The sequence below is a fragment of the Equus przewalskii genome, chromosome 19 (genome assembly GCF_037783145.1).
Source record: "Equus przewalskii isolate Varuska chromosome 19, EquPr2, whole genome shotgun sequence".
Lineage (NCBI taxonomy): Eukaryota > Metazoa > Chordata > Mammalia > Perissodactyla > Equidae > Equus > Equus przewalskii.
This window is the reverse complement of record NC_091849.1, coordinates 47,642,446-47,769,227: the sequence shown is the minus strand read 5'-3', so window position 1 is coordinate 47,769,227 and position 126,782 is coordinate 47,642,446. Positions and strand designations below refer to the sequence as shown.

The window sequence follows — 126,782 nt, the reverse complement described above, 5'->3', positions numbered from 1 at the left end:
AGAAACAGCAGAATATTTCTTCAGGTCTGACTTTACTTTCTTCCTGGGAGTGAACATATGACCTTGTTATTGCTGGGCTTGGCTCAAGACCCAGGAGAGTGGATGTTTATGAATATTCCCTGAAGTGAAAGTGCTTAGGTTGTCAATATGGCTTCCTCCAGAATGATGATGTAAGTTGGGAGGTAGAAGGGCTATGGTGTATATATATGTATAATTTGCAAAGCCACTGGTATAATTTATTCTAAGTCTGAGGGCCTGAGAACCAGGGAGCCCATGGTCTAGATCCCAGTCCAAGGGCTAGAGAAAATGATATGAGGTGTCCCAGCTCAATCAGTGAGGCAGGAAAAAAGGGGTGAATTCCTCCTCGCTCTGCCTTTTTTTCTGTTCACGCCCTCAATGTGTTGGATGATGCCCACCCACATTGAGGAGAGCAATCTACTAAATCCACTGATTCAAATACTAATTTCATCCAGAAACACCCTAACAGGTACACTTAGAAATAATATTTAATTTGGGCACCCCGTGGCCAGTCAAGTTGATACATAAAATTACCTATCACAGAGCCCTTGTACATTTCTGGTGGGAATGTATAATGATGCTGCTGCTGTAAAAAATGATACGATTCCTCAAAAAACAGAATTACCAAATGGCCCAGCAATTCCACTTCTGGGCATACAGATGCTCCCAGACTTTTATGATGATGTCACTTAACGATTTTTGAGTTTTCAACTTTACGATGGCGCAAAAGCAATACGCATTCAGTAGAAACCATACTTTGAATTTTGAATTTTGATCTTTTCCTGGGCTAGCGATATGTGGTACAACACTCTTTTGTCATGCTGGCCAGTGGCAGCGGGCCACAGCTCCCAGTCAGCCATGTAATCATGAGGGTAAACAAGCCATACACTTACAGTCATTCTGTATTCATGCAACCATTATGTTTTTCACTTTAGTACAGTACTCAATAAATTACATGAAATATTCAATACTTTACTATAAAATAGACTTTTGTTAGATGATTTTGTCCAGCTGAGAACTCATGTAAGTGTTCTGAGCATGTTTAAGGTAGACGAGGCTAAGCTATGATGTTCGGTAGGTTAGGTATATTAAATGCAGTTTTGACTTATGATATTTTCAAGATATAATGGATTTATTGGGACATAACCACATCCTAAGTCAAGGAAGTTATATTCACAAGAATTGAAATCAGGGACTCAAACAGATATTTGTGCACCCATGTTCATAGCAGTGTTATTCACAATAACTGAAAGGTGGAATCAACCCAAATGTGCATTGACGGATGAATGGATAAACAAAATGTGGTAAATACTTACAATAGAATACTATTCAGCCTTGAAAAGGAAGGAAATCCTGACACATGCAACAACATAGATGAACCTTCAAGATATTATTATGCTAAGTGAAATAAGCCAGTCACAAAGCACAAATAGTGTATGAGTCCATTTATATAATGTACCTAGAATAGTCCAATTCAAAGAGACAGAAAGTAGAATAGTGGCTGCCAGGGGCTGGGGAGAGGAGGAGGTGGGGAATTAGCATTTAACGGGCATAGGGTTTCAGTTGGGGAAGGTGAAAAGTTCCAGAGAGGGATGGTAATGATAGTTGTACAATAGTGTGAATGTCCTTAAAGCCACAGAACTGTACACTTAAAAATGATTAATAAGGTAAATTTTATGTATATTTTACCACAATAAAAAAGTATTTAGGATAGTGCTGACGTATGGCACATGTTTTATAAATGGTAGTTGGTAGTAGTAGTATTGATGTTGTATGGTTACTGTTGCTATTATTATTGTTATTATTACAAAGGAATGAATGATAAGGTATGAAACTGGGAAGGTAGGCAAGGGCCAGATCATGTGTAGAGGCTTGTACAGTTAAGGGATTTGGACTTTAGCCTGAAGGTAAAGACAGAGAGTCATACAAGGGTTTTAACCACAGAAATAATCTGATAAGATTTGTGTTTTAGCACTGCAGCTCTGTGGAAGATGCCTTTTAATGGGGGTGGGACTGGAGATAAGAGACTGGTAGAGCAATGTAATAGAGAGATTGTAAGTCTCCAAGCTTGTGCACTTAGGTCTGCTCAGAGATGGCAAAGATGGAGAGGATATGATCTTATTTTGGAACATTGTATTGACAGAATCTGACTTTTTTATCTTAAAAAAATGAATAGGCTCTTGATCCTTAGGTATTTGCTGTGTGGATTCTGCTATGTCCCCTCACCTACTTTTGGTTGTTGTTTTGTGGACCTTTTGTGATGTGCAGTTTCGTGACTGGATACACTGGTATAATGTCAAAGTCAGAAAAAGGTAAAATTATGGGATTTGATTTTCAATGATCTTTTTGTCAGTACTAGAGCTTTGGAAGCATTTCTGGCTTTGGAAGTACTCTAGAATGATGTCTGTAGGGTACTTTGAAGACATCAGAATTTTTTCCCTGCAGCTTAATGGAAATTTAAGTGTTATATAAATGTTATAATAACAGTATAGGAATTGGAGGAGAGATTTGAAGAGGCATCCTATCTGAGCAAAACCTGCATGGAAGTAGGAAAGATAAAGTAAAAAATAAAAGAAAATAGGACAAATTCTCCTTTCTCTGATTTCCATTTCAGGGTGTGAGGATTCATGTAATGGAGAGGAGAGGTGAGGGGGATTGTTAAACAGCTCTAGAGCTGTCTATCCGAAAACAAGAATGTGCCACGTGTCACCATTACCCCCCACTAATATCTGTAAATTCCGATCCACTTCATACTACTCAAAAACCTTCTCTCAAAAAAATAAAGGATCTAATAAAACCATTTATGTTAAGACATAACTGTCTGCTAATGTAGAATATGTTTATTTTACCAGGGATATTTTTATTTTAAATGAGGGGAAAAAAACTTTATCAAAGTGATGAATATTTAAATAGACTTGTTGCTGTTTGGTAGATACTCAGTAAAAATGATGATGATGATAATAACAACTAATGTTATTTCTACCAATGGTAAATCTTGACTCATTTCCGAAGAATTATGGACCATCTTTTAGGCCATTAGACAAAGCTTGCTTTTATAAGTAGCCTAAAGTTGAGAGATAAAATATTAAAAAATATATATACAAATATGTATATATTTTTTATTAAGGTATCCTTGTGTAATTTGTGCTTATCATTATGAAAAATGCTCTCAGCATTCAAAAATATTTTCAAAGAAAAATCATTTTGGTTTCCTGATTAAACATAATGCTTTTGTTTTCTGGTTCTCAGATCCTCCTTTTATTTTTTTCTGTTGTGCCTGTAGGTGTCTCCCTAAGTTCAGGATTATTCTATTTCCCTGAAACAATATTTGAAATGATGTCCATCCTAGAGATGCATAGGTGCTATAAACACTCTCAGAAAAAGCACATCTCTTTAATAATCTGCTTAGTGCACCTAGTGTCATCCTTTGTGATCATGATCTGTGGTCAATGAAACTAAATGTTGATAATTGTTCCTGAACCGTGCTGCATTTGTGCTAAAATGATTAGTTGATTAGCAGTGAAGCTAGAATATGACCTTGGATATGAGATTATTATTGAATTCCATTCAGTAAATCATCGCTAATTCTCATTAACTCATTTTAAGTCACTAATTCTTCATGGCCTATTTCCCCCCTCTGCATTCAAACTTCTTATTGTTATACTGACCTCCTCTTATCATTTACCATGAGATCAGGACATGATATTAAAAGTGTTTTTATACAACCTAATATATAAATTCCCCTGAAGTCCTTTAAAAAAGAGAAATGCAGAATTTAATAACTTCTTTCAGAATTATCTTAATACCCTTTTGATTCTGAGATCATGGAGAACATATTAATTCAGATAAATGTCATGAATTCATGTAATAGATATTTTATAGGTTACCTATCATTTATTAAATAATATTCTGATATGCTATTACTTTTGGAAAATAAAAGCATAAAATATTGTATTTTAGCAGAGCTCCACCTGGCCAATAATCATTACATATGTCTCTAGCAAAGAGACATTTTTGCTGTTCAGTCCTTTCCGTGAATGGAAAGCTTAGCCTAGAGTTTGCTTAGGGGGACAGAAGAGTAGAGTAACAGTGATGAAATTCTCAAGTTTTCTGAACTGTCTTTCTTGACTTCAAACAGTCTGTCCTATTGTCTCCTTTAGTTTTGTCATTCTCATTAGACCATATGGTCATCAGAGCAATAGTAGTGACAATTTTCTATCAAAAGAAATGGTTATCTAGACAATAAGTTTTGGAGGATACTAGGCAGATGGCCCTCCTTGCCCCTAACATGTTCTTTGTTTTAAGGCATAAAGACCTCTAAAAATATTCTTTAAAATGGTAAATACATCTGATAAAAGCCTAATATTAAATCAGACATTTAAATTTGACTCTAGAAATGTTGACTGAGAGGGCCATTGCTAACTGTGCACAAATTGTGCGTTGGCCAACTCCAGGCATTTACTTTGTAGTCTTGCACTGCCCTAGCCCTGTGTACTTTGCCCTGCAGTTTCCTATCTTTAAAAATGGATAATGATAGAACCCATGTCAAGGTTTGTTTTAAGGATTAAATGAGACAATGTATATAACCTGCTTTGAACTGTGCAATATACAGTAAAAGAACAATGAATGTTTTCTATAGTAATTATTATTATTATAATTTATGCTAGCCTCACTTCTAGACTTTGGAACTAAAAATAATATATGCATATGACGTGGTTCTTCTCAAGGAGCTGGTAGCCAATTTGCGGAAGATGAACTCATAAGAAGGTTGCGACTACGTGTTGTAAAGGAGGTCTCCACATAGTGCTGTGAGATGCAAAAGGAGTTGCTAATTTTGTCCTCTGGGAGAAATGAAAGTTTCAATGAGGAGACATCCGGGGCCTAAAACAGAGAGATTCAGTGGGCAGAGGTATGAGTATGTCTAACAGAGGTATGTGGAAACAGCATATTCAGGGAAATGGGAGCAGTCGATGTGGTTGAAGCATGAAATTCATGATAAGGTTGAAATATAGAATATAGATTTTATCATTTATTAACATCTTACTGTGAATTATCTTTCAAAAATTGATTTCCTCCAGGTAAATTTTTAAAAATTTAAAAATTGAATTCCTTGCTGATTTCAGTAGAAGGTATTTGTATATTATGGAAGTAGCCAAATAATTCTATATTCTTTTTTTTCTTATCTGAGCTACAAGACTTTTTTCTCTCACATCTTTTCTATAACTAAGGCTTTTGTGTAGATAATAGCTTTTTCACCTACCAATGTGATAGTGGGTAGGGAGACATTTGGCATTTCCCTTTTTGCCTAGGATTGGCCAAGGCCTTTGTGATTAGGGAGATATTTCTCAAATTGTGGCATGTGGCCCACTTGCTTTGGAATCTTTTATGATTGTTTGCTAAAAGTGCAGTTTAGCTCAGAATAGACCCCTTAATTTTAATCCTTTTTATAAATCCCACACTCAAACCCAGGGTCATTGTATCGAATATGTGTTACTGGAATAAGGCACAAAGGAATCTGGCATCACTGGCAATCATTCCATTGTTTGGGGGAGAAAACAAACTTTTCAGATATGTGCCTTATATGGAATTGCATTGGCAGCATCATTCAGATAAAATGGTTCAGAGAGATGGTATCTGCAATAGGCCAAAAAATTAAGACAACCTGTGTTCCTTGTCTTTTCAGGTGAGGGAAGTTAACCATTTCCTGTTTTGGATTACCCCAATAAAAAGACCTTTCTCCCAAAAAACTAGACTTTTTGACTAGAGGATTTATTTTGATCATCAAGCAAAGAAACAGGAGCAGAAAGGAATTATTTTTTGTCTCCAAGATTCAAAGTGTCCTCTCTGTCCTCAAAAATGCCAGACTTCATTATAGCAGACATTTGAGATGCTTCTAGACTTCCATTTGCTAAGAACCCAACTAAGTGTTCTTTAAACATCTAATTGTTAGCCAGTCTGTGGGTATGAATCACTCTTCAATGGAGTAAAAATGGTCCTATGAGATACCTTTCCTCCATCATTTTTCTGAGGATGTGGTTCATTGGGATTACCAAGATTTACTTGATAGAAAATAGCATTTTACTTCTCCAAAATTTTTGACTCTCATCAAAGTCACTCTTCAGTTGGACAATAAATTTGTAGGCCAAGAGAAGAAGTAATCAACTAGTATGATTTCAAACATGCCACCAAAACATGTACTTTCCTGCATGCTTAGTTGTGCTGGAAATTCCTTTAACAGTAGACCACCTCCTTAATTCCAGTTAGAACTGAAAGTAAAATGTAAGTAATTCTGGGAGAGGTGTTGACATTTCATATTAGGTCTTTTTGCACACATGCATTTTGATCTGGGAGAGATTACAAAGGAGCTAAAGGAGTAAATAGGGTATTTGTATGAGTAATAGAATGAGGGAAGGGAAGATCGAGGCATATTCTTGCAGTGGGTTTTCCTGAGCAATGGGAAATTGGAACCAAAGTTTTGCTTAGTCACCTGTGTACAGATTATGCTCTTATCCACCCTACTACCCCACCCTTTATTCCCAATGAAAATATGACTTTACTGAGGCCAAATTTGGTTCAAGAACCAGGTGAGCCCAATATATGTATGATAGGACACTTCCTGAAGAGAATGTCAACAGGAACTGTGCACTCCATAGGGAGCCAAGAGTGGAAAGAAAATAGTGCGATGAGGAATGCTGCACGTACACCTCCTCCATATAGATATATTTCCCCTATTGAACTCTTTGTTTTCATTATATAATGTGAATATCGTTAGGTGCATATGTGTGTATTTGTGTGTGTGCATGCACATATGTATATGTGTGTGTGTATGTGTATGCAGGGATAAAAGAAAACATTTTTTGCTTCATGTCTTTTCTGAGGGTTCACTAAATAGTACTGAAGATGTGCAGGTGATATGGAAGTAAACTAATTGTCAGTATTGATGTGTATGATGCTTTCAATTTCTAAGATTCGGATTTCAATTTGAAAATACATTTCCCTTTCCTGCTTTCTGTCCCATTGATCAAGCTTCCTCTCTAGGCTTTTACAGTTGTGCATTTAGTATCTCAGCAAATCATATTGAGCTGTGGAAAAAGCATGGACTCGGGCATTAGATTGACCCAGGTTAGAGTTCTATTTCAGCCTCTTACTGGATGTTGGATTCTGGGCAAGTTGTCTACATATCCTGGTAAACTTCAGTTTTCTTCATACTTTAATACCCTCCTTGAATTTCTTTATATGAATATGTATTTCAGACAGAGTAACACCGAAGAATGTTGGATTTATTTCCCTCAGGGTGAGAGAAAACAAATGTGTGGGTTATCCAATAAGGCAATGGACCAAATTTTTCACTCACTTAGGACTGGAAGGAAAAAAAATCAGATCTTCTCTTTTACCTTGACTACTAAAGGTATCGGGGATCACTGGCACATAAGGTCTGATATTTATTTAGTCTTTCTCCAAGGTGTGGATTTGTGACATGTAGAATCTACAGCAGCGCATCCAAAGTAAGTCCTGAAAATGGATTTGATTTGAGTCACCTTGTCAGTTTAGAAACAATATCATAAATATAAATGACAAAGTCCCAAGGAAAGGCAACAGACATGCCACTTTGCTAGCTTTCACAAAACCTAATTTTCCATGCAATCTCTAGTGCATTAAAAAAATGAAACGTAACATCAGTGTTGAAAGGTGTCTCCAGATGGCCCTTTATTAGCTACCAAGGAGGCTGCTTCTATTCCTCAGCATCCGTCCACATCGCAGCAAAATTTTCACCTTTTTATACAATAAGCTATCATTGTTGCATGATAATGCAAGACACTTGGAACACTGCTTCCTGAAATATTTTTTGAAATGCCATGCTCATGGCATAGTTCACATAATTACAAATCTGGATTTGCTCTATTTACTTGAAAGTCAGACAATGTTGGTTCATAACCCTGGGAGCTTCCTGGGTGAAATGTGAAATTGGCCCCCATATAAAGAGGGCAAGGAGAGATGGAAGGAAGAGGCAGACCCCTCCAGATTGGTAGGTGACAGTTTTAATAAGTGAGGGAACTTACATACAAGGCTTTTCTGGGGCGCTGTAGACCAGTAGATCTCTGCACCTATTAAGACCAGAATCTTAAAAAGTTTATATAGAGGCCTTAGCTGGGTTCAGTCATGTATTCAGTCCAGATGGTCTCCATACCACCTTGCATCACTTTCATAAGCATGTGCACAGAACAAATTCATTCACAGTTCCCTAGTGGTACAGATTTAAGGGGAAAAAAAAACTAGAAAGATGAAGAAGAGTCAAGGTTTAATAAATATATTTTAGGCCAAATTTTGGATATAATCTAGATCCTAACAGTATGTTGATTTACATGATTATTAAGAATGCGACAGCCAGGTCTGATAAGGCCTTGATCTGAGTAGGAGGAATTAAGAATCACCAGGAACAAAGTATCTAATGACGTTGAGGCCAAGGACTCTTCTGACCAGCTCATTCTGGTCCTCCAAGGAGGCCTACATGAAACCATGGAATGTGGCTTTCTCAACTCTTACTTACAAGTAATTATCAGAATTACTCGGGGCATTAAGAGCATGGCATACTGGTCAACATCCCTCCTGACCAGTTAGTGTTCACGTCAAATGATCTGGGAACCAAAAATAGTTCTATAACAAGAGAATAAATTCTCATTAACAGTGAACATTTCATAGAGGGACAAGACAGCTGAACAAAAGACTGTGGTATCCTGTAAAGATGAAGTCTTCAATCAAAAAGAAAAGGTATGGGGGAGAACAAGAGGAGCAGAGGTAGGACAAGTGACATTTGTTTTTGTGCTGGCCACTTTACATTTGATGGTCACAATCACTCTGAGAAGAATGTGTTATGATCCTCAACTACAGATGAGAAATGAGGCCAGATGCTTAAACAGCTTTTCAGTTAAGTAGTAGAATCAAGCATCGAAACCAGTGACAACACCAAAGTCCACTCTGTTTCCACAGACTGTGGATTCATTCTCTGTGTTACTTCCATCCTTCTTGCAGAACCATTAAGGACATAGCTAGGCTATTTCAGCTGGAGCCAGAGATACCTGCCTCTTAATTATCTTTGCTGTTTCTATTCAACTGACATTTACCTTCCATTTTCCCCTAGTATGTTGACTGTTCTTACCTACTGTCCTTTCTTGTTACCTGCTCTAGATGATCCTTGTACCAAAAGCCTCTTGTCCCAAACTAAAAATTAATCTCTATTTAATGGCAAAAAAAGAAATCAATCATTTGTACCTTGATTCAGTTGCCAAAATTGGATTGGGACTTGTCCATCTGGAGTTAGGGGAAGTGGGGTGTTAGTTAGCAACCTGGGAGTTCCTGGGGTGAAACTCAAAACTGGCCCCCATACAAAGTAGGAAAACAGAGACTGAAGAAAGAGGCAGACCACTCCAGATTGGTAGGTGGTAGGTTTAACAAGCAAGGGAACTTACATACAAGGCTTGTCTGGGGCAGCTGCAAGATGAGTAGATCTCTACACCCTTACACAGAGGCCTTAATGGGGTTCAGTCATGTATACAGTCCAGATGATCTCAAGAAAACATTACTCTCTCAAACCTGTGTCCTTGAAGTGGTTCCTAGTATGGAAGCAGTGGGCCAAATGTACATTGCAAGGACAGGGGAGGAGGTGAGGAGCCTCCAATACATGGGTCCAGTTTGCAGGTCAACCTGTGGTCACCTTCTCTCAATGACCTCCTCAAAAGGGAGATGGTCCAGAAGATACAAGGAACTGACTGAAACACTGTGAAGAAGCCCAGGATACTCTGAATATCCTTAGAAGAAAGGGAAGTCTAGTTTTTTATTCAGGGAGATTTGGATTGGGTACCACAACATCAGACAGAGCCAAGGAGCTTAAATGGATAAGCACAGCTCCCTTGAATTCAACTCTGCCAAGGTGTTGATCCTCTCCCCGCTCCTCTTCTAACAGATGAGAAAGCTGACACTTCGAAGGGTAAAGTAACTTCCTGAAAGTTTTACAGCCAAGTTGTGGTGAAGCAATGGTTAGACTCTCAGCTGCCTGTATGAAGCTGGCAGTGTAAGGCAGGACAAACTGTCGACAGCCTCTGGAGGGGGAATATAACATTCGCTATAAAATGTTATGTGGTATCATTTGTACATGTTTTTACATTATTTTTATATAAATGGGACAGTTCTACATATGTGGTTCTATGAATTGCCTTTTATAAAAATTTAATATGTCTTATGTCAGTGTGGATGGATCTACCCCGTTCTTTTTAATTCTCCATGACTTTTCAGAGCGATAGTTACGGAACAGATCTTCTATTGATGAACAATTGTAGTTGCAATGTGTGCACCTATCTTAACGTTTATTTCAAATTGATTCCCAGAATTGGAATTGTTGTTTCAATGCTTTTCAGCATTAATATTCATTCTTTAGTTAAAGAATAGAAGAAGCCTCCTCTCAGTGCTCTAAATTTGAAGGGAAAAGCTGTAATAGTGTGCCAGCATGGTCATTCATCCTGGTCATAAAAGAGGGAGTAAGGTGGCCTCACCGCAGGTGAGCAGTGACCAGGAGCTTTCCCTCAGATGGCTTTATCTGTGTTCACCTGTCCTAAGATAGAGTGTCTACTGCCCAGACCTTTGACGTGCAAGAGAAATGTCAGTTAACGGAGGCCTGAAAAACCAGTGCAAGTGAAATATGACTATTCCTTAATGTTACCTTGAGTTGGAAACATAAAGGGACTGTTTTGGGGCCACACTTTGGTCTGAAATTTGTCTTTTGGAGTTCTGCGACTTTTACTCCTTGCCTTATAGAAAGAGGTAGTAAAACGACAAGACTGACAAGACGAAGGGAGTCTAGTGTCCCTGATATTTGGTCAGGAATTTCTCCAAACACCAAGATGATTTACTTGTGGTATTTTGAGCTTGTTCTGGAGTTTTTATTTCATAAGAGACACCAAAGCTCTAAAGTCAGAGGCATCATTCAGAGGGTAAATGCAAGGGGAGACGCTCACTGTCTAAGTGGATTGACAGAATCCTGCAGGGTGAAATTGACTGTAGCCTAGTAGGGTCCAACTCCTTGGCATCAGCTCTGTGGAGCCTCGGAGTTAGGTATATTTAAATGCCCCACTCCTGTCTGGCTTCCTCTTTTGAATGTTTTGTTCCATGGGGTTGCTCCCCTCAGCCAAAGGGCTTGGCTGGATGTCTGGGTCACTTAATCTCAAGAATATTATTAACTGATGTTTATGATGACACACACAGCATGCCATTCTCCCTCCTCTCTCACCCACTGATTTCTACCATCCACACATTCTACCCGTTCTGTTAGACTCCTTTTTCTATTCTTCTCTACAGCCCAGTCTCTATTATTACTTTTCTTTGTTAATAAGTGTTGCTCCACCCGTGGTACACTTTCTCCTGATCTCGATTCCTTCTTTAATGTTAGGCGAAGATACTGCCTCCTTCCTAAAATCTGCCTGTATTCTTCTACCTTTCCCCATGTATTCATGGAATATTGAGCTTCCTATTTCTATTACAGCACTTACTGATTAGTGCTTTATTAGACTCTGCTCTTAGAGCATAGAGAATAAGTCTAAATCACATTGATTTTCTCCACAGTCTAAACTTTGCACAAACAGTAGACTGGTGCCCAATAAATACTGTGGAATTAAACTTCTCAGCCATCTTGCACTCATGGTTCCTGTTTAAAATTTACCCATTATTGGGTGCTAATTTTTTCTTGTTTGCTAATTTCCTCCCCTCTGAGAGCATTAGCTAAGTTTTAGTAGCGATCTGGCTCTATACACCTGGTTCCCCTGACTCGGTCTCTGTCTTAATGTCTCCTTTCCAGTTCCGTTTGATGTCCATGATTCCCGTTTGTATACATAAGACTTACAAGGCTGACAGAGGCTTAATTTGTAGTATATCACTAGCCTTTTTCCATACTGAGATTCATTTTCATCATTAAAAATATAGGAAGCATAATTTAATCTATTTTGCAAGGTAATGTGAAGATTAAGTGCGGTAATTTATTTCCAAAAGTCTTTGTGAACTGTCAATCACTGTACAAAATGATGCTATTATTAATAGTCAATTGTAAGCTCTTTCAGAGTAAATCATACCTTATACTGTGTGGCAGATTGCGTGGATTGCTCATCTGTCAGGTGTCTGCACCCTACAAGATCCTTCGTGTTTCCCAGCCAGCAGAATCCTCATCCTGTGTAGAGGCTGAAAATGTCTAAATACTCTCTTCATTAGATCTCCGGCAGCTAGGACCCAATTCTGGCCATTAATACCTGAGTGGAAATCCACTCTGTGGTTTCTGGGAAATATTGAACTCCCTGATTTTTGAAAAATGCATGAAAATAAAATCCCCTGTTTTCTGCATTGCTGGGTTTACTGGGAGCTGTGATGGCTATCTTATCACCGAAGGAGAAAAGCCAAAAGTGAGAGCCAGTAATCTGAAGATGGCAGAGTGGAAAGCTGTGAGGAACTTGGGTCTCTAATTCAACTATTGAGCGACTACACAGACCCTGGAGCTGCCTTGCCTCCAGAACTTTTGTTATGGGGGAAAATAACTGTTTTTATCAATTAAACTAGTTTTAGCTGCATATTCTGTTACTTGAACTCAATGAATTCTAACTGATCCATACTTCTATTAAATCCCTCACAGTGTCAAGACAAGTTTAGGTTCTTAAATACTCTCTGTTTGATTAAAATTAGATGTATCTCCATTGCATGTTTTTGTGAAATGGGTACTCATGTTTTTAGACTCCTTGCAAAGGCAAAGACATTGCACCCCAGGAAAACAAAGACAGATTGTTCAGATTGTACGACCATGTCATTAACAGGACTCCACAGGCCCAAGGCCTGACATAAACTAGACTTAAATTGAAAGCAGACATGCTGTAGGCAAGATACAAAGATTCAGCGAAAGTGGAAACTATGATCAAGGGCAGTGCTTCTAACGGTGGCCCTGCAGACTGCAACGCAAAGCTTAACAGCCTCGTGCTTAAGGAACCTCCATACTTGCTTCATTGTGGTAACTGCTTGGTTCTTCTCTATGCCCTTCTCTTCTTTCTCATTCCTGGAGTCAGTCTATCAGATTTATGTAATTTAATGGGATATATAATCATTTAAATCCAGAAAGACTGACCACAAATATGCTCAGAAACACTCAAAATCAAGTGCATGCTTTCTAAGGGAACTGCCCTTAGAAAACCCCAAGGCTAGTATTAATAACTGGTGTCACCTAAAATAATTCATCTAAAATTGTTTATCAGGCTACAACCATTATAAATGGCATCAAATTCATTTTATGAGTTGGATAATCTTCATTGTTACAGCTTTGCTTTCAAATTCTATCTTTGCCAGCAATTAACTCTCAGCATGAAGAGAAAGTATTGCTTGAATGACTGACAAATGCCCTTATTAAGTGATTGTACTAGTCTGGTTGCATTGCTGGCAAGAGAGCTGGCTGGTCTTTAGTGGCTACAGCAATTTTATGACCCATGAAATTGTTTAGTAGTGTAGTGATTGTCCATAAGAAGTGACCAAAGTGAAGGCTGTGTTTTCAACCATAGCTGGAGACCTCTGGAGCCACCTTTAGGATATTAGGACAGAGCCCCTTCCACTGAAATTTCCAAAGTGACAGGTTGGATTTCAGTAGTTCAAGGGCCTGGTCTTCCTTCTCTCATAGTTGATATTGCTGCCAAATTCAGTAGCTTTATTGTCTAGTGTGGAGACTCATAATTATCAAAATGAATCATACTGTTCAGTTAGGCAGACGGAGGACACAGGTGTGAGCAGAAAGGTGTGAAACCAGGGAACATATATGAGAGTGAGAAAATTCAAATCAGTGATGGAAACCCAGTCTGGGAAAAGCACATGAGTCTGAAAGTGTCCACAACAGAGAAATCTCCAGTGCTCGTGGCTGGGTGGTAAGAGTGCCCAACCATTGGGAACTTGGATTGGATAATGGCAAGACTGACACCAAGGGGATTTAAGATTTTCAGTGGGTCCCCAGCAGCATTAGCCTCTCAGGCCCCTCTGGTCATTTCAGCTAATCTGTAACATTGAAGAGAACAACAGGTTGACAGCTGCCTCAATATTGAGCTTACTGTGGCTGGAAGAATGCAATAGCAGAAATGTCCAGGAGAGGTCACCATTCAGGAAGATATGGGAGGACTCGGAGATTTGGGAAAGCTGTAAAGGCCACAAGAAATTCAAAACTAATCGATATCTTTGACACAGAAAGGAAAGGTATGGTTTTCTCTTGGGGACTTGAGCGTGCAATAGGTTTTCGGTGAGTTTAACATGGTAGGATCGCCATGTGCCCAGTCTCTTCCTTCATGGCCCAAGACCAGAGCTATTTATTTCCATTATAATTGCCTATTTCCTACTATCTCCATTTCTCCCTGAAATTTATACTTTTCCTTATCATTCTGTTATTAATGCTTAGCCCTTTACACAATATTTATGTATGTCTCTCTAATATAAACATCCGCACATATATGACAGACATACATGCAAATATGTTTGCATGTAACAACACAATTGAATTTTTTCTTTCTGACATTGTTTATCCTAAAATTCCAAGTCATATCACATTATTTTGTTATGTCATTAAATACTTTTGGAAAACCTGTTAACAACTGCTGCCTATTCCATTAACTGGATAGAAGTAATTCATGTAACTCTTCTTCTATTGTTGAGCTTTTATCTTGTTTGGTGTGGGGACTACTTGACCTCAATGCCTTCCTCCTCAGGGAGAGGCAAGCTAACATGCCCTCTGTGTTTTGAGGACAGAAAATCAAGGAAGCAGCTTAGTCTAGTAGAATTTCTCAGGAACTATGCTCAGTGGGTCTAGATTTCTGTCCAGTCTACCTTCTTTTAGACAATAGTGTAACCTCTTTTAACTTTAGTTTTCTCACATATAAAAATAGGATTAATAATACACTATTTATAAGGTTATTATTATTAAGTTATATGGTTATAAGTTTGTTGTGGAAATGAGCTGACCATTCCCAGCAATGGCACTTAAGAAGTGCTAAAAAATATATTTTAGGACATTTCCTTTCCTAAGCAAAATCATTAGAAGTTGTTGAAAACTAAGGTACAATACCTGCACCAGTCAGGGTTCTTGGTTACAAAAAAGTAGAAACCAACTCTGACCAAATGGAATTTATTGAAAGGACATTACATAGATCTCTGAATTTAAGGGAGAGCTGTAGAAAGAGACTCAGAAAGTGGACCAAAATTTGGAGCCGTGTCAAGCAAAATTCCATCCTGCAAATAGAAGCAATCCCTTGCTCCATTACCACTGGATACTGGACTCTAGGACATCAGTCCCTATATCACCAGCATCTTCATCCTCAGATATTCTGCTATTGCTTGACTCTCAACTTCATCGCAGCTGCTCTGAGTAAACACTAATTCTTTCTTTAATTTCTTTCAATAATAGTTTTGTAGTTTTTAGCATACAGGTTTTGTACTTCTGCTAAATTTATTCTTAAGTATTTTATTTTTTTGATGCTATTTTAAATGAACTGTTTTCTTAATTTCCTTTTCAGATTGTTCATTGCTAGCGTATAGAAACACAATTAGTTTTTGTATATTGATCTTATTCTTCATGATTTACTGAATGTATTTGTTAGTTTAGTTAGATTTTTAGTGGATTCCTTAGTATTTTCTATATGCAAGACTGTGTTATCTGAAAATGGAGACAATTTTACTTGTTCTTTTCCAATCTATGCCTTTAATTTCATTTTCTTGCCTAATTACCCTGGCTAGAACCCCAATATAATGTTGCATAGATGTGGCAAGAGTGAACACATTCATCTCATTCCTGATCTAAGGAGAAAAACATTGCCTTTTACCAGTGAGTATAATATTAGCTTAATTTTTCATAGATGCCATTTATCAGCTTGAGAAAGTTTCCTTCTATTCCTAGTTCATTGAATGTTTTTATCATGAAGGGGTATCGGATTTTGTGAAATGTTTTTTTCTGCATCTGTTGAGATGATCATGTGGTTTTTGTCCTTTATATTCTAGTGATGTGGTATATCACATTGATTTTCAGATGTTAAACTACTTGGTCATGGTGTACAATTCTTTTTATATATTATGGATTCTGTTTGCTAGTACTTTATTGAGGTCCTAAGTTTCTCTGACATTTTTTGTATTACTCTTTCAAGGTTCAAAGGCTCAAATTCTCAACTGAGACTTCTGTTGGCTGATGCTATGCCTGACACTCATGCCAAAGCTGTCAGAGGGCTGGGAATGACAATCTTTTTTTGGGGTAGTGAGGGATGGAGCCTCATCTCTACTTTAAGATTTCCCTCAAATAGGAAAAATATTTGCATACTAGACATCCAAAAAATGACAAATGCTCATTATATCATTCCATACAAACATCCACATTTTGGACTTCATTATTTTGTGTTATATATTGATACTCATATTTATAAGGCTACAGTGTAATACCATGAAAGGGTGGTTTTTGATTTCATAAAGTGAATTGAATCATACCTTGTTCTGCATTTTCACTTGATATGCAACTTCACTGGTGACTCCAGGCTAACAATAGGCATGGGGAGAGGTTTACTGCCTAAATTACAGATGCCAGTGGTAGTGCGGGGGATGATTTTTGGGGGATTGAATGTATTTCAAGTGCTAAAGAGCCTCCCTCTCTACTTTTCTTCTCAAAGCCATTGCCTGCTGCTGAGTGAAGACGGTAACAACAAACCTCAGGAAAGTCAGAGTTCTCCTCTTCTCCTCACCCAGTTCCCGTGCTTCTGTATTAAAGCTTCCTCTTTACGCCATCATTCTGCTCTCAACACACGTACTCAAGTGTACTGGCAAAGCAAGTGTGGAAATCCTCACCAGCCCTGGAACGGCACTTGGAGCATGTGTCAGAGAGAGGTAAGTGCCACAGCTGAGCTCTTCTAGAACAGCGAGAGATCACTAGTCGAGGTGCTCAATGCATGCTTGAGGATTGATTATCTTAAGTTCCATGATTTAACACAGTGCTGCCTTCCCAGAACACTAGCAAGAGCGCAGGACGTTTCATATTGTGCTGAGCAGAATTCACTTTCGAGCCTAGATCACAAAACCACCAGCCCTGGAGCTGAGGAGCTCTCCTCTGTTACCCTTCAGTTTATACTCTACTGAGGGCAAGGCATCGCTGATAATTGGACACATTAATCTTTTGGTGACAGGGGAATGTTACTTAACATCCAGCCTGTCTCCCAGTGTGCTATTCAGAGTGAATGAGCTCATTCGCTGATTATAGAGGAAGGCAAGGTAAACGTGCTCTTAGGTTTTAAATTAAATCCTGCATTTTTTTCTTGGAAATTAATTTAAAACGATCATGTAAGTGTTTATTTGATTGAAGAAATGCTTTTGAATGCTAGAGAGACATCAGATGAGGATTTCAACATCAAGATGGAACAGGCCAACAGGGTCATGACTGGGCCAGGAAGCTGCTGGTGGCAACTGAGAGATGTTGATAAGACACTGACCCTCTGGGGACAAATGCTGGGATTTATGGGCATCGTTGCATTCTGATGTGAAGAACAGGGAAGTGTGAGACTGCGAAAACCCTTTTAAGGTCATTTACAGTTTTTTGAAAACAGTGTCAAGTTCACATTTAGGCCAATAGGAGAAGCCTGTTCATGCAATGGGATTTGAAAAAAGTGAAAAATGGTCTCTGAACTCTGTGAAACCCCAATACTTTATCCTTAATGATTCTAATTCCATCATTCAGAGACATTTTTATGGGTTTCAGGCACAGCTCTTCAGTAATGCTCTTTTCAAGTTCAAATATTGCTAGGAAAGGAGACGTGAAACCATAGTCAGCTTTTCTCTACTTAATCTGAAACACTTACTTTTTTCCCCTCATTTATTTAAGACATCATTATTTGGCATCTGCCACATAGGATTTTCTTGGTTTGTGTGTGTGTGTGAGATTGAGGATACACAGAAAACTTACAGAATGTTTCCTCTTTAGAGCTCACAGTCTAGTTAAGAAAATAATGCCTGTGCATAAATAACTTTAATGTAAGGCATGCAGTGAAATGTGCCTTGAGCAAAGAAAAGGTAGATTACAGAAAGAAGAGAAATTTCCCTTATTCTTAGGTCCATTTACTAATTTAAAACTTTATTCGATAAATATTTGTTGAGCCATGCTTTGTGCCAGGCACTATGCTAGACACAGGTGAAAAAAACAGGCATAGTCTCTTTCTTCATGGAGTTCTCAGTCCAGATGAGAGACAGAAATTAAATACATAAGCCACCATTGCATACATGGTTACACTGTGTGGGTTAACTCCAGATAAAGGAAACAGACTGCCATAAATAAGGGTAGTAAGATGGCCTTATTTAGTCTGGGATGCTGGGCAAGGCCTCCCTGTCAAAGTGACATGAGTGAAGATCCAGTATTGAGGAGTTAGCTGGACAAAGATTGGGATAAGAGCAGAGGGAACAGTACTTGCTAAGGCTTAGAGTAGAAGAGAAAACAAAACAGACAAACAAAACCCCCTTGTCATGCTGGAAAGCAGAAATCTGGCCAGTGGAGTATAGGAATCAGGGAAGATGAGAGCAAGAGAAGTAAGAGACCAGCAGGCAGGAGAAGGATACAGGGAGGGGAAGTATGCGGAGGGAGCAGTATGTAATGGAACATTGTGGAAAGTAATAAAAGAGGGAGAACTTTTCCCTTCATGGCAGCTGGGGTAAGAGCACTGAGTGACCATGTCCCTAAAAATGGAAATTATGTTCATATGAGAATATCGTGAGTGTTTATTAATTAATTAAAGTAGGTAAAGTACCTACTAAGTGTCTTGGTCTATAGTAGCTGCTCACCAAATCTTGGCTCTCTTTGTTTCTCCCCTCCAATTTCCCTCACTTCATTTCATACTCTCGCTTTCATTCTTCTTTCTGGAGAAATGAGGAGGCATAGCTGGATAGCTTAGTGGGGATCCGATGTTGTTGGACATCTAAAGATAGGGAGGTATACAAAAATGGGAGCAGGAGGTGGCTGAAGGCAAATTGTTCATCTTACTGAGGCCTTGGGTGGCAGAATGTGCAGTAGTTAAGACCATGGGGTTTGGAATCTGGAACTTCACTCTGGTTCCTACTAGCTGTGGGATCATGATCAGCTAAGCCTCATCTGCAAAATAGAGATGAGTATCTACATCAATAGGGTTACTGTGAGAACAAATGTAACAAGATAATGTATGTCAAGTACCGAGCACAGGACTCAGCACATGGTGTGTTAGCTATTCAGAGCTTTACCAGAAAGTGATCTTTCCTAAGTGATACCCTCCTTCTTCTTGTGTATGAACTGGGCATGTCTCTCCTTCATGGATCCTTCTCCGTGGGCCTCAGGAAACTCTTATCTGAGTCATATGGCTTCTAAGAAACAATAGTCCCAGCAATTATGTTTGGGGGAAGAAAGAGAAAGGAAGCAGGAAGAAACAGACAGGTGGAGAAAGAAGATGACTTCAGAGGAATTGCTTAACATCCCTGTTTCAAATTTGCAGGTGTTTTATTTAAATATATCTTTGATTTAAAATTTTTATTTTAGAACAGTTTTAGATTTATAGAAAAATTGAGATGATAGTACTTTGAGTTCCCATATTTCTTCTATTATTAACACATTACTGTGGTACATTTGTTACAATTAATGAACCAATATTTATAAATAATTGTTAGCTAAAAATCCATATTTTATTCACATTTCCTTAGTTTTTAAAAATTTTAATTAATTTATTAATTTATTTTTGGATGTACATCATATTTCAAATTCTGTGTACATTACGTCATGTTTGCCACCTGAACACTAATTATAGTGCATCCCCTCACATGTGAGCCTAATCACCCCTTTTGCCCTCCCCACTCCCCCTTCCCCTATTGTTACCACCAATCCAATCTCCAAAGCTATGTGGTTTTTTTGTCGTTGTTTTTATCTTCTACTTATGATTGAGATCATATGGTATTTGACTTTCTGCCTCTGACTTATTTCACTCAGCATAATACCCTCAAGGTCCATCCATGTTGTGACAAATGGCCGGATTTCATCGTTTCTTATGTCTGAGTAGTAGTCCATTGTGTATAAATACCACATCTTGTTTATCCATTCATCCCTTGATGGGCACCTAGGTTGCTTCCATGTCTTGGCTATTGTGTATAATGCTGTAATGAACATAGGGCTGCAAGTATCTTTATGCCTTTGTGTTTTCAAGTTCTTTGGATAAATACCCAGCAGTGGGATAGCTGGATCATATGGTAGATCTATCCTTAATTTCCTAAGGATACTCCATACTCCTTTCCATAGTGGTTGCACCAGTTTGCACTCCCACCAGCAGTGAACAAGGGTTCCCTTCTCTCCACACCCTCTCCAACATTTGTTGTTTCCTGTCTTGTTAATTATAGCCATTCTGACCGGAGTGAGGTGATATCTCATTGTAGTTTTGATTTGCATTTCCCTGATAGCTAATGATGTTGAGCATCTTTTCATATGCCTGTTGGCCATCCGTATGTCTTCTCTGGAGAAATCTCTGTTCAGATCTTTTGCCCATTTTCTAATTGGATTGTTGGGGTTTTTTTGTTGTTGAGCTGTATTCTTTGTATATTTTGGATATTAACCCCTTATCTGATATATGGTTTGCAAATATCTTCTGCCAATTGTTAGGTTGTCTTTTAGTTTTGTTGATGGTTTCCTTTGCTGTGCAGAAGACTTTTAGTTTGATGTAGTCCCATTTGTTCATTTTTTCTTTTGTTTCCCTTGCCCAGTCAGACATGGGACTTGAGAATATGCTGCTCAGACCGATGTCAAAGTGAGTACTGCCTATGTTTTCTTCTAGAAGTCTCATGGTTTCGGGTCTTACATTCAAGTCTTTAATACATTTTGAGTTGATTTTTGTGCATGGTGTAAGGGAATTGTCTACTTTCATTCTTTTGCATGTGGCTGTCCAGTTTTCCCAACACCATTTATTGAAGAGACTCTCCTTTCTCCATTGTATACTCTTGGCTCCCTTGTCAAATATTAGCTGTCCATAAACTTGTGAGTTTACTTCTGGGCTCTCAATTCTGTTCCATTGATCTGTGTGTCTGTCTTTGTTCCAGTACCATGCTGTTTTGGTTACTATGGCTTTGTAGTATATTTTGAAATCAGGGAGTGTGATACCTCCAGCTTTGTTCTTTTTTCTCAGGAATCCTTTGGCTATTCGGGGTCTTTTGTTGCTCCATATAAATTTTAGGATTCTTTGTTCTATTTCTGTAAAAAATGTTGTTGGAACTTTGATAGGGATTGCATTGAATCTATAGATTGCTTTAGGAAGTATGGACATTTTAACGATGTTAATTCTTTCAATCCAAGAGCATGGAATATCTTTCCATTTCTTTGTGTCTTCTTCGATTTCTTTCAACAATGTTTTATAGTTTTCGGTGTACAGAGGTTTCACCTCTTTGGTTAAGTTTATTCCTAGGTATTTTACTCTTTTTGTTGCAATTGTAAATGGGATTGTATTCTTAATTTCTCTTTCTGCTACTTCATGGTTAGTACATAGAAATGCAACCGATTTTTGTACGTTGATTTTGTATCCCACAACTTGACCATATTCCTTTATTATTTCCAAAAGTTTTTTAGTGGAATCTTTAGGGTTTTCTAGATATAAAATCATGTTGTCTGCAAAGAGTGACAGTTTCACTTCTTCTTTTCCAATGTGGATCCCTTTTATTTCTTTTTCTTGCCTGATTGCTCTGGCTAGGACTTCCAATACTATGTTAAATAAGAATGGTGACAGTGGGCATCCTTGTCTGATTCCTGTTCTTAGAGGAATAGCTTTCAGTTTCTCTCCATTGAGAATGATATTTGCTGTGGGTTTGTCATATGTGGCCTTTATTATGTTGAGGTATTTCCTTCTATACCCATTTTATTTAGAATTTTTATCATAATTGGATGCTGTATCTTGTCAAATGCTTTCTCTGCATCTATTGAGATGATCATGTGATTTTTATTCTTCATTTTGTTAATGTGGTGTACCACGTTGATAGATTTGCAGATGTTGAACCATCCCTGCATCCCTGGAATGAAACCCACTTGATCATGATGTATAATTTTTTAATGTATTGTTGTATTCCATTTGCTACTATTTTGTTGAGGATTTTTGCATCAATATTCATCAGTGATATTGGCCTGTAATTTTCTTTTTTTGTATTGTCTTTGTCTGGTTTTGGTATCAGGATAATGTTGGCTTTGCAGAAGGAGTTAGGAAGGCTCCCCTCCTCTTCAATTTTTTGGAAGAGTTCGAGAAGGATAGGTATTAAGTCTTCTTTGAATGTTTGGTAGAATTCACCAGGGAAGCCATCTGGTCCTGGACTTTTTTTGGGGGGGAGGTTTTTGATTGCTGTTTTGATCTCCTTACTGGTGATTGGTCTATTCAGATTTTCTACTTCTTCTTGGTCCAGTTTTGGAAGGTTGCATGTTCCTAAGAATTTATCAATTTCTTTTAGATTATCTAATTTGGTGGCATATAGCTTTTCATAGTATTCTCTTATTATCTTTTGTATTTCTGAGGTGTCCGTTGTAATCCCTCCTCTTTCATTTCTGATTTTATTTATTTGAGCCTTCTCTCTTTTTTTCTTGGTGAGTCTAGCTAAGGGTTTGTCAATTTGTTTATCTTTTCAGAGAACCAGCTCTTGGTTTCATTAATTTTTTTTAGTCTATTTCATTTATTTCTGCTCAGATTTTTATTATTTCCTTCCTTCTGCTGATTTTGGGCTTTGTTGTTCTTTTTCGAGTACCTTTAGGAGCACTTTTAGATTGTTTATTTGGGATTTTACTTCTTTGTTGAGGTAGGCCTGAATTTCTATAAACTTCCCTGGTAGAACCGCTTTTGCTGTATCCCACAGGTTTTGGCATGTCATGTTTTCATTTTCATTTGTCTCCAGGAATTTTTTGATTTCTTCATTGATCCAATCGTTGTTCAGTAGCATTTTGTTTAATCTCCACATTTTTGTGGCTTTTCTGACTTTCTTCCTGTAGTTGATTTCCAGTTTCATACCTTTGTGGTCAGAAAAGATGTATGGTATTATTTCAATCTTCTTAACTTTATTGAGACTTGTTTTGTGGCTTAATATGTGATCAATCCTGGAGAATGTTCCACGGGCATTTGAAAAGAATGTGTATTCTGTGGTTTTGGGATGGAATGTTCTGTATATATCTACTTAGTCCATCTGGTCTAATGTGTCCTTTAAGGCCAGTCTTTCCTTATTGATCTTCTGTTTGGATGACCTATCCATTGGTGTAAGTGGAGTGTTAAGGTCCCCTACTATTATTGTGTTATGGTCTATTTCTCCTTTTATGTCTGTTAATAATTGATTTATATATTTAGGTGCTCCTATGTTGGGTGCATAGATATTTACAAGTGTTATATTTTCTTGTTGGATTGTTCCCTTTATCATTATGTAGTGCCCATCTTTGGCTCTTATTACAGTTTTTGTTTTAAAGTCTATTTTGTGTGATATAAGTATTGCTAACCCCGCTTTCTTTTCTTTGCTATTTGCATGGAATATCTTTTTCCATCCTTTCACTTTCAGTTTGTGAGTGTCTTTTGATCTGAAGTGTGTCTCTTGTATGCAGCATATACATGGGTCTTGTCTTTTTATCCATTGGCCACCCTATGGCATTTGATTGGAGCATTTAGTCCATTGACATTTAAAGTAGCTATTGATAAATATGTATTTATTGCCATTTTGTCACTTTTTTTTTTCTGGGTGTTTTAGTAGTTCTTCTCTGTTCCTTTCTTTTCCTCTTGCTCTCTTCCCTTGTGGTTTGATGGCTATCTTTAGTAATATGTTTGATTTCTTTTGACTTACCTTTTTTCTTGCTTGTTATAGGTTTCTGATTTGTGATTACCATGAGGATCCTATTTAATATTCTATGCATATAACAGTCTATATTGAGTAGATAGACTCTTTAGCTTGACCTCTTTCTAAAAGCTCTACTTTTTCACTCCACTCCTCCCACATTATATGTTTTTCACATCATATATAGTCTCTTGTTTAGTGTGTATCTATCCATTACCCTCTTATCATTGAAATAGGTGATTTTAGTACATTTGTCTTTTAACCTTCATGTGATCTTCACAGGTAGTTGAACTGCTGCCTTTATTTTTACTTTACAAGTGATTTTATTGCCTCGTTTTTTGTTGTTCTTTTTTGATAATTTTTTTTATCTCTATTTGTAGTCATTGCTTTCCCACTTAAATAAGTCCCTTCAGCATTTCTTGCAGAACTGGTTTCTTGGTGATAAACTCCTTTAATTTTTCCTTATCTGGGAAACTCTTTATCTCTCCTTCCATTCTGAATGACAACCTTGATAGATAGAGTATTCTTGCTGTAGGTTTTTTCCTTTTGGCACTTTAAATATGTCATGCCATTCTCTTCTCGCCTGTAGGGTCTTGACTGAGAAGTCCGCTGATAGCCTGATGGGCTTCCCTTTATATGTCACTTGTGGCCTTTCTCTTGCTGCTTTTAGGATTCTGTGTCTTTAATTTTGGATATTTTAATTATAATATATCTTGGTGTGGGCCTCTTTGAGCTTATCTTTTTGGAGCTCTCTGTGCTTCCTGAACTTGGATGTCTGTTTCCTTCCTCAGGTTAGGAAAATTTTCCTCTATTATTTCTACAAATAAATTTGCTTCCCCTTTGTCTCTCTCTTCTCCTTCTGGGACCCCTATAATCTGAATGTTAGCACACTTGATATTGTCCCAGAGTTCCCTTACACTGTTCTCTTTCTAATTCTTTTTTCTCTTTTCTGTTCTGCTTGAGTGATTTCCTCTAGTCTTTCGTCTAGCTCACTGATCCATTCTTCTGCATCCTCTACTCTGCTATTGAGTCCCTCTAGTGAATTTCTCATTTCAAGTATTGTATTCCTCATTTCGGATTGGTTTTTGTTTATATCTTCCAGTTCTTTGCTGATGTGCTCACTGTGTTCATCCATTCTTCTCCACATGTCTGTGAGCATCCTCACGATATTTTGTTTGAACTCTTTGTTGAGTAGGTCATAGTTTATGTTTCACTTAGTCCTTTTTCTGGGGTTTTGTACTGTTCCCTTGCTTGGAAAGTATTCCTTTGCCTCCTCATTATGCCTCTTTCTCTGTGCTATTTTCTTTGTATTAGGTGAGTCGACTATGTCTCCTGATTTTGGAGAAGTGGCCTTATGTATAAGATGCCTTATGAGGCCCAGCAGTGTGCTTCCCTCTCATCACCAGTCCATAAGAACCAGGAGTGACCCCTTTGTGGGCTACTTGTGTTCTGCTGTGGCAGGGTTGCTCCTACTGCAGGTACCCAGGGAGTCTGATCTTTCCTTCCCTGGCCAGCTGTTTGTAAATCCGGTTTGGGGAGCCTCAGCACTGTTGGCTACAAAGTCTATCAGCACACTCATACTGCAGTTTTCCTCTTAATTGGGTTGGTACCCAGTGTAGCTGGTTGCTAGTCTCAGGGGCGTACAGTTGTGATAGGCCTCAGGCCAACAAGTCTGTTGTCAGTTCTCTTAGGAGTGCAGCTGGGTGGGGCTAGCCCTTGGCATGGGGGCACTCAATTGTTTCAGGCTTTGGAAGGTGCAGCTGATCCTTTTTATGGCTATTTGTGAAGCACACATCTTCTGCCGCTGATAATTCTCACCCCCCACAGGACCACATACACCATGAACACAGTCCTGGCCTGTGCACACTTCTCAACCCCCTGGAGCATACCCCGATGCCACACTGCAGAGGCCCCCACCTCTCCACCAATGCCCCCCACAGTTCACCTGGTCCTCACACAGGCCCTGCCCCACAGAGGCAGACACCCTTCCTGCCTGTAGAGGATCAAGGCACCCAGTCAGTGCAGGCTGAAAAGTAGCCTGAGGGCTTGCTGTTAGGTGGGGCCAGTCCCTAGGGTGCGTTGCCTGCCCTGGCTGAACTGGATTAAATCTGTGCTCTAGTTGGGGTGGCAGACCCCTGGGCTAACAGGCCAAGGGATGAACTTCAATGGCCCCCACCTGGGTCTGTATCAGCACGCCTGGACCAGCTCAGAACAATGGCCCCCACCAATGTCTCAGTCTCTGAAGAGGTCCCTCCTCTCACCAAGATGCCCCCAGATCCCACCAGGTGAGTCTCGTTTCACCAAAGGACTGTCAGCCTTCTCTCTGGTGATTTTAGGTTGCTGCAATGAGTGAATTTGTGCGTGGGCCGTTTAAGACTCGGGTCTTTTCGGCTTTCTGCCCGATAGCTTTTCTGGGGGTATCCTCGCTGCAGTTAATAGCCAGCAAAGCCAGACAGTAAGACCCCTGTCTCAGTTGGGCTGAGTCTGAAGGATCCTTATAGCGGTATCGGCCCTGCTCCAGACCTCACTCCTCCAGGGAGGGCTGCGTACCTTAGGGTGGCTCCTGCCTGGCCAGCTGAGAAGCTCCGCTGTTCCCAAAGGTGGACTTTTTCCTCTCCAGCAGTAATTACTGCCTCTTCTGCCTTTGTCAGGACTGTCCCTTGTTGTGGGGGTTCTTTTTATCCAATTTTCAGTTTTCAGTCCGGGGTAATTCTTCCAAAAATTGTTGTAACCTGGTTGTGTTCATGGGAGGAGACGAGTTCAACATCTGCTCACACCACCATCTTGACAAGATCCCTCCTTAGTTTTTACTTAATGCCTTTTATCCTTTTCTGGGATCCCATTTAGGATATCACTTTACATTCCTGGTCATGTCTTCTTAGGCTCCTCTTGACTGAATAGTTTCTCAGACTGTCTTTGTTTTTTGATGAGCTTGACACTTTTGAGCACTACTATTAAGATAATTTGAAGAATGTCCCTAATTTGGGATTTGTCTGGTGTTTTTCTCATGATTAAACTGGGTTGTATATTTTGGGGAGGAACACTACAGAACTGAGGTATTTTTTTCATCACATCACATCAAGGGTATATACTATCAACATGACTTATCATTGTTGAAGTTGAGGACAGCAAGTATCCTCTGAGGGGACTGCAAGGGAAGCAACATGCAATGAGCATCTAGCCAGGTGTGTTTTGTTTATCACCTCATTTAATGTTCTCAATCATTTTATGAGGTATGTTTCAATCATCACCATTTTGTAGTTGAGGAAACTGATATTGAGAGAAGCTGAAAAGCTTTCCTACCCCAGCATGTAAAATACAGACTGAGTATTCAGAAGACTCAGGTCTGTCTGACGCCAAAATCGGCTTTCTTTCTACTACGCTATTTTACCTTCCTTGTAATTGGGCAAGATCTCCAGTGCTGGTGGGGTTTGAGATTTATCTGAGCAGAATTACAGGTGTCGTGTGATATGCCCCTTGATAAATTGAATAGGAAACATGTGGCTTCTTTGATATTGGATTCAGATGCAGTTGTTACCTGGACACACTTGTCGGTAATTTAAGGGTACACTTCATCCTAATTTAGTGTAAGGTGAGAGCTCCTTTATGAATTGAAGCTGGTGAGTACAGAGGAAATAAAACAGGCTGAGGTGAGAAAATATCATGTGCAGTTCCCATAAATAGATGAAATTCCTTAAATTTGGTCTCAAATTTTGATAAGCAAATTGATGAAATATTCAGAGGAAAATAATCCTATAATTTGCTCATGCCAATTCACTGTTTTAAGTAAAAGATTTTTTGGTGCCAGGAGTGACAGCAGAAGGACTGACTGTGAGTCACTATTTAAATGCTCTGGGCACTATGTTCTGTCTCCCTGGCAGTATTAGTTTGATCAGTGAGGCAGTGATGTCCAGGGAACACATGTATAAATGAATTTCTGAACCTCATTTCTTTCTAGGCCAGATGCACCTGCCTTAAACAAATTTTAATGTATTGGTTACAAAATAGAAAGATGTCTCATCTCTACTAGATACAAACTTTACATAAGCATTTAATAGAGATAGCCTAGAATAGTGTTGATATCAGGGATACAGGAGTTTAACTGACCTCGGACTGAATCATACAGATACGGGTATCGGAAATGACTATAAGTGGGACAAGGTTCACATCCGAATTTTTGAATTAGAATTGCAAAAAAATATTAGCTCAGCTGAAGCTGGGGCTCCATTAGCTGATGTGCTAAAGGGTTTGGCATGTATAATTTTGCCTAAGGGCAGTTGGAATTCTGTAACAGACACTTAGTTGTCTGCTAGTTATTTTCCCCATACTTGTTGGTCATAATATCCCAGATTTCTTTTGGAGAACAACCCTCGTTCCCAACCCTGGTCTCAAACTTGTAGTTTCAAGAGTGGATTCTGATTGGTTTAAACAAATCAGGATAGCCCTCTTCATAATCACACTGATTGGTTACAGATGAGTAGGTGATTTAAAAAGATCAACTTACAGTGTAAATCTCAGGAATTTTATTTGAAATGATGAGAATGAGATTCTTCTGGTGTTGAGAACAGAAGCTTAGAACAGCTGCAGCCACAAGGGAGACAGCATGGAGTTTGGAGTTGTTGGGGGACCATATGGTGGAACCCTAGAATGGAGCCAAATCTGAGAAAAGAGAATAAAGTGGTAAATTCTGGAGATGTATTTTGAATTCAAGATCAAGCTGGTGCCTGAAGTCAGGTGTCAGACATGAGTAAATGAACCACATTTTTTGTTTGTTTAGGACTGCTGCATATTTATTTGTTTGTTTGTTTTCTATTTGCACCTGGAAGATTCCTAAATAATACAGGCCCCGAATTCAGCCATAACACAAGGATGAATTGTGGGGAAAATGAGAAAAATAATCACCATGCAAGTCACCGTAAGTGCAAAGGGTGCTTGGTGTGTGTGCACATGCTACTGTGGAGCCTAGTGAGACCATGCTAGAACACTCTAACACCTTATGTACTTTGTGCATCGCCTCCCCTTACCCCTGAAGGACAAAAAGAGCAAGGGTGAAACCGATTCAGTAAGGGCTTAATAGGCACTGCTATGAAGTCCCCTCTGGCAGGAAATGCAGAGATGGAGAGAGGAAACTGGAGAGGTGGAACAGGGGTCAGTAGTCAAAGTTTGTTGCTACGGAAATGGCCAGGTCCTGAGAAGATAAGCAGAGCAACAGCAGAGGGACTGCAGCCTGATTCTATGAGGAAACATACACGGAGGAATCTTAGAGGGAAGTTATCAGAAGCTGCAGTCAAAGCTGCTGGGGCGTAAATCGCCTGCAGGTTACACATAGAAGCATCCCTGAGGTGACTGAAAATATTTTGGAAGTGAAAACTCTAAAAAGGGAAAGAATATATATCTGTCAGCAAGGTGGGTTTGGGTATTTACCAGTCCCACATCCCAGAGAGAGCTTGGGATAGTGCGAACCCCTCAGGTTCACCAGACACATTCTGTGGTTGATCATTTTCATACTTCAGAGCATTCAGTCTCCAGACAAGAAAGGCGGTGCATCTCAGTATTGGAAATGTCAGTTTTAATCAATGCCAGGAATGCTCTCTGGAGATTTTTAATTTGTAAGTCTACCAAGGGATTAGATATTTATTTGAGGCCACTGTTGCCTACTGTGGGGGCCCTAGTCACCAGTCAGGAACCTGAGTTTTAGGTTCGGCTCTGCCTTTAATTAGCTGGTCATCTGAACTCCTTGGGTCTCCTTTGCCACTAATTAGTTATATATCCAACTAGTTACTAGTTGAATAAATTTTTAAACCTCCTTTGTTTCTTTTTTGCTGCAAAATGTGACCAATAACCAATATATCACAGAGCTGTTATGAGGATTGAAGGCAGTAATATATGTAAATCCTTTAGGACAGTGCCTGGAACACAGAAAAAAAGACGTGAAGTGAGTCTACACATCTCCCCAAAGTTATGATTTTTGGACAGGAAAGATGAAAAAACAACAACAACGAACAAACACATAGATACAGAGAACAGATTGGTGATTACAGACTGGGGAAGGGAACAGGGGAAGACTAAAGGGGTAAAGGGCCACATGTGTGTGGTGATGGATGGCTATGAGACTTTTGGTGGGGAACATGATACTCTATACAGAAGTCAAAATATAATGATGTACACCTGAAATTTATAAAATATGATAAACCAATGTGACCTTGATAAAAAAATAAATTAAAAAAAGATATGTGAACATTAACTACTACTAGACTTCTTATGAGTGAGAAATCCAAAATCCAATAATCTTCAGCCACCCAAATGACCCCCCAAAGATGAACCCAGTACCTTGCAAAGAGAGGTTTAGCTGGATTGTCTTCCTCAGAAAGATGTAACAGTTAGTATTCACAGCAACTGGGCTCCAGGCAGGGCAGTGAGAGGTCAGGATATCTGTGGAAAGAATGTTTGAATATAGAAATGGCCCATTTCATCATCTATGATTTAGATCCATCTATAGTCTGTGTATTCATGGAGGTGTCTTTGGTGCTAGCTGGTCTTCTCCTCTAATTGAGTGGAAGTTGTCTTTTGATATCAGGTCAATCCTTTTACTTATGTCATCTCTTCTTTAAGAAATTGAGGTTCATTGAGGCTCAAATTCTTATTTCCCTTTTGATGATATAAACATGTTTACCCCATTCGTTTACCCCATTTCTGAGGATTGTTTGAGCCTTCAACTCGTCTCTCTTTTAAGATCTCATCTTCTCACATCTCTCCTGGGGCATTACCTTTTAACACACCTCTTTTCTGTATCTTCAGCCTTTCCCTCTCGTCTGGCTTGTTTCACTTGGCTATTATCCATGTCCTTGATAAGAGATCCATTCTCTGTCACCCAACAGTTCTTCCTTCTTACGCAAACTTCTCTCCATCTCATTCACTCTCTGTCATCAGTTCTTTCTCACTCCTCATTTACTCCATAACCCATGGCACTCTGCTTCTGCCCTGATTGCAGAAATGAGACTGCTCTTGTTAAAGGCATTACTAATTTCCTGATTAGAATTCTGTTGGACATTTTTCAGTAATTGCCTTCTTGGATTGCTCTGTTTCATTTGCTACTGTTGATCTCTTTTGACTTTTCAAAATGACATTCTACTTTGACAGTCTTAACACCACAGTCTAGTTTCTCTTGATACTTCTCTGCCTATTTACCCTTCTGCCTTCTTAGTGGGTTCTTCTTTTTGTATTTTTTTAAAAATTTCCTATTCTCTAAAGTTTCTCACTCAACCTGCAGCTCTTAGCATGTACATACATTCTCCATGTGACCACCAAAGGGATTCACTTAAAATTGGGGTTTGATAATACCACTTGATTGCTTTAAATCCTTCAATAACTCCCCAAGGAAGAACTCTTTCACGTGCAAATATTGTCCTCTATGATCTATTCCTTGCCTAACTCTGTAGCCCCACGGCTCTTCATTCTCTGCTTTATAATTTTACAATCTGGCAATTTAGTGCTATTCATAGTTCCCCACTGTACATTCCCACTGTTAGAGCTATTGTTCATAACACCCCTTCTGCTTGGCGTAGCCTTCTCTACTTTGCACTCGCCGCCATTCTTTGCCTGGTTAACACCTACACATCTTCTTGATCTCAGCTCAAGTACATATTCAGGAAGCCCTGAAACTTTATACCCCCTGAACAACAGCTTGGGTCTATGAATAAACCTGGTGTCTCAGATCTTGCTGATGTGCTTCCTGCCTATCATGTTTAGACCCCAGTGGCCTGAGTTAGGGGTCACTTCCTAGTGCATCTATAACACACATGTATGTCTCCATCAGTATAGCTATCTCAAAACTTTATTTATGGGTATGAAATTTATCTATTTATGGGCCCATATTCTGCATAGATGATAAGTTCTTTGTGAGCAGAAGCTATTTATCCATCTTTGTATACCCTGAGCCCAGCAGAGTGCCTGGAATATCAGTTTAGTTAATCCTTTGTTACTGTCTGCCAAAAAGACTTCTTAGGAGGAAATCACCTCTCTTTGTCTCATTCTGGCAGAAATTTTTGAATTTGATAACTGTTAAATTTTCTCAGACATATTTATTTTGTGCTACTTATGAAGATTAAAGGCTTTGAGAATCTAGATAAGAAATGAGAGATTAGGTAAAAAATAAAATAGGTGAAAAGATATACTATATTCTATAGATTAATATTATGAGAATCCAAGATATTTGTTTTACTCTGGAATGCCAAAACTTACTAAGAGTCATGACATAGTGATTTTTCTATTTATTAAATACTATAGGTAGTACTTCTAATATTAGACTCCATGTGACTCACGATATAGGAAAAAAGTTTAAGTTCCTTTAAGTTTCAGTTCAGTTTTCTTTAGCTGTGTGCCTGAGAAACATTCAAAGAATGAACAACCTGGATTCTCCCACTTTTCATCCCAACTTTATACCCTAGGACTTATCTCAAAGTCAGGACAAACTTAGGACTGTGTATTTAGACAATAGGTAGCTCTAAAGTGCAAAATGTGTTAGAGCTCTCTAATTCATATCCACATTCTTGAGTTACTTGATAACTGGTTATTAGACTTACTCTTAATATAAATCGCAGAAAGGAGATCAACTACTTCATCTACACTTTGGATAACCTGAGTCTGTCCTACTTTCTTATATACCCCAGCATTTACATATGGGTACATTTTCTTTAATTAAAGACATCATAAAAGTCAAGCTGAATGCCCCAGAGATGTTACTAACGGCGTAACTTTCAATTATTAAAAATTCTTCACAAAACCTGTGGGACTGCTTTTACATCCATGATTTTTGTTAATGCACTGCAACAAAGGGCCTCTTTCTTGTGATTCATTAGTTCTTTCACCGCTGCTGAATCTCCTTTGATTGCTATTTTATTCATGCACCACTGGGATGCATTGCTGCCAAATGAAAGAGGATGTCAGAGGAAAGAAACAAGATTCTGTCCCTAAATCACCTGGGGCCTTCTCTAAAAAATCAGGAGACTGGCCCTAATAAAATATTACAGGAAAACCAAGTTGGGTAGACCCTGGTATCACCTAAAAGCATCTCCCCACAGGACAGAAATCTCTTCCACAACTTTATTAAGTGCTACTGGTTCAGCTCTCGCCTGGATATATCAGTGAGAGAGAACATACTTGCTCATATATGCATATTTTCTATACATATTTTAAGTGATTGCTTAATATATATTTTATTTTATATTCTATTTATTAGCTTTACATTATAACTTTAAACTTTTCTCAAGTCTACATGGCTTGCCCTTCTCCCTTCCTCTCTTCCATTTAACAGGCATCAAATTTTAACACCAATATTAGTTTGGGGTCATACACATGTGCACCTGAATCTTAGCCCTAGCACTTCTTACTGAAGGTCATTAGCTGTGTTACTTAATATCTCTAAGCTTTAAGTTCGCCTTTGTAAAATTGGGATAATATTGATTACCGAGTTGTTGTAATAATTAAGTTTGATAAGTACACACACATTAGTTATATACCTCTTTCCTTTTCTTTGATCTTGGGTATCCAGAAATATAAGACCCTGTTCCTGACCTCAAGTTGCTCAGAGTTTGCTGAAGAAGAGAGATGACAAGCATTGACTAGTATAATGTAAAGTGTGTTACTAGAGCTATACACACAGTGTAGCCTTTCTGTACATGTTCAGGCTCATCAGACTACCCATAATTATCAAAACATAACTTTAAAAATTGCAAAAGTTGTATCTGTGTCTGTATGTCATGAATCTCAGAAATTAAAGATAATCAAAATGAAGGAAAGGAAAATCATACTCCACTCTAAAGACTGTTGACATCTTGTGGTATTTATTTTCAGATATTTTTCTTCTGTGTGCTATATTTATATCAACATGTTATATCTATATATCGTACATTTGTAAATAAAGGGACTCATATTAAACACTGCATGTTGTAACCTTGTTTTTGCCTTCCACAATGGACTATGACTTGTTTTCCAGAGCCACAGTTTATAAATGCCCTTTATTTTTGGCCCAAATGCTGCATTTTAGATATTCTCATCCCCTACTTTGTTGTTTCTGTTTCCTTCTTCAAGGCATCCCAGAGAGAATTCAATGTTCTATCTAAGAGGTAATTCTTGCCAGGATTTGGTTGTGGCATATTGTGGTAGCAGCGTGCCATCAATTTTGGTTCCCAGAACGCTAAATGTTAACTTTCCACATCTGCTGTGCTGCTGGACCCTTGGCAGGAAAAATTAAATATAGGACAAGTTCCCCCACCCTCTTTAGGACTGAAGCACTTAAAACACAGTGAAAAGAAAGTGTAACCTCTTTAATCTACACTTCTAAAAAATCTCATTAAGTGATTCCATTAGTTTATATTCTAAACTAATGCTGACAGAAAAAGGGCTGAAGCTTTCTTTTTCATAGTCTATACAAAACAATTCTTACAGAGAAAATTAATAACATAAACATGCCCAGAAAGGGATAATTTAGATTCTTGAAAAGACATTTTTTCATATCTTTGGGCACTTTATTTAGTTACAAACATCATTTATATACGTATATTTTGGACACCTCATTTTCTCACCTCATGCGCCTACTTTCAATAAATTCACCCTGATTCCCACTCAGAGTGGGCTGGAGGAAGGGATGCATAGTTCCGTGCAGCCCTCCTGTCCTCTCTCCTCTCCCTCCTTAGGGCTCTCCTCTCCTTGCTGTTCCACTAAAATTCTGCTAAACGTGATAGGCAGGAAGCACATGAGCAAGATCTGAGACGCTAGGCTTATTCATAAGACCCAGGCTGTTGTTCAGGGGGTATAAAGTTTCAGTTATGCAAGATAAATTCTAGAGATTTGCTATACAATGTAGTGTCTAGAGTTAACAATACTGTGAAGTGGGTGGATCTTCTGTTGTGTTCTTACCACAAGAAGGATGTATGGGAGGGAGGGTGGAGGGGAGAGAGAGAAAAAGAAAGAAAGGGATTAACAGGGATATTTCAGACACTAAATTTGGATATCTTACTTTCTAATCTTTTATTTTCCTAATTATTTTACAGAGCTGTTCAAGTAATTGCCAAGCTGTAGCTTCAAATTTTCCCTCTTTCCTTAAGTAAAGTTCTCTTCACATCATTTTTTTTTTTTTTTTTTGCAAATGCAACTATTTTTTCTCCCTTTCTAGTGGTGGGACATGGGAGAGAATCTTCCCTTCTCTGTTTCCATCCCTTCTCTTTTGGCATTCTCTTTGACTTACAGTTATCTTATTGATGAAGGATCCTTCCAGGCCTGTCTGTGTTTGGATTAGGAACTTCTTTGAAAGCCAGGATCTGATCCTTTCTTTCATTTTTTGTTTCTCTGACTGTGCTTTACACAGAGAGCGTTCAATATATTTTGGTTGAAAATGCTAACTGACAGACCAAAGTTTTAAATGTCAAAGAGAATATTTTATTGTATTGTACATAACTCAAAAGGCCTTTGAAGACCAGAAATAGCAAACAAGTGAAGTCACTGAAGACTCTTTGATTCCCAAAGAGAAGTCAGAGCTACGTTAAATATTCCTGTCAGAGAAACATCTGGGATGCTGTGCAATGTTTTTCTTCCTTACAACTAACTGCAGGAGAAATTTGGACTATTTCTATCATATATTAAGGAAATAAGTAAGACATGCTGAAATATGCAAGGTCCACCCCTACAAAATCTAGGTACTTGACTTAAAGGCAAAGGGTATTACTATCTGCCAAGAGAAGAATGTAAATAAAAAATAAAAAGAATAAGGATGTTGACTCATAAATAAACTTCAGGATCTTTTCCCAGTTTGGACCACATGTTCAGAAATTCCAATAAATGATGTGTGTTGAGATATGCACTACAGCCAAAAAGCAAATCATGGACCTGCAGTGTTCCCCAACCCCCTCCACTTACCTATTGTTCTTTGGCTTTAAGCTACTTCTCCTAAATCAGAAAACAAGTTTCAAAAGCCCCATATTTCATTCATCAGTCCAAATGAAATGGCTTGCCTGCGTGTCAGTTTGCTGGGGCTGCCATGGTAAAGTACCACAGATGGGGTAGTTTAAACAGTAGAAATTTATTTTCTTGCAGCTCTGGAGGCTAGAAGTCTAAGATCAAGGTGTCAGTAGGATTGATTTCTTCTAAGGCCTGTCTTCTTGGCTTGTAGATGGCTGTCTTTTCCCTGTGTCTTCACATGGTCTTCCTTCTGTGCATAGCTATGTCCTAATTTCTTTTTCCATTTTATTTATTTATTTTTTAATTGCAGTAACATTGGATTATAACAATATATAGCTTTCAGATGTACATCATAATATATTGTGAATTCTGTGTAGATTACATCATGTTCTCCATCCAAAAACTAATTATAGTCCATCCCCTCACATGTGAGCCTAATCACCCCTTTTGCATCCCCCCACCCCTGTGGTAATCACCAATCCAATCTCCATTGCTATGTGTTTGTTTTTATCTTCTACTTATGAGTGAGATCATATGGTATTTGACTTTCTCCCTCTGACTTATTTCACTCAGCATAATACACTCAAGGACCATCCATGTTGTGACAAATGGCCGGATTTTATCATTTCTTATGGCTGAATAATATTCCATTGTATGTATATACCACATCTTCTTTATCCATTCATCCCTTGATGGGCACCTAGGTTGCTTCCAAGTCTTGGCTATTGTGTATAATGCTTCAATGAACGGAGGGGTGCATGTATCTTTATGCCTTTGCATTTTCAAATTCTTCGGATAAATACCCAGCAGTGGGAGAGCTGGGTCATTTTGGATTAGAGCCTTCCCTAATGACCCTGTTTCAATTTAACTGCCTCTTTAAAACCCTCTCTCCAAACACAATCACATTCTGAGGGACTGAAGATTAGGACTTGAACATACTAATTTTGGGGGGACACAATTCAGCCCATAACACCATATTTGATGATACATATTCATAATAACAAAAGCTCTTCTAGACCTTGCTAATAATGATTAATATTTTATACAATTTATTTCAAAAGGTAAATAAATAATCTCCTTATTCTCCATAAAAGTACCTCTGTATAAGGCAAATGAGAGCAGGATTATCAGAATTAGCGTGAATTTAGATTATTTTACACATCTTTCCATTTCATTTAAAGGGTCTGAGTCAATAGTATTCTGTTATTGTCTGTCATTTAAAACTGCAAAAGAATTTGAAATTACTTTTTAAAAATTAAGTTAAAGCTTGCAGGATTTCCCCTTTTATCTTTGCAAAAACATTTCCCCCCAGACTGTGTATCCATGTGTGTTTTGGAGGTGGTTAATACACTGTTTTCCTAGAACATAGTGACCCCTTTGGATTATATATGCACAGCTATTCCCTCTGTATGTACAGTTTTCTTCATGTTGTTGACTGCTTTTTCTCTTTTCCACAGGAACATTATAATTCTAAGGTTGATTCTATGTTATGTTTTCTATCTAATTCTTTCCCTTATGTTTTCCATAGCTGTCCTTTTCCTTACACTATGAGAATTTCTCAATTTTGATTTCCAAATGACAGATTTTATTTTCTGTGGTATCATTTGTGTTCTTTACGGTCTCCAATATATATTTTAACTCTGTCTTTACTGTTTCAGTTTTCTTCTTTTTCTCACGTATGTTAAAAAAATTATCCTACTTTTAAGTCCTAAAGATATGTCCACTTTGGTTATGAGAATTCCACTTTATAAGGATTTTTATTTAATACCTTGGCTAATGAGGCAGTTCTTTAGATTTTTGTTTGTTCAGGTATAATTTAAATAAGATAGAATTCACCTTTTTTTGAAGTGGACAGTCTTATGAATCTTGACAGATTTATGCAGTCAGCCACCACCACCAGAAAGACGGCAAACGTTTCCATCACCCCAAAAAGTTCCCTTGTTTAATCCTATCCCTTCCTCTTCCTCTCTAGCAACTACTAAGTCGATTTCTACTTCTATAGTTTTGCATTTTCAAGAACGTCATAACTGGAATCACATGCTGCGTAGCTTTTGAATCTGATTTTTTTCACTTAGCATAGTGCCTTTGAGATTCATACATTTTGTTGCATATGTCAGTAGTTTGTTTCTTTTTCGTTTAAGTGATATTCCATTATGTGGATGTACCATGATTTCTTTATCCAGTCGCCAACTGATGGGCATTTTGGTTGTTTACAGCTTTTAGCAATTGCAAATAAAGCCTCTACAAACATTCGTGCACAGTTTTATGTCTTCATTGCTCCTGGCTAAAGACTAAGTGGAATTTCTGGGTTGTATCATAACTGCAAGTTTAATTTCCTAAGAAACTGCCAGACTATTTTTCAAAGCGGCTGAACCATTTTGCATTCCCACAGGCAGTGTATGAAAGTTCCAGTTGCTCTGCATTCTTGTCAGTACTTGGTATTTTCAGTTATTTTTAATTTTTAGCCATTCTAATAGGTGTGTAACAGTATGTCTATGTGGTTTTAATTTACATATACCTAATGACTACTGATGTTGAAAGTAAATATCTTTTCATGTTTTTGTTTGCTGTTTGTATCTCTTCTTTGGTGAAGCACCTGGTCAAACCTTTTCCTCAAATGTTTATTGAGTTATCTTCTTATTACTGACTTTTGAGAGTTGCTTCTTTCTTTTTTTTTTTTAACCAGTCCTCTACTGTATATATATTTTGCAAATATTTTCTCCTAGTCTGTGGCTTGTGTTTTCATTTCTTTTTTTTTCAAGTAATTTTATTGAGATCATAATAGTTTATAACATTGTGTAATTTCAGGTGTACATTATTATCTATAAATTTCTGAATATACTTCATCATGCTCACCCCTAGTAGTCTAATTTTTGTCCGTCACCATACATATGTGTGCCTTTATCCATTTCACATCTTTCTCAAGGGTAGAAGTTTTTAATTTTGATGAAGTCCAATTTACATTTTTGTTGTTGTTTTATGGTTCTAGCTTTTTGTATTCTGTTTAATAATTCTTTGCTTAATGTATGGTCACAATTTTTTTAGTGTGTGCTTTCTTCTACAAGTTTGCGAGTTTGGGATTTTACATTTAGGTCGATGATTTATTGGGGCTAATTTTTTTTGTTTTTTTTACTGAGGAAGATTCACCCTGAGCTAAGATCTGCTGCCAATCCTCCTCTTTTCGCTTAAAGAAGGTTCGCCATGAGCTAACATCTGTACCAATCTTGCTCTGTTTTGTGTGTGGGTCATTGCCACAGCATGGCTGCCACCAAATGGTGTAGGTACATGCCCAGGAACCAAACCTGGGCCGCCAAAATGGAGCACACTGAACTTAACCCACAGGCCACAGGGCTGGCGCTATTTGGGGTAATTTTTTGTATGGTGTGAGACATGGAATGAGGTTTTGTTTTTGTTTTTGTTTTTACATATTCATGTCCAATTGTTCCAGCACCATTTGTTTAAAAGATTCTTCTTCCTCCACTGAATCACTTTGGTACGTTTGTCAATAATTAATTGACCATATATGTGTAAGACTATTTCTGGATTCTTCATCTTATTTTATCGAGGTATGGACAAGATAAATAATTTTTCTAATACCATTGCTTTTTGGAATCTTTTTGCTAAAACCACACTCTACTGAACACTGTAGCATTATAATGAATCTTGAAATACAGAAATATGAGTCCTTCCAGTTTGGTTTCTCCCCCCGTGAAATTGTTTTGACTATTCTAGGTCCTATGCTTCTCATATAAATTTTCAAGCAGCTTGAAGACTTCCACTGAAAATCCTTCTGGGATTTTAATTTCCAATTTTTGTTTGTTTTACCCCTCTCTCTCTTTTTTTTTCTTTCTTACTTTATTGAATTGACTAAGAGTTCCAACACATTATTGAATAAAAGTGGTCAAAGTAGACATCCTTTTCTTATTTCTGATCCTGGGAGGAATTATCTCAATATTTCTACATTGAGTATGACATTAGCTTTAGGTTATTTGCGGACTTTTTTTTTTATCAGCTTGAGGAAGTCTCCTTGTATTTCTAGTTTTTTTAAGGTTTTTTTTTTAAAATCATGAATGGATTTTGAATTTAATCAGAAGCCTTTTTCCACGTCTATTGAGACAAATGTAGTATTTTTGTCCTTTCTTCTGTTAACATATGATTTACACAGATTGATTTTCAAACATTAAACCAACTCTACGTTCTGGAGATTAGCCCTATTTGGTCATGATTTAATTTTAATATTTTGTTATGAGAGATATTGCTGTTCATTTTCTTTTTGGTCATATCCATTTCAGGTTTTGGTAACAGGATCATTCTGGCTTCACAAAATGAGTTTGAAATTATTGTTTTCTCCTCTATTTTCTGTAAGCACTTGTTTAGGATTGAAATTACTTTTTGCTAAATGTTTGATAGAATTCACCAGTGAAGTATCTGGGTTGAAAGAATTTTTGTGGAAAGGTAATTTATTTACATATTCAATTTCTTTAACAGATATAGGACTGTTGGCATTTTTCTATTTCTTCTTGTATAAATTTAGTTAATTTGGCTCTTTCAATGAATAAACATTACTGGTAAGCTAAGTGTGGCATAATTTTTAAAAATAATAATTCCATGTCATTTTTTTTTTTTTGGTTTAAAACAAAAAATTTATTTTCAAAGTTTTTTTCCTCTAACTTGCCTATTTGTATTACTTGCACCTGTTTCTTTTGGATTGTTCATCTTTTCTTTCTTCATTTATATGAGCTCTTTGTAAACTAAAGAACTTAATCCTTCAACTATTATATGTATTGCAAATATTTTTCCCAGTCTTTTGACTTCAGAGTATTTTTGGACATATAGGAGATTTAAATTTTTAATAACTCATTGAGATATAATTCATATATCATACAATTCCAAAGATTTAATTATGTAGTCAAATGTATCAATCTTTTCCTTCTTTGCTTTTGGACCATGTTATTTTTTTAACTTCCCTAGGATATATATAATAGTGTTCCCTCTTTCATTCATAAGACTGATAGGTTGTGCTTTCTCTTTTTGCTTATATATCTAGCCAGGGGAGCTATAAATCTTATTATCTTTTCAAAGAACCAAATTTAGTTTTATTGATTTTTTTCTCTATTATTTTTCTGTTTCCTTTCATTCATTTCTTTTCTTTATTATTTTCCTCCTTCAACTTAGTTTGTGTTTATCTTGCTCTGTTTTCTACATTCGGAAGATGAAAGGTTATATAACATATTTATCATATTTCTTTTTTAATATAAGCATGTAAGCATTTAATGTAAGTGCGAATTTTCCTTCAAGCACTGCTTCTGCTGCATGCCACAATATTTGACATGTTGTGCTTCCATTATCATTTATTTTGAATTATTTAAAAATTTCCATTGTAATTTTTCCTTTGAACGATTTATGGTGGTTTAGAATTGTATTGCTTCATAGCTTATTAATATCTAATTTAAATTTATTGTGGTTAGAGAACATATTATATAATGAATTTAATTCTTTGAAATTTTCCCTTTTTTTTTTTTTCCGAGGAAGATTAGCCCTGAGCTAACTACTGCCAGTCCTCCTCTTTTTGTTGAGGAAGACTGGCCCTGAGCTAACATCGTGCCCATCTTCCTGTACTTTATATGTGGGACGCCTACCACAGCATGGCGTGTCAAGCAGTGCCATGTCCATACCCGGGATCTGAACCGGTGAACCCCGGGCCACCAAGAAGTGGAAAGTGAAAACTTAACCGCTGCACCACTGGGCCGGCCCCTACCATTTTTTTTTTTAAACCCAGTTTATAGTCATCCTAGTGGATGTTTTATGAGGACTTGAAAAGACTGCACATTCTGCAGTTATTAGATGTAAGGTTCTATGAATGTCAATTAGGAAAATTTGGTCAAATTTTTTTTAGTCTTCCATATTTTGTATCTACTTGTTCTGTCAATTACTAAAACTGGAGTATTACAATTGCTAGTTGTATTTTTTGTTTCTCTCTTTAGTTTTGTACTTATTACTTTATGTTTTTAAATCTATGTTATTAGGTGAATGCTGATTTAAAATTGTTATGTATTATTGATGAATTGATCTTTTATCATTATGAAATATTCCTCTTTATATTTGATAATGTTCCTTCTCTTGAAGTCTACATTGTCTGGTATTACAGCCACTACAGCAGTTTTATGTTTGGTATTTAAACGATATATATTTCTCCAGTTTTTTACATTTTATTTTTCTCTTTGCACTGAAAATGCGTGTCTTTTATACAGCGTTGGTTTGGTCTGGCTTCATTATCCAGTCTTCCAGTATCTTCCTTTTAATTGAAGTGTTTAGGTCTTTCAAATTTAATGAAATTACTTACATAGTTGTTTTTAAGTTTAATGTCTTGCTATTTGTTTTCTGTTTGTCATGTGTGTTCTTTCTTCTCCTTTTCCTTTTTTTCTCTCTTATTATGGATTATTGTGAAATTTTTATGATTCCCTATTTTTTCAAAGATAGCTTTTAAACTATGATTCTTATTTTTTTGTTTCCTATTTTATGGATACTCTGGGGATTTAAATATGTATATTACTTTATTATAGTTTATGTTACATTCCCACTGGCCATGAACGAGAATTCTTGTTGCTTCATAGGAAAAACAATTATAACAACCTTCTGACAATCTTGTGACTGGCACTGATTAATTTTCTTTTTAATGTGTTGCCAATGTTGGTCTATGATGTATTCTACCCTGCTGTGAGGGAAATTTTTACCTTTCTACATCTTCAAATTCATTTTTCCTTCATCATCAAGGTTAGATACTTTTACTTGGGTTTTTATTTACCACACACCTAGTAAACTGACTAGTCCAATATTTTGATAGGTTATGACCTAATACAAAGGATAGTATTCATTTCCTTTACATACTAAAGACCACTGAAAGTATAACAAGGAGATTCCAATATCTTTTTAAATCTCAATGTTTCTTAATTAATGAAAATAATTTCTAACTAACTGTATCTGGATTGCAAACTCCTCTGATTGACTGTAAATTCCTTAAGAGTGTCAACTCTATAATCCTAGTGATCCAGCATAATCCTGGGCACGTTGGAATGGCTCAACAAAAGTGTTGATAAATAAAAGAAGGATTCTTCTCTGGAAAAATGTTGCAATATTGCAATCATGTATTAGATTTTATTTTTTTTTCCCTTTTTCTCCCCAAAGCCCCCCAGTACATAGTTGTATATTCTTCGTTGTGGGTCCTTCTAGTTGTGGCATGTGGGATGCTGCCTCAGCATGGCTTGATGAGCAGTGCCATGTCTGCACCCAGGATTCGAACCAACGAAACACTGGGCCGCCTGCAGCGGAGCGCGCGAACTTAACCACTCGGCCACAGGACCAGCCCCGTGCAATTATGTATTATATCATTATACACATCACTAAGCATTGAGCCAAAGGGGAAAGTTGAGATTGAGATATTAAAGGTAGATATTAAGAATTGATATAATGGTCCAAGCTAGGGAGTATGTTCAGGTGAAAGCAGGATTCGGGGCAAGAATTAAATATAACAATCACAAATATAATTCAAGAAGAGAGCTGGGGCTATAGCCAAAAAACAAGGCAATCAGATTCACATTTCTCTAGCCTTTACCATTAATTCCAGCCAAATATAAATCTATCATTCTTTTTTTTTTTCTGAGGAAGATTAACCCTGAGCTAACATCTGCTTCCCATTCTCCTCTTTTTGCTGAGGAAGACTGGCCCTGAGCTAACATCCATGCCTATCTTCCTCTACTTTATATGTGTGACGCCTACCACAGTATGGCTTGCCAAGAGGTGCCATGTCCGCATCTGGGATCTGAACCAGCGAACCCTGGGCCACCGAAGCGGAACACCCTCAGTTAACCGCTGTACCACCTGGCCGGCCCCTAAATCTATCATTCTTGATCGTCTTTGGCTCTGAATATCAGTATTACAGTTTTGCTTCATATACTAAGTTGTGATGTCTTGTATTTTGATACCAGTCTCTTTGTTTCAAATGCTTCAATCTCAAGTTTGTAAGGGTTTGCAAGTGAAGAGACTATATCTCATTCTTGTTGGACTCTGAAGAGTTGGTGTAACACGTAAACATAGGAGTCTCTCGTCACATGATTATTTTATGTAATTGAATTTTCAGGCTAGAATCAGAGGAGAAAAGTTATGACACATGTCAGATGTGAAAGTATTTTGAAACCATAAGGAGCTTTCCAAGTATGAGATACCGTTATCGTCAGTTCAACAACTTGTCAAAGAAAAGATTACTATTGGCAAAGAACTTACCTACCATGTAATAGAAAATGACATTTATCATTTAATATGTTCTTGACAAATTGAAAAGAACAACATAACTCAGAGCATTGGGCCCAAATTAATTCTGTGAAAACAAGGGCCTTGGGCTGCACCCTCTTTAATAAGGAGAGCTATCCAACATTCCAGATGTATGCATGAGTTCCATTAGGGAGGTGGGTGTGAGTATGTGGGGGATTCTGCCTCAAATGAATCAAGTTACTTTTCCTGAAGTTCATGAATTGACCTGCCCTGAGTAGCATGAGATGTAGTTACAGTAAAATGGCACTGGATTTTCTGAGATTAAACAGAAACATTGGTAAGAATTTAATTATTATCTAATGACACAACCCTCTAAAACCTCAAATAGACCCGAGGCCAGGAAAATAGTAATAAAAAGTCAGCTTGAAAGTAGGTAAATAAAATCTTGAAATAAACAGCTGTAAAAAGGATGAAATTGGGAAAATAAAATCAGAGGAGATGTGCTGAGTAAAACACCTTTTGGACTGAGTAGAGCTGTTAGTGGAAAAACCCAATAAGATGAGAATGTGAATGAGGCTCATAAGAACTGAAAGGCATGGCTTTTTAAAAGCTGAGGAGAAAGAGACCTTGTTTTTCTTCTTAGGTAGCTAATTATGAACTAAAGAGAAAACACTGCATTGAATCTAAGACTGCCTGAATGATTTTCTCTGTCTGAAAGGGCTGAAAGTTTAACAAATGAGTATTAATGAATAAATTGAATGAATTAATTAATGCTAAGTCTCTGTACACAGAGATCATTCTAAATACCTGTAAGGGTTAGTATAACAAGGTCTGTGAAATTTCAAACTACTTGAAATTGTTAGGCTGTCTTTCTATCCTGTTTCTCAAAATCTGATTTTCCTCTCACCCGTTTTATGTGACTTTTTAAATCAGAATTATCCTAAGCTTTCTGATAATAGCAGCTACATAATAAATTCATTAATGATTTATTCATTCAATAAATTACTTTTTGAGTATCTACCATATGCCTGACATTGTTCCTGGTGTTAGAGATATAATGGTGGGCAAAACACATATGGTCCCTGACCTCACGGAGCTCACAGTCTAGTTAAGGAGATGGACATAAAACACATCACTTCCTAAATAAACTTGTAATTATAAACCATGATAAGAACTATGGAGGAATATGGTTTCTCTGAGAGCATATAACTGGGTTGGCTAGAGAAGTCTTTCATGAGAAGATGGTATTTGAGTGAGATCTGAAGGATTAACAAATAATATCTAGATGGAGAGGCAAACATTGGGTAGTAACTCAAGGAGAGTGTGTCAGGCAGAGGGAACAAATAGAATGGGCTGAGAAGCATGTGAAGATGTTGGCTATTAATGAATAATATTGTATTCCTTCAAGGATTTTCTTTAACAGAGGACCTCTCCTCATTGGCTTTATTATTATGATAATACAAACAGTCCATGAAATTTTTCTAATTATAAATGATTCAAGCAACTTAGAATTATATACATTAAAGTTTGGAAAATTACTATCTCACCTTCCCAAAGGTAATCATTATTAAATTTTATACATGAGCACATATGCTTTTTATGTTCTATAAAATAGTTCATACCATACACATTTGAACTGCAATTTGCTTTTTTTTTACTTAACAGCATGCCTTGAGAGCTTTCCTTGCCAATACATATAGTACATATACTCATCAGTTTTATGTCTGCATAATATTCATATATATGTGATATATGATATACGATATATACATATATAAGGACTATATCATAATTCGTATAAATTCTCCTATAAATGCACATCTAGACTTTTTCCAAGATTTTGCTACTTTGAACAATGCAGCCAAATACATTCTTATATATAAAAGTTTTTATACCTGTGTAAGTATTTCTTTAGAAAAAAATGCCTTGGATTTAGAATTATAGAGTCAGAGTCACAAATTTTAAAAACTTGATAGCTGCTATAACCAAACCAATTCCTCTCCAAAAAGACTTTCACTTAGCTAAAACGTACAAAGGTAGCTGTTTTTCTGCACACTTGCCAAATCTAGATATGATTAATCTTTAAAGTTTTAACAGAGAGTTCTTGAAATCTGAGCTACCTTTTGCAGAAAGGCAATTGCTTGTAAGTCCAGTAGGTAGTATAACTGTTTGGATCAGGATATAAGACAATAAGTCAGAAGTAGCAGGTATTGTGTCAAAGTAGAGAGGGCCTAGCCAGCATAAAGGCATTCAAATTCAAATCAAAGCACTACCACAGCCGAAAAACCCACAGATTTGACCTGGAGTCCACCAGTTTGAACTCACTAATGTTAAAGGTCTCCAGTGGGAAGGTATTTGGCCCCAATGTTCTTGTCCTTCAAATCATTCCAATTGGCTGTCCACCCAACACCACAAACACAGAAGGTAGGCCTGGTCTCTAAATAGGCTGCTAGGCCCACAGATATGAAAACTCCTTCTTAAGGAGTGAGTTGGTGAAATTTCACTTGCTGACACCTTAGGATGTAGTGAATATTTTCATACTCCTGAGGGCCAGCCATGCAACACAGTCAGTCAATATAATAGAAAAAAGAACATGTTTAGAGAAATTTCTTATGATTTCATTAGGTTTCATTGCACAACAATGAAACAAACATTTCACTAACACTATGTGCTCTGTAAAGATCCAAAATATTAAGTAAGAACAGACATTAATTACCCCTTCCAGTAAACTCTATGAAACTGAGTGTTTTTAAAAGTTTCTTTCTTTAGAATTATCAAAGCAAAGATCCCACAGATAAAATGACTCAAAAATTTCCTAAGAGGTTCATTATTTTGTTTGTATTAACTACTTCATGTCAAGTTAACAAATAGGTATATTTGATAATTTGATTAATTATGGAAATAGAGGTCTCAGAATTTGGATAAGGCTGATCTAAACGTTCAAAAGAGATGTGCTTACCTGTAAACAATTAGCTTTTTTTGCCAATTGTAGCATAATTTGAAACCATCAATTTTGCAGAGTTGGCAAAATAAATAAGGGAAGTTTCAAACAAGACTTAGAGGAGGTTGTTGCAAATGCGGTAAGAATTGTTGCTTCCAATCTGGCTGAGAAATTGGGATCATAACAGGTCCATCTGACTATTTGGAAAGTCGAGCTACTTTCCCTTTAGCTGTCGTCGCCTATGACCAACACTCCCAAGACTTCTGAGGAGCATGTGTATTATTAATGTTAGGATAGACTTGCAGAGTTTCTGAGATCCAGATGGTTGTCACATGTGTATGCAGAAAGAATAACATAATTAGCTGAAGTATTTTATGAAAAAGGTTGGAAGGAATGTAAGCCATGACCGTTTAAGTTGCTTTATCAGGATGTCTCTTACTTTCTTTGGGTCAGTAGCAAATGCACCTTAGGTATCTGATGGGAGGCATTTCCATTTTACATTAACTTATCCTACTTTATTTATTGGATAATGATTCTATAATATTCTGCACAAAAATAAGAGGAAAATGCCATTTCAGAAGCTCATGATTTCCTTATGTATAAAGTTTTCTTTCACCAATATAACTTAAGACCCACAATAAATGCCCACATGGATAGCTGTCCTCAAGGAGTTTGTTATAATTTTTTAGTAGTTACCCTAAGTATGGTTACCAATTATGGATTGTATTTGGCATGATGGAACAGAAACCTGACTGCAGTGGCTTAGCCAAAAAAGAATTTATTTTTTGCATAATATAAGAATTATTGAGGTAAATGACCCAGGTCTGAGGTAGCAGCCCCTTGAGATCACTCACGTCTTAGTCTTCTTATAGCTTTATGACCCATCATCCTTGATGTGCTGCTCTCAAACATACGATTCCATGATGGCTGCTTCAGTTCCAGACATCATTCTGGAACTGCAGCATAAAGAAACAAAGAAAAAGAAAGAGCAGGAGAATTGCTTATGGCAGTAATACAAAGCATTTCTAGAGACTCCTAGCAGAATATGGCTTGTATCTCACTGACCACAAATGTGTCACATACCATCATTGCTGCAAGGAAGGGTGAAAAATGTTGATTTTAGCTGGCAACTTGCCAGTATGTATAAAATCTGTAAAAATGATGGGAAAATAGGTATTAGGTGGGCAAACGGTGGTTCCAACAAAATGGTTTTCCAGTGCTATTTTACCTTTCCCCTCCAAACTACACCCACGATTGCCAGATTTGTTGACTTATACCATCGTCTACTTGAACACTAAAAAGTTAGTGATATATTTCTCCAGAGTAATTCCTTGTATATAAAATGGAATTAGAGTATGCATAAAAGTCTCTCTGGGTACTCATTTTTATGAGAGAAGCCATTTTCAGTGCAGAGGTTGCCAAATTATCTCAATAATACTGCCGAATTATTTCACTACTAAGAAAATTATTGTATTAAGCATGATTCCTGATTAATTTTGAAAAGTCACCTTTTGATCAATGCCATGTAAATGAAATTTTTTCTTGGACCAGAGAAATCATCTTTACCATATATGGTTATAGGTCTATTTTAAAAACTAGATGACATATATTTTTGCTTGCATCTGATAATGCTCAGGTTGTTAAGGGAAATTTTAATTCCTCTGTAGGTCAATCACAAAAGTGATATCTCTGGCTTCATTAGCAATAGAATGACTTGCTTTTTTTATGACTTAATTCCCAGCTGAATTTCACTGGCATGCTCTTCCTAAGCAAGAAAGCTACAAAGGACAAACTTCCCCGATTGCTAAATTTCCTTAGAAAAGATTCCTTTGGGAAGGAGACAACTTGAAAAGAAGTTCAATATTTGTTTACTGCCATCATCATCATCATCAATTCCTGTCACAATAGAAATGTAAAAAAAGTCAAATGGAAGCTCATGGCATTTTCAAATCCAAGGATGAGAATGTTGATTTCTTGTCTACCAAAGGAAAAATCTAGGGACAAAATGTTGATGCAACTGACATAATCTAATTTTAAAATTGGTTTGTTATATTAATTAAGTGGAAAATTTATGGATGTGTCTTGACAAACATTTTAGCAGTAGAAGACTTCAATGTTGATTTTTTTTTTTTTAGAGAAAGTCATTAGAATTGTTTGCTGTTGTTAATTAAAGTGGTATTTAAAAGTAAGGAGGAATAGTAGACATAAGAAAATGCAGCAGGAGAAGAAGGCAGAAGGAAAAAGATGTCTTAGGTGAATTTTGATTTACTTTATGTTTAATAAGCCATCTAAATTCACACAGCTTTTTTTTCCAGAGTCAGAGTCATTTCATGATATTAAATAGCAGTGTCCTTAACTGAGGGGAAAGAGTGATATCTGGGGACAACATATTTTACACTGGAAAATTGTTTTAAAAGGGATAACTTAGAAAATTACATTTCCTAGGGAACTTAGAATTAACACAGAGAGTTAAATAAAATCAACTACTTAGTTACTTTCTCCCTCAACAGCTATTTAATTCATTTGTGGTCCAATAGACCTTTTAATTAAGGGCATCCAAGTATCTTGTCAATTAAGACTTTTTGCTGGAAATATAGTCACATTATCAAAGGAAAATAAATCATTGAAATAGCTCTTGAGATAATTATCACAGACAGACAGACAGACAGACACATGCACACACTGTAGCAGGAACTAGACAAGTTCCTGGTCTCCTACTGTGAGCACCTGTGACTCGGTGGCAGGGGTTTCTCTCATGTACTCAGTCTGCCCGGGCTGGGAGTTCCAGGCAGCGATTCCCCTAGAAGCAGACTTCATCAATGATGGTGAGAGTTAGTGGATAAATACCCCAGCTTCTTTGGGTGGGATATTTCTGAAGTGAGTTTACACCTTCTCCCAGAGGTGCCTAAGAGAACTGAGGCCCAGCTGCCCAGCGCAGAAACTGGTTTATTAAGACACCCTTTCTTAGCTCCCTTCTTTTTGCAGTTTCCCTTTCCTTCTCCCATACTGATGCTTCCTAAGACCACCTCACAAATAAACTACCTACCCCCAAATTCTTGTCAGGGGGTTTCACTAGAGTGGAGGTGGCTTGTTTGGTGGCTACCTGGCTGCATAGAGGCAGACACCATAGCAACTAAACATGCACATGCAAGGGAAAACACAAATTAAGATAGTGATTTCCAAAATAAGTAACAATTTTTTCCACCAAGAGCTCTATGATCTGAACCATTGATTTATTAGGTCGCCTAGGTTGGGTGTTGAATCACTCAGTGTGTTCATTTGTTTTAGTGATGTGGGGAAGGAGAGTGGGGATAGATCTCAGGCTACCATCCCATGACATTGTGGGGCTGTGTAGGTAGCCTTGGGGAAGCACTTGAAAGGTCCATTATTGCCCCTCCCACATGAAGGAAAATTGATCTTGGGACTCAGAAGAGAGGGGTATACTGAAAAAAGCATTTGGGAAGTCCAGTACAGCATGATGCACTCCTAGGACTATGGCCAAGGTATCTAAGTTGGCAATATTGGGAACAGCCGCGTGGATGGGGGACACTACACTGTTCAATTCTCAGTAGTCCGTGGTCATCTGCTGTGAGCCATCTGGCTGTTGAAAGCACCAAAGGCAGGCATACAATACCCATTAGGTGCAGTTCTTGGATAGTTTCTCCTATTTCCTTATGCCCCACAGGCAATTTATGTTATTTGAAACCTACCCACTCTTTGTGGGGGTGGTAGACTTACTGGTTTCCAACTGGCATTTTTTTTCACCATTAGTTTGATTACTCTAACCTGGAGGCGGAATTCACGGATAGAAGTTTGCAGAGTTTGACCTTATAGGATATCAATACCGAATATGTTCTCTGGTATTGAAGAGATAAAAACCTTGTATTCTTATGAGGGAAAACACCCAATTTGCAGTGTCAAGGGAGCTTCCTGACCATAATCTTTTGCCTTCCAAAACTATCAATGATGCTGAGGCGGCCAGAAAACTTCTGAAGCTTGCCATATATCAGAGTACATTCATTCCAGTATCAACCAGAGCCATTGCCTGTTGTTTATTTCTGGGGGACCATGAGTAGTGAGCTCAACATGGGGCATCCAATGGCCCTCACCTGGAGGCAATGTTTGCCTGCATCCTATACCTAGGGTGTGGGAGGCATGTGCCCTAAATGGGACTGTATTCCTGAGGCCTCTGCTGGAGCATGCAGGGCAGCAGGGTTCGTAGGAGCAGATGGGGCAGGTTTTAAGGCTTTCCATAGGCTGACCAACACAGCACTGGGTTGCTGGTCTATCTTTTCAGGTGGGGTCCTAGCAACAATAAGTTCAAAACACATTTGCTTCCAAGTTTCTCTTACCAGACACTTTACAGCCAATTAGGATAGCCTTTTGGCTTTTCGAGCTCCCTGTCTATCTCAAGTCTTTCCCACAGGTTGAACCCTTTCCCAGGGTTTGCCAGTTTCCCCCAGATCAGCAACGGATTGCCCAACATCATAAATGTCTTGTCCCTTGACAGGGCTTAGCTTTGATATCAGGTGCTGGGGGTTGACTGGAGTATCTTGGCTTTCATTTCCACAGTGAATGTGGCCTGATCAGGGCCTTCAAAGACAGAGGTGTATATGGCCTGTCTCATTCCAAAGTCTCTAAGAATTTGTTGTACCTCCTTTATACATTTTCAGGGTCCCATGTGCCCAGGGAGATCCCCCTCATTGGGCCAAGCCTCAGCAGGCTAGAATAATCCAATCTATAAGGGAGTAAGTACCTTGAAACCTCTGAGCACCATTCAGGTGCTGCTAGAGGTAGGGTGTGTGGTGATGTTGCTCATTTTTTCTGCCTCCTGCTGGGTCAGAGAAAGGCCATCGTGGCCCCCTGTATCCCATAGCCGCACTAACCCTGCCTGGATATCTTCCCCGGCCTTTTGCTGGAACTTGGCACTTATATCAATAAGCTCAGTGGGAGTACATTCTCTCATCAGGAGCATTTCCTGAACCAGGGGCTGCCTGCTGGCTGGGGTTAATGTGGCTGTGCTTTTGCTTCCCTTTGTATTAGCAATCAGACTGCACAGGGTGTTTCATCTGTTTCCCTGTCAATCACCACAACATCCTCCTCTTTGCCCTCCTCACTTTCCCAGGGATTCCGCCTCTTAGCGTCCCAAACAGGTGTTGTCATAAGTGCTCATATCTTAATCCACAGCAGCTTGTGCCCTCCTAGCTTTGCACAATGGCAAACTAAGGTCTCCAAACTGACTATCCTGCTTTCCAAACTTGTCTGCTAGCCCCGAAGCTACGGAATAGTGGATAGCTGTGTGTCCTTCTCTAACCTTGGCTCTTCTTCCAACTTTCTAACTTGAGCTTCAACTTCTACTTGGGCATTGGTGACCAGCTGAAAGGCCCACAGTAGAGGCCAGCCCACTGCAGCAGCCATTCATTTCCCTTCTTTGCCACAGTGCTATGCACAGTTCCTCAAACAAGTGCATTAAGCAGCTGGCGTTTATGAGATGTCTCCTACTCATGCAGTGGTCCACAAGCATTTAACATACGGGCCACCTTTCCCCATATAGAGGTTGATGGCCAAGTCAAGATTTCCTCCACGGATGCCTCTTTTCCAAGACCTATATCTCTGGTCTCCTGGCTGCTCACCAATTGTTGCTTTGCAAACTGGCCCCTGTTTGCACACAAGAGCGCAAAGAGAGATCGAAGAAAGAGGCAGACCACTCCAGATTGATAGGTGGCAGGTTTAATAAGCAAGGGAACTTCATAGGAGCCTTGTCTTGGATGGCTGCAAGACAAGAAGATCTCTACACCCGCCTGCCAGAATCTTAAAAGTTTATATAGAGGCCTTAAAGGGGTTCGGTCACATATACTGTTCAGATGGTCTAAACTACATATTACTCTCTCAAGGCTGCATCCTTGAAATGGCTCCAGCTGTGCAAACAGTGAGCAGAAAGTACATTCCAAGGACGGGGAGAGGGTGAGGAGCCTCAGATTGTCTGGGTCTAGTTTGAGAGTCAAGTGGTGGTCATGCCCTCTCAATGACCTTCTCCAACAATGCCCTATGATGAACAAGGTCAATTGTAAATTCAAACCCCAGAGGAAAGGTTTACCTAAGAAAAGATTTGTAAGACCTTTAAAATCCAGAGGATTTGTGTTGCAATAGATGCTGAGAGTGTTAGACCAGGGAGAGGGGAACATGATTTTAAACAAGGCTAGATTTATTAATTTGAGCTCTGGAAGGAGACTGTGCCCTAGCTTGAGCAGCTAGAGAAACATGGCTTGTTAACTAAAGCTAGACTAAAGGGAAGCCTATATTGAACGAAGTCTGAGACACCAGAAATGACTACATATACCATAGAGGAAAGAATCCAAATATTTAAGAAGAGAAAGCTCAGAATTTCTCTTTTACCAAAACACCAAGAGCTACTTTGATGAGGAGGACCCCACCTTCGTTGAAGAATTCTGTAGTGGCTATCTTAGATTTGGAAAGAGGAAAAAGGTAGGAGATGCTGCCAGTAAAATGAATTACCTGATTTAAACAAAGACCCCTAAATTACTACTGACTTTGTGGACATGATTACCAAGATAGGGCATGACTCAAAGAATCAGAATGGTTTGAATTTCACTGAGCTTTGGAGATAGTTAATTGATCACACAGTATCTACGACCGAAAATGATGGACAGTCCACAAAGTTCCTACCTTGAACTGTTAAACGAAAGTACTGTAAGCTGACTCACATCATCAAAATTGAATTATGGTCTCTCCTCAAACTAAAATGAAAGCCAGTCACAGACTTTCATCTCTTTAATGGAAGAGTGGCCAGGTACACTTGGGGAGGACCCATTACATACACGTGTTTCAAATCTTCCTCTTGTCTTCCCACAAACCTGTAGCCATCTGCTAAAGTTGAAGTAGACTGGAGAGTGAGATATACTCAGAACTTCACAGATTTTTTTAAACCTTTTTTCCCTCAAGTAGCAGATTCAATGCGATTGAGTAGCACCAGTCAGAATGGGAAATCAAGGTATTCAGTAAATGGAGTTTTGGCCCAAATCCACATCTCATAGTGGGCCTAGCAGGTCTTTGGAAAACTTTCTATGGTTATTTCCTCATTTTCTGAGTTAATAATAGGAATAAATATGTCCAGAAACTGACAGAGTCCCCATATTGACTTTCTAGTGAGGGCTTTTATGATTAAAAAAAGGCTATGTGGGAACTCCTAGAATTTCCCATTATTATCCAAATAATAAATCAAAGTCAGTGTCTGGTCACTGGGGGAATTAGAGAGATTAGTGGCACCATCAAAGTCTTAAAAGATGAAGGCAAGGATGAGGATCCTTTTATACACCTATTTAAACCAAAAATTTGGCCTCTACAGAAGACAGGTAGCTCCCACAGGACAGTAGATTATAATACACTTGGTCAAGCAATAATTGCAATTGCAGATGCTAGTCTAGATGTAGTATATTTAGTGAAGCAAGTAAATACTGCAAATGGTGTCTATATGACTTAATCTGGTGAACAGATTTTTAAAATCTGAGTTAATAAGAAGTTTGCTTTCACCTTATTGGTATAGCAGTATGCTTTCATCTTGCCTTAGGGTTATAGCAACATTCCATCTCTCTGCCTTATCATCAGCTATATTGATGACATCATGTTGATAGTTCCCTGATGAGAAACATATAGCAAGATACGTTGATTGAACAAATGTGCAAAAGGGATGTGAGGAAACTCTATGTAGTCTATGTTGGGTATGGTTAATTTTGTAATTTGGTCTAAGAGTTGGCAAACTTTTTCTGCAGGCTGAGAGGCAAAATCAAGGGTATTAGTTAGGTACTTAGGTAATAACAGAGAAAACAAATTTCCATAGCATTTTAATTAAGAAATTAAAAATACAATAATAATAGGGTACTTTTTTTGTAATACAGGCCTAGTAATGAAAAGAATGGAATTTTATCTTATTTGGGGGGATACTATTTTGCTCAATTGGTGTTCAAGTTAGTGGTCCTCAACATCAAAACTGATTGCAAATGTTTATCTGTTAATGCTTAACTGTAATAAAATTTGGTGTATTTCATCTTTGAAAATGTCTTTTCACAGAAATAGTTATTGCCAAATACTGATATAAATACCTGAGCATATGATTTTAATTGAACATATTCAGTGCTTGCAAGACACTTATATATTTCTGTAGATTCTTCTCTTGATATTTGCCCTTTAGTGTATCATTTCATTGCAGATTAATCATTTCTAATAGAAGGTTAGGTGGAAGCTCCTCAATTGCACAGTAAAGTGGATTTTGAAATGTGGATATTTCCTGTGCACTTGCATCAAGGTTCCCAAAACACTCCTGGAATAGTACTTTAATCGCCTAAGGTATACCAATTGTACCTTGTATGGAGATGGAGATCACACTTTTTGTTTTAAATTTTGACAGCATGTGAAGTGTATAAAGCAGCTTGATATTACATGTGATTCCAAAAACATCAGTTGTCAGTGTAATGACTTTATCATAGTATAAATTTTGTATGTAAATGTTTGCCTTATAATTTTAGGTTGAATTCGTGAAGAAAAATTATCAAATCTACTGCAAAATCTAACTTCTGAATGCATTCAGTGTTTAATAATAGTGCTTGTAGGTAGTTGTTCTCATTTGTAAAAATTTTATTCTTGGCCTGAATTTAAAAAAATTGCATTAAAACTTTAGGTCATCAAATTGATATGTAATGGAGAAGCTTCTATTTCTGACAAATATTCATGCAACTGATGATGGTTAAGTTCACAAAGGTGAGTTCACAAAAGTTCACTGTTAACACTGCTGGTTCAGTAACATATGACAAATTCAAATATTTTCTGCAAAGTACTTAGGGATGAACAATACAATGAATAACCAAAGACTTTCAATACCTTACATTCTTACAAGCTTTGTAAATTTGCCCAACTAAACACTTTTCTGCTCCAAACCTATTTTTACTACCATTGGTTGTAGTGTATCTTAGCAGTTTCCATTTCAGTTTGTCCCCAACAGTGTTTTATTGACTTTTAAAATATTCTCATCTGCAATTGTTCCACTGAGTTCATTCACAGAGGTTAATTTTTCAAACACTTCAAACTTGGTACTGACGTCTTAAATAACTGAGTAGTATTGCTAACATCTCTCAATTCATCAAAGCTAAGGGAAAAAACTCAAAATTATTTTCTTTTTTAAGAAATTGACTACTTGAGTTTTCTCCTAATGTCTTCAGCTCTGAAAAACTGTTCTTGCAGAAAGGCTCGTAGTCACAAACAAGTTTATTTTCTCTTGTCACATTTTTTCTTCTGCTGCAATCAATATTGTGATAAGTGCTTGATCTGGTAATGTCAGCATCTGCTGTAATCTGCTAGCACAGCTATAGTGTCATTGCACAATAAATACAATGCTTGATGACCTAATTCAATAACAAAACACTCCACACTTGACTGTGCCTTAAAAGTAGGAAGTCTGCTTTTCTTTCCTTGTTTTTGCATGATGAGTATGCAGTGGTAATAAAAAACATACAGTCTCAGCATGGTGATATGTATGGCCTTTGAAGAGCTGCCAAGTTATAACTATGTTATTGTTATTTGTGCACTGAGCAGCAGTGAAAAGTAATAAGAGTACCACATTGCATGCACTCAGCTGTGCTGTTACAGCACAAAGGCAGCCATGCACAATGCATAAATAATGAGCATGGCTGTGTTTCAATAAAACTTTATTTGTGGACGTTGACATTTGAATTTAATATAATTTTTATTTTGCCACTCTTCGTCAAGAATGCAAAATGTCCCCTAACTACATGGGAGTATTCAGACTAAGTAGTGAAAACCCAGAACCCATTCATCTCTTAGTTTAAAAGAATCATGGAAAATGTGACTATATCTTAAAAGACATTGAGTCTAACTCAGTTTATTGGAAAATAGCTTAAGATTCTGAAGTGTGGAATGACTTGTATGAGTCATGCAAACAGTTAGTGATAGTGGAGGCTAGAAACCTTGATTTCAAATTTCCTGTGTAGTGCATTTATCTAGATACAACATGAACTTCATATATATACAGTAATGAATATACATTTTTCTTTGCTTTATAATATTTCTTTTTGCAGAATATATCACAAGCATTAAAAGTATCCAAAACACATTTACATATTATATATAATAATAATAATAAAGCAAATACCAGTGTACCTACTATTAAGCTTAAAAAAGGCAAGTGATGATAGCTATATACCTGACTTTTTAAACTTAAATGTAATCCTATCAGCATTTCATAATTTTCTGTGATGTTTACTGTAAGTATCTTTTTAAAAATCCCTTTCTCAGGTTAAGGAAGTTCTCTTAGTTTCTTAGAAGTTTCCCTGGTACTCCTCTTTTCAGTCTTCTGACCTAGAGCTGAGACTTGCCTTATCCTGCTGCCGCCCACCTCCTGTGACTGTGCCTACATCTGGGGTCACGAGATGGGAGGACAGGAAGGAAGAAAGCAGGGACGCTTGCTTGCCCTATCCTCTTAGGACCAGCCCCTCCCTTCAGGGATCCTTCTTTTACATGGAGGTGTTCACCTTGAACTTCTACTCTGCTTAGTCTCTAGGCTTTCTCTCTTGCCCCTGTACTCAAGCCCAGGGAAAATGCCCAGTTCAGTGCTCTGCATAGCTCTCTGGATTCAATTTTCCCTTGCTCTTTCTTACCTCTGAGAATATTCCTTATTTTAAAGTGAGCTCAGCCATGCATTGAAAAAAGGGAGGTTGTTTTTAATATTTTATACACTATTACAAATGTTTTCCATGGGAAGGATTTTTTTTTGTACTTGTAGCCCACCACAGTTGCTTGCTATAGAAGTTTTGATTGATTAAAAAAAATTAAGTTAATTGGTGGTTTTGATGTAATGTGGATTCTGTTCCAGGGAACTACTCTAGAATATTAATCTCCAGTTGTAGTACCTTGATGAATTAAGGACTCATCAGCTCTATCTCTATATCTAATATTTATTTTTATTTATCTCTCTGGCATATTTTTCTGGGACATTTTGCAAACATTTAAGGCAAAGAAAAGTCAAACTGACTGATATCAGGTATCCATTCACTACATGGATGAACCCACCGCTAGATTATACTTTATCCCCAGTGCTTGGATAGTGCCTTTCTGACAGTAAGAACTCAATTAATAGGTTTAATATGATATAGATATCAGTTATTATGATTTATATAAATTTCCTAGGATTTGTGGTACCCCTCAAAATATGTTTAAGAAGTGACCACTTCACTTTGGTATAAATAGCTTTCTTATCCTGTACTCCATATCCTCATGCTCTCTCCTTGCATTCACTTTCAGAAACTTGTCTCTGCTCCTACAAAACAAAACAAAACAAATAAATGAACTATTAGAACAAAGTATTTATTCACCTAGGAATATTTGCATTCTTTCCCTAATTAAAACCTCAACTTATGAATCTATGATAAACTTCTGGAATTAGAGAGGATTTTGAAATAAAATTCATTCTAAGAATGAGTCTCTGATTGTAGTATAAAACAAAGGCATAGCTCCTAGATTTTAAACTTTCGTGTTGATTTGTTGAAGGATTTTAGATGGGAGAAGGTGGCTATTTTCTATTATGCCTGGAGGTTATCAGTACATTTCAGTTCCATAATAAAAGCCAGTGATGCTCAGTGTGATTTACAAGAAGAGTACTTCTGGAATGGTGAAATGCATAAAGACAGCATTTTTCAGGACAACTCCATCATAACAGTATGACTCCCTATGGCAAAATTTCTTTCAAAGGCTTATGAGCCTGATAATTCTTCGGTAAGAGAATTCCACCGGACAGAGGGTTAGGTATATCTAGAAGGCCCAAAGGGACAAGTGCTGAATAAGATGTAATTTTAGGGCTTTAAATTAGGTTTAACAAGGCCTCTAGGGTAATTGAGTCCAATATTCTCTGAACACTGCAAAATTAATGTTTGTGGCTTAAAAAAATATCTGTGTAGAGATTAGGCTCTCTTTGGGACAGACTGTCATTACAACAGTAGATACATGACTAGAGAGAGAAATTGAAGTTAAAGGGTGTGTTCCAGTCCAACAGGTAGTTTAGAGTTATTGCAGCAACTCTTCTAGCTTGCACTCTCTATGTGAAGGACTTGGAATCCTTGGTACATTTGGCTTGCTAAGTAACATGTCTGATTCTGGTGAATGCCAACTCTCTTTATACTCAGAGGATGAATTTATCTGAGTTGTTGAAAGTGAAAGTCAACAGCCACTCTGCTGTCTGGGTTAGAGATATTTATCAGAGCAAAGAAATGATATGGATATGGAGAAAATTGGGTGTCCTTAGGTCTTAAGTAAAGATCAGGCTTATGATGGACATGGACATGTCACACAGTCACTGTTGATCTAATTTTGTTTGATCTGGGGATGCAGCCAGGCTTGGGCTTGGATGGATCTTTGCTGTGCATTTTAGAATGAGACTTCGGGTTGCTATGAAACAGGGCTTCCATGATTGTGAAGGGCTCCACTATAGAGGCTCATTGGATTGTTCGGCTTCCCATAAGCTGTGGTGATAAACACGCACCGAACCAGTGTATGTTGGAAAATCCCCTCTAGAGTTCCTCATTAGCCAAACTAGAGATTTAAAAATTGTTCAAAACATATGAGCTTCATATGATTCAATTATCCATGACACACCTTTTTTCCCCCAAAATCAGCCAACCTTTCCAAACTCCTCTCTCACAGGACCCTACTAACCCAAGTCATCTACAGAAAGACTACTCACTTGCTATCTCTTCTAATAGATATAGAGAGTTTAAACTGTTTTGTACCATTACTGTTTCTGCAATCCATATGTCTAGTGGTATTCTAACTTCTGGTTTTTCAAGTGATGCTCAGTTAATATGCTATAGTAATTGTGTGACAAGAGCTTCAGAAAATGATGTTTGGTGTCTGCTCAGGGCCCAAGTCTCAAGTTTAGGAATTAAAGGATGCTTATTACTGATATCTGTCCTTATCAACTGTTTCTTATTTCCTTCTCTCATACCTATTCTCTAGCTAGAAAGAAGGGATTATGGACTCAGATTTGATAGCAATTTGACAGGAGCTATGCATCCAAAGTTTCGTACCTAAAATGTTTCCTTTTTTCTTATCTCATACCTACTGTCTAGCTAGAGGTTCACATGTGCAAGTGTTATATACTCCAAATTACCTTTTACTGCTCTTCTTTCTGTAATTATTCCAAAGAGGAGAGTTGAAGGGGAACATGCTCAAAGCTGAGAAGCAAGGCGTGGCAGACACACCTCCTGATTGCCCTTGCCTTCTGGTATGCATGTCCTTTCATAATCTGTGGGCAGGACCTATGACTTGCTGCTAATCAATAAAATATGGCAGAAGTCACCAAAGGGGAGGTCACTCCTTTGATTAGGTTATGTCATATGGCAAAGGTGAAAGGATTTTGGATATATGATTAAGGTCCAAAATCAGTGATTTTGAAATAATCAATAGGGAAATTATCAGGTGAAATCGGGTGAAAGCCCTTGAAACAGGGCCTAGGCCTTCTCTGAATAACAAACTCTCCTGCTGGCCTTGAAGAAGCAAGCAGATAAGATGTGAGCTGCCTAAGGAGAGGGCCATGTGGTGGGGAACTGAAAGTGGCCTCTAGGAGCTGAGGGCCTCAGTGCTATGCTTATAAGGAACTGAACTCTGCCAGCAACCTCATGGGCTTGGAAGAGGACCCCTAGCCTCAAATGGGAATGCGGCCCTGGCTGACACCTTGATCGTAGCCAGTGAGACCCTCAGCAGAGGACCCAGTTAAGCCATTCCCAGACTCCTGACCCCTAAATGTGTGTTTTAACCTGCTAATTTTGTGTTGATTTGTTATGTCCCAACAATAAAAAAACAAAAATGAAACAAAAAACTAATACAGAAGTAATATATGAGGTTTAGGCTTTTATGATTATAGATCTGTACCCAATGAGAGGTGGGCATAAACTTTCTATTCACATAAAACATGTGAAGAAGGCCTCCTGTTTTAACATTTGCACCAGTGACAGGGGATTTGTGGCCCAATAGACTCAAATTATAAATCTGTTTACTAGCCAAATGATTTGGAGCAAATTCTTTAACTTGTTTTAACTTGTCTCCTCATTAGAAAATAGGGATGATGATGATGATGATAATTATGACTTTGTAGTATTGTTTTGGGGTAAAGGTAATGTATGTAAAGTGCCTAGTCCATAGCCGATGTTCAAAAAAATTATTGGCTTTCCACCCTGCTGTTCTTTACACTTGCAAAGACCCTCTCTCTTTTGTGAATATGTTTAAATCTCAGCTCACATTATTTTGTGATTACATTTTGCCAGTCCATGAACTAGACTGAACGCTCCTGGAAGATGGGAACATGTCAAGTTCTTTTTGTGTTCCTAGCATGTAGCACAATTCTTGGCATCATGTAGATGCTCCTGTAACACTCCAGCTCAGATGGATCTCCTTCTCAGAACTCATATATGTTGGTTGTCTGTACCACTCATTTGGAAATTAAGGACTACCTTTCCTATTTTTCAAATGTGAATTCTACTCTTGTTATTTGAATTTTCGCACGCAAGTCTCACTTGCAAACAGATTGTGAAAACTTTAGGGCAGAAATCAGCATATTATTTCTTTATATCCCATAATTTGCCTACAACAATGAAAACATGCAGCATTTGTTAAAAGAATAAAAGATTGAGGGACATGGGTTGGGATATTAGCGTAGGACATATAGTTCAATTAAATGTCTATGGGTTAAAATAATTTGAACTTTTATTTAGAGTTTAAATACTTAGAAGTTATGCTATTCGCTATTACTAAGTAGGTTTATTGTTGACCTATTTTTTTTTTTTTTTTTTGGATACAGTGAAGTATGGTTTCACTTCAGTGTAAGAACCAAACAATTTTATAGTATTATAAGGTGTGAAATCTAGCCTAGGGATTTTAATGAGAAATTAGTCTTGGAGAACTCGTTCAATTTGCTTTTTAATTAGAATTCATCTTATTTGCATTTTATTGCAGATTAATTTTGAGCTAATTTAGCATTAAATAAATGAGAACAATTGAAATCAAGAAATCGGCTTAACCATAAGAAATAGCTATTTTTCAATGTGGAATGAGGAAAAAACATTAATTTCGTCTGAGAGGTCGCTCTGTTAGCTAACAAAAAATAAAAAAGAAGACTTTCAGGAAGAAATTGTGAATTTATATTAAAGCTAAGATCATGAATATAAGTTCATTTGCCTATTGATGAGGAAAGCTTGTAGCTTAGATTTACTAACTGAAGAGAAGTTACCAAAAATCTAGAAGTTGAAGGTAGAATTTATCTTCATGATTCATCTCTGATTATTGTCCATCTATTTTTATGTTTTCTGACTGTTGTAGCATTTAGGCTTTTTTACAAATATTAACTACCTATTCATAGACTTTGTTAGAAAGCTATGAAGGTGTAATGGATTTTTCTCTCTGCTAATTCTGTGTGACAATTTCTTTTCACAAGCTATGTTGTTTGGCTAAATGTCTTTCTTCTCCCGGCTTATCAACTATCCACCTGTTTCCATGTCCCTTCTTTGCCACTGTCATGATCTGTATAAACCAAACATTTCTTTCTTCTCTTCCAGTTTATGCACTGCATTTCTACAAAAGTTTCAGTTTCCATTAGATTTTATTCTATAGCCTATATATGGCAAATCTGTTTTATTTCCACAATAAGTAGACTGAAGGTGTAAGAGGATCCAGTCTCACAGTCTCACAGCACGCAGATCGTCCAGCTGCTCAGTTTGCTCTCGGCAGCAGCGCCATGACTGAAGCTGCCTTTAAATACACACACAAATATGTATAGACACACATGCACTAATTAACAAAAAACTTTGCGGGTAAAAGCACAATGTGGACTTGCATAGAGTTAAGTAATTACATGACATGAAAAAGAATGTTTGTCTCTATGCTATCTCAGTGAAGTTCTTTATAACATACAGATTTATATTTTTCTTAGTTGTAATTCTTTACATATTAATGTCCACAAAAAATTAGCAAAAATTAGATATAATAGCAGGAATGATTTTATCCAGAAATGTTAGGGAGTGAATATATACTTTTCTCTTTGTTCTATAGTCATTTCATTGGCAGGGATCATTCTATTAAACTTATTTCAATACTATAATGCCCTTTTTGGTGGTCAACTTAAATTTTTTTCCCTGAAGAAGTCCATTTTCTCCACTGAAATGGATACAAGATAACATTTCTAGAGAAAGCAAAGCCCATATCTGTTCAGCATACTAGTACATTTTAAAATAAATCATTTTCTAATTGCAGAGCACAGATTGACTCTGTTTAGATCATGGGAAAGCCAGTTTCAACTTTTTCAGTGTGATCATGTAAGTATCATCTGTCTTCATTTGATTCTAAAAAACCTACAAATATATTTACAATTTATGAAATGATTTGGATTGTATACCATTCTTGGTTAGCTTGTACTCCTAGTTCTATTTGGCAGACGCACACCTTCGTCTCTTAGAGCGCACAGTCAGGGACACAGATAGGCAGAAGGTGGCCTCCAGGGCAGGGGTTCACCTTCTCTCCGTTACATCTCGCTACATCTTAATAGTAACTGGGGACTGAAACATTTTTGAGTTTTTCATTTCTCAGTTTTCTTTATGTTTTCATTTTTTTCTCTTTCACCATCAAGTAACTTCTGAGCTTTCTTGTTTAACTTCACCAGAAACTGCCAAACTCTTTTTCAAAGTGGTTGTTCCATTTTGCGTTCCCCCCAGCAACGTCTGAGAGTTCCAGCTCTCCTTCACTTCCTTGGTGAAGTTCTCCTCCACCAGGACTTGGTATTATAATTTTTTTGTTTTTAATTTTAGACATTCTAAGATATGTGTAGTGGTATCTCATTGTGATTTTAATTTTCATTTCCTTCATAACCAATGACGTTGATTATCTTTTTGTGTGCTTGTTGACATCCATATATATTTTTTTAAATATGTATCTTTTCAATATTTTGCCTATTTAAAACAATGGATTGTTTTCTCATTATTGAGTCTTGAGAGATCTTAATATATTCTGGGTACAAGTACTTTGCGAAATATGTGATTTGCATATATTTTTCTACTAATCTGTAGCTTTCCTTTTCCTGCTCTTACCAGGGTTTTTCACAGAACAAAAGGTTTTATCTTTTTTGATAAGGTTCAATTTATCAATTTTTTCTTTTATGGATTGTTTTTTGATGTTATATTTAGTAATACTTTGCTTAACCCAAGGTCATAAAGACTTTCTCTCTGTTTTTTTCTAACAATTTTATATTTCTGTGTTTTATACTTAGGTCTATGATCCATTTTGAATTAATCTTTGTATAAGCTGTGAGGTATAGATTGAGATCCTTTTCCTTTTCATATTTAAGGATGTCCAATTGTTCCAGCACTATTTGTGAAAAGATTATTCTTTCTCTACTGAAATTCATTAGAGGTAAATTGGACATGTTCATGTGGTCTGTTTCTGGATCCTCCATTCAATTCCATTCATCTATGTTTATCCTTTCATGATACCATACTGTCTTGATTGCTGAAGCTTTATAGTGTATATTGAAATCAGGTAGTGTTAGTCTTCCAACTATATTCTTTTTCAGAATTATTTTAGTGTTCTAGTTCCCTTGCTTGTCCATATATTTTAGAATCAGCTTGTAGATATCTACAAAGAATCTTGCTAGGATATTGATTGAGATTACATTGAATCTGTAGATCACTTTGGGAATATTTGACATCTTAACAATACCAAGATTTCCAATCAATGAATATTATATATGTCTTTATTTAGATCTTTGATTTCTTTCTTCAGTGTTTTGTTATTTTCAGCATAATCTTCAAATATATTGTTAGAATTTTACCTATTTAATTTTTGAGTGCTATTATAAATAACTCTTTAAAAAAAATTTGATTTCCGGTTGTTCCTTGCTAGCGAATAGAAATACAACTCGGTTTTTGGGTTTAGTGATCTTGTATCCTGGGATTTTGATAAACACACTCATTAGTTTTAGAAGGTTTTTTTTTTTTTAAATTCCTTTGGACTTTCTGCTTTAGACAATCATGTCATGTAAAAAGAGACAGATGTATTTCTTCCTCTCCAATATGCATGCTTTTTATTTATTTTTCTTGCCTTAATGCACTGGTCAAGACTTCTAGTATGATGATGCCTAGAAAGGTTGAGGACAGACATCCTTGTCCTCTTCCCAGTCTTAGGGAGAAAGCATTCAGTCTTACAGTAGCACTGCATTCCTAGCTTGCCGAGAGTTTTTCTCATGAATGTATGTTGACTTTTGTAAAATGCCCTTTCTGCTTTTTGCTGATCTTGTGATTTTTCTTCTTTAGTTTGTTAATATGGTAATTTATATTTTTGATTTACAAATGTTGCAGCTAGCTGCATTCTTAGGATAAATCCCATTTGGACATGATATTTTAACTTCCGCATATTGCTGGATTTAGTTTGACAATATTTGTTGGAGTTTTTTTGCATTGATGTTCACGAGTTATGTATGTACATGATGTTGGTCTGTAGTTTTATTTTCTGTTGATGTCTTTGTCTGGTCTTGGTATCAGGGTAATCTTGGGCTTATAATGAGTTGGAAAGTGACCCCTCCTTTTCTCTTCTGGACTATATTATGTAGGTATTATTTCTTCCTTAAATGTCTTGTCTACTCACAATTGAAATAATCTAGGCCTGGATTTTTCCTTGTGGAAAGTTCTTTACTACCAATTCAATTCATTTCATAGACAAAAAATCTATGTTTTGGTAGTTTGAGATTTTTAAGGACTTTGCACATTTCATCTACATTGTGGAATTTATGAGCATTATGTTATTCAGAATATTTATTCCCTTATTGTTCTTTTAATGTCTGTGTGGTCTATTGTGATAGTCACTTTTTTGTTCCTGATATTGGTAATTTGTGTCTCTTCATTGTTTTCTTGGTTACTCTTGCTAGAGGTTTTTCAATTTTATTGAGCTTTTCAAAGAACCAGCTCTTGGTTAAGGATTTTCTCTATTATTTCTGTTTTCTATTTCCCTTCTAATATTTATTTTTATTATTACTATTACTAGCAGTAGTAGTATTTCTGCTTGATAATTTATTAATAAAGATAATTTATTAATTTCTGTTTGATAGTTTATTAAGGTAGAATTGTAGATTGTTTGAGACTTTTCTTTTTATTAAGATAAACATTTGATGCTATAAAATTCTAAGTACTTCTCTATCTGCTTCTCATACATTTTGGTATATTGTGTTTTTATTTTTATTCAGTTAAAAATGTTTTCTAATGTCCCCAGACATTCATCTTTGGACCATAGGTTATTTAGATTTTTTTTTTTAACTTTTAAATATTTGAGAATTTTCTTGATATCTTTCTGTATTTTTTTTGTTGTTTAATTTGTTTTCTGAAGAAGATTCACCCTGAGCTAACATTTGTGCCAATATTCCTCTCGTTTAGTATGTGTGATGCCAGCACAGCATGGCTGCTAACAGAATGGTGTAGGCTTGTGCCCAGGAACTGAACAAGGTCACTGAAATGGAGCTAGTTGAACTTAACCCCTAGGCCACAGGGGCTGGCCCTTGTTGTTGTTTAATTTTGATATGGCCAGAGAATATACTTTGTTTGATTTCAATTATTTTATCTTTGTTAAAGTTTGTTTTATGACACAGAAGATAGTCTACTTGGAGAATATTCCTTGTGTACTTCAAAAGAATGTTGAAATCTGCTCTTGTTTGCTCTAAGGATTACGTTATATATTCTGAATTAAGTTAAACATTTTCATGATTTATATTTCAAAAAGATTTACAAGCTCTTTGAGTGGAGGGACAGTGTGGCTTAGAGCATAGCATGACTCACACCCAGCAGACACTTGCATATACAGGTAGATTTATAGAGATTACTAAAGACTGAATTCATATTTCTTGGATTTTTTTTCCAAGAAACTGGCGTTTCCTCACTGATTAACTGTATTCCTTTCTAGCACATGCTAACAGGAGTTTAAATCCAGTTGAGGGCCTCTAGAGTAGATACCTAAAATAGTTTTCTACCGAGGCATAAACACTACTTTACTAATTCTGTGTATGCTGATATGTGATGTGATGTCAGCTAAACTGGCTTGACTCAACATTAAAGTATGTAGCTACTTATATGGTAGAGCATGAGGGCTCTAAATGGTTGCCTGGCTCCCCCCAAGCTACGTATACAGAAATGCCCATTGTTTCTGTGTGCATTCCTTTAGGAAACATGTGCCTCATTTGGCAGAAGTTATAATTTTTCTGTAATGAAAGCCAGAATATGAGAGAAAAGAAAATTAAACTATTATTCCCTCAATGACATCAAGAGTAAATTGTTTTCCTCATCTGCAAAACATGTAGGCTAGATGACCCATAAGGTTCTTTCCAATTCTAACACTCTATGGTGCTAGAAGACAGTAAAGGCTATAGCTGGCACATTTGCAATTTGAAATCAGAAAACGTTGAATCCAGAGGAACTGTCTGGAAATACAGGACTAGGTAGGGCACTAAAATGAAGGGAAGTAGGTTGTGATGGGCAACATGAAGGCACTAAGCACTCAAGAAATTGTATGTATATGAAACTAGGAAGCTAAGAATAAGGACAAGGGAGCATTAGAAAAACATTAAATTTCACATATGACTAGGAAAATCAACTAACTTGTCAGTATCTCAACTTCTATATGTAATGATATGTAATCATTCAGCTATACCATATAACTGAAAACATCAATTATATTAATGCCAAATGTATAAATTCTGATTATTAAAGTATTTTAAAAGAAGCTAATAGAATATATTTCCAAGCAAAAATAATGCAATCTTTCTATACTGGGAGAATTTTTATACTGTGCAGCCTTCTGAAAGAAATTTGGGCTTATTTCCAAGAGGTCCAGGTAAATTCCCAATTCCCTAAATTTGATAAATTATGAAAACATTTCTTGGGCTCTATCTTGGTCATGAATTTTTTTCTTGTTTTTGCCTCAAGGTTTCCAGAATATGATTTTGCTTTGTAGAACCTGGTGTATTTATTATCATAATTTACTAACTCATTTATCATTTCATGGCAATCTGTTGTGGTTCTTTATTGCCTTAAAAGTTAGCTAAAATCATCAATTTTCATTGCTGCAAGGAGCTTTAGATTCCAATATCTTGCCAATAGTGAGATTTCTTTCTTTGGAGTTGTATGTTACCACCTTGTCAGACAGCCTAAATGGCCTTCTAGTAAAATAGATAACTTGTTCTATTGATCTTAAGAGTTAGTCAACCATATTCTGGGTCTGGGAGATTTTAAGTACCTTTTCCAATTTTTAGCTAGCTGTTACAGAAACTGTAAAGATTGAGTAGATAGGTGTTGACTATTTCATATACTATCTATGAAGAATTTGGGAAATATCTCTTAATGAAATGCTTTAATGAAAAACTCCTTTATTGTATCTATATATTTTTGAGAAATACAAGTGATAAAAATTACTTTTGGTAGTTTAGTGACATTTTTAGGCATTAAGAAAAACTTAAAAAGATCTACATTTTGGGCCTCCAAGGTGGTAATAAATGTGTTTTGTTGTAAAGTCTGTTAATAGCTTTGATATGGCTTATTAAAACAATTCTGGGAAATGGAAACTTGATTAGCTTGCTAACTCAATTTAAAAGAGATTTTCAAGTACCATCCTCCAAAACATTAACTTCAAAAAGTTCCAGCTGGAACCCAAGATTTAGCTGAGGTACATTTTTATGACAAATTATCACATAATAAATATGCAGAACAATAGTTCATAAACACTTTCCATTGCTGGGTTCCATACCTTGCTGTAGTTGCTTAGTCCACAAGACCAGAGCTGACATGAAGATTGTGTGTAAGTCTGTTGGTTTGAAGAGATGTAGCACTCTGAAATGCGAGGGCTCTCACAGGGGTTCAGCCTGGGGAAGGGTCAATACTTTCTCCCTGATCAACATTTTCTGCAGTTCCATGTTGGGGAGACCTGGAGCTAGCAGACACATCGGGTCCTGGTGAAGGAATAAAGCAGATTTCCTAGTCCAGGCTGGAGCAGAAAGTTGTCAGGGAGCAATGGGCAATGGTGTTGAAGAGGTAAGTGGGGATGAGATCATGAAGCACCTTGAATGCATGCTGAGAAGTTTTGGGAAAACAGATATCCTGGTCTGACATGGGGAACTTGAGGCCAATTTTTTTTTAAAACTACTAAACACAGCAATGTCTTTTGTAAAGAAATGGATGACTTTGAAAAGTACAGTAGTAGAAGCAGTAGTAGTGGTAGTAGTAATAATGTGAGGACATTTCTTTCTTATTCCTGTTGTTTCCTTCCGAGGGGGTTGAACTAGTGAAACACTGTTTTTCTCTCCACTTCTTCACTACTTACTTTACTCCGGTTGAAAGAGTGGCTTATCTCTGGCAGATTCGTGAAGAAGTTAAACCAGAAGAGAGTACCCTCTACTCTTTCATACAAGAAGTCTGAACCTGGGCAGATTCTCTTGGTGGAAAGGCCATTTAGTTCTCTCATTAAGCTCTCCACTCCAATTTGGTGTTTATGAATTATCACAGTGATATTTTGGCCTTTATCATATTCCCTTTCTCTTATTTCTAAATTTGTTCAGAATTTGGAAAGAGAAAAAGTATGTAATTTATTGGGCCTCCTGGGAGACACCAGCAATAACACCAACTAACATTTACAGGGTGTTTCCTGTTTGTTGGGTTCCAGAATGTCCTTCTTCCTGACATCAAGATATAAGTCCTCCTCACACTTGGAATGTGCCTAGTGCTCCTATACTAGTATAATTTTAGTATTTTAATTTTAATAAGGGTAAAATTCCTTATTAGAGCAGACTTACAGAATTTTAAGGCATAGATATATACATTTTAAAGAAATGTGCTCTTGTGTAGAATTTTCTGTAATACAATTTTACCCAAACCCAAATCTCACATGTGGTTTGCACATAGAACACTCATGATGGCCTTTATTGATATTTCCAAGAGCTGCAACGTCAGATTGCTTTTTTGGAACACAGGGTATTATTTCTTTTGCTGAGAAGTGGAGTAGTCTTGTGAACATTTTTTTTTTTTCCTAGCTTAAAGTTATTGTTTTCTATTTTTCCCTTTTTGAGAGATCCATTAATTTTTCCAAGTCCAACACAGACAAAGCCTAGGTTGTGGCCATGTAAGTGTTACTATCTGCTTATCTCCATTTTAACAAGTATGGGGGTGGTAAAGGACATGTGGAAATATTAATAGGTACTGTAAAGGCTCAGTGTTGTTAGCAATGCAAATTCTTGGACCCCTCACCTTAGATCTACTGAATCAGAAACTGGCATGGGGCTTAGCGATCTTGCATTTTAACAAACTCTCCAGGTGATTCTGATACACGCTAAGGTTTGAGAATCACTGCCTTACCTTAGAGAAAACAGCTCTCTACATGGGAGAAACAAACTCATTTGGGAAACATCCATCTGGTAATCTATCTGTTCCCATAAATTTTTTGAACACAGGCCGAGGACAAACAGCCCCATTTCTGAGATTAACAACTGTTATGCCTCTGGTAGTGAGGAATCACCTATTCTGAATTCTAACAGGATTCCACAGTTATTTCTGAGTGGCTACTATGTGCCAGGAAATGTGCTAGACTCAATGAATATAGGAGTGAACAGAAGAGGAAGTCTCTCTGCCCTCATGAATTTTACTGTTTAATGAGAAGAACAGTTAAGAAGCAAGCTAAGAAATATATAAATGATTGCAGATTGTGATAAAGTTTAGGAGAGGAATAGCAGAATGTGGATCTACTTACAAAGTGTGGTCAGGAAAGCGGCCTGGTATGTTAAGAGCTGGTGAAGAGTGTTTCAAAGGTCCTGAGATAGGAATGCATTTGGTCTTTTCTAAGAACTAGTGGAAAGCCAATGTGACTACAACATCATGAGCAATGGGAGACTAGCAGGAGATGAAGGGCTAAATCATTGTATTCCAAAAGGGTTAGTCTATGCACCTCTCCCTGTCTGATTATCAAACTTGTGAATATTAAACCTAGTACTTTTCTCTTACTATCAGAATCCCATTTACCCAGCTTGAGCTTAAGGCTGCAAATGCTGGTCTTTGCCTATGTCTTCCTATGTGGCTCAGTACCATTGGACATCAATCTTAGCTTTGTCTCCAAGACTCTTTTTTTCAGATATTAGTATATAATACCATTCTTCCCTAACTCATTTGTTTTTAGAGCTTTTGATTAAAAATAGGCCCAAGGTCATTTTATTTGTTATATATTGCTCCATGACAAACTACCCCTTATCTTAGAAATTTAAAACAACAAACATTTATTATCTCACAGTTTCTGCAGCTCAAGAATACAGGAATGGCTGCTGAGTAGTTTTGGCTCAGAGTCTCTGATGAGGTTGCAATCGAGCTGCCCACCAGGACTGCAGTAGTCCGAAGGCTTGACTGATCTTAGAGGACCTGCTTTTAAGATCACTAATATGGTTGTTGGCAAAAGGCCTCAGTTCTTCACAACATGGACCTTTCCACTGGGCTCCTCGTGACGTGACATCTGGCTTCCCCCAAAGCAAGTCATCTAGGAGGTAGAAGAACCAAGATGGAAACCATGACATCTTTTATAACCTAATATAAGAAGTGACATATACTTCCACCATATTCTTTTGATCACACAGAACACACTGGTACAATGTGAGCAGGGATTACACAGGAATATGAATACAAGGAGGCAGGGATCATTGGGGGCCATCCTGGAGGAGGCCATCATGTGGATTTTAGATTAAGATTGCTAGTTTTGAATTTTAGCTCTTCCATTTACTAGTTATATGTGTGTTTGTGTGTATGTACGCCCTTAGGGAGTCATTTTTACCTCTTTGCTTCTCAGCTATGATTTCCAGCTATATACTCTCTAAAACATTTGCCTACCAATCTGTCTCTTTGACTTTCTTGTCTTTGGCCTAATAACAATCATGTTATGGCAGCATTGGCAGCCACTGAGAATGGGAATAGGCCAGGAGCAACACTCAGAAACACGACATTTAAAACTTAAAATGAGTTATGAGGGAAGATCATATACATTTCTAAGCACTAGTCATGAATCTCCAATAAGGCCATTGTCCTATGGCTGAATTTCAGCCTTGGATTTTTATCTTGTAAATTTTCCAAGCAGTTTTATAAATATTGTCCATTAACTCAAATGTTATTCAGTGCATAAATTTTGCTGAGTCTAGACCTCTTTTGAAAATAGTCCTCATATATAACAAAGAGCAGGATATCCTAGATTTTAGTGGCAATTAATAGTTAACGAAGTTAAAATAAGAAAAGCATCATTACTTTTTAAATTTAAATTTAAATTTTCTTTTATTATCTTTTGTGTATTATTTGGTACATTTTCTGATATAAAAATCTGCTCAGCCTGTTATTTTTCCCAATAAAGCAATTCTCAAATCATGCCTCCTTTGATGAGGCCCATGAGACTTTGTTTAACAGACAAATGGAGGGGCCATTGAGCTCTTAATTATAATCACTTAGTTTCATGAAAATTTGAGATAATGGACTTTGAGGTGCCTTTTATGGGTAATAATAATAAGTGGGTAGAAATTATAGGATATTCCATGCCTTGTTGGTATTCTCTTATTAATTATATTTATCGCTCTGAAGTCGTATTGCTGTAACATATGTATGAACTAAATTCACTCAATTAATTTGTGCATATTTTAGGAACTGTATTTATTAAGCAAAACAATGCCAAGACTCTCTGGTAGAGTTTAATTGGCTGTGCTTAGGAGATAACAGCATTTCTTTAGTTATAATTACTCCTGAAACTTGAAAGTGATGTAAACATGGCAAACCCTTTTTCCCTTTCTTCAATATCTTTATGTGGATGAAGATTAATCTAGTCTGGTTAAGAAGTAAAATAATTAAAATGCCACTTGGTTTTTATTTATGGCCATTTTATGCTAACTAATTTTTGATGCTGAAATATCCAAGGAGGTTTGAAATGTAAAAATAAGTTTGGTACCATCAAAGGTAGTAAATATTGAGGTGAAGCAAATAAGAGAGTATGTGAAAAAAGATCCCTGGGTTCTTGGTATATTTTTCTTGAGAAATTTATAATCCGGTATTAATACTATCTATGTACATGGCTCTTTTCTCCAGTAGATTTTGAGTAATCTGGGCTAGGACTGAGCTTTGCTTCTATTTCATCCACTGTACTGAACACAGTATATAGAACATACTAAGTGCTTTATAAAATGATGATGAATCAGGGAAATTCCCTATGACCCTGGGTCAAGATGAACTGAGAAATATAGCCTACAAGTATTAAATACTTAATTGAAATATATAGTATTAGTATTAGAAAGTGAGGAGTTGAACCCAACAAAGGGTGGTAAAAATGTATTTCAGATAAGATGTGAGTGATCCTCCATTCAGCCTCAGGAGAGAAAAAGGTGTGGCCACAATTAGAACTATGTGTCTGTCTATAAGAGGTATCTGAGTGTTTTTGGAAGGAAGACTGAACCAGGTCAAAGTGTCCTGCTAGTTTCTCCTAAGCTCTGAATAAAGTTGTCCTAGTGATATTAAACGTGTCCAACCCTTCATTTTGGGGAGAAGTCATCTAGGTGGTCCTGCTGTGCACGAAGGATGAGTAAAACTAAATATGTTTGGTAAGGTTTTAATAACGTTTTCCGAGATAGCCAAGATACTCTTGACTTTCACAGCTGTACTACATAGGTTGATTGGAATTTCATAAGGTAAAACTAAGAATTTATTTCTACTAGTTATGCATTTTAAAGTCAAGATTTAGTATACAGTGCTGAGGATGCCAAAGGGACAGAGGGAAATCCATAGGAGATGTGAAATGCATTGTAGTAAGATGAAAATTACATGGATTTGGGATTAAGATTAGAGTATCAAATCCTAGCTCTTCTATTTACTCTTTATATGACCTTAAAAGAGGTCATTTTTGCCTCTTTGCTCCTTATTGTCTTCATTTGTACAATAGAGATTTTATCGGTTGCTGTGAAGAACTAGGAATAAGGCTTTTGATTACTTGAAATGTCAACAAATGTTAAATATAAGAGAAGAAAAGGGCCCTTTTGGAGATATAGTCCACAAAGAGAAAACCCAGATCCTTTTGGTGGTAGCGAATAGATGTGTGTGTGTGAGAGAGAGACAGACCACACAATTAAAATAAATTTAGAAATGTTTAATAATAATCAATGGATAATATATCCAAGATATCTTTCAATGGCCTAAAGTAATTGTCTTTAAGTTATCATCTAAGAAAGATTAGTTTAGGCTCATTTCTCCAAAGAACAAGCAAAGCATTATGTTGTATAATTATCTAATGAATATGATTTTTATTATGAATTGTATGTATAAGTACCATTTCCCATCTATTTGATTTAATCTTAGTTTATTTTTGTACCATTTCCCATCTATTTGATTTAATCTTAGTTTATTTTTCTAAGTTTTAACCTTATTGTACTCTCAATTACTAATTTTGCTTTTTATTTTTTCCTCCCACCATTAAACTTCTATCCAGTTCATTTCCTGTAAGTGCTTTATCTGGGCCCATGACTGGTGTTGCTTGTTGAGGATATGCAATCTCTGTGATAACCACTCTGGGAAGTTTCCGTTGATACATCTTTAAGCTCTCTGTTTCTTTCCTTCACTGTGTCCAGTCTACAGATGAGTGCATCAAGGCGTTCTTCATTTCTGTTACCGTATTTTTGGTTTCTAGCATTTCCTTTCTATGCTCTCATAGAATGTCCCTCTCCTTGCTTATATTATCCATCTGTTCTTGGATGTTGTTTACTTTCTCCATTTTTCCTTAACATACGAATCATAGTGATTTTAAAGTCCCTATCCGATAATTGCAGAATCTGTGTCATATCTGAGTTTGCTTCCGATGCTTGCTTTGCGTTTTCAGACTGTGCTTTTCCTTGCCTTTCAGCGTGCCTCCATCTAACATCTGTTCCATTCTCTGCTCCAAGGGCATAGGCCTCCAGGGGTTCCAAATGATAATCTGCTACATTCACTGGGGCCCACTTCCCTGGAAGGCTTCTAGTGCCTTCCATCTTAGTGCTGTGAGACTGTAGAAATTTCCATTCTGCTTTTCAAAGGTTTTCTTTAGAGCTCATTTCTTTAATCCCTTGTTTTGCATAGCTTAATAATTCAGCAAATTTCTTGAGAAGGCTGCCAGGTGTTAAAATCCCTCAATTCTAGTTGTGTGATTCTGGCTCCACATGATCACCAAAGTTTTGTGGGTTTCTCTGTCACATAGAGGCAGTCCTATACCCAAGCACGGTCTGAATTCTCAGGCATTAGTCCATTTTCAGAACTGCCAGAACTGGCCTACAGTGAAAAGCTGGTTTGTTCATAGATAATTTCTCTAAGGTTCTTCTTTTTTGTAATTTTAGCCCCTCTGGTCCTCATTACTGCAGCTTCACAGGGCCTTGAAACTGATGACTTGTTTAAATTGTGTGTGTATTTCTTGGTTGTTCTTGGCAGGAGTATTGGTTTGTTGTAAACTATGCCCCACTTTGAAGTGGAAGATCTCAAAATCATATTATTTAAACCAACACCTTTATAAGAAGTATTCTCTATGTTGTCTATTCTGCAGCAACAACATTGTGGATGTATAACAAAATTAATGTATTTTATAATAAATTTCTTTAGGTTGCCTAAAGCATGGATTCTAATCAAATTGAAATATTTATCTCTTTAAACAAAAATTATTTGTGAATAATAAGTCACAGAGTTTACCTAAGTGATCATTAGCCATGACTTCCTAATTTTACAAATGAGAGTTTTGAGGCCTAAAATGATGCATTTTCTTCATTCACATATTTTTCTACCAATGTTTGGGAACTTCTTTTGTGCTGAAAGCAGCACCAGTTGCTGAGGTTACAGAGATAGCAAGATAAAATTCCTGTCCTCGAGTGAAAACTTTAACTGGGGTAGGGATATAAACAGTAAATAAACAAGCCCAGAGCAACATAGGTACTAAAATAAAAATAGGTAGGGAAGTATATACGAGCATATTAGAAGTAGCAACTCCCTGGAGGATTCTAAGAGAGTTTCACAGAATATTTTGACTGGGTCTTCGTGACCAAGAATTTATTTTGAAAAGGAGAGGTATAAAGGCATTTTACACGAAGAATGGCATGTTGAAGGGTCACAGATATGAAACAGCAAGCAGTTTCCAGTTTAGAGCGAATGATGTGTCGGTGGTGGTATGTCACAATGGTATGAGAATGGAAAGTCAAGCCTCATATTGTCAAGGGCCTTATATACTTTGTATAGGAATTTGGACTTTATTGTGGAGCAGGGGAGAGCTATTAAAGTGTTTATGTAGCTGAAGCTTTACTGGGGTCAGAGTGGCCAAATAGAGGTTAACTGGCTTGTATATCATTCAACAGGCAGGAGAGTTATAATCTTTATTGAAATCCAATGTTCTTGTCCTTCAACAAGCTGATAGAATAATGAGTGTAATGATATGTAATAATAGTAATAATATTTATTCTACATTTACTATATGCTAAGTCCAAGTGCCTTATTTTAGTCTTAGTTAATCATCACCATAAGGCTATGGAATAGAGAAGAGTTCTGCCCAGAATGACTTGCTGATTGTAAGTAGGAAAGGATAATTTTGAAAGAGCCGCCGTGCTTTGATCTTTGACCCAACCCTGCAGATTTGTCTGCAGTTCCTATTTGCCTGGGAAGTAGGAAAGTGAGTAAAAAGAGTTCATTGCTTCAAGAAACTGAGAGCATTTTGTGAACTTGTAACAAAACCCATTGTACTATCAAGATATCTCAGCTAGCATAAAGTACAGGGCAAGGGAAGAAAAATGGCATATGGCAGAGTAAAGACCTTGGAGAAATAATGTAAATGCCTTGGATAAGTTATTACATAGACCAAAACCATGCCAATGTCTGTCCACATCATGTTTGAGCCACCACAGAACAGCAGAACTTAAAATAAGGATGCAGGGAGAGGATGTCAGTCTACACGGCAACAGTGAAAGATTTTAGTATCCATCCAGGAGATTGGATGAACCATCTTGAGACTCTGCCAGAGGTCGAAGGGCTTTTGCAGGGTGAGATGAAGAAAACTTTTCTTCCATTGATTTCTCTAGTGGGTGTCCAAAACCTCAAACTACTATTAAGAAGACCTCTATAGTTTTGGTTGTATTCTCCAAGGTTGCAGTGGAAATTAGAAAGATATAAGACAGTTGAGTTTAATTAGGTGAGAAAATTACAAATTATACTCAGAAAACAGGAAGCAATATGAGGCCATTGGCTAAATGCTATGTATGACTTTCTTTAGTTAAGAATCTCTATTTCATTTATTGTTAAAAGTTTCTTTTGAAATCTCAAGATAAGAAATCACTTAGAAGTAGAAACATTTTTAACAGAGTCAGTGATTAAGGCTGATGATGTTAACAAAGCCTTTTGTTACAAATAGTCTTGGATATAGGATGATATCCTCTAGGGTATATTTCTTCCATGGATCTAAAGGACTATTCGTTTCAGCAAAGGCTTGAACTCTAAAGCACTGGAATTTGTTTTGATCATATAGTGCATTACTGTTAAATGTCCAGGCAATAAAAGTAATCCATTCTGTCTTCCTGGAATATTAAATTGACAGAAGAATTGTGAGTTTGGGTACAATGCTCATCCATTTGATGTTACATTCTCAAGTGTGTGCATTTAAAAGTGACCCTTCTGTGCAGCTGTATTATGGAAACTGCCCAATAATATATAAAATTCTGCTTCCTTAGACGGAAGAAGAATGATACCTCTAAATATTCCCAGTCTTTCTTCAGGTTTCTCCTGTTTTTCTGGGACTAGAGGTCAGTGCACTGGGCTAACCCAATACTGGTCTTTCAACATTTTCCTCTTGGTAGGTAATAATCAAAATCAACCTGCATGCATCTCCAAAAACTGCTTTGATTATCCTCACCTCCCAAAGGAACAGAAACAGGTCACTCTAGGGTTTTGAGGATGTTATACAATTGACCTATCCTGTTTCTACCGATGGAGCTACTGTCTAGCTAGTGAGTAAGTCTTTGAGGGATATTACACCAAATGGCTAAGATAAATCGGCCTGGAAAAATGTCCTTAGCACATAACTTTATGGCCAGACTAAATATCTGTCCCACAAATAGTCAAAGAGAGATGAGATAGTGGGGAGAGGAAGATTAGAGAAAGAACAAGGGAAGAAGCAAAGGGAGAGAGAAGGGAAGTTTAAATCAAGTTGATTTATGGGAGGCATGGATTTCAATCCATAGATAATCAGGGTCCTGACAGCAGACTAGAGATAAATTATTTCTCAAAAAGAAATGGCACTGAGGATTTCCCACTGAGAAAAGGAAATGAACAACATAAAGAATAAAAAATCAAGGGAGTTGCCTAAAAGAAATAAAACCCCTTGGAAAATAGCTTTGGTGTTTCCGATTGCTATTCAAAGATATGCATCTTTTAGAGATGAAATGAGAGAACTGTAAACATCAGGAGACTATTTTACTATTTTATCTTTTAGTTAAACAGGCTTCACAGAAAAGAGGCTAGGAAATTCTCTGCTGTTGAAGCTGGCATGAAAAAAAATCAAGAGACTATAAATCATACTATGCAGCTGAGTACTTGCTTATTCAGGAATGGATGATAATTTCTGAATTATTTATGCTCCTCTGTGAGGAAAACCCTCTGCCTTTCAACACATATTATGTTTATATTTTTGAAGATTGGCTGCCAGTTTCTGTTTATTACGGGTACACGATTACTTTTACATTTGTCTAAGAATTAGACAAATTGGACTTTATAGGTGATGGATGATTCAGGCCCCCAAGCAGAAAACAGATGGCACACTCAAAAGGGCTTACCTAGCAATAATTTAATAAAAAGCTAAGTACAAAGTGTGTTCAGGGTGATGGGAGCCAGCAAGGGATCGTAAGGCAGCCAGACACTACCAGTAGCAGAGGGCATTATAACTCCTGGGCAGGAAGGAGCTAGAGCTGCCGCAGTCATTGCCGCAATTAAGGTAGGAGAAGGATGGGTGAGATGCAAGTCAGTAAATACTCCAACTCCTCTTTTTCCTATCCTTTGATCTCCTTTCAGAGACTCCCATTGATTAAACCCAACAGGAAGTCTGAGGCAAGAGAGCCTCTGTAATGTAGTCTGGAGAGGTGTCAGCCTCTGAAATAGGGCACATAGGAAGAAGATTCATTTGATACATAAGATAGATAATTCAATTTGAGAAATAATTTATCTGATGCACCTACAGAAATCCAGATGGATGTTTTTAGTTGGAGCTGAAAAAAATTAATTAAGCCTGGGGAATTAGATTTAGAAGTAATCAAGCATTTGCTCTTACACTCAGCCTCATACTCAGGGTTCTGCTTAAAAGTTTTCCTTTTTTTTCTACTTTTATACATTGGGTGAGTCTATCCACTCCCATAGCTTAAATGCCCATTATTACACATTAGTATGTCATCATTTCATAAAGTCTGTACTTGGCACATATATATATTCTCTTATATTTGGGTGTGATGTTTATATATATAGGAACATACATTCATATTAATACAAGTTTTTCCAATTTTTGTAGTTCAATTCTTTGATGTTATTGATTTATATTATTATTGATTTTTTATCTGATTACTGTGTCAGTTACTGATAGGTGTTTCAAAAGTCCTCTGAGGGGTTGTAATTTATCAATTTATTCTTGTTTTTTTTTTCTATTTTTTCTTTATATGTTTTCAGTTATGTACAGGGGCAGAGAAATTTAGATTTTTTTCACTTTAATTTTCTTTTTTTAAATTTAATTATTTTATTGAGGTCATATTGGCTTATAACATTGTCTAATTTCAGGTGTACATTATTATATATTAGTTTCTGTATAGACTGCATCACACTCACCACCGATAGTCTAGCTTTTATCTGTCGCCATATATATGTGTCCCTTTACCCCTTTTGCCTTCCCTCCCTCCCTCGCCCTGTGGTAACAACTAATCTGTTCTCCTTATCTATGTGTTTGTTTATATTCCACATGTGAGTGAAATCGTACAGTGTTTGTCTTTCTCTGTCTGGCTTATTTCACTTAGCATAATACCCTCAAGGTCCATCAATATTCCAAATGGCATGATTTTGTCTTTTTTAAGGCTACTACTCAGTATATATACTATATATACTACATCTTCTTTATCCATCCATTCATTGATGGGCACTTAGGTTGCATCTGCATCTTGGCTATTGTGAATAATGCTGCAATGAACATAGGGGTGCATAAATATCTTTGAATTGTTGATTTCAAGTTCTTTGGATAAATACCCAGTAGTGGGATAGCTGGGTCATATGGCATTTCTATTTTTAATTTTTTGAGAAATCGCCATACTGTTTTCTATAGTGGCTACACCAGTTTACATTCCTACCAGCAGTGTATGAGGGGTTCCCTTTTCTCCATGTCCTCTCCAACATTTATTATGTCTTGTCTTGTTAATTATAGCTATTCTGACAGGTGTAAGGTGATATCTCATCATAGGACTGATTTGCATTTCCTCATAATTAGTGATGTTGAAAATCTTTTCATGCGCCTGTTGGCCATCTGTATGTCTCCTTGTAAAAATGTTCATGTCCTCTGCCCATTTTATTTTTTGGTGAGGAAGATTGTTCCTGAGCTAAAACCTGTGCCAATCCTCCTCTATTTTTTGTATATGGGATACCATCACAGCATGGCTTGATGAGCAGTGTGTACGTCTGCACCCAGGATCCAAAGCCCAGGCTGCTGAGGAAAAGCATGCAACCTCGACCACCATGCCACCAGCTCTCCCCTCCTCTGCCCATTTTTTGATTGAGTTGTTTGTTCTTTTGTTGTTGAGTTGTATGAGTTCTTTATACATTTTGGAAATTAACCACTTACTGGACGTATGATTTGAAAAAATTTTCTCCCAGTTGGTGGGTTCTCTTTTCATTTTGTTTATGGTTTCCTTTGCCTTGCAGAAGCTTTTTAGTCTGATGTAGTTCCATCTGTTTGTTTTTTCTTTTGTTTTCCTTGCCTGAGTAGACATGATATTCAAAAAGATACCACTAAGACCAATGTCAAAGAATGCACTGTCTATATTTTCTTCTAGGAGTTTTATGGTTTCAGTTCTTATATTCAAGTCTCTAATCCATTTTGAGTTAATTTTTGTGTATGGTGTAAGACAATGATGTATTTCATTCTTTTGCACATGGCTGTCCAGTTTTCCCAACACCACTTATTGAAGAGATTTTCCTTTCTCCATCGTATATTCTTGGTTCCTTTGTCAAAGATTAGCTGTCTGTAGATGTGTGGTAGACTTTTATATCTTCCTGGTGAATTAAACCTTTTTTTATTGTCGTCCACTTCATGATGCCTAATAATTCTTTTTACCTTAAAGTTCCTTTTGTCTGATGCCAATATAGTTTTCTTTCAGCTAGATTTGTCTGATATTTTCTATAATTTCACTGTCAAACTTTCTTTATATTTTAGGTGTGTTTATTGTAATCTACAGATTGGATTTTTAAAAACCTAGTCCAACTATACTTGTCTATTAGCTGTAGGTTTAGTTCATTTATTTTTGTCAGGTTACTGATATATTTGGATTCCTTACAACTAACATACTCATATTTCAACCTTCTATTTCCTCCTTCTTTCTTTCCTTCCTTCTGCTTTTCCTTCTCTATTTCTATTCTTTTGATGGGTTTTCTATGAATTTAACATACACACAACTTCACAAAGTAAAAAATTAATCAATGTATTTACTCTCATCTCAAACAATATAAGCTTAGAAAAATTTAAACCCATTTACTCCAGCACCAACTCTTATGTCTCTCTTATGTTTCAATTCTGCCCTCTTTAGCATTATGAGCTAGACATTGTAGCAGACACACTCTGGGCTGGCCTCTGATTTGGTATGCATGCCTTTGTATAATCCCTTCCCCTTGAAAGTGGGTGGGACCAGTGGCTTGCTTCTAGTCATTAGAATATGACAAAGATGATGGCATGTTGCTTCCACCTTATGGTATATACGACTTGTTTTGCAGGCAGACTTGCTCTAGAGGCTCTCCTTGCAGGCTTGATAAAGTTAGAGTTCCCCTTGTTGGGAAAGCCCAAGCGGCAAGGAACTGTGGGAGGACTCTAGGGGCTGAGATGGTCTCTTTGCAACAACCAGCAAGAAACTTAAGCCTTCAATGCAAAGAAATGAAATTTTCCAGGTACTCGAATAAACTTGGAAGCAGATTTTTTTCCCAGTTGAGCCTCAGATGAGAGTGCAGCTCTGACTCATACCTTAATTGTAGCCTTGTGAGATCCTCCATCCAAGAACCCAGCTAAACTATGCCCAGAATTCTGACTCATAGAAACTGTAGAATAATAAATGTACGTTGTTTTAAGACAATGTTTGTGGTACTTTGTTGCAGAGCAATAGATAACTAATACAGACGTTAATATTGCTGAGCGCAGCAAAGTCATTCTTCATTTTTCTTACAAGGTTTTTGGTTTCTAGCATTTCCTTTTGATGCCTTCTTAAAGTTTCCATCTCTCTGCTTACATTTCACATTTGTTCTTGCATGTCATCCACCTTGTGTATTAGAGTCCTTAGCATATTACTTATAGTTATTTTAAATTATGATCTGATGGTTCTAAAATCTCTGCCATATCTGAGTCAGGTTCTGATGCTTGATTTGTCTCTTTATACTGTATTTTTGTATTTCAGCATGCCTTAAAGTGTTTTTTGGAAAGCTGGACATGGTACATCAGGTAAAAGGAACTGAGGGAAATAGGCCTTTAGCATAAGGTTTTATGTTTATCTGGCTAGGAGTTATGTTGTGTTTACTCTTTGCTGTACCTGTAGGTATCAGAGGCTAAAATTTCTCCTAGTGGCTTTGTTTTTATCTCCCCTCTTGTCTTTGGGTTTCCCTAGAGACTCTTTCTTAAATTATTTTGAGTCTCAAGTTCTTTTAGCTGTAATCTCCTGTTACTATACAGGAGCCTGATTGAGGTGATGGTAAGGTGTTAGGAGAGGGGAAGTGTTCTATAATTGTATGATTAGGTCTCAGTCTTTAGTGGGCCTGTGACCTTCACAAGAGCTTCTTAGTTTTTTTCTCTCTTAGGTGAGACTGGAAGACTAGAGGGAGGTGGGGTCAGGAACTTCCCTTCCTGTAGGTTGGTTAGGCTCTAATAGTATTCAGTTCAGTTACACTCTGGTAAAATACTTTCCATTTGAGGACAGGCCTTTGTTAAGGTGCACAAAGAGATTGTTCTCTGATATTCACCCTGAGAAGGTGTTGAGGCTCCTAGAGATAAAAAATTCAGAAAGGTGTGGGGGCCCCTAAATCTGGGACCCCAGGAGTTTTTGCCTTTTAAGCTAGTCTACACTCTTTCTCCAGAAATTAGTCAATTACCCTTTAAGACTCTCAAAGGTTTCTAAACACAGTGAATTTGTCTGAAAAGTTTTGCTGAGTCCTACTATGTGCATTGAGCTTGAAGGGGTTAAAAAAGGAAATATCTGATTTCAGGATATGAGAAATGATTTAATATAAAAATGTAAATAATTTTATAATAATTTTTATAAAAATATAAATATGAAAATTTTGGAAGAAATGCAAAAATTGGTACAGAGAAATTGATGAATTATGATTCATAATAATGGTCAAATTTTATAAAAAGCTTTTTCTATGTATCAATCACAATTCCAATTTAATATTCAGCAACCCTCTGAGGTAAATGCATTACCACCTTCATTTAATGTTTGAAGGAATCAAGGCACAGAAAGATTAGGTCCAAAGTCTTATAGCTAAGAGTTTCTGGAGCCAGAATGTAAACTCATGGACTTCTATGACTGAGTCTGTTTATAACTGCATTTCTGCTTCTGAATGATATGAAAAAATAGGTAGTATAATATATCAAATCTTTAGTCACATATCTGTGTGTTGGAGTTGGGATTTGAGACATCACTATAAGATGAGTAGTTCTGGATTATTGCTTTCTTAAAATCTGAAGTCTTAGACACCTTCTGACAAGAAAACAGTTTTAATGACATCCTAAAGTTTTAAATTCTATCATTCTATGATTTTTTCCCTTTGGAGTAGGAAGTAATTTTCCCTTTGTCATTCACATGCCAGAGACATAATGTAATTTTTTTCTTACTGGAGTATCTCATGCATCTGTATAACCACATGATGCTCTGAGAATATTAAATATTCCTTTCTGCAGCATACCAAATGCAGAAAGGCTTATTCTTCCCATTTTTAGCCAAAGAAAATTAAAGCATAGCAAGGCATAGAGACTTATTTCTTCTAGCTGGTGATGGATAATTAACGGATCTCCCTGTGTCTAATTGTACAATGTACAGCACATCAATTGTACATTGCAGATGTTTTCTCTTAATTGTTCCTCAGAGGGCTTTAATAAAAATTGGAGCATATCTTAAAACAATCAGTTTGCTATCTTAAAGCTCTTTATTTAGGATGCTGGTATGCTGGCTTTTCTGCAAACGTAGGAAAGTGTAGCTTTTAATTTGATTTTTCCCAATTTACTTTCTTTTTGTACTAGTAATAAAGGACTTGGTTAATGATTGTACTTAGAGGTTTATAATATATTTGGTCCCATCCAGTGCTTAAGGAAGAGTGTTTACTCAAATTGTTATGATGGCTTCGTTTCTATTTCCTGAAACTTTCCTGCCAAGACTCATCATGTGTATGCAATATTTTAATTTCTTACTTTATATGCAGTTGAAAGGGATAATTTTTGGATAGGAGTAAAAAATAAGCCTAAACTATCACCAGATTTAGAAACTACCTCCATCTGTAACCATCTTTTACTATTTTTTTCTTATTAGGTGGGAGGAAGTATCCCTCCTCTTACTAACTCCTCTTCCTCTACTCTGAATTCCAAACACTAGCCAAGCTTCAATAAATTAGGCTAAATGAATGTGTGTATATATGTCTGTATGTATGAATGAATGTATTATTTCTTGTCCATGAAACAGGAGGCTAATTTGGGACTCTAACTTTGGCCAAGTCCCCAAATACCAAGAACCACACAATTGATGTCAAGAATTCCTGCATGCAAAGCAAGGTGCAAGATTACTCAAGCTTATTTTAAAAGGAAGTGGTTTAAAACCAAAGTTGGAAGCTTCACGTGGAGAATATAAAATATTGTGTTTGAAGAGATCAGAGCAGTAGAGCATTAGAGCAGCCCTGGGGACATTTTAAAGAGGCTTTGTCCAAGGGGCTGCCTGGTGGGCAGTGGGCCCTGATAAAGTGTCTGTGCAGAGATGGACCACCAAGAATCAGGGGCTGAAGTAGGGGCTATAAATATTCATTTGGAAAGTAAACCAATCTTTTCAGATATTTGCAAGTGAAAGATTACCAGCAATGGGATGAAGGATGTTTCTGAAAATCTCACAAAACATCCCGAAGGAAAGGATCTCATAGGGGCTGGCCCCATGGCCAAGTGGTTAAGTTCGCATGTTCCACTTCTGCTGCCCAGGGTTTCACTAATTCGGATCCTGAGTGCGGATCTAGCACTGATCATCAAGCCATGCTGAGGCGGGGTCCCACATAGCACAACCAGAAGGACGTACAACTAGAATATACAAGTACGTACTTGGGCTTTGGAGACAATGAAAAAAAGAAAGATTGGCAATACATGTTAGCTCAGTGACAATCTTTAAAAGAAAAAAAAAGGGATCTCACAGATTGATAAGAGAAATTATACAATGGTGTAAGCTCAGCCTTTTAGCTAACACTCCATAACACGTCATTCTATCAACCACTCCCCATGCCCCCTTTCTCTAGGTGCTCTTAGACTCCATTAAATCATTTCTCTGTGTTTTCCACAGAGTTTAGACCCACAAACTTTTAAACTACAAATAGTTTTCTAGGGCCAAATGAGTTTTCTAAATTTTGCAGACACATTAAAGGCTCTGAGACTTCTTGTAAAAATGAGTTGTTGACTTTGGTAGTGATCATAGAAATCCTTAGACAAGTAACCTTTACCAATATCCCGTTCTATTCTGTGATATAATCTTCCTCATGATAGACTGTCTTTTAAATCTTCCCTCATCTCCCCACCACCAAAGGAATAACAAAACTAACACAACCAGTATGAACTTCATGGACTTGTTAGTCACTTAGTCAGAGATGATGACTGGAAACCTAATATGACATCCTTTTATCAGACCTTTGTGGCAGGTCTTTCAAGTTTTGGGCTCTTCTTCCATCTTTGTTTTATACATTATGTCCTGGGTTTTTGTTTATATTGTATACGTGGAAGCAGCGGTAGAATAAAAGGGCAAAGAATCAGAAGGAAGGAGGCTAAGAGAAGAAAGGAGGGAAGGTGCTAAGATTAATTGATTTTCTTCACAAAATATCTCTCGTTGTTGGCTAGGTTCAAATTCTCATTTGTACCGACATCCTTCTACAGCAATTCTTGCTTGTGTCACCCAATTACATATATTTTTACATATGTCCAGTGAGATTATAAACTTGACGGTAGTCAGGGCTATGTCTCAGCCATATTTGTAAATTGGTGGCAAGGTGCTAGTAATAATACTCCATTTATATGGTACTTTTATTTACAGTGTTTCTCACACATATCCTTAAATTTTATCTTTCAACAAGCCTGTAAAATATGCATCATCCTGAATAAACAGATGTTTGAAGAGATGAAGTGGTTTTTCCAAGTTCATAGAGTTAGTAAATGGAATCTAAACACAAGCTCAGGTGTCTGGACTGCAAATCCAGTGCCCTTCCGAGAACGCGGCAGCCAGAGGCAGAGCACTCGATGAAGGTTAAGTTAAAAACATTTGGGAAAAATGTCTCATTACAACATGGTATGTCCAGTAATGTTTGAAAATAAAATTTAAACAAAAGTTGTCCATTCTAGAATTTAGTACCAAAGTTAGGTTCAGCTCTGTTACCGATCTGTAACTAGAATGATTTCTGAAATAATATCTTATTGGCTGAAAAAGGGTTCAAATAATTTCTTTGTATGTGGGAGATAGTTAACTAGTATGGTTGTGACTGATTTAGTGTTCAAAATTTGTCTATATTTTCCTGATGCAGTGATTGAATTTTTTGAGCATTCTTTTATATAGACACAGTTTTCTCTATGGGGATTCTGTGGGAATTGTATACTATCTTAATTTAAATGCAAGTTAGTAGTTCTATAGATCTAGTCATGAGTTCATCTTTAATATATATAATATTTATAAACTGTAAATATTTGGGATTAAAATAAATAAGCCTAAATGACACGTTTAAATCGAGTAGGAGTTAGATGTAATTAAATACATATACATATATACATATGCATATACATATATATACATATGAAATGAAACATGCCTCCCTAGAATATAACATGGGCTATGTAGAAACATAATTTGCTCAATTGCTCCTCAAATGGTCTATGATTTAGATCCCTTCCTAATTCAGCTGTTAGAATTCCCACCAAAGTTTGCTATCAGAGAATCATCTATATGAAGAGAGAACTTAAGGATATTACACTTAACTTTCCAGATCTAATTTAGGTTTTCTTGAGACAGAGAATATAAAACAGTCAAGTAGTTTTCTGTGAAATCACTAGGTCATTGCTCTTAGCTAATTTCTGTGTCACTGTGATATCAAAATTGACAAAAATTGAGCATTTCCAGTGGCTTCTATTACACTCATAAAATCAATCATGGTCTTGCTTTTTAGAAATTATATTAATATGATAATGTCAAAGATAAAATAAATAACATGAGGGAGGGAATGGTGAGATTTCTGCTTTCCCCTCTTTGACACATCATCAGTTTATAATCCATTATTGTTATTCACAGAGTGCATTAAAAATACATCCACTTTTGAATATTCAGACTTTTGTTTTTACAGATGACACTGGATCTCCAAATATCTCATTAATTGTTACTGCAAATAAGCCAAAAGACATTATCACTTTTAGTCTGACAGAATGACATTAATCTCCTGAGGTTGAAAAACTTGAAAAATTTTCATGTATGCAAAAAGAAATTTGATAAGGAGAAGAAAATAAAACATTGAAATTTCATTTAAAAGATGTGAAGTTTAAAGGACCTGTAAATTGCCCTAATTTACTTTGATGAAAGACAAATGGTTCCTATTTGACATATGGGAATATTTACAGCATAAGAGTTTGTGACTTCACTCATGCATTGTCATGTTTAAATTTCACAATTCTATGAGGTAGAAAGTATTATTAATCATACATACAAACAAGGAAATTGTAGCTCAAAGAAGTTAGACAATGTGTACAGTGTTGTACAGCTAAGAGGTGGCTCGTGTTTGTCTTCTACAGAACCATACTTTCACCTACTATATTGAGTGGGATAACCGATAATATACGAGAACCACCAAATATAGTGCTTGGACCACAGAAGATTTTCAATAAGTAAATGCAGTTCTTTTCTTCTTAGCTCATGTGCAGGTCTTGAGAATTTTCTAAGCTCATAATAAATATTGAATAGAAAGTTTTTGATGTATTTTCAATAAGATGGTGAAGAGGAAACACATATGTGGAGTGATGCTTAGATTCTCCATGATTTTCACCCTCTTCTCCATTCTGCTCTGGAAATAAGTCCCCCAAATTGACCTCGTTTTACACATGTAATTAGTAATAAAGCGTAATTTATTCTTAACTCTCAGGAAAGTCATCTCTAAGGAAATCCATTTTTAGTTCTGTTAGAACAGTGATTCTCTCCAGAGATGATACTGTCCCCCACCCAGGGGACATTTGGCAGTGTCTGAAGACATTCGCAGTTGTCAAAACTGGGGGTGTATGTGTGCTGTTGGCATGTGGTGGGTAGATGCCGGAGAGGTGCTAAACCTTCTACAAGGCACAGGACAACCCCCAACAACAAAGATGGATCTGGCCCAAAATGTCAATAGTGTCTATGGTAAGAAACCCTGTGTTAGAGAGATGAATGGGAAACAGATGGAGAGCAGCGGGTTGGGTGGTGGCCACCAAATGCACTTTCTGTTCATCAGAAAACCCCGGCCATCAACATATTATTGTGTCACTCTATTAGAGCTTACAATCATTTTCAAAAAATGTTTTAGAATGGCTTATATCAATGATGTGCATTTGTGTCTATTCTTTATACAACATCATTATTCAAATATAAATAGAAAACCAAAGTCATGAAGAATTAGGACAGGTCTAAGCTGCTTGGAGCCAGGGTGGACAGAGAAGCAAATGTTGCCCTTCCCCATGGCACTCTTAACATAGATCTTTATGTGGGCACATTTCACTTGTGTAGTTCCCTTTTATTTTCACATTAGCCCTGTGGAAAGTCAGGCAGGGATGAGAAAACTGAGACATGGAAGCACAACTCCATGCTTTTAAGGCAGTTGGTGCTGTAGAGGGGCAGAAATATGACTTTCTGACATCCAGTGTGTTTTCCACCTCTTTACTCTGAGATAGATATAGAGTTTGTATGTACATTGTATCTCATAAGTCAATTTTGACAGGTATGTAATTTTGAATATGAAAAAAGGAATTAAAAAGAATAGAAAATAAGCACAATGTAGAACTCAGATAAATCAAAATGAACAAATTATAATTTTGACTTAAAGGATCAAATGAAAACTATTTAACTTCCATATGCAGTGGTAATTTACATTATTTACTTATAAATATTTACATATATAGAGTTAATGCAGGTAGTAATAAAATTAGATTTTGTTCTGAAATCTATTTGAGTGAAAGATCTCAAGTTCAGATTAGCATATCATAAATAAGGACTTCAAGAATTTACAGACTTCGTTCTATATATTATTTGAATGAAATCTTATGAACTTGTCTTCAATGTCTGTAGATTTAACTGTTATTGATCATCAGAATTTTTTATGTGTCTGGTAATCATTAACTACCATTGGATATCACAAATATATTTAGAAAGAAACTTCAAATGTCTGCAAATTCAACTTCAAGTACAAGTTTCTGTTTAGGTAATTTGAAAAAATATGTCAACATTTTTATATTCAAATTTTAGGGTACTTAATTCATTAAAAAAGCTTTTGAAAACTGATTTAATTTGTTGAAAATGGAGCTAAACTTATTTTTGCAAAGATAAACACTGGTGTTTTTTATTTCTGATTCTGAGAAAATATGCTTTGAAAGGTATTTTATAGCTTTGTTATTTGCTCAGTTTGAAAATTTGAAAATTAAATTAGGAAATGAGGTGTGTGGGATTTTTTTTCTCAACATGCCCATGAAAAAACTTGACACTAGTTATTGATTATCATACAACCTAATATATGCAGACCATGTATGTTTATTTCCTGTAGAATATCAGCCTGCAGAATTTAATTGAACGGTAATAATGAACTACATGAATAACATTTTAAGATGCAGCTCAGTTTTTTAAAGTTTCTCTTTATTTTACAATATTTCTAATATGAGCAGGACTCTTAAAATTTCAGTACATTGGTTAAAGAAGGAATACTTCTTTTGTTTTTACTCTTCTTAATTGCGGAGGGGCAGAGCCCCTAAAATTTCCTAAAGTTAAATGCATAAGTGTTCTACAGAGGTCTGTGTATTCTCTCCCATAGCAGGGCTATAGTGGAACAACTGTGGAAGTCCCAGAACTTTGCATAATTAAAGCATTTTCTTCATTCTTTCATTTCTATTGACTTCCACTGAAAAACACTATGTAACAGGCAGCTGAGAAATGTTATTAAGCATCTCAATGAAAGAAGCAGCCTAACTCCATGAAAATTCGAAGCCTGCAATCCCATTTATAACCTTGAATGATAGTTCAGAGATGGTGAATGAGAGCACATACTCAAACACCATATTTTATTCTTTTCTCTTAACCTCTCCTTTCTTTTAAACCTTCTGGAGCACACCTACTCCCCTCCAAGATGTCAGTGATTTGTTTAAATACACCTTACAATGCTTTTAATAGGAAAAGTGAGTTAGAAGGTGTATTAACGATAAAGATAAACTTTGAATGGCCACAGATGGCTTTAAAGCGTAATGTGTTTAATAACCATTTTCTACTCCCTTTTGCCTTTCTAAAAACCTTCACTTTAGTTGAGTTTATAAATCAAAAATATTTATTAAGTATGGACAATGAAAGCTGGAAATTATAAGGAAAGAGTTGAAAAATATATAATTCTAAAATAGGCTTCTTGCCACTAAAAAGCTACGAACTCATTTACATCTTCTGGCTTTCCTCAGACTTCTGGGTATGAAAAGGCTAAGACGTTATAGGATGATTTCCCCTCAACCCCCTCCAGCAAACAATACAGCTTGGACATAAAACAAAAGCAACTACCTAAATGTACTAGAGAGTAAATAAAAGCATTCATACTGTGGTGAGGAGTTCATGCTCTCTTAGAGGAGGCGAAGTGGGAATCCATACAAAAAAAGTCCCATTATCTCATCTTTCAGCCTGGGAAAAGTGCTGTTCATTTGGCAGCAGACCTGTAGGGGCACATGTGGAACGTGCAATCTTTCTGTCCTAGGAAACAAAAAATGTGAAGCAAGGAAGCCAACAACACCTAAAACTATAAAATAATCCTGCAGGAGAAAGAGACAGAGAAGGAAGTCACCAAACTGTCCACATATACTTCTGAATGACCCCTAAAATATGCGTATAAGGATCAGACTCAGAGAAGCCATGCTAAAGACAGAAACTGAAACTGGAACTGCCAAATAAGAAAAACGATTGCAATTTAAAGCTAACTAAGAAAATTTCCTGGCAAAACAAAGGAAATAATATTCACTAGTAAAAAATAATAACATGCAGGGGCCGGCCCGGTGGTGTAGTGTTCAAGTTCGCATGCTCTGCTTCGGTGGCCCAGGGTTCACAGGTTTAGATCCCAGAAGTGGCCATACACACAGCTCATCAAGCCATGCTCTGGTGGCATCTCACATACAAAATAGAGGAAGTTGGGCACAGATGTTAGCTCAGAGACAATCTTCCTCAAGCAGAAAGAGGAAGGATGGCAACAGATGTTAGCTCAGGGCCAATTTCCTCACCAAAACAAAAAAAGAAAAAAGAAAAATTAAAAAACAATAATAGAATCCACAATCCCCACGACTTAACATTAAGGATGTCCAGGATACTGTTTAAAGTTACTTTTTGGACAAGGAACCAAGAAAATGGAACATATTCTCAAGAGAAAAAAAATCAACCAAATCTGATCCTGGAATGAACTAGGTGTTGGAACTAAACCAGTTCTAGAGTGGCTATTGTAACTCTTCTCAATGAAGTAAAATAAAACATGCTTTCGATGCATAAAAACTCAGCAAATAAAAGGGGACTCTCAAGAGAGGGACAGAAACAAATGATAAAACAAAGAGCCTGATTAAAATTCTATAAGTGAAAAATATAATTTCTGAATTAAAATATTCACTGAATGGACTTGAAAGAGGAAAGAGTAAGTGAATTTGGAGATAGATCAATAGAAATCATACACCGGGAAGAACAGAGAGAAAACAAGATGGCATAAAAGAACAGAGATACAGAGACTTGTTAAATGATATCAAATGGTCAAATATATGTGTGACTGAAGTAAAAAGAAAAGAGAAAGATAACAGGGCAGAAAAAGTATTTGAAGAAATAATGACTGAAAATTGCCAAATTTGATAAAAGGCAGTAATTTTCAGACACAAGCTGCGAAATGAACACCAAGCACAATAAACACAAAGAGGCCTAAGCCTAAGTCATATTCAAACCATTGAAAGTCAATAATAAAGAACGAATCTTGAAAGCAATAAGAGAAAGACAGCATATTACATACAGGGGAGCAACAATTCAATAAATGACTTATTTCTCATCAGAAATTATGGAGGTCAGAAGAAAGTGAAATACCATCTTGAAGGTGCTGGAAGACAATAAAAGCATTCAATCTAAAAGTCTGTACCTAATTAAAATATCATTTAATTATGTAGGCAAAGCAAACATATCTTAAAATAAATGAAAATGAAGAGAATTCCTTGCCAGTAGACCCGTACTAAAAGGCTCTTTCACATCTGTGCCTGGCATATAGTAGGTTCTAGTTAAATGTTGGTTCATGAAATTATTATTCCTAAGCCTAAAGCATTAAAAGGAACAAAGGAGGCTATTCGATACGTATAGAAACTACAATTCAATCAGAACATATAATAATCATGAAACTTTATGCTTCTAACAACATGGCTTCAAAGTATATAAAGCAAAAACCAATTCAAAAGAAAAAAATTGGCAAACCCCCAATCAAAATAGACTTTGCACACCTCTATCAGAAGAAAAAAAAAAAGAAAAGAAAACTTATGAATAATGATAAGCTTAGAAGGATGGGTAATTTGAGGATATAGAAGGAGAGAAAAACATTCAAAATAAGAGAAATATCATAAGCAAATGAATGTAGGTGGACAGATGTCAGAAACTTTGAGAAAAGTAGCCTGTCTAGAAAGAAGACATTGCTGACACTGAAGAAAACAGAGGACTTGAAGGATAAATCTCAGTTCTGCCAAAGATATAACAATGGGTAGATTAAGAACCTCTCTGAATTTCAAGTATCTTTTCTTCAAAAATGATAAAACTATCTTCTTGGAAATGTTATTATGGACTTCTGTTTCTAATCACAAGGGAGTAGCTGAGTAGGTATTAGCTTACTGTACTGCTGTGAACAAATATAAAACTTGGAATTAATGTATAAAACAATTGCTTCTAGGCCTTAGACAGGGACCTATATTGAGCTACAATCCTAGAGAAAAGGTAAGCACATGAGGGGAGCTCCACATTCACCATGGATTTCTCCAGAGAGATACAGCTCAAGAAAAAAGTAGAATTCATATTTGGACGAGAGAATGGAGATCAGAGTTCAGGGAAGTTATAGCACCTTGGATTTGGAAGGGTTGTTACCAGAGGAGAGGATGTTGCAGAGAAAAAAACCTTACAATTTTGTGCAGAAATTCCTCTCAAGTCATTGGGAAACTTTTGTGCTATATGTGCATAAAGAGAAGTTATGAAACTTTTGGTGGAGAAGAGCTGCTGGGAGGCTGACAGGTGAACAAAACTTTCAGAGGCTATGCAGTGTTTGCGAGATGTTCAAGCTCCTGCTCAACTAGTGAGGAGAGAACTTGGTGAATACCAAAGCCTATCAGTTGAGACCTCATAAATGTCATACTCATGGAGTAAGGGCCACCCTTTAGGAGCAAAAGTTACATCAACAGACTGAGGGCAAAATTGAAAGGAACTCACCCTATCAAATCCTAAAACTAAGACTTGTGAGGATCAGAATGACCTGCTAGAAATTTGACTGGTACTGTAACAGAATTCCATAATCTTTTGAAGACAATAACATGATTTAGAGCCTCAACACCATTTCATCTGCAATGTCTAGAGAAATTTTAAGAATCAGGAAAAGGTGACCAATAATCAAGAGTTAAATAAGTTAAAAGAACCAGATCATAGATGGTTTAGATATTGGAGTTAATATAGATGGGTTTAAGAAGAAAACAGAGAAAAAGATGACCAAAAGGCATAAAAATATGTAGTATTCAACAGAGAATTGGATTTAATTATAAATAAGTAATGGACCTTCTAGAAGTGAAAAATATAATACCTGAAATAACTTGTTAGAGAGGTTTAAAAATAGTTTGGACAGAACAGAAGCCAGTATAAGTGAACTTGAAATCAGGGATGCAGAAAATAGTCTAAATTAATTACTCAGATGGGAAAATATTGAGACAAGGTTTATTTAGGTAACTGTCAAAATATCTTATGTAGATATAACTGAAGACCTGGAAGGAGAGGAGAGACAGAGAATGGGAGAGAAGTAATATTTGAAGTAATGATAAACAGGCATTTTTCACGTTAAATGAAAGATATCAACACACAGATTCAAACTCTCAGCTCAAATAAACCACACCTAGGTGCACCATGTTCAAACTTCTGAAAACCAAAATAAAGTGAATATCTTAAAAGCAGATAAAACATATATTACATTTAGGGAAACAATAATAAAAATAATAGTTGATTTCTGAACAGAAAATATGATGCCAAAAGATAAGGAATGACAATTTCAAGTGCTAAAGGGGGAAAAAACCCTTGCCAATCCAGAATTCTATTTCCAGCAAAGCTGAAATAAAGCATTATCTAATAAGCAATACTTGAGAGGAATTGTCACCAACAACAAGTAGTATAAGAAATTCTAAAGAAATTTCATCTGCCTGAAGGAAAATGATGACATCATGGAAGAGGAAGAAGTAGTGAACAGCAGCAGAAAAAATAAATGTATCAATATATACAAAAGTCTTTCGACTGTTTAGAACAGTGGAAACCATTTCTGGTGGGGTTAATAACATATGTAAAGGTAAAATAGATGATAATATGAGCAAAAAAGGAAGAGTGGGATAGGTAGAGTTAAGCAGTTTAAAGTTCCTTTCATTGTTTGTATTATGATAAAAATACTAATTTAATGCAGACTCTCAGGTTTGGGAAGCATTTGTAATTTTTAGAGAAACTGCTAAAAGAATGATAATAAAATATGTAAGGAAAAAGCTAAATAGAATAAGTAGAATGAAGTAATAAAATAATTGTCTAAGACAATAAAGGTCAAGAAGTGAAGAAAGAAAGAGAGCAGTTGGACAAACAGACAAACAGATGGACAATAGTAGTAAGAAAGTATGGCTAATTAAAATAAATTTAGACGAACTAAAAACTTCAATTAAAAGACAAAATTTCTCAAATTGGACTATGAAAGAGAAAGAATTAAACTTTACACTGTTTAGAAAAGAAACATTTATGGGCCAGCTTGGTGGTGTAGTGGTTTAAGTTCGTGCGCTCTGCTTATGCAGCCTGAGGTTTGTGGGTTCAGATCCTGGGCAAAGATCTACACACTCATCAAGTCTTGCTGTGGCAGCATCCCACATACAAAATAGAGGAAGACTGGCACAGATGTTAGCTCAGTGACGGTTTTTCCTCCATTGGCAGTATATGCAAATACCTGTAATAACATCTTCCCTAGCGTTACATATTTTTATTTTAACACCTTTGCTAACCTGATAGGTAAAACATTGCCAGTATTAAGTTAAAGATTTAACATCATACCAGATTGAAAATCATACCTGTTGAGTGATTATGGAAGTATAATGGGACAGCCCCACTTGCCAGGTGACAGTCGTATTGATTGCCAAGCATTCCCAACTTCTGAGCTCAGAGCGGATATCTATTGTGCAATGCTGCCATATTCAATGATATCCTGGGTTAAGCAACTTAATGTAGCCTCAGAAGGATGTGGACCCTAAAGTGCAGACAGAAAAAGTTTGAGTGAGGGTTGATCTCTAGTTCCCCTTGATTCTTACGTAGGTGTGTACCTGGAGTATAAAATCTTAAACTTGGCTATACTAGCTATAGAATATTTTTTCTTTAGGAAAATAGTTTTTTTAGCCAAATTGTCCTTTGGATGCTTTTCTTCCTCAGCCAGGATAAGTTGGAAGAGTTGTCAAATTGCCTTGTAAAGGCAACCGTGTTACTGCGGGGAAAAGAAAATCAGAAAGAAATCAGAAGACACCGGTTTAACCTTTGCTCCTTCACTTTAGACTCGCATAACCTTGGACGAAACATTTACTTTCCTGAGACTTAATTTTCTTATCCATGTAATGACACGATAAACATTCTTTCTAAACCATAAAGCATTTTAAAAATATCAGCTAGTATTTTCATTAGCTAAATGACTCAAATATTATCAGTTATTTGTAGAGCCAAAATAGTATGCACTCTACTTCTATCTAGGTCCGAAGTCTAGAATAGACCTGGAATTTCAAGCCAAATATAAATGAGAGAACACGTAATGTATTTTCAACTCAATATTATTTCAAACTAGTATAGCATTTTATCAATTCTTGTTGTGTTTAAAAACATCTTTTTGAAAGGATATTCCAAATTATTTTATTCCATAAAGGATGCGGAGTAAATGCATTTTGAATGAAAATGAATGATGTCTCCAGCTTTTTGTGGTGTTTGGAATAATATAATTATTGTAAATTTTATAGAGAACAAAATCAATACAAAAAAGAAAGAATAGCAATATTTTCCTGATATGGAGTTAAATTGGATTAATTGAGTTAATTAATCGAGTTCATTAATAATGCTTCTGTTCTCCAGTATGTAAATTATACTAAATTGATGTTTCACACAACTAAGCTATTATAGAACTTATATGTAGATTTTTACATAAGAATTACTAAAATTTATGAGGGCAAGAGGGAAAAACTAATGCTGAAAAGTGACATAAAAAATGATTATTATCCTAAAATTAAACAATGTTATGCTATGAAATGAAATAAAGCCATTATCAGCTGGGTGTTAATACCCTAGAAATGCTCTCATGCAATAATTGAAATGCAAAAGCCAGTCATTCTCATTTTATTGGATAGAGGAAACCATAAGGTAGATTTTTATAGGAACATTCAGAGTTACTGCTGCTATCCATAACTCTTTTGTCCTTTTCAAATGCAACCAACTAATGTAAATTGTTTTCAGTTGTACTGATTTGTGTCATAATCGTAGCAATTATAGTAGGGCAAGTCCTATTTGACAAGTCAGGCGAGCGCTTTTAGCCTGGCACTGTTGAATTACAGCTTTCAGAATGCACCCCTGAGTCCTTAAATTGTTTATCAAGCCTTGAATGAAACCGATTTTATAATCATAGCAGAAGTTATGGGTACCACACATAGCTACCACACATTAAAGTTGTCACTTTAGAAGTCTGTTCATCAATTCCAATACATCTGTCATTGCCCCAAAATATTTTCTGACTTTTTTAAAAGAATTATTGCAATGGACTTTATTTTAAATATCCTAAGTGGTAGAAAATCTGTTCTTTGTGATGGTCATGATATTTAAAACCAGATGTAATTGTTTTGTAGCTAAGATGGTGGAATGAATATATGAAAACATTCATTAATGTACAATTATGTATGTTTCTATCTAAATCTATCTATCTATCTGTCTATCTATCTATCATCTATCTATCATTTATCTATCACCATCATCATCATCCTTCATATCTGGATAATAGTGAAAAAAATCCCCCAATTTTTAAATAAAGTAATTAATACTCTCTGTAGCACATAACCTACTTTTGTGGCAATTCCAGAAAAAGTATTTGAAAGATCATCACTAAACAGTGATGATCAAAGAATTTTGAACAAAGAATCATCACTAAAATAGTCACCAAGGAAGATACTTCTGTGAAGTGTGAAGCACAATTTAACATGTAATTTATGCTATACTTATTAAGGATCTATCTCACTATTTTGTAGCTGCATATTAACTAAAAAGAGCTTTGAATTGTAAAAATGATTTGCTGTCTGTTTATTTTTAACTTTTTATTTTGAAATAATTTTAGACATTTGTGAAGTTGCAAAAAGAGAACTGAAAGTTCTTGCACAAAGGTTAATCATTTATTTAACCAAAGTACAGGTATCAACATAAGGAAAGTAACACTGATACAATACTGTTAACCTGATCTACAGATTTTATTCCGTCGCTCATTGTCCAATCCAGGATCCCATATTGCATTTAGCTGTCATGTCTCTTAAGTCTCCTCCAATCTGAGACCATTACTCAGTCTTTGTCTTTCATGATCTTTACCTGTTTGAAGAGAAATGGCCAATTATTTTGTAGAATGTCTCCCAATTTGGATTCAGCTGATGTTTCTTGATGATTAAATTTGAGTTATGCATTCTGTGTAAGAACACCACAAAAAAAATGCTGTGTCCTTCTCAGTGATCATAATAGGAGGTACATAATGTCAATATATGCCGTTAATGGTGATGCTAACTTTGACAACTTGGTTAAGTGATGTCTAAAAAGTTTCTTCTTTGTAAAGCTGCTATTTTTTCTCTTTGTAATTAATAATCATCTTATGGGGAGATACTGTTAAATTATGCAAATATTCTTTTTCTCACCATAATTTTAACCACTAATTTTAGCGTTCATTGGTGAATTGCCTGCAACAGTTTTTACTGTGATGTTTGCCAAACGGTGACTTTAATTTCCATCTTTCCTTCTGTATTTATTGGCTTCTTTCACCTAGTAATATGCATTTAAGTTTCCTCCATGTCTTTTCATGGCTTAGTAGCTCATTTCTTTTTAGCACTGATAATATTCTATTATTCCATTATTTGGATATACCACTATATATTAATTTATTTATCTATTCACCTACTGAAGGGCATTTCGTTTTTTTCCAAGTTTTGGCAATTATGAAAAAAAAGCTGCTATAAACATCTGTGTACAGGTTTTTGTGTAGACATATGTTTTCCACCTCCTTTGGGTAAATGCCAAGGAGCACAATTGCTGGATCATATAGTTAGTGTATGTTTAGTAAGAAACCAGCAAACTTCCTTCCAAAGTGCCTGTAGCATTTTGCATTCCCAGCCCCAAAGAATGAGAGTTCCTGTTGCTCCACATCCTCACCAGCATTTGCTGTTGTCAGCGTTTCAGATTTTGGCCATTCTAATAGGTGTGCATTAAGTCTCTTTTCATCTATAGTTTTCCACTTCAACTATTTTGATTCCTTCCAATTTATTTGTGCGGGAAACTAGATCGTTTGCTCTGTAGAATTTCTCACATCCAGGGAAGCCAAGGGTAAAGGGACGATTTCTTTGATTGAATTAGGATTGAACTGTATTGGGCCTAGGTTGTAGCCTTACTCAGTTTGGTTCACCTCAGAGATTAAATATCGTTAGCATGGGATCAGAACCTGTCTTCTAGCAATGCTTTGGATCTTTAGCATTGTAAGACTAAGACATATTTCTGTTTTTCTCTCCAGTCCTGTGTCCCATGCTGTTACTTTCTCAGCAAAATTCCCATGGGGTAGAATTGTTGATTTAGGAGAATTGGCTTTGTATTTGGGGCTTCTTCAGCTTTAATTTATCATGCCAATCCACACTGTTTTTAAAAATCAGCTCATTTTTCCTTGTTATGGTAAAGTTCCTTAACATCCTCCAAGTGCTAATATCCAGAGCAGGAAATTAGCTCCAGGAATAAAAGCACCACTGTTCTCTGCTCGTCATTCCCTTCAATGACTTTAAAAAAAGTTACAATTTTAAAAAGGTTATCTGATGTATTTTGGTTGTTATGGCAAAAGCAATGATATCTGGGAATTTTCTATATTCTAACTGGAATTGAAACACTGATTGTTTTAACCTAAAGTTTGAATTGATGCTTTTGTTGCTTACTCTGTGTGTTACTTCTACAGGTAGGAAAGTATCAGTATACTGATAATACAGAAGCAGTATCAGTAGTGAGGTTTTACTAACCTTGAGCTATGGCAGAGACTGTACTATGATACATTTGGGACAATACTGCTGTAAATGTATTATTCTAGGCAAGAGAGTGATTTTAATCTATTGAACTGTCCTTAAATCTGATCACATTAAACATTAGTAAATCAAGTAGATCTTGTTTCATGGTTTGCACTATAAACTCTATTATACACATTATAATAAATAACTTATAAACCCTAGCTGTTTGGATTTCTGTCTGCACTTAATAGTGCTATCAGGCATGTCAAAATGTATTAGAAATAAATATCATTGTTGGTATTGATGGACACAGTGAAAATATGAGGAAGTGATAAAGTTCATTTGGAATCTTGGTGAAATGATGGCAGACAAGATTAGGCAATTGTTTAACAAATACTCATTGATTGGTGACTACTTACAAGGCATCAGGGCAAGAATTATAACTGGGAAATACATTAAAATTTATATGCCTGTGTATACTTGGAAGCCAAATATAAACTAGAAACTCCTGGTACTGACCATATAGATAGAATAGGATCTCAAGAGAGACCTTGTGTCTCTCTCTTGATCTTTGAAGTTTGCCTTCTCTTTTTTCAAGGAATGTCTAAGAAAAGGTAAATGTCATGAAAAATAGATCAGAACACTTCTGTTCCATTTGTGAAGTACTTATTTTTTTAAAATATTTTTTATGGGTACATTAAAAGAAAATTGAAAATATGTCATTAGACATTCTTAACTCTTGCATTTGATAGTGTTCTCTAAAGGAAAAAAAACAAGGAAGATCTAACAAAGATCAGTAGAAAAAAATAAGTCATTTGAGGGAGTGATTTGGAAAATAGAAAATATTCATGTATTTATTCGGGGAGAATTTAAAATCATTGCTTTAAATTTTTTTTTTTTTTTTTTTTTTTTTTGCTGAGGAAGATTCGCCCTGAGCTAACATCCTATTCCAATCTTTCTCTTTTTTCGCCCTAGGAAGATTAGCCCTGAGCTAATCTGTGCCAATCCTCTATTCTTTTGTATATGGGACACCTCCACAGCATGGCTGGTGAGTGGAGTAGGTACATGCCTGGGATCTGAACTCCTGAACCTGGGCCACTGAAGTGGAGCACACGGAACTTTAACCAATCAGCCATGGGGCTGGGCCCAAGGTCATTACTTTTTGAATGCTATAAGTGAACAGATGACTATTTTAGAAATAGGTGACCCTACTCATTAGATATGCAGATTGATTTGACTTCTAAGCTTGAGCAATTAGTAACCTCAAGAAGCATGTCAGAGTGATTTCTTCACGCAAAAGGATGAACTCTCTTGCTTTTATGCTGCAATTGTAACATACTACTTATTATTTCAAGGGTAATTTTCTAATATAGAAGAAATGATTGATAAAATAACTATTTCAACAGACATTTATCCTTACCAAATATGTTCCAGACATTGTTTGAGTTGTATATCCAGAGATATAATAATAATGAGATGGGTGACCAAATACTTCATCACCAAAATGAGACTCTTTTGAAAGAGGTGCTGGAAATAACTATACCTGAATAATAAATGTAAACTGTAACTATGGTCACTTAAATAAAAAGACATAGTCTCTTTAAAGGTTGTTGGCATGAAAGAGGAAATAAAACAGTGAATTTTTACAATACTATGTAAATACAATGCAATACTAATACAAGACTAGCAGTTATGACTGCTAAATTAAAGACCTGTGGATGGGGTGTAGGAGGAGAAAATCAGATTGTGGGAGTGAACCTTTAGGTTAACACTCATTCCCAATAATCCTTATCTCCTGGTACTTATGCCCCTGTGTAGTCCCCTTTTCTAACTGAATTAGAAATAGCTCTGTGTAATAAAGGATACTTCATAGGCCTTGCAGTATCCTGCTTGGTGTCTTGGAATACTTGTCCTTGGGCTCCTGAGCAGCCATGGAAGGAATTAAAACACTCAAATTAGCAAGCTGGAACGATCACATGGAGAGATCCCATAGAGAGGCCTTGAGAGAGCACATGAAGATAGAGAAATTTCCACAAAGCCCCAAGTTGTTCTAGCCCCCAACCATCTGAAGTCATCCTAGCCATGTCACATGCAGCCGAGACAAGTCCTCTTCACTGAGCTCTGTCAAGATGGCAGATTCGTGAGAAAAAAAAGTTTGTTATATATCAATAGATTACTGGAACAGAATTTGGAATGCTGCCATAATAGTGAACTGCTGCTGTAACACAAAACTAAAGTAAGTGGCGTCAGTCTGGAGACTGGTGATGGGACATCTGGAAGAGCCTCAAGGTAACTATTAGAGAAAGCTGTGAGGGCTTTGAGGAGAAGGTTGGTGAAAATTTGAAGAACAGTGAGAAAACGGTTATTTTAGGCTAGAGAAAAATTATGTGCTGGAAAAACAGTGAAACTCTTGGCTGAAATAACATGAAACATAGAAAATGTTATCTAATGATCTCATGTTCTTGCTAAAGAAGTTTCCAGGTATAATATTAAAATTTCCAACTGGCTATAATAAAATATGAAAAGAACCAGATGAACTAAAAATGAAATGCTTAGTTTTCAAGCAGAATTTAGAGGAAACACAAAGGGCCCAGAACAGATTTTCCAGCCATCAAAATACTTTCAAGGAAAAATGGGCTCAGGACAAAGATCAAAATATGAGGTATGGCCATAATATTCTTTATTAGGGCCTCAGAAAGATTTAAGGTTGTGCCTCCAGGGAAACAATAGAACCACTAATTATATTTAGGGTGTGCCTCATTGTGTTTCTGAGAATCTTAGGGGCATTTCCCTACAGCAGCCACACACATAATCCAAGATATATACAGAAGGACATGTCTTTGAAGGAAATGTGGGCATGATTTTTGTCTAATGGTGTGAATTATAATTTGATACATAGGAAGCCCACAATATTTTTAAAAGAATAATATCACCTTGGGCTTTGGACTTCTTGTTTTCCACAGTGATTGATAACTGGAATAGCACTCTGAACAAGATTTCCTTTCCTTCTACCTTCAATGCCATGCAGCTTGCCTCTCCTGAGCCCAGGAGCTATACAGATTTACTGGCTGAAATGTTTAGATGAGTTTCTTTTTCTCTGTTGACGGTTGTTTAGAGATTGTTCTCCTGTGTGCTAAAAAATTGATTGGGATGAATTAAGAGTCTAAAGGCATGGACCAGCAAGTATGATCACAGGAAGTTCTTGTCATTTGGATCTGTGTGTGTGTGTGTGTGTGTGTGTGGGAGGGAAGAGGGGTTGTTTGATAATGACCTGAATGTGAGTGCCAGTTGTCCCTGATGCACAAATGGCTAGTGAGAAACTTAACAAGTGGGATAAGTCTTCTCTGCCTTATAGGCTTGAGGAGTGTGAGGCACTTAAAAGCAGACTGGCTTCCATATAGCTAATACCGCGTGAAACTAGACACTACGTTGCCTTTCTCCACTTGCGTTATTCTACTTATTAAGGGTATCTTAGCTATCAGATATAAAACCATTGGCACACAGAGGAAAAATTATCCACCTAAATTGATCCATCTTTCAAAGAGAGGAGATCCAGATTAAACAATTAGAATATAAAAACAATCAAACCTGCCAGAGGAAGGAGATGAACATGAAAATGAGAAGAAAAATAAGATCACATAAGAAGAAGCAAATGTAGTACAAAATAAGACAATCTGTGGTTCAAAATGATGATTTTTAAAATATAAAACGCAGTAGATTAATTATAGGGGACAGCTACTATGAAAAGTTCACGTGCAACATAAAAAGAAAAAAAGTCATAAATTAAAAGGTAAAATACTTGGAAGATTGATTCATGATACTCAATATGAGCAAAATAGGTTACCCAGACTGAAGAAAATAAAAGAGAAAAAAGGACAAAGGAGAGGCAATAATTAAACAATTAGAGGAAGCTTCCCTAAACTGAGAAAAGATCTGAATGCAAAATTAAAAAACCTCACCAAATTCCAATCTGAGTGATAAAAACAAATTACATGAATCTGGACGTAGCCTGACACAGAAACTAGACATCTGGACATGAATTCAAAGGAATCAAAGGAAGAGAAAATTTGTATGATTCAAGAAAAAAATTGCAACTTTTTGCATAGAGAAAAATATCTGATAGTGTTGGGCGTCTTATTTGCAATATCAGAATCTGAAATAGTAGATTGGGCTTTGTGATTGAGTTTGACGTTTAAAATGTTTTCAAAAAATCATACCACAATTTGTCATTAAATCACAAAGTTGTGTACACAGAAAAACATGGAAATTGAACAGGAGTGTGTAAAGTTGTCTTTAATTGACAATGCTTTGTATATTTTAATAGTACCTATGCTAAGAGTGGTCTTCAGTTGACAGAATCTTATAATTGTTGAAATACAGTATATTGTTTTTTCTAATTAATACAGAAAAGTCTAGACATTATTTTCATTAACATGTAAGACAAAACTTAAATGAAATTTCTAAGTTTGATCTTATCAAAAGGGCTATGAAGTCATTCTGTATGTTGACAAAACCAGTCATTCTTGACTGCACTGGTGCTGTGAAGACTAACAAGGATTGTCAACATATAAGGTGTAGGGGAGGACATTTTTTTCCTCTACCCTCTAGGCTCTTTGGCTGGTCTAATAATCAAATTAACATAAGGGAGATTAAAAGGAGAAAAGCAAATTTAATTATGGATGTACGGGAGCTCAAGGACATGAGATTCAAGGGCAAGCAAGGCAGTTGAGGCTTATATGCCATTCTGAGCTAAGCAACGGGAGAGGGGCCTGCTGCTTCAAAAGGGGCGGGGGGTGATTCACCTAAGAAGACATAAGAAGGGCAGATGTTTGGTAATTAGATGTTTGCCCTGCCATATAGATAGGTCTTTCAGATAAATAGTTATCTCTGGTGACAACTCTCTTTCTGGGCCAGGCCCCCATCTAAATTTCTTTAGGTAGTTAAGGGAGAGAGAAAATTTTTCTTGAGTCTGCTGGGTCTTGATTGCCTTCAGCTCAAAATGATCCACATGTGAAAGTGACACATTTTGAGATCACCTGTTCTCCTCCCTGTCAAAGGCAATAGGGTCTTTTTGCTCTGGGATTATATTATTTGCTGCAGTGCGGAGAGTAACCAGTATAATGTTTGAGCATTATATGCAAGTCATGTGCTTTATGAAGATACCGTCTAGGACATCTATAAGTGACAGCAAAACATAGACGTCAAACTCCCATTATAAATTCTGCATATGAATAAAATAATAGGAGAAAAATCACGTACAAAATGTCAAAAGTGTTGTCCTATTTTTCTCTAACTTTTCCTAAGAATTCTGTAGTTATTTTGGCAAGGTTCTATGCTATGTCCTCTTTAGTCAATTGTCAAATAAGTACCTCTGTTTTACCATTGACTATAGTCAAGAAGAAAGTGAACACTCCACATTCTTTTTACTGCTAATGAAAGAAAAACATTTGACTCACAGAATCACAGCTTTCAGAGCTAGAAGAAACCCTAGAAGTCAACTAGCCAATCCTTGCTACTTACAGATGAGTCAATCAACATCCAGAGATTGATTTGCCTGAAGCCCCAGAGATATTTAGTGGCAAAGATAAGACTAGAGCCTGATGCTTTCTTGATCATCACCATTATGGCATAGTCTCCATTAAAATGGATTACAATAAGCATCCTCAAGAGTTGACAACATTGCTTCTATGGGTTACGAAGGGTAAATAAGATACTTTTTAACCCATAAACTGCCACATGACCCTCATTTATGATTGTTATGTGTATGTCTGAGATGCTTGGAAATTTTAGAGAGACCAAAAGTTTCACAAGAAAGCCTAATACCATGTTATATGCCTAAATGCATTTTATAAGATGTTAGTTAAAATATTAATAACTTTTATATCATTAATTAATTTTAAAAGATAAAAATGTGTCTAGAAGAAATCATTAATGGGGTTCACACAGAATTAGAAGTCTAAATCAAGTTTGTCATGAAGGTACAAGATGAAGGTTATTTAGTGCCCTTGATGGCAGTAATCACACAGTATGTCAGAAGTGTTTCTGTTTCTCGAAATACTGAACTAATTCTTTGTGGCGTCCATCCTTTGTGATTTTATTACTTTGTGTTATTTCTTTGACTAGGAACCAATACGTAATATGAGAAGAATCTCTACGATGCTCAAATGAAATGGAGCCTTTGACAATCAAACTTGAAAGAGAAAGGACACTAATAAAAATTTGTTTTGGTAACAAAACAAAATTGTAAATTTGTTTTAATACCAGCAAATCTTCCAGAGTCAGAAGCCAGCAAAGCAAAAGCATTCAATGAGTGTGTGCATAGAAAGAAAACTACTTAGAAATAGCATAAGAAGCCAAGGAAATTACTTTCTTTTGACAAATCTTCGATTTTTACTATATATTTCTAACATGTTTATTTTGCCTCATAGATTTCAAGGTTATGCCATGAAGATCCATGCTCTGAAAATATATAGAATGAATACTACTCTATTTCTTTCTAACTCGTCCACGTAAAAAAGAATTTCTACCTACCTCATGGATTTTATAACTTTCGGTTATAAAACATGGTATTCTGACTTTGATTTCTGAATTAGAAGTTTTCAAATCATTGACAATCTGGTTTGCACTAAGGTATTTAATATATGAATAAGCTGAGGTCAAATTGTTTTTCATATTCAGCTTACCAAAAAAAGACCTTCTCAAAAAGAATTCAGCTCAGCTTTTTCTGGCCACTAGGCCAGCCAATGGAAAGAATCAAAATGACCCATTTCTTAGCTTGGGGACAACTTTCTTTCCTTGGACAGGTAACATCAAAGTCCTCATCAACCATCATTTTTCTTTTCAACAAAATGCTGGTTTGAATGGGCCAGGTAAGGAGGAAGCGTAGGCTTACTTATCACAACCTAAAGAAAGATCTTAACCTATATACTCTCACTTGCCTCCCCTCTCCCGCCCCCACCGTATCTTTGTAACTATAAGAGTACCTTGCAATTCTGTGCCACTGTGATTCTTTTCCATTCTTAAAAATAATTAGGAGATAACCTTAATAAAAAAGTTACCATGGGCAAGGCACTTAATTTTGTGTCATTTCTTTCCACCTGTCCTTCAGCATCGCTCCATGTTTGACTGGGACCCCAGAAAGAGGACTCTAAAATAATTATATCCAAAGAAGAGGGAAAGAATGATGGCAGAATTTGAAAGTCAGAGTAGGAAAGGACCTTGGGGTTGGAATGGAGAAAGGTCTGTGGTTCAACAGGTCTGTACATAGAAGCAGGGCTTGGGATAGAAAGGAATGAGGATTGAATTATGGTGTTGGTAAGCAGGAAGATATGAGACTAGAGGGTGGTAGAAAATGGGATAGAAAAATTTGCCACGCTTTTGAAAAGCTTGGCAGGGCAATCCATAAATTCCTCCCTGGGAAAGGCTTGAAAACCTATCCAAGATAGAAATTCTTACTGGCATTTTGGAATAGTCCAGCAAATAGTTTCTCCTCGATGGTGACTTTGGCCTTAAGTAAGAGATGCATCTCTTTAGAGTCAAAGTGCTTTCAAGGAAATTGCAAGTGCAATCTTCCTTGGTGGGTTATAAGCAGAGAAACCACCTATTTCCACCAGGTTACGTAGGCACTATTGCTTTTATTAAAATCCATATCCAGAAGGGACTGACAGCTTCTGCAAGGTTATTGCAATCTCTGGAGGTAAACCTGCTGGCTAAGAAATCACTCTTGCTTTATTGTCCCTGGTTACTTACATCCTAAGTGGATGGCTTTCACATTGTTTCATTTGAGACTTGCAGGAAAAAAAGATACATTTTACACATAAGCCCAGTATACACATACATTCAGATACATACACGCACATATATGTACATATATATAATTTTAATAATCGCAATAAATGCTTACTCTTACTGTGTGCAACATATCTTGGTATTTTCTATTCTATTCTATTTCATTAAAAATATTCCAAATTGACTTCAATATCCACTGACGTGTAGGAGCATGCTTGTAATTTGAAAACACTGCCAGACTTTATTCTTTAAATAAAATTTGTTATTTTTCTTTAAAGCCCTTACTGCGTTTAAGCCAGGAGTTTTGGGTGCAAATAAAAATAATTTTCCATGGATACTGGAACAAAGGACAAAACAGACACACAGGATAACCATTTCAGGCCAACAAATAGTGAGTCAAACTACATTTAATAAATGTTTTGGGTTACTATTCTCAGCCAGGCACTGCTAGGAACTCAGAACATTGCGACAAATAAGATGGAGAAGGTTTCTGCTCTTAGAGGATTTATAGTCTTTTAGAGAGAAAGACGAGTTACTAAGCAATCAGTGTATGATGAATTTTATTCTTAGAGGAAGGATGCTTTCTGATGGGAAGAGAGTGAGAAGGCTTAATTTCATATAGAGAAGAGGCTCCTTGCAGGAAGAAACCTTGAATAATAAGGTGGACCTGAACAGTATGTCAGAGCCCTTAGGTAAAGAGGGGAGGGCAGGGAGGATTAGAAAAAAAATTAATCATAGAAGACAGAGTATTATAATGCCCTGAAGCTAGGTTCCTTTGTCAAAGACCCATGGAAAGTGGTGGGAGCGTGTGCTTTGAAAACTCTCTGCTGTTGCTACAGAAAGCCACCGATGGTTACAGAGAAACAGCCTGAGTGGTAGGAGCAAAGCCAGGAGAATAGAAGGTCACAGAGTCAAGGGAATAAAATGTTGCGAAGAAGGGCATGAATAACAGGAGTGAATGAGGAAAAAAGTTAAACTAATAAGGACTAAAATGCACCCACTGAATTTAAGTATATGCAGATCTTTCCTGAGGTTGGAAACTGCAGTCTAAGTGTGAGAGTAAGAGCAAAAGCCGGGAGATGATAGGATGAAGAGAGATGGAAGGTAGGGAATATTAGTCTGGATAATTTAGTCATTTGTTATGATGGAAATGAGAGAGAGAGGCCATTTGCTCGAGATGTAAGGGAGAATCAAGCGAAGATTCATAAAGATAATATGGAAAATTTCAATTATACACAAAAAAGGAGAAAATAATATATTGAATCCTTGTGTTCTCTTCATTCAGCTTAAACAATTATCAGTTTTCTGATGCTGCCTTGTTTTACTCAAACCAATTCCTCCTTTCCTCTATTATTTTTTTAAATTTATTTTGTGTGTGTGTGTGTGTGTGAGGGTGATTAGCCCTGAGCTAACGTCTGTTGCCAGTCCTCTTTTTGCTGAGGAAGATTGGCCCTGAGCTAACAACTGTGCCCATCTTCCTCTATTTTATGTGTGGGATGCCTGCCACAGCATGGTCTGATGAGCAGTGCGTAGGTCCGCGCCCGGGATTGGAATTGGCAAAGCGCAGGCCACCGAAGCAGAGCACACGAACTTAACCACTACACCACTGGGCTGGCCCCTGTATTATTTTGAAGCAAATCCTCAACATCGTGTAATCTTATTAACACATATTTTAGCCTATATCCCTAAAAAATAATCTTCTTTTTAAACTAATTGCAATACTATTATCCAACATAAGAATTAACATAATTTCTTAGTATTATTACATATCCAGTCAGTGTTCCAATTGTTCCATAGTTATTTTTACCATTTATTCAATTCAGAATGAAATAAAGCCTTTTCATTGCAATTTATTATTGTTATATAATGGAAAACATATATATTGGTCTCTGTGCCCAGTTCCTGGCACAGAGTTCCTAAAACCCTTGTAATTTCCTAAGTGATAAGGGCAGTAGGAGCATCTTTGTTCTAATCAGCTGACTTTGGGTGGGCTCCTGATTGGCTCCTGGATGGACCTGGTCACCAGAAAGACCAAGCCATGATTAGAAGCTTGGAATTTTCAGCTCTACCCCCCATCCTCCAGAGGAGAGAGAGGGCTGGAGAGGGAATTAATAACTGATCATGCCTATGGGAGGAAGCCTCCATAAAATCCCGATAGTGGGGGGTTCAGAGAGCTCCCAGGCTATTGAACAGGTGGAGGTACTGGGAGAGTGGCACACCCAGAGAGGTTATGGAAGCTCCATGCTCCTTCCCACATATCTTGTCCCATGCATCTCTTCATCTAGCTGTTCATCTGTATTCTTTATCATAACCTTTAATTAACTGGTAAATGTAAGTAAACATCTTCCTGAGTTTTGTGAGCAGCTCAAAGCAAATTAATCAAACTCAGGGAGAGGATGTTGGGACCTCTGATCTATAGCCAGTTGGTCAGAAGCCCAGGTGATAATCTGGGCTTGCAACTGGTGTCTGAAGTTGGGGGGGAGGGTAGTCTTGTGGGACCGAGCCCTTAACCTATAGGATATGACACTATCTCCAGGAAAAGAGTGTCAGAGTTGAGTGAACTTGGAGGACACGCAGTTAGTATCTGGAGAATTGTTGTTGTGGGGGATCCTCCCCACCCCCCACGCACACAGCAGAATTTGGTCCCAGAATCACCCTTTAATTATCATGTCTCATGTCTCTTTTATACTATAGGTTTCTTTTCACTCCTTTTTCTCCTTCTTTTTCCTTGTTATTGATTTATTCAAGAAAATCGAACATTTGTCCTGCAGCATTTTTCAGGGTTTGGATTTGCAGGTTGCTGAACAGGGCTGTGTAACTTGTTCTTCTGCTTTCCGCATCTTCTGTAATTGGGACTTAGATCTGGAATCTTGATCTTATTACAGTTCCATCTTTTTTTAAGACTGCTTCGTAGATAGTCGTCTGTTCTTTCATCTGGAGGCACAAAATGCCTGGTTGTCTCTTTTGTTGTGAAATTAGCAGCCATTGAGAATCATTGCCTAGATCTTCTAATTTATTGAGTTGCAAAACATGATATTCCAGTTCTATATTCTCTTTTCATCCATCAGCTGGAATAAGTCTATAAAGAGAGACTTTCCCTCATTATTTTTTTGGTTACTCTGAGGTATAATTTGTATAAAGAGGGGATAAGTGTTTGATTAGTTTTCTTTATCGACCAGTTTTAAAATTAGGAATTAATTATCTGATATCCTTCAAAGGTGATCAGAGCATTTTTAATTTTTCTTTTCCTTTTATAAATGATCATTATGAACACAAGAATTCAAAATTACCTGGCAAGTTTCTACTCATTGCAGCCATTATTCTTCTTGACACTTAAATTGTACCATATTTGGACCATGGGAATCTCTTAAAGGTTACTGAGTCATTTTGACAATCCCTCACTAGTCTGTGATGATTTTCTTGTTTTCAGATATGCAAAATGTTACAGACTCATTTTCTACATTTTCCAGCCCAGACCTGGGATGACTTTTTAAAAAAGATTTATAGTTAAGTACTAATTAAAACAACCACCATCACGAAGAGCCACAAGAGAGGTAAGTTGAAGACGTAAGAGACCAAGGAGAGACAGTACATGGAAGGCATGGGGTATAGGCATAGAGGGAGGGGTATATGTGGAAAGCCGGAGTTTGGGATGGGGGTTTAACTAAACGTGGAGGAAAGGAGGAATGTGTGGAAACAAAGAGTTTCAAGTTTATAGGCGTGGCAGTGGGAAGTTGAGGAGTTTCAGTCCGCTAATTCCTATTTTCTCTTGAGTGAGTGGTACAGACAGCTGTTGAACATGAAGCAGAAGTGAGGATGCAGTTTGTTGGAGGGAAAAGGAGGAACCTAGTCCATCCTAATCCCTATTTTCTTAGAGTCCTAGAAGGATTGAGGTTTCTACCCTCAGTGATGATTTGAGTTCCTTTTTAATGATCCTCTTCTGGGTTTTTTTTGTTGTTGTTGCTGTTAATATCTATGACATCTGCCTAGAACCTCATACAGTATTCTAAGTATGGTCACAACCATTATTCTATACCAAAGTGACTATGTTGCTGTTTTAATTTAACTGTACTCACAAATATTTGTATATAAACCAATATAATTTTACATGAATGCACAATTAGCAGATCACATCTGCTGTCATATTGTTGTTATTAATGGTATTTTTTCTTATTCTTTTTTACTACTCCCCTTTCCTCCTACCATCCATCTAGATCACCCTTCAACCTTATCATGTAATGTTAGCAACCTCAATATTTTCTCCATGTTTACATAATTATATATAAATATATGTATGTGCACACACAAATGTCTATCTATGTCTCTCTCTATAAATGAACATATATTTGTTATTGTTGTCCAAAATGGGATGATCATACTAGGGCTTTTTTTTGTACTTCTTTTTCTCACTCAAAAAGTCATGGAAATTCTTCAAGTCAATTGGTAAAATTTTAAATTTTTAATAGTGGTCTATGTATTATTCCAGAATATGAATATAACATAATATAGCCCACCATTTTCCTATTGATTGATATAAAACTTTTCCCCAGTGTTTTGCCACATGAGCAAAATTGCAGTCAACATTCTTATAGCTATATCCTTATGTACTAATGCTTTTATTTTTCTGGGCTAGGATTCCAGGAGTGCTAATTCTAAGGTCAAGGTTATATTCATTTTAGATTTTAAAAGATGCTGCCAGATTGCTTTTTTGAAAGGATATAAAACTTGGCATTTCCACCACTAGGGGAAAGAATATCCCTTTGCTGGGTTTCTCACTGTAGAGGTATATCCTTCTCTCTTTTTAGAAAATGTTTGCGCGTCTAATAAATATAAAGTGGTATTTTATTGTTAATCTAATTTCATTTTGCTGATGACTAGGGAAGTTGGGCATCTTTTTATATGTTATCTTGCTCTTTCAATTTCCTCTTCTATGAATTACCCAACCAATATCCTTCACTCATTTATTCACTGGGGCTTTTAATCTCTGTTGTAAATTTGTAAGGATTCTTTGTGGTGGGTTCGTGTGTGTGTGTGTGTGTGTGTGTTTGTGTATGTGTCCGTGTTTGCCAACTACATAGATATTTTCTGAATGTTTTGTTTATTAACTCTGTTTATGTTTTTTTATAAATTAAAAAATATATTGTTAAGTATTTTTCCTTTTATTAAGTATAATTTTCCAGTCTTGTTTAAGAAGTTTTCCCTGACTCTTTGATGGATACATAATCTCATTTATTTTTTTATAAACTTTTATTTATTTTAATTTACATTTAAATCCTTATTGTACCTAAAGTTCATTTTTTTAATTTGTGGCAGATTCTGTGAGTTCACTTATTCTATAACAATTCCCCAAATCCTGCCCTCCTGGCATTTCTCTGTTATCAAGGCTGGAAGCTAATACTCTATGTCTCAGGTTCCTTTGCATTTTGGGAGCCATTTGACCCCGGTTGGGCTATAAGCAAAAACCCATGAGGAAGTCACCCTTTCTGAGTAAAAACAAAAGCCTATTAAAAACAAACAAAAAAACCCATGAAGTTTTTTTTTCCCTATACTTCTTTTTCCTTGCTTTCTTGCCTGTAATTTAGATATTATGCCTCGAGTTTCTGCAGCCATCTTGCAGTGATGAGAATGAAAACCTTACACTGAGGATGGTGGAGCAGAAAGATAGGTAAATAGAAAGGGGATTGTGTCCTTGAGCAGCTGGATAGGCTGAATTACGCTCCACTAGACTTATGTGAAAAAAATAACCCTCCATATGTTTAAGCTACTGTATCACAAGGCCTTTGTTACTTAAAGCTAAAAACAATCGTAACAGGTACAGGGGCTAACCAATATTTTCTTCTGTAGGTATTTGGCCAGTTGTGCTATAATCTCTCTTTTCCCCTCATTTAAAATGCCATCTGCATCCTTTATTAAATTACCATATATATTGATACCTATTTTTGGATTCTCTGTTCTGTTTCACTGAGCTGTCTTTTTTGTCAGTCTTGTCATTAGCATATTGATTTGATTACAATGATTTTTATTTATAGACACACATACAATATTGTGACTATTCCATTGCTTTGGATATGGCAAGAGTACTTCAAATCTATTCCCTCTTCCAAGGAAATTTTGAAGAGTTAAGTAAAGTAATTTTCAAGAGCTGAGACCAGGGTATACAGGGGCGGTGCTCCTGAAGAGGTCAATCAGAGAAGGTGATGTAATGGCAGCACCCCGGCTTTGTGGTCAAGAAATTTTCATTTTAGTCTCCAGTCAAGTTTTTGACCCTACGTATGTTCTTTCACTTTCCCAGTCTCTTATTGACTCATCCATAAAGTTAGAGTTGACAGTATATGATCCCTGGAGTCCCATACGGTTCCTGCAGTCTATGGTTTTATGAATCTCTAGACTAGGACATTTCTCTATAACTATTACATTACTTCTCTTTATAGTAATGAACATTTCTGTAGTAGGAATCCATCATCTTCAAATAAAATGAGTCACCTGTACACTTCTGTTCAATCTAAAAATCAAAAATGCACATATTAACTTTTATTCTCCTGTCATTGTTTGGGAGAGCACTTGGTGATCTTCTGGGAAAAGGGATGAATTGAATGTGACTTGGCTTACCTGGGGGTAGCTTAATACAGGAGAGAACAGCTAGGCAGCTAGAAAAGGCTATAATTCTCAGAACTATTATATTAGAGAAAACATTGTGTTCACACTGAGGTGAGAGCGAACTTCATCTGGGATTAGAATCTGAATGGCTGCATAGATGGCCTGTACCACTCAGCCACTGCCATTTCTTTTTGTCCTTCAAATTGTCCTAGTAACATTTCAGCTCTTTTCTCACACATAGAAAAACAGATTATTTTTTGAGCCTATGAGGATGCAAAAGGTCAAATCATATATCCTCTCATCAGTGGTTTTCATCCACAGCGTGAGAAAAATTATATTCAGATAATAATTTTGTGCATTTCATAGTTCTTATTCTGGAATATCTGAAGAGGTTGATTTAAAATTAATGAAAAATCATCAAGAATTAAGAGGGATACTCTTTCTCCCTCCTTTTGACTCATGTCACAAGTTGATTCTGGTTTTCTAGGTGATGGTTCTTCCCCAGGGTTAAGATAAATAGATTGATCAGGAGATTGAATCATTTAAAATTTATTTTCCTTTGTTTAATTTCAGGTTAGTTGGGAAATTTTGGCCATCTTAATTCATCTTCAAATTTAATTTTAAAAATGATAACTAATGACTTCAATTCAAATCATTTGCAGAACCTTACAGCCTTATAAATATGCATTATAATAAGAATAATGATATGTAGATAATGTACTTTTTGTCTTTCTCTGGAATGTTCTTATGGCTGAAGGAGTGTGAAAGGTCAGACCTGCTGGGTTCTAGTCCCGTCTTTCTCTCTCCGTGTCTGTCATTTTAGCTGTGACTTTGTTTAAGTCCTTAACGTTACCCCTATCCTAGGAAAATGTAATCTAGGATAGATGGCAGGAAAAGTGGAAATATCAAGATGTGAGCTTGATTACCGTTTCCTCTTACTTTGAGGTTAAAACTACCATGGGACTGATTTTCTGGTCTTTCTTTTCTGAGTGCCATTAAAGGCAATTAGGAGGATTTAATGTCTTTCCTTATCTTCTACCAGGAATGTGGAAGTCTGTGGAAATGCCTGCTATTGTTGCACTGTTTGAAAAGGAGGGCACAAAAGCTAGAAGTGAACAAATTGTAGAGTTCACGGATACGATGTTCACAAAACTGCCCCACCGTTGTCACTGATAATATCTTTAGGCAAGCTTTAGAATATTGAATAAAACATGATGCAAAGTTAAGGAAATTATTTAACAGCGCCAGTAAATAATGAGGCCTTTCTGGACCTTCTGGTAGATAAGAGCATCCTGGATGGATACCACATAGCTAAGTTCCTAGACTCTGGATTCTTCATGCCATTACTTACTATTTTTGTGACATTAGACAGGTAACACGACCTCTCCATAACTCATTTTCCTCATCTGTAAAATGAAGTTAAATGAGACTAATATTGATGCCTGCTTTATGGAGAGCTTATGTAGGGAAAATAAGAGTGCACACATAGTACACAGCACAATGTCTGCACAGAGTTAACATTCAATAAATGTTGGCTATTGTCATCAGGGTCAGACACACTTGTCTCGGTGAGTTGGAAACTCACCAGGGAGTTTTCTCATTGGCAGTGAGGCCACAGATTCTGCTTTCCTTCTTGTGGAAACAGTATAATAATCTCTATATTTCCTGATTCTTGTTAGTTCATCAAAAGGTCAGAGGAAAAATAGATCGTACTTTTTCTATTGTCTTCTCCTCCAGCTAACTGAGGTGCTGCCAGTGGGGTGAATAGTAGGATAAGGAACTGATCTAAAGTACAGTAAGTAATTCCTAAGCTGTACCTTTCCTCCATTTCTATCCCAAACTATTCAAAGCTTATAAAGTAGATTAAGCAATGCATACAAGATGTGGAAGCAAAAAAAATTATAAAGAATGTTATTGTAAAATGGCATGATTGCTACTTTAATTAATTACTCACAACTTTCTCCTGGAAAACCTACACAAAGTGCTAGATTCTTTGAAGCTCTTTGGAAACATCACATGCATGGTTTATGTTTAAGAAAACTGAGGCAGAGCCTTAGCATATCTTGCCCAACGACACATAATTATTAAGTGAGATTCAAACAACAGTTCCATTAATCAACACTGCCTCTAATGAAAAGCTAATGCTTTATTTAATAATTGTCATGTGTGTTTTATATTGCTTCAAGGGTTGTTGTCTAGAAAGTCTCTTTGTTTATCTGTTCTTGGCATTAATGATGCAAAGAATATTTGCAAAATTTCAGAGCCTTAGAAAAAGAGTTTATCATTGAACATACTTAGAGAGCACAACATATTTTCCTATTCTGTTCCTATTCTGTTCCTATCTCCTTTTCCTCCACCACAATGATTGCTCTTTCAAGTTTGTAGTAAGCTGCCTTTTTAAATTTAGTGATTGCATGGGCAATCACTGTCTTTATGATTGCTAAACTTCTAGATTATAATTTATTCTAAAAATAAATTTATTCTAAGAATGAGATTCCCTGTGTCCATTGATTGTAGGAGAAAGGATTGTAAATTATGTGTGGGAATTGGGAAGGTGTCAGGGATGTAAGGAAAACGTTGAAAGTAATTTGAGACATTTTAAAACATTCTACTATTCTTATACTGACAACATAATACAAAATAAAGTAATTTGACTATTTTAATTGCTTTAGAAATCAGTATTATAGAAATCCTTTTTTTTTTTTTTTACTACCTTTTTGTTTATTTGCTTTAAGGATAGCAATTTAGGTAGTCTGCTAAAGAGCTGGATCCATTAATATTCCAATTATAATCAGTAAATGAATGGCTATTTATGTACAACTAATTTTTACTTCCAGATTGGTATGATATAATATTTACTTAAGGTGGATTGAAGCACCTCAAAACAACTAATTTTTTTTAGCATCTTAAGCAATTCATTGGAAAACTGACATTTGTTCACAAAACATGATCAGTGAAACCTGCAGTATTTTCTTGCGATTATTCTCCAAATAGCTGTGGCAAACCATCCTGAGTTCAGAAACGCTAGGTTAGTAGCATTGCTGCGTGTAACTAACTCGAGAGATCTACACATTCTGCTAAGTAGTGCTTAAAAGTGCCCAACTCCATTGAGGTTAAACGACAAACGACAAGTAAAAATGATATGCGAAGTTCTATTATGCCATGACATAATGGAAAGGATGAAACAGAAGGAAACAAGCTGCTGTTTGAGGAAATAAAAAAAAGAACAAATCTCAATGAAAGAATCCAAAGTGAGCTAATCATTGTTACAAACAGGCCAAGAATCAGGGCCTGACTTGGTAAACATCCCCCAAATGGCCAACTTTTCCGTGAAATACATCCTGTTCTCTCAGTTTGAACTAATTTTTCCTACTTTGCTCTTTCACAGCACTGCCTGTACCTCTGTTTATCACTTGATTCATTTGGCTTTGGGTGCTAATTGTTTACATGCCTGCATCTGAACTACCTGTAAATGTCTTGGGGGTAGAGGCAATGTCCTATTCTACTTTGTATGCTTTAACCCTCACAACAAGAAACACTGTATGTCACCTCTGGCATATTAAAAGAAAATAATAAAATTAAGTGAATACTTAATATTTTAACTGTGAGTTTTATAATCTAGTCCATCATACGAAAAAAATGAAACAGAAAAGCATCTCAAGAAAGCATTTTTTAGCATATCTTCTAATTAAGAGACAACGAATTCCATCATTAATTACATTAGTATTCTTCCTCCATATTCATCAAGTTCAACTGCTTCTCATGTGGGCTGGAAAGGCTGAGGTCTGTTTCCCAAGTGTTAATAGTAAGGGATACACAATTAAGCAATCAAGAGGAATTATCAAAAAATAAGTGAGATGCTCACACAAAAGCCCAAATTACCTAATTTGAATTCTTGTGTAATAAAACTTGTTGAGAAACAATATTATCAGGAGCTTCTATGAGCACTGATGGCAGACACTGAGTAAAAGGTGGCAAAGATTTTGCCCTTTTTCTCAAGGAGCTAACACATCTAGGAAGGAACACTGGTATATGTAAATAGGCCACTGACAGTGCAGTAAGGGTTGTAATTGCAACAACTTAAGCTGATGATGAATTGAGAAAGACTGAAATGCATTCATTAATCATATACATTTCTTAAACTCTATAAAAGCTTTGAAGAATTACTACAGGAATTTAGAGAAAGCAGCGGTGAATTATGCCTGACCAAGACTTCCAAGGAAGTCTTGGAAAGTTTAAATGAAAAGAAGAAATTTGAGTTAGGACTTACATGGTGACACAGATTTTTTCAAGTCAGAGGGGTGGTATTTCAGGCAGAAGAAATCACATCTGTGACATGGATATATCAGGAACAGTAGCTAGTGATCTGGAGTGACTGGCAGTGAGGAGCTGTAGGTGACTTCTGAGCAGATGTGTAGGATGATATGGAAAGGATTCAAAAATATAATTCTGATGCATTGGGATGGATACATTGGAGTTGAAGGAGACAGGAAGCAGGGACAAGTGTTAGAAGCCATTGTTCTGGTGAGAAATTATGGGGAATGGAATAGACTAATGGCAGTGAAAACAGAGGAGGAAATGAGAGAATCTAAGAGGATATTAACCTTTCTAGCTTTAGTGGCAAATAAATTATGGTTGTTTACTTAGCTATAGGGAGCATGAGAGAGGGAAACATTTTAAGGGAGTGGAGATAAAAAATTTCAGTTTGGTGGAAGTTGACTTTGACAAATTTGAGAAAGTGATAGAAGACATTTGTCTCCATGGGCCTGGGCCTTTGTAGAGTTTTTGAGATTGGAGACAGATTTGCAGGCTCCTAATGGAGGTACTCATTGAATTGCTGGTGGTCAATAAGCCCTTCAAGGGCTGAGAGAGGAGAGCCTAAAGAGAAGGGAAGGAGGGAAGACTTATTTATGGTCTATATATATACTGGGTGGGCTCTTCATCTATGTTATTTAAACAGGGTTAGGATTGGAACCCCAGAGAAAACTAGTGTTTACTGGATGCAATGAATGCAGACAAAGGAGAAGCATGCAGGAGAGAAGAACCTTTCTAAAGGTAGAGAAAGAAAACATTTTGAAGGGAGTAGTGTCCAATGCTGCAGTTGGATGAAGACCAACCATTTATCATTTAGGGTGGTCCTAAACCCCTCTCATTTTTATGTGAAAACATAAGCCGACTATTCCCTTTTATATCACTGTAGTTCCTCTTGTCAGTCTGGAACCATGAAATCATCTTTAGTGCTGAACAGCCCCCGCAGAATTGGAAAAGAACATTTAGCTGATTGCTGCATCCTGTGTTAACTGATTACCTCCTCTTCTATGCAGATCAGCTGCTGGGGACTCCAATTGCTCACAGTAGCAGCTGTTGCCACTGATTCTGCCCCAAACAGTAGCAGAGCAGGCGGCAAATCGTGCAGGAGAAGGTGAAGGAAGGTGGAACTTGTAGGGGAGGGGAAATTTTACTTCTACCTTCTTACAGTTTTTTGACTGAGCCTGAGAATTAAACTGACGTAAGACAGTGTCAATGCAAATAATCCATAATCAATCTATAAACCAAACTTGGGGTGAGTTTATTATGAGCCAGATGTGAGGACTAGCCTAGGACCTTCCTTCCCCAAGGAAGGAAGGGCACCAAAGAAGTGGGGATGTACAGAGTGTTATATACTGTCTTGGAACAAAGAGCATACATCAAATATGACAGGAATGTCCCTTTTACAATAGTCATGGAATTGCTTTACTAGCACAACAGATCAGTGGTCAGCAGGTCAGTGGTCACAAGGTGAGCACAGCAGGTCAGTAATTAATCCTTAGCTCCCAGGAAGAGATGCTTATCCTTAAAGCAATGCCAATGCAAGGGGAGGTTACATCCCTATCTTTAGGGGCATCATTCTTGTCTTTGGGACATAGCAAATATTTAAAGCAGACATACAATGCATGTTCCACAAGCCACATCAGGCCCTTTTGGAAAAACAAGATCAAGGCAGGCTGAATTAGTTTTAACCCAAATGGCTTCCTCATATACTCCAATATATCCTATTGCTTGTCATTTATTTATCTACAGGTTGGCAGGGGAAAGGTTTACAAATTTCTATAAGTTTTATGTGACACAGGAGCCTTCGTAAGGAAATGGAAAGAAAGAAGACCCAAAGAAATGGTGAAGCCTAAATACTTTTATACTAGGTTGAACAAAGAGAGGCAGTTGTGGAAAAGTAACTAAAGCATACAAGGAGGCTCAAGGAAGATGTGAAGTATTTTAACAAGGTTTGTTTGTACAGAGTTCTCTCGGCTTTGACTCTCCATGGAAGAATGTTTCTTTTCTCTTGGTACAGAGAAGACATCTTTCAGATGAGAGTTTTTTCTCCTGTTTTCAGAAAGAAGATGGGAGATTAGAATGGCCTTCTTGCATCTGCTATTTTTTAAGTGGCTTTAGCTCAACATAATCCTTACGCCAAAGTCGCGCATTTTGGGGTGGCATATTCTGCCATTCTTCAAACTCATTTCTCATTCGGCAGAGTCACTGCCTACTAGATAAATAAGGAACAGCAGTGAACGTGAAAATCTAAGTTTTCCTCTTGCTCTTATCTGAAATTCATTATATTTTGTGTTCAGTTAATGCAGAATCGATAATCAAGATATATTATTTCATTTGAAATCATATATTTGAGATATTTTAAAAAGCAGTTGTTGGGCTGCCGCATTATAGGTCCTCTCTGTTGGGAGGAGGGGGTGGGAGGTGAAGGACCATGGGGAGAATCTCCTGTTTCCTTCAAGGAGTGGAGTTGGAAGAGGGGGAGCGAATCCCATTATGTTCCCGAAACAAACAGGGGACAAAGAAAAGCAGACAAACAAAAAAGCTAACAGACTCCTGCAGGTTTGTGAGCCTGGTCCTTTGTCTTGTCGTAGAGTCAGTAAGTTGGGTTTATCCTTGTAAAAAAGTATTTACTGTCCTCTAGAATCACGTGTTTTCTTTCTGCCTTTGCTGAGTGCGTTCTATGCAATGTGAATGATTATTTTTGCCTCAACAACCAACCTTCTGCTGACCTCCAAGTGCTAGCCTCTTCTAGCATTTCTTAGAAGGCATGAGCTTTGTTAAACAAATCATATTTTTCTTTCCTCCTAAGAGTATTTATAAATAAATGCATTGCTCTGTTCTGAATTATCTTGGTCTCCCAATAAGGTGAAAGAAGACATTTAATTATGTTTTTTCCTAGGCTCTATCAAGTTATTTGTTCTTATTGATCATAACAATATTTCAGCTCATTTTAATTTGGAATGCTAGTGTTCTTAATCCCCAAAAGTAACAATTCTATTCAGGAAGACAAAAACGGTAAAATAATAAGATAAATCTACCTATCTCAAAATACAAGAAAATCGTAACTGTCATTGCCCGGTCTCCCTAGAAAAGAGAGCCTGAGGCAAGAACAAAAGTGACAATGCAGCAATTTCAAAGGCGAAACCCAGCCCGGTGCAGCAAGGCTAAGAAAAAGGAAGTGAAGCAGTGGGGATGTGTAGCCATGCCACCTACTGCTTCATGGCAGGCCATGCAGAGACACAGCATCTTCCTTAGCAAGGACATTGCTGGGCACAGGGGCTGCTCTGGAGGAAGACAAGGAGAAACAGACTATGACTTTGAGCACCTTTGGGAGGGAAGAAGGAGAGAGAACTTGTTTGCCTAGCTCTCTAATTTTTTGCTTCTTATAAGTCAAAGTTTACCCTTTGTGAGGTTTAACTCCCTCATATTCCGGGGTCCATCATTTGGCTCCTTCTTTGGAGACTCAGAATATCAAGTCATCTCCTGTGATGTGGTATTTCATCCAAATTTGAAAGTAGAGGGAGGAGGCAGAAACTCTGGCCATGCAGCAGATTGGCCTGGCTGTGCACAGTCAAGGGTATAGGGTTTGGCATTCCCAGGGCAAGTGACTGGTTGGCCCCAGATGGTGGACTAAGAAGGCCTCAGCAAACTTCTGAAGGATGTCAGCTTCAGAAGTGAGCTAGTGTTGAGGAGGCTGCTGGCATCAAGGGCATCTGAGGGAGTGCATAAGATTCGTGTCTCATGAAATAACCTGGATCTTTAAAAATAACAACTAAGCAATAAGTAGAGATGAGTAAGAGAGCTTTATCAGGAATTCTGTGAAATGTAGGTGAATACAAAAAACATGATGACTTTAAGTTGACTTAAAAAAACCTCCACAGGCATCTTCTCTTATAATCAGACTCTCAAGATTTAGTTTTACGCTAATCAACATTTTATGCAACGTGACAATTTGCAAAGTTATTTGGATCCTTTTTCCTATGTTGGCATTCATGTCACAGGCTCCGCAATGAATATAGTGAAGAATTTTGTGCTTCAAGTGATGCACTGAGCACACACTGGGTGAAAAATGACAGCAACACAAGGAGACCCCATGATTCAGTTGCAAATTTTGCAGGAAGTAGTGTATTAATTAATGCTTTTGTATTTTTTCTTATTCAAATTAACAATCAGCTTAATTTAGACCCTTGAGATTCTATGTGTTCACTGAAACCTGATTTAAAATTACTATCATGGCTGCTGCTGTTGGTAGAAAAATGTCCATCAAATACATAGTGGTCATAGTTCATAGGACTCATTTTTCAGCTATTCCATATTAATCAACAGAGTAAACTGTGGAAGAAAGAAATAGAGAAGTTGTGCTCACAAAGTAAGATTTTTTTCCTCCATTTGACTATGAAAGATGTTGCAGCAAAGTTAACAGATTTGTAAGGAACTCAGGTTTACAAAGAGTAGGAGAGAGAGGAAAATTATATTTTCTCTTGACTTCACACCATCAGGATCTTCTGGGGCAGGGAAGCACGGGGCATTCCCCGCTAACTTGTTATAGAGAGAGCAAATCCAGCTCTCCTCCTTGCCCCAGCTCATCCCACTGGAGAGAAGTAGCAAAATAGTACCAAGGATGGTACATATAACTAAATCTTCTCCTACCCAACGGACACAAATTAATGATAAATTTATTTAAAGGCTGACTTGCCTAACAAGGTTAATTTGGGGGCCACCTTTGATTAACGAAATTGTTATCACTTATTGCATGCATTTTATGTGCCAAACACTGTTCTCAGTAATTTTTAAAATACTTTTAACCCTCTAAGAGGTAAGTACGACTATTACCCTTATTTATGGAGAAGGAAACTGAGAATCACAGAGCTTATGTAACCTGCCCAGGCCCACACAGGCAGCAAATAAAATGGTGGAGCCGGAATTTGAGCAGTCTGGGCCAGCAATTGCCTCTTAGCTAAAAATGATTGCTTCTTCATTCCTAACCCTTCAAATGAAACATGTGTGTGTGCGTGCATGTGTGTGTGATATGAATCTAAGAGTATATATGACTTCTTGTTTCTCTTATTTGCTCAATAGCAAATATGGAAACTATTTTCTAACTAGAGAGTAAATGTCAATCAGGAAGGGAGTCTGAGGTACCCTGAAATTATCCTGTCCTCAGCTCTCATAAGCTTTATATCAAATATATCAAGGAATCTACCTCCTTGTCCTTCATAAATGTGCTCAGGTTTATGAAACATGAAAGGTGACGGATTGTTTATTAAGTCATTTAATCACTAACACATCTCCTCTCTTTCTCAAATAATGAGATGTTACTCCAGCTGCTACCAAAGTTAATAAGCTCATAAGTAAGTGATTGAGACGAGCTGTCATACATCTGTAACTGTCTCATAACGCAAGGTAAATAAGTGAGGAATTCTCTCCTGACACTCATAGGGCTGCCAGGATACAGAAAGCTTCTCTTCCACGTTCCGCCAGATTTATTTCATGTAAATTTTGCTGGCCCTTGCCAGGGAACACAAATTTAGAGGGCAAGGCGGTTGAGGGCTTCAAAACATTTCACTCTTGGGATTCTGTCCCCAGAACAACTCCAAGCGTGAAACAGGTCATGCTTCCAATTTAAGATTTAAGTGCACAAATTCACAGTGATTTCATCTTTGTCTCCTTCCATCTAGCATTCAGAATCTTTCCCCATGCACATCTAATTTTTAGTCCAGTGTGAGAGCATCTAGAATCAAACTGTTGATAACTGAAGTTGTAAGGATACAGTCTCACGTTACTTACACAACTTGGTTCAGATGTAAAGTCCTCTTTTTACACCTTTTTTCTAGAGCCTTTCATTCTCACCTCCAGCTGAGGGTTCTCTTTCTGTCTCCCTGCAATTTGTACAGGGTGCAGTTCTAGGATTTGCCTAGACTTATGCACAGCTAAATACAATGAGCTTACACACTTCTAATTACCAGCATGGGAGGTCCCTGCCTGAAATAAATTATTATATCAGGTTAACAATACACGAGACTGCAGTTCAATTGGGCAATATCAGAATCAAGTTGATTATTTCCACTTTTACATTTTATCACAGGGGTAACTTTTGGTCCCACCAACACCTGGGGGCCACATATGTATACTAGCCTTAGAATTTCCATTCATGGTGACGGCACCTTTCCCAGCTATTGCATTTGTAAGTTCTAGTTCAGACCTCCAGCCTCTTACTTGATACAGTCCAGTGAAAAATGTGCATTCATGGGATTCATCCAGTATACTAACAGAAATTCACAAGGGGCTTGTGGACTGTAAGTTATCCTGGTGACCAGGGGAAGTTTATCTTTACGTCTTCCCTGCTTGACACACTGTAGATTCATAATAAGCACTCAATACATTTATCTTGACAAAATAGTACAGGGGGTAGTTGGGCTGTTCATGGAATTATAAATTATTAGTACTGAAAAGGACCTCATCATTCATGAGCTATTTATTTATGCCATCTAATAATTCTCAACCTTAGCTGCTCAATAGCAAAACCTGAAGAGCTTTTAAAACATATGATGCCTACAACCCACTTTCATAGCTCCTGATTTTATTGATTTGTAGTGGGGCCCAGCACAGTACTTTAGAAAAGCTTTCCAGGTGATTTGGCTAGGGGTGGGGAAAAACCCAGGTCTTGTCCATTTCTGTCATTTTACAAGGAACCTGTCGCAGAGAGTTGAGGTAATCAGTACATGCGTGTTCATGTTGGAGCACAGCTGGGACCTGATCTCCTGACTAAAGGAGCAGATTCTGCAATACAGTCGATGATTTCTAGAGGAATAGATTTTGCACACTAAAGATAATTGATTTACACAAATGTGGAAAAGACCATAAAAAGTTTGGTTAGAATACTTTTTTTTTAATTGTGGAAAAAGAGCATGGAATTCCTTTTAAGCATTTGAATGATTTATACCTTTCACTCATTCCAATGTGGGTTAGTATTTGAATGATTTATACCTTTCACTCATTCCAATGTGGGTTAGCTTTTATCTAAAGCAGGATTCCTAGTGGTAATTAACATAGTAGGTAGTATAGATGGATAATTTTGGGTTTGATCCCTACCCCTACAGTTACTGTTTGTGCTTGGCCATGTAATCAAGTTCTTCAAAGTCCACTTTCCTCATCTGTAAAATAGAAATAATAGTGTTTCCTCTGAAGAGTTGATGTAAAGATTAAACGAGATCATATATTTAGAGAAGCCCTTCTACAATCCTTAATAAAGAGAAAGCATTTTTTAAGTCGTATTTGTCTTTCTGTATTTTTATTCTTTTCCTTGAACCAGAAGATAGAAAAGTTATTTGCATAAATTTTTAAGATGTAAAGAGGTTGATGTCAATATGTATTTATGTGTGTGTGTTAAACCTACCTCTGTTATTTCCATGCTTGCTTAATCACTGCAGGAAATTAATTGCCTTAATTTCCCTTGATAAGGAAAAAAAATCAGTTTATTTGCGTCTACTGGGCAAGGTAAGAACAAAGTTAGCATAAATGTTGAGTCAAAATTAAAGCATTTTTTTACCAAAGAAATCCAACCTGTAAGACTTTAAGCAAACTTATCCCAGACCTAAGAAAGCTTCGGAATTGCTGGCCACCTCTTAGTCACTGCTGTGTCTCACTGAATCTCACGGGCAAGAAAACAATGGCATCAGGCAAGGACGGCCACAATACG

At 36.8% G+C, this 126,782-nt stretch overlaps 1 long non-coding RNA gene across 2 annotated transcripts; it reads left to right on the top strand.

The window, feature by feature from the left end:
- Positions 1 to 15,010: 15,010 nt before the first annotated feature.
- LOC139077351 (uncharacterized) lies at positions 15,011 to 101,992 on the top strand. Of its 2 annotated transcripts, XR_011529789.1 has the most exons (3): positions 15,011 to 15,892; positions 16,722 to 16,935; positions 101,363 to 101,992. It is a non-coding gene; the product is annotated as an uncharacterized lncRNA (long non-coding RNA). The 2 variants fall into 2 exon arrangements; XR_011529788.1 differs by lacking the exon at positions 15,011 to 15,892 and having other exon boundaries at positions 16,057 to 16,935.
- The last annotated feature ends 24,790 nt before the right edge of the window (positions 101,993 to 126,782 follow it).